This window comes from Tenrec ecaudatus, chromosome 18, assembly GCF_050624435.1.
Source record: "Tenrec ecaudatus isolate mTenEca1 chromosome 18, mTenEca1.hap1, whole genome shotgun sequence".
NCBI classification, from domain to species: Eukaryota; Metazoa; Chordata; class Mammalia; order Afrosoricida; family Tenrecidae; genus Tenrec; species Tenrec ecaudatus.
In genome coordinates, this window is record NC_134547.1 from 40,587,686 (window position 1) to 40,731,864 (window position 144,179).

At 39.6% G+C, this 144,179-nt stretch overlaps 1 protein-coding gene across 4 annotated transcripts; it reads left to right on the forward strand.

The window, feature by feature from the left end:
* Window positions 1-17,147: 17,147 nt before the first annotated feature.
* CYLD (CYLD lysine 63 deubiquitinase) lies at window positions 17,148-119,145 on the forward strand. Of its 4 annotated transcripts, none has more exons than XM_075537702.1 (17): window positions 17,148-17,198; window positions 24,575-25,237; window positions 30,061-30,363; window positions 32,324-32,429; window positions 68,915-69,019; window positions 71,272-71,388; window positions 76,724-77,103; window positions 77,943-78,108; window positions 79,610-79,751; window positions 81,892-82,014; window positions 87,660-87,751; window positions 88,600-88,666; window positions 105,746-105,878; window positions 106,773-106,881; window positions 107,881-107,999; window positions 108,237-108,453; window positions 113,967-119,145. In XM_075537702.1, the coding sequence occupies exons 2-17, from the start codon at window positions 24,734-24,736 to the stop codon at window positions 114,149-114,151; spliced, it is 2,868 nt and encodes a 955-aa protein (XP_075393817.1). In that variant the 5' UTR covers window positions 17,148-17,198; window positions 24,575-24,733; the 3' UTR covers window positions 114,152-119,145. The 4 variants fall into 4 exon arrangements, with proteins under 4 accessions (XP_075393817.1, XP_075393815.1, XP_075393814.1 ...); XM_075537700.1 differs by lacking the exon at window positions 17,148-17,198 and adding an exon at window positions 17,217-17,290; XM_075537699.1 differs by lacking the exon at window positions 17,148-17,198 and adding an exon at window positions 17,435-17,857.
* The last annotated feature ends 25,034 nt before the right edge of the window (window positions 119,146-144,179 follow it).

The window sequence follows — 144,179 nt, forward strand, 5'->3', positions numbered from 1 at the left end:
GGATGGCAGACTAGATAGATACTAAACACATACCCTCTGCAACAGACATATGAATCTGATGAGGGCAATAATCCTGGAGCCCTGACCTTCAGAGGACAGGATAAAAGTTGGATTGAGTCCTGACTGAAAAATAATTGAACAAAAGCAGCCAAGGAAGAGACAGACAGCTGGCCTGATGTGGCACTGACATCTGGAACACTTGTAAGCAGTGTTTGATCAAGACAATATGCTGATAGTCAACTCTGCTTGTTCAAGAATAACACAAGTGATCATACCAGAGCCTGGTGATAAGAAAAGAGATAGTAACTGTGTCCAGAAAGTCCAGCCAAACTTTAACTACTGCAGCCGCACCTAATGATTGAGGGAAACTACCCACTCCTGAACCAACTAATTGTCAATAAACAGCAGCCAGTACCAACCAACTTCTTTTTCAACTCTGCTCACATGGTCATATTCAAGACCACATCCACAAAGAGACATGGGAGCGGAGTGCCTAAGAACACACCAACATACAATCATTAAATATATACAAACACAACTATACTACATTGTCTCAGAAAAAAAACCCCAGACAATTTCAGGTCACACAAAGAAACAAAATATAGTGGCTCAGATAAGTGATGAAAACACAGAGCCAGATGATCTCTCTCCTAGGGAAAAAATGGCAACAGAACTGTCTAATATGGAATTAAAAAGAATGATAGTTAGGTTATTTCAGTGGGTTGAGGTTCTGCAGATGAAAACAAGGAAAACACTGAGAAGAATTCAGAACAAAAAAACCCTACAAGAACAAAAGGACAAAATAAATTAAAAATTTGAAATATTACCCCCCAAAAGCAAATAGAAATACGGAAGATCAATAATAAAATTTCAGGAATAAATAATACATTGATAAATAATTAACCCAAAGAACAAACACTGGAAGAGCAAAATGTAGAAAAAGAACGCTGAATGAGTGAATTTGAAGACAAATCTCTCAAACCTAGTTTACTAGGGGAACAATTAGGAAAAAAGAACAAAATATTAAAAGAAATCTTAAGAATTATGTTAGAAACGATCAAGAGGAACAACATGTGTGACTATAATTCTTGTCCAAAGACAAAAAGATATGCATCCAAGAAGCTGAACAAACCCTAAACAAGATAGAATATAAAAAACATTTTTTAATCATTCAGCGACATCGTCACCAAACTTTCCAACAGCTTAACAGTCAAAACAAAAGCACCAAACTTCAAACTCAATGCCATAAAGGCAATTCCAACTCATAGAAAACATATGGAACAATGCAGATATAACACATATATAGGACACAGACCCCTGAGGGTCTCTCATACCACTCTGTTTATCGGTGAATACAGCCTCATTTTTTTCTTGTGGTTTCAAACTGCTGACCTTGCAGCCAAGAGCCCAATGCATTCCCACTGTGCCAGCCAACCTGGCTTCTATAAGAGCAGCTTGTGAAAAATGAAAAGTGACTTATACAGGGGAACAAATGAGTCCGTTTCAGGGGCAGAGGGAACAGACAGGAAAATGACGTGGGGAGGGGTGAAAAAGGCCCATATTGCAGGGTGTTTGATGGCATATTGCAGGGTGTTAATGGAATATGGCAGGGTGTTTCATGGCATATTGCAGGGTGTGTCATGGAATATTGCAGGGTGTTTCATGGCATATTGCAGGGTGTTCCATGGAATATTGCAGGGTATGTCATGGAATATGGCAGGGTGTTTCATGGCATATTGCAGGGTGTTTCATGGAATATTGCAGGGTGTGTCATGGAATATGGCAGGGTGTTTGATGGCATATTGCAGGGTGTTAATGGAATATGGCAGGGTGTTTCATGGCATATTGCAGGGTGTGTCATGGAATATGGCAGGGTGTTTCATGGCATATTGCAGGGTGTTTCATGGAATATTGCAGGGTGTGTCATGGAATGTGGCAGGGTGTTTTATGGCATATTGCAGGGTGTTTCATGGAATATTGCAGGGTGTTTCATGGCATATTGCAGGGTGTTCCATGGAATATTGCAGGGTGTGTCATGGAATATGGCAGGGTGTTCCATGGCATATTGCAGGGTGTTTCATGGAATATTGCAGGGTGTGTCATGGCATATTGCAGGGTGTTTCATGGCATATGGCAGGGTGTTAATGGAATATGGCAGGGTGTTTCATGGCATATTGCAGGGTGTTTCATGGAATATTGCAGGGTGTGTCATGGCATATTGCAGGGTGTTTCATGGCATATTGCAGGGTGTTTCATGGAATATTGCAGGGTGTTTCATGGCATATTGCAGGGTGTGTCATGGCATATTTCAGGGTGTTTCATGGAATATTGCAGGGTGTTTCATGGAATATTGCAGGGTGTGTCATGGCATATTGCAGGGTGTTAATGGAATATTGCAGGGTGTTTCATGGAATATTGCTGGGTGTTTCATGGAATATTGCAGGGTGTTAATGGCATATTGCAGGGTATTAATGGCATATTGCAGGGTGTTTCATGGAATATTGCAGGGTGTTTCATGGCATATTTCAGGGTGTGTCATGGCATATTGCAGGGTGTTTCATGGAATATTGCAGGGTGTTTCATGGCATATTTCAGGGTGTTTCATGGCATATTGCACGGGGTTTCATGGAATATTGCAGGGTGTTTCATGGCATAGTGCAGGGTGTTTCATGGAATATTGCAGGGTGTGTCATGGCATAGTGCAGGGTGTTTCATGGAATATTGCAGGGTGTTTCATGGCATATTTCAGGGTGTGTCATGGAATATTGCAGGGTGTTTCATGGCATATTGCAGGGTGTTTCATGGCATATTGCAGGGTGTTTCATGGCATATTGCAGGGTGTTTCATGGAATATTGCAGGGTGTTTCATGGCATATTGCAGGGTGTTTCATGGAATATTGCAGGGTGTTAATGGAATATTGCAGGGTGTTAATGGCTTGGAATTTTGTGACAGACAAACACAGAACATGAAAAGGCTAAAACTATCGTATGCCCAGCAAAAAATATGAGGGAACAATGAGGACATATCCAGATAAACAGAAGTGAAAGGAATTTGAAGAAGATTTGGTATACCAGCAAGTTTTGTCAGCTCCCTCCTAGCCCCCCAGCTCAGGGACTTGTCAGTGCTGAGACTTACCTCCTCCTCACCTTTCCCTGATTAGAAGTTCCCCCTCACTTCATCCTCCATTCCTGCTGCCATTTCCTCCCTGGGGCCATTGCATGGAGGGAGGATAGCTTGGCATGGCACAGAATCATGCTATATCTCCACTATTTCCTGTGTGATACTCTCTTTCTTAAAGCAGTGAAGTAGAGTGGCTGTCTAGCCAAAGTCCCTTTGTTATAAACACAATAAAAATGATATGCTTCACTCTCCCTATATAATATAGTGTGTTGAGAGAGACTCTGTTAGAATGTTAAATATACTCTCCACCTACCCCCTCACTAATCCCTCAAGACTCTGCTCACCCCCTCAGTGAGACACACTCACATAACGCAGCGAGTACTAGCATACCTCTTAAAATCCCCTTTGATAATTTATCAAAAATCACTATATTTAACTAGAAGACTACTTATGATTAATTTCATCACTTAACCCTACTCTTGAGCTCTTATCTACTATTTTTGCTACCCACCCACATCTATCACTTCTTTCTCATCTGCACACAATATGATTTCCAGAATCTATCTGATCTTTCTTCTCTCACCCAAAGCACCAACCCCCACCATGCACACACAACCCAGAACCTTGCACACCATCGACAGATGAACCACCATCCTGAGCAAATAGTAGTAACAACAACAAAAATCAAGATAGCTAAAAGTCAACAATGGAAGATTACCCAAACCCATGTCATACAGGAAAAAAAAATCTCTTGAACTACCAGAAAGAGAATACAGGTGAATGAAGTTTAGGACCATACAAGAGATCTGGGGAACAATCTTGAAAACAAAGGAAAAATTCAGGATATTAAAAACCTCATGCCCCAAAGAAACCCAGAGCCTAAACAATAAGATGACATAAATAAAAGCATGGTACAAGAACTGATCACTAGAATGGAAGAAAAGGAAAATCAAATGCGTGAACTTGAAGACAGACATGCAGACTTCAGCGAACAAGAGAAACTATCAAAAAGGCAAACGAATCTGAAGAGAGACTGATGATGTGGGACACCTTGAAGAGAAATAATATACGTCTCATTGGAATACTGGAACAGGGAGACACAAATAGTCTACGGGTAAAATAGTAAAGGAATTCATGGGGAAAAAAATCCCCAGTATAACAAAGGAAATGATAACCATACAGGAAGTAGAAATAACACCAAATAACTTAAACATCATCTCCCTCCCCAATCAATATTTACAGTAGTCAAAATATCCAACTTCAGGGAAAAGGAGAGAACCTTGAAAGCAGCTGGAGAGAAAAACACAGTTATCAACAAAGGTGAATAGAGCAGTATACACTCAGACCTCTCCACAGAAACCATGCAGGAAAGAAGAAAATGGAGAAATGTATATCAAAGTTTGAAAGACAAATATTGCCAACTAAGAATTTTATTTCCAGCAAAGTTATCCATCAAATATGAAGGAGACATAAATATAGTCTCTAACAAGGAAATATTTAGAGAATTCATAAACACAAAACCGGCATTACAAAAAATATTAACCTTATCTCTGTGGTCATAAAATCAACAATTGCAGCACAAACATGAGACCACTACAGTGTGCAACATCATCCAGAAGTCATCACACTGAAAACAGTACCTAAAACAATATAGATCTAGTGGAGAATGGAAGACATGAACAAACTATCTCCTACCCCAAAGGAATAAAAATATCAAACATAAATGATACAATATAACAGTAACTAACCTACATTCAGAATTAATAACACTGAATGTCAGTGGATTAAATGCATCAATCAAAAGACAAGCAGAAGCAAACCGGATTAGGAAACTCAGTCCATCATTCTGTTGCCTCTAAGAGACACAAATCAAACTGACAAATAAAAAAGAGTGAGAGTCAAAGAATGGAGAACATTTTACCAAAAAGCTAATGGAACCAAAAGGCCCCCCAAAAAACCCAGGAGTGGAAATATTCATCTCCAACATATGTGACTCCGTAGTAAACAGCATAATGAGAAAGAAAATGGACGTTGAAAACGATCCAAGGATCAACAGAGAAAGAACACATAGTAACAATCAAATTATATGGACCCAAGGAAAGACCCTCAAAATAGTTCAAACAAATCTTCAAAGAGATGAAAAGATGAATCACCAGATAAACAATGATAGGAGGCGACTTCAGTACAGCACTCTCAAGGAAAGATGGAGCAACAGGAAAGAAAGTCAAAACAGCTCAACCTCCTAAATATTTACAAAGTTCTCCAAACCACAGCAAAAAGATACATGTTCTTCTCCAATTCACATGGCACATACTCTGAAATACACAACATGCTAGACCATAACACCCATCTTAACAAACACATAGAGCTCATGCAAACTATCTTCTTAGCCCACAGTGCCATAAAACTGCAAATCAACAATAGAAAGAATGCAAACATGAAGACAAACACATGTGAACTCAACAACACACTACTCAAAAAGACTGGTTATTAACCCAAATAAGAGGTGAAATTAAGAGATTCTTAGAAACATACAAAAATGATAACATAAAATACCAAAACCTATGAGACACAGTAAAAGCAGTTATCAAAGGTCACTTTATAGCTATTAATGCACACAAAAAGAGAAGAAAGCAATTTTCATACTTTAACATAACACCTCCAACAATTAGAACACAGTCAACAGCATAAACCTTCCAACAACAGAAGAAAGAAATCATAAAAATAAGAGCAGAAATAAGTGAACTGGAAAACAGAAAAATAATGGGGAAAATCCGCATAATAAGAAGTTAGTTCATGGGGTAATATCAAATTTATGGACTTGATTTGGACTGGGCTGGGATGTTTTCTCAATATGCAATTATTATTGTATATAAAGTTCTCTCTTACACACACACACACACACACACACACACACACACAAGAAGTTAGTTCTTTGAAAGGATCACGAAAATTGACAAGCCGCTAGAAAACTTAACAAAGGACAGGAAGGAGCAGACAGAAATATTTAGAATTAGAGATGAAATAGGTGGCATCAGATCACATCCAAATGAAAAAGAATGAAACAGTATTATGAAGGACTATTCCAACAAAATAAATAATCTAGATGACATTGACAAATACCTAGAAATTCACCTTCCCAAATTAACCCAGATGGATAGTAATACTCTGCTCAGAGCCATAGCAGACAAAAGGTCATCAAGAAACTCAAACGAACAAAGCCCAAGACCAGCTGACTTCCCAGGAGAATTCTACCAAGTGCCCTGTGGGGTCCATCCCCTGTTGAATGAGCCCAAAATGTGATTTGCACAATAAGGAAGACAGAAAGAGGGGATCACAGGACTCAACTCCATTCTTGGGAGAAACGAGGTGTGATAGGTAAGTTTATTGTGCCAACCTGGCCAATAAGAGCAGTGGGATTAATAATGTCACAGTTTGAGTGGAGGACAAAGAGATAATGGATCAGAAAACCCTGCCCGCCCCCCCTCATTCTCTGGTGATTGGACCAGGGTGCAGCTGCTAGTTCTCTGCCTCAACTCCTGAGCTACCTGTGGGACTACTGCCAACCTGTGGATCGTGTTGCTAAAGCTTGAAGTTCCTTCAAGGTCTGTTTCTCCATGCTGCTGGTGGACACATTTTGTCGGACCTTGTCGTCTTGCTGACTGTTGGTGACCCACCCTGCTGTTTGCTGTCTTTGGCTAGACTGACTGCATTGATCTACAGAAGACTCAACTGTCTGTTTCCTTGACCTTGGACCCAGCAGCCCTCATGAGTTGAAGGACTTCTAGTATATTAACTGTTCCTCAGAAGTGAGTTGAATTGAGCCCTCTGTACTGCTGTGTGGGCTAATTAGCTGTTATATTCCTTTGTGCTCTATCTATCTATCTATCTATCTATCTATCTATCTATCTATCTATCTATAATCATAAGTGTCCTGGTTTTGTTTCTTTTGAGAACCCTATCTAACACATGGGGAGAGGGGACCCAGAGTATATTTAACAAAAGGTTTTTGTAGCTCTTGAGGTTTGTGAGCCTCTTGATAATCATATACATCAAACAAATAGGAAATGTACTAGTCTTGGTATTCCAAGAGTACTTTAAAATAAGCAAAAACCATACAAGAGATAAGAGGAGCAAACATTCATTAAGATACGTGTACTTGATCTGAGTATGTGAGGAGTCCAGCATCTGTAGAAAACAACTTTTTCTAGACCTTTATGGGGAGCAGATGTGCTGTGGAGAAACATTCTTCCTGGAATCTTATCTAGAGAGACATTTTTTCCCCTTATCTCCCTGACCATGGAGGCGTGCTTAATGCTGGGGATGGTGTGCCAAGACCTGTAATAACAAGTGCTTGAACAGGTCATGTACACGTTCTTCCAGGTCCTCAATTTCCCACTATATGCAGAGATGAGCTGTTGGGAATACAACACAAACTATTTCAGAATATAGGAAGGGACAAAAACTTCCAAGCCCATTATATGAAGGCAGCATACCCCTGATATGTAAACCAGGCAAAGACCCCACAAAGATAGGAAACTACAGACCAAAATCTCTCATGAACATCGATGTAAAAATTCTCAACAAAATCCTGGCCAATTGAATCCAACCATATTTAAAAAATTACATCATAACCAAGTCAGATTCATACCAGGAATTCAAGGATAGTTCAAACTTTAAAAAACTATGTAATCAATCTCATAAACATGATCATGTCAATTGCAGAAAAAGAGATTGACAATATACAACACCCATTCCTAAGAAAAACACTCAATAGGATAGAAATAGAAGGAAAATTCCTGAAAACAACAAATGCTATCTATTAAAAACAATGAAGATCACACACAATAGGGAAAAGCTGAAAATTTCCCCAAGCAAAATGGGAACCTGAGCAGGATGTCCCTTTTCCCTACTCTTACTCAATTCCATGTTGGAAATGCTAGCCAGAGCCATAAGACGAACACGAGAAATTAAGGGAGTACAAGTGTTTAAAGATGAAATTAAATTCTTGCTATTTGTAGATATGATTTTAATTGAGAGAATGTATTATTTTAAATATAGAGAACCCTAAGTTCTCCACAATAGCATTGTTGGAACCAATGGAGGAATTTATAAAGTAGCAGAGTTCAAGCTTAACAAGCAGAAATCTATTGGATTTCTATATACCTGTGATGAGAATGCTGAAAAAAATCAAGAAAACAGTACTATTCCCAATGGCTATACAAAAGTTGACATGCCTAGGAATAAAACTAACCCAAGAAAGAAAACCCCTGTACAAAGAAAACTACAAAAAAATTAATACAGGAATCCAAAGGAAACCTACACAAATAGAAGAATATACCAAGTTCTTGGCTAACACTCAATATTGTGAAAATGTCAATACTACCTTAAGCAATCTCTACAAATTCAATATGATTTCAATCGAAATTCCAACATCATCCTGTAAAGAAAAGGAAAAACTAATGATCAATTTCTTACATAGAGGGAAGAAACCCAGGATTAAGCAAATGACTTTTAAAAAGAAGAGCAAAGTAGGTAGTCTTGTGCTAGCTGACCTCAAAACCTAGTACACAGCCACAGTTGCCAAAACAACCTGGTATTGGGATAATGTTAGATACCTAGACCAATGGAACAGGACAGAAAACACAGAAATTAAAACATCCCCTATAGAAAACTGATTTTTGACAAAGATTCAATAAACTCTAAATGGGAAAGGGGTGCTCTCTTCATCAAATGGTTCTGAAAAAACTGGATATCCAGCTGCTGAAGAATCACATAAGACACATAGCTCACGCCAGGCACAAGAACTCAAGGTGGATCAAAAAGCTAAATATAAAACCCAAAGCTATCAAAATCATTGAGAAAATTGGGACAAATCCAAGGGCCCTAGTGCAGATCACACCTGGGCTAAGGGAGTACACACAGTGGAAGACAAATATATAGATGAATGGGACCTATTAAAAATAAAACACTTCGTTGTTTTGTTTTCTTTTGTTGCTTTGTTTTGCTCTGTCTTGTTTTTTTTGCGTATTATTATCTCTGCAGGTCTATCTTGATAAGATAGGCAGTATAAACAATTTGGAGGAGAAAACAACAGGACCAATGGTTCTGAGGGGACATGGGAGTAGGGTAGGTGGGGGAAAGGAAGTGGGTGTTCACAAACCCAGGGACAAGGGAACAAGTGATCCAAAATCGATGGCGAGGAGGGTGTAGTAGGCCTGGTAGAGCTTGATCAAGGGCATTATAACTATGAGGAATTACTGGAACCCAAATGAAGGCTGAGCATGATAGTGGGACAAGAGGAAAGTAAAAGGAAAGAAGTAGGAGGCAAAGGGTATATAGAGAGGTCCAAATACAGGCATGCACATATGCAAATGTTTATATATGATGAAGGGGAACTAAATCCATGCATATATTTATAGGTTTAATGAAGATGGACATTGGGCCTCTATGCAAGTACTCCCTCAATGCAGGGACAATTTGTTCTTTTAAACTGGCATTCTATGATGCTCACCTTCCAGACACAATCGCTGAAGACTAAGTGGGTGCATAAGCAAATGTGGTGAAGAAAGCTGATGGTTCCCGGCTATCAAGAGATATAGCATCTGGAGTATTAAAGGCTTGAAGATAAAACAAGTGGTCATCTAGCTGAGAAGCAATAAAGCCCACATGGGAGAAGCATACTAGCCTGTGTGATCACAAGGTGTCTATTGGATCAGGTATCAGGCATCAGAGAAAAAAAATCATATCATTGTGAATGAAGGGGAGCGCGGAGTGGAGACCCAAAGCCCATCTGTAGGCAACTGGACATCCCCTTACAGAAGGGTCGCAGGGAGTTGACAAGCCAGTCGGTGCAATAGAACAGGGACGAAACATACAACTTTCCTCTAGTTCTCTAATGCTTCCTCTCCCCCACTCCACCCCCCATCTTGATTCCAATTCTACCTTACAAATCCAGTTATACCAGAGGATGTGCACTGGTATAGTTAAGAACTAGAAACACAGGGAATTCAGGACAGATAAACCTCTCGGGACCAATAATGCAAGTAGCGATACCAGGAGGGTAAGGGGAAGGCGGGGTAGAAAGCGGGAACTAGTCACAATGATCTATGTATAACATATATCATCCCCCAGGTGGATGGACAACAGAAAAGTGGGCAAAGGGAGACCTTGGTCAGTGTAAGATAATGAAAAAATGATTTATAAATTATCAAGGGTTCATGATGAGGAACTGATACCAAGGGCTCAAATAGAAAGAAAATGTTTTGAGAATGATGATGACAACAAATGTATAAATGTGCTTGACACAATGTATGTATGTATGTATGTATGGATTGTGATAAGAGTTGTATGAGCCCCCAATAAAATGATTTAAAAATATAAAATAAATAAAGCACTTGTGTTCATAAAAAAAATTCACTAAAAATAAAGTTAAACAAAGGCCCACAGATTGGGAAAAGATATTTAGCGATGACATAATGGGAAAAGGACCAATTGAAAATATCCGCATAATACTACAAACTAACATCAAGGAAATACAAAATAACCCTATTAAAAGGTGGGTAAAGGACCTAAATAGACAATTCACAGAGAACAATACTCAAATGACTAACACACACATGAATAAATGCTCTCTTTCACTAGCCATCTGGTAAATGCAAGTCAAAACAATGATGAGATGCCATCTAACACCCACAACCTGGGCCCAATTTTAAAAATATAAAGAACAAGAATAACAAATGCTAGAGAGGGCGTGGAGATCGGAACTCTTATGCTAGTGGGTTTGTAAATATGTACAACCACTGTGGAAAGCAATATGGTGATTCTTAAAAATCTGGCAATAGAAATACTATTGCTGGGTATGCACCACAAAGAAATGAGGCGGGTAATGAACAGATGTATGCTCCCCATGTTCATTGCAGCACCGTTCACAATTGCAAGAAGTGGGACACAGCCTAAATTTCCATCAGTAGAAGGAAGGACATAAAAGGGATATATGCACAATGGACTACTACGCATCCCTAAAAAACAGTGATGAAACCATGAAATACCTCATGACATGGAGGGATCTGGAGACCATTATGCTGAGTGAAGTTTATCCATCACAAAAGGATAAATACTGGATGCGTCTAGTACCGTCCGGATGAGCAACAGAATAGGAGCAAGTTCAGGGATTCTTGCATCCAGTCTACTAGCCACGTCGGGCAGGCAGCTCGTTAAGAGAGCCTGGCTGGTGATCGCCACCCATGCACCATCCTCTGTAGGTGTGTATCTGGAAGGCCACTTGGTGGAAGCATCCTCACATCAGCTGGGATCACATTTTTGAGAGAAGGGAAGGGGAGGATGACCATTTAGTGGCTGCCAGGCAAAGGTATGAGGAGGACCCCTGGACTGGATGCCATTGCGACCAGAGTGATGAGGACACTAGTGGGAAAATCAAGCCAGCAGTGGGGAAAGGAAGCATACAGGTCTTGGAGAAGACAACCACATGCCTGTTGGTAGAAAAAGGAGGAGAAAACCTTCCGACCAGGGGAAAAAATAACCAAGTAACATACTTTTAAAGAACCAAAGGGAGGAGTGTGCCTAGTCCATGTGCCATAGAACATTGAACCATTGAACTCTGTAGTTTGAAAGTCTTTTTATTGGTTTGAAAGTCTTTTTATTGGTTTTATTTTGATTTGCTAATCTCTTTTTCTAATAATATTTTGTGGAATTTTATTGTCTTTATATGATTTTAATGCCTACTATTAAAATCATTTAAAGAAAGTACCAGAGAAGAGGAAGAGTATATTGCTTTTCAGCAGCGGTTCTCAGCCTGTGGGTCGTGGTCCTCTTGGGGGGTCAAACAACCCTTCACAGGGGTCGCCTGATTCATAACAGTAGCAAAGTTTCAGTTATGAAGTAGCAATGAAAATAATTTTATGGTTGGTGGTCACCACAACTTGAGGAACTCTGTTAAAGGGTCGTGGCATTAGGAAGGTTGAGAACCACTGCTTTAGAGCCTAGGTTCCCAAACTTAGCTAAACAGTGGGGATTTTGAGGCCTTCACAAGATTATCTGTGAAATCAACACTGAAGACACTAGTTTTTTCATGGTTGCAAGTGCAGAAACTGACTCTGGCTTCCTGAAGCATAAAATGAGTTTACTGCAAGGATTTGGGGAGATTTGTAGGATTTGTGGGAAGGCTGGAAAACCATGGGGAATGATGACAGGAACCACACAGACTGAATGGGTCATGGGAATTTGCCTTCTGCTGAAATGAGAAAGGATTGGAGTGGGGTGGGATGAATTTCAGGAACTCACTTTTGGCCATAGTTAGTGATGGTCAGCAGCAGGATGTAAAATAAGCACTGAATTTGGTGAGATTGTAGTAGCCGTTTGAGAGTAGCCAGGCACTGACTATTCAGGAATCATGACTAGTGTGGCTGAGAAGGTTTTATTGAATCTTTACAGTTTGAGCTGCTTACCGCCAGATCAGCAGTTCAAAACCACCAGCTGCTTCTCTGGAGAAAGACACGGCTTTCTATTCAGCTAAAAAGTTACAGGGGCAGTTTTCTCCTATTGCCATGAACGTGAATCAACTTGACGGCAGAGAGTTTGGTTTTTGGAAAGTGTCATTTTATCTATCAGAAGCTAATCACCTGTTGAAAGAGAGAGCTTCACACAGTTCAGTAGCTTTTCATTGGGCTCCTGCTGTGCACAATGAAGAGAAAGTGCCCGACAGTCTAGATCTTAGTTTACCACACTGTTTCAGAGGGCAGCGATAGTTCAGTGGTCACATTCTTGCTTTGACGACTCAGGGTTGACTCCCGGCTTTTGCATCTTTTTCACAGCTACTCCCTGTCGGCAGGTGGAGGTTTGTGTGCTACCTGATGAGGAGTAAGTCTCAATGGAGCTTCTAGAATAAGATGGACTAGGAAGAAAGGCCTATTTATCTACTTTCTCAAAATCAGTAAATGAAAAAAAATCTATGGTTTACAGTGTCCCAAGTCATAATTGGCATATCAGATAGAGTATATTGTGTGTGAATCATCATTCTGTTGTGTATGGGTCACCATGAGTCGGTTATGACTAGATAGCAGCTAAGAAAAACAATCCTGTTTAAAACATGCCCAAGGGTTCTCTTTTCTTGGCCTATTACCCTAGTCCACATGGACCTGGGGGAATGGCTCTTTTGAACCTACACTTCTGTACTCCAATTCTTTCAGTTCCTGTTCTTGCTTCTAGGAGCATTGCCCCTCACCCCTAACTTTCTTTTATCTCTCCACCCTCATCGTAAAGGTGTTATCTTCAAACAATTCTTCCCTGAGTACCCAGCCACCCGTTTGTGTGTGGTCAGAGTAGTGGTCCTCCAGAGGCTCACTGTAACTGTAATTAAATAGATGATCGTGCGAGGCTGGACTGTCTGGAGAAACTAACCCAGTGACACGCATCTATGTACAAGAGATAACTTCATATCAAGAAGCAACTTTACATCAAGGTGTCCCACACCCCCTCACAGAAGAGTCACAAGGAAGGGATACGTCAACTAAGGGCAGTAACACACTGATGAAACACAATATTCCTCTGGTTCCTTGAGGCTTCCTGACCACTCCCTCCCCTACCCACCCCCCAACTATCATGGCTCCAGTTCTGCCTTCCACTTTGACTGGAGCATGTGCACAGGTACAGATAAGAGATAAGATCTCACGACACACAAAATCCAGGAACATGAATGGGAGTAGTGATACTAGAAGGGTAGGGGGAAGGTGGAGAGAGATGGGAGGAAAGAGGAACTGAATGTGATGATTGACACATAACCACACACACTCACAGGGGGACGAATAACAGAAACTGGCGGGGAAGGAATTCGGCAGTCAGTATAAAATATGAAAATAATAATTTATAACTTAACAAGGTATCACGAGGGTGGGGGGAAGGTAGGGGACAAAGAGTAGCTGATACTACGGGCTCAGTAGAAATTAAATGTTTAGAAAATAATGATGGCAACATATGTACAAATATGCTTGTAACAATTGATGTATGGGTTGTTATAAGAGCTGTAAGAACCCCCAATAAAATGATCTTTAAATTTAAAAAAATTTCAAAAGAAAGTGTCCCAGCTGAGTCCAACTCAAGTCCATAGGTCCAGTACCTCTGGGGTCCTCTTCAACCTCATGTAGCTGATGCTAAAAGGTGAAGTGGGAAGCAGGGTGATGATAGGCCAATATGTGCAGTCATATGGATCCAAAGTCTTTGGAAATTAGGGTGCTGTCAGCTGTCAGGGTTGGGTGGCCCATATGGGGTCACCCCTGGAGGCAGACAATGCATCCCAGTGAAATCCCATAGAGGAGGAAGGCAAAGTGGCAGATAGAGATATAATCTCTGTTCACCTTGCGTTTATACAAAAGACTTATGGCATCACGGTGTAATCAGGTTTCCACTTGATTGACAGGTTTAATTCCACCCCTCATGTGGAGAGTCTAGTTGACATAATCCCTAACTACCGCAGTGATTAATTAATTAGTTGTTAAGTTCTGCCTTGATGGAGGGCAGGGGTGGCATCATTCTAATATACTGCCATGGTCCCAGAACCTGCTCAGAAAGTCAACCACAGGCTTCATGGAGCTAGGGTCAGGCTGGGTGGACTAGGCTAAGAAGTGATGGATAAATGAACGTGGTTCTTTGGGGATGGAGCCATCTCTCTGCAAAGGCTCTAGAAAGCAGCTGGGCTTTGACTGGGGGAAGAGGGGCTTAAATGAAGGGAGAATTTAGAAGGCAGAAAGCATGGACATTTCATGGGCAATCCACTTAAACAGACCTAGAAAGAGTCAAGGCTTGAAATCCAAAGAATCAAGGTCTCAGCTCATCTCTCGGGGCAAATATTTTCCTCCCGTTGACTTTAGTCCCTCATCTATCTATCTATCTATCTATCTATCTATCTATCTATCTATCTATCTATCTATCTATCATCTATAAGAAGAAACTGCCTTATCAAGGATTGTGTATAAGAGCACCATGAAACTATTTGCCATATCATCCAGTGGCAGTATGTCTCTTCCTCATGAAATGGAATACAGGTTCAGAATTGTTTTCAACACAATATTCTAGTCAGCCATACCCATTTGATAGGAGCTGGTGATGAACTTTTAAGAGGCCACAATCAATGAAAATCCTACTGAGCACAGTTCTACTCCAACACATGTGAAACCACCATGAGTTGGAACCAACTCAATAGAAACTGGTGTAGTTTTTGGTCATTGAGGTAAGTCCTTGGGCCAAGCCTGCTGTTTCTATTTTACTGTTTTCTACTGAAGTGTGATCAGTAAGCCTGGGAGAGGAGAGACATAGGGGTTGATTTGAGGTTCAGGTTTTCAAAATAAAGTCATTTTCATTTTGGTTGATTGTGGCAAGGGACCCATGCCACGGTATTTTCTAGTGCCTCATGTGCATGTGAATGTGGACATTGAATAAGGACGACTGAAGAAGAATTGATACATTTGAATTATGGTGCTGGAAAGGAATATTGACAATATCACGCACTTCTAACAGATCTGTCTTGGAAGAAGTATGGACAGTGTTTCTTAGAGGCAAGGATGACAAGACCTCATCTTCCATACTTTGGACACGTTGTCAGGAGAGACCAGTTTTGGAGGACATCGTTTTTGGTAAAGAAGAAGGGCAGTATAAAGCAAAACAAAACAAAAAACCCAAACACAACGAGATGGATTAACACAGTAGTTGCAAAAATTGGCTCAAGCATAGGAACCACTGTGCGGATGTTGTAGGTCAGGGCAGTGTTCTGTTCTGTTGAGCATAGAGTTGCTATAGACTGGCTTGAAGATAGCTAACAACAACGCATGGCAAGGGCGAGAGTCGCATGTTTATAACTGTTGTCAGTAGTCACTCATGTGACTTTAATGTACCCATCATTTTAAATCCCTCTGGCCTTCAAAATCATGTCACTTTCCACTGGGGAAATTTGTGTATGATTAAACATACAGACACACACACACTCCTCCTCCTCCTCCTCTCTGAGTATTAATCATCTTCTCCTATAATTAGTAGTCAAAGTGTAAAGGAGACGGAATTAATTAGAGTATCTAGTGCAGTAAAACACCGCTAGACTCTGGGACATTATAAAAAGCCCTTCCTTAAATATTTTGAGCACTTTTGGGAATCAGAAACCGCTCTTTTAATTAAAAGATCCTTAACTACACCGAAGTCCTGGCTGGTGGCCAAGGGCGCAAGATTGAGTGAGGCAGGAATTTTTACCGCCTTTTTGGGACTTCTCCCACAAACTGGGCTAGGTGCTGCAAATAGATGGTCAAGGAACACGGGATTCTCTTGCTGAATCTGAAAGAGAGAAAGAGATTTAACATTTACCGAGGGAGCTCTTAATATCTGCCCGAAACTTTAATATGGTACTTCACGGCAGTACTATAAAACAAATATTACTATTCTCTCCATTTTACAGATCAAGAAATTGAGGTTCAGCGAGGTTTGGGGTTTCCCCGTGTCACGAGGCTACAAATTGAAAGTGAAAGGGAAAACTTCGGTATGATTTTTAACGCTTTGCTCTGGCATGCAACCCCGGAGCCCCACGTACAGCTTTCCCCTGGAATGCTCCTCACCCACACGCAAATTGCCCGTTTACCGGATTTTTGACAGCTGAACCAAGCTTTTGCTAAAGTCTGCAAGGTGGAGCGGCAGGGTGCACGGCACCCCGCCCTGACTCCAGTTGTAGCCAATGGTGGTGCGACATCCTTGCGTGTCGTCCAATCAGAAATACCCTTCCGCGCTCGGCTCTCTCTCTCCCTCCCGCCCCTCGCCTCCGCTTTCCCTGTGGCTCTACCGATCTTGAAAGGAGGGGGCAGTCCCTTCGGCCTAGACCCGGGTCGGCAGCCATTGAAAGAAGGTCTGCTAAGGGGATGCCCAATCACGGCTTTCGCAGGGACGCCTCGCAGGCCGCCATTGGTTGAGGTGACGGTTGCCCCGCCTCCTCCTCGCTCTTGGGTGACTCGAAGGCGGCGGAGGCCGGGCTGGTGGGGGCGGGCCCAAGTAGCAAGTTCGGCTGAGCTGGGGCGGCGCCTCCGAGGTAAATACTACTGCGGTGGGTTAGGGGCGCCGGGGTCGGCCGGCGGCGCAGGGTGGGGAGGCCAGGGCAGAGGAGACACCCCGCCGCCCTAGGTGAGTGCAGGAGCCGGGCGAGCAGGGCTGCCCAGCCGTCCCCTGGCCGCTCCGGACCCCGCGGCGGCCGTCGGGCCTGCGGGCGGATCAGTTGACAGCGCCGGCCCGCAGGCGGCCGTGCCAGCGGAGGGCAGAGTCCGCGGACGTCAGCCCGGACTTCCCCACCCCCGGGGCTTCCCCGTTCCCTCCGCCACCCCGAGGCCTTCCCGGGTCCCGAGAGCCGACCTCCGGGGAGGAGAAGCAAGCCTCCGGGGGTGGGCGCAGACGCAGGCTCCGGCGTCGACCTTTTTTACAGATAGAGAAACTGAGGCACGGGCCGCTGGCCGCCTCCCCAAGCCCCAGTTGGCATCTAGAGCTCGAGCTGTACTAGCTCCGGTCTGTGCCTTGGGGCGTGTTGATCGGTTTGGGGTGTTTGTGCCCCACCTCCCCCGAACAGTGGGGTTTTGGCCTCCTTAAATGGCGTGTTTTGCTTTTTTTTTTTCCCCTCTCTCTCCCGGTTTTCCTCTTTCCAGGCTGAGCATGGTTTTACACAACTGCCTTAGGTGAAAGGTGAACACTGGAGACCAGGTATTTCTCTCGCTCTCGTTATAGACGTAGTTTTTATTAGCAGATCTACCTCCTGAAATCTGGAAGGAAGCTGCCGTTCTCCGGAGTTGGTACTCCCATCAGTCGGGTCAGCTGCTGTGTAGTAATTAAGGATTTAATTATGAAATAATTAGGGGACTTAACGATTGTTCATCTTCCAAGTACAGACTCCCAGAGGAAAATTCCGATTTTAAGAGAGGATGTTCATTTACTTAAGTGTTGGTTTTCTACCCCCTCATTCCCCTAGCCAACTTAATGGCCTACTATTTCCCACTGAGTTGTAGGTGGATTGAACTGGAACAGAATTAGGAGACAATAATGTGCTGAAAATTCTTATTGAAGTTCATGCACTATGCATACCGATAACACCCAGAACACTCTCTAATGCTTTTTAGTATGGTTTTGTAATTTTTTTCTTTTCTTTTTTCCATAGAAGCCACCTTCTCATTGGGTAGTAAATTTTGTGAAGAGCTACTAAGGCTGTTGTATATGCCAGAATAGATTCGACGGCAGTATTTTTTAAACCTGGAAGAAGCTTTTAATCATAATTCTCACTGCCAGTGAGTTGATGCCAACTCATAGCGACCTGATAGGACAAACCCCTGTGAGTTTCTGAGACTATAAAACTCGTTGGAGTAGAAAATCTCGTTTTTCTCCCTCAGAGCTATTGGTAGTTTCGAACTTGTGACCTTGAGGAATGCAGCTTAATGTGTAACCACTTTGCCTCAGGGCTCCCTTTAGTCATCATTATTTATGATGATGAACTTTTGGTTTTCACTGTTTCAGTTTATAAGGTCATTTATTTTACATGAACTTTATCAGGTAATAAACGGTCGGGGCACTAGAAATATAAAAAGAAAGGACTTGGGGGAACTTGCAGTTTGTGGTGGCCAGAGTTAACTCTTGTGGGACAGGCAGCATTTGTTCATTGGTTTTCTACTATGGATATAGGCACAAGAGCCAAACTCTAATTTTTCATTATAAATCCAAGTTGTTTTCATGTACACAGGACTTAAAAGGACTGCATTTTCGTGTACTTGAATTACAAGGAAATTAAAGCTCTTTTCTAGTCATAGACAGGTTGGAAACAGGTTAGTGTGTCTTCTCTCTGTCGTCTATACAATGACTCCGTCCTCGTTGCCACGTATCATTGTTGTTGCTGGTTGGTGATACCCGGTTGGTTCCAACTCGCAGCACCCAGTGTTCAGTAGAATGAAGCACTGCCCAGCCTTGCACCATCTTCACTGTCCTGTCTTTGTGTGAGCCCATGTGCCTTTCCTCCTCTTGGGGACGATTCCTCTTTTTTGCTGGTCCTATCCTTTATCAAGCACGGTGTCCTTCTGGATTGACCCTCCTGCCCAAATTCGGGACAATATTTTAATATTGTAACTTTAATTCTTGATGAGATAGCCTCTTTAGAACAACTCAAACATCCCAGGAGATATTAAAAAGTTCTTTAGGAAAGTATAGCCTGCAAACTTGAGAATCAAAATGACATTGTGCTTTTGATAAATTAACTGATTGTGTTTTTCATGTAGCTAATCTTTTTCATTTGTATTATTTATTATCTTTCAAACTTGGTCATTGTGGTCTTTAATATTTTTATGTGCAACTTAATTTGTTTTACAATAATTAAGTTCCTCTTTACTCCTCATACACGCTGACTAGCTCTGATAATCAGATACATTTTCAAATGTATTCCACTTGAACCGTCCCTCATCCTGAGCGTGGTTAAAAGAAAGATCTCCTATTCAATAGGGCCTTGAGTTTCAAATGTATTTCAACTGTTAGGTAATGTGAATTCGGTTCTTAGTCATTATCAGAATATTCATAATCACTTAATTTTCCAACATGAAATTAGAAATGTAGTATGTAGATGAGTCACTCATGATATATGCAAAATGAAATACATTAGAAGCAATTTTTTAAAAATTCAAGAAAAGTAGTAAGAGAGGACAAATGAAAATTTCTTCCTCGACATCAACCCCCAGCTTGAGCCTGTTTTTAAGAATCTGTATGTATGTCTTTGTGTGTTGCCTCACTAACACACATGTGAAACCTTTACTTACAGACAGAAGCTGAGTGAACATGGCATGATTCCTGTTGTGTGCACCCATCCTATCTTAAATCTTGTGTTTTTCAGTGCCTGTGACACTGTGCTGAGTATGTAAAAATACTTAACAAGTGAACAAATAAAAACAAAAAGCCCTTCCTGATGGACAAAGATATCATTAACAGTGTGATTTCAGCCATTTTCTTCATACATTCTTTGGGGCTCTTAAGACTTAATTGAGTTATTTTTCATATCCAAGTAAGAATAGAATATGGCCATCCTAATTATTCATCTCTGTAATTGGAGAAAAGTGTACTAGCAGGGTCTTAGGAGCCTCTAAATGATAGAGCCTTAAAATTCCCCCACTCAACTTTCTCTACCTATCAGTTGCAATTTTTAATGTGATAATTTAAAACTTATTATTCCTTAATGGGTTCTTTCTAAAAGAGGTTGGCCATCTCCTTTTTATTTTTGGACTGTGCTCTTTAAATATTTTATAACCCTCCGCTTTGACTGTTGTACTTGTCTAACATGATCCACTCTGTTACTGGGGCAGCTCATTCCCCTGTGCAAGTTATAAAGTTACCATTTATTGTTTAGTTTACCTTAAAATATAGTGCTTGATGACTATTTTTAAACTATCTTATTAATATGAAAAGTTATGTCTAATAGTCTTGTTAACTGTCTCAGGTAATTAAAAAAACACTTGAATTTGAAAATATTAAACAATTTAAATATAGTATCCTGATGGAGTACACATAATAATTTAGTTTTGCCTTGGTAATGTAATATTAATGATAATGTGATATTTTAAGTTATTACATGGATTAAAAATTTTTAAAACATTATGACATGAATATAGTTATAGAATATAGTTAGAGAAAGCTATATGAAGCAGGAGTTGACATGAATGAGTTAAATTAAAAAATTATATGGAGCAGGAGTTTTTGCATCTAATTTAAGAGCCAAGGGAGTCCTAATTTTAACATTGAAGAAATCACTTGAAGTAATTAAAAATATTTTATTCACAAAATAATAATGGAATTGTTATGCTTTTTTGTCAGAAAAATTTCAATACCTTTTTTTTTTTAAGGGAATGTTGTAATGCTGCGCCCTTGGTATCAGCTCCTCGTTTTTACCTCCCTCTCCCCCGTTAACCCCTGATAAATTAGAAATTATTATTTTCATATTTAGACTGTCTGCTGTCTCTGTCCTTACACATGTTTCTGTTGTTTGTCCCCCTGGGGGGTGGGGGGCCGGGGGCGTGGTGTTACATGTCGATCATTGCAGTTGGTTCTTAATATATTTTTAAGAGGTCCAAACAACAGCTTATTTTTTGGTTTGAAATTTTCTTTTTGGTTGATCTAAGTTTTCTGAGAGCAACAAAATATGCAGTAAATCTTATGGATTTTACTCCTAAAAGGCCCTTTTACAATGTATGTATTCTTTTGTTGTTGTACTTTTTATTATTGTATCGTTTTACATTGTTCACCGTCTTGCAGCTCAGAACTGAAGAAGTCAAATGCATACTGCAGGAAACCACAGAAAATAGTTGATTGGGAAGGGAAATTGTGGCTGATACCTTTAAAGATAGCGTAACATGTCATGCAAATCCTCTAGCAAAGTCCCAATTTGTATCTGAGTCGCAGATCATAGTATCTCTTCATAATGACTATACAGTGATCAGAAAAGAACAAGGCCATTGCCTTGTTGACAATGTTGGCACTTTAAGGGCACTGTGTCAAAAGGAGCATTTCATTTTGGTACCTGAAGGGAACAGAGCCAAGTTAAAGGACTGGGGAACTGCTTGGGCAACCTCTCTAAGGGGGTTCAGAAAATAAACTATCATTTGTATAGTGCTAAGATACAGGTTTCCACAGGTGTCTTATCTAAGTGGCAAATTAAGTTGACCACCTTCTTTTTGAAGGGGACAGTGCCCTCAAGTGGAGTTAAAGCAAACACATTACAAAAGTGGAATAAATAAAGCCATGAGAATTACCTCATGTAGATCTGTTCCCGCCTTTACTGCACAGCTATCTCAAGATGCTGCTTTGAAGGGGTGCCCGGTGATGAGCCCTGTCTCAAAGTTGACCATTGTTAAATATCTGATTACCTAACAGTGGTTTCTAAAAGAAGTGCTATTCTGTGTACAGATTTTTTTCAGATGGTATAATTATTAAGATAAACGACTGAACTTTAAATTTGGTTCTGTAGTTCTAGGAATATTTATTTTTTAATTCCAAGACAGAAACCACAATATGTATGTGCTATAAAAATAAATAAGCATATGTATGTATGTGCGAATAGATAAGATAGTGCTATTTGTGCTGTAAGCAGAAGAAAAATACTGGGTATGGATCCTGCTGCCCCAAAGAAGAATGAAATAAGTACTGTATTTAGTGCTGGCTACTAAATAAAGTCATTGTTACTCTCTCTAACAAAGAACACACTGGAATGATTGTTTTCACCAAAATAAGGAATAAACATTTCAACTTGAATGAATGGAATTATGTAATTTAAAGTCAATTAAAATGAGGATTATAAATATTTTTGGAATGATGAATATTGTTGTAAAAAATTTAACTGAAAATTTACATCTGGGGAAAAACCCCATCTTTTGTGTGTACCTTCTAAGTATATTAAGTATAATTAAATTTACAGTATACGAACATTTTATATTTGAAATTAAAGGACAAAATATACAAAATAAAAGAAACAAAATTGAGCCAGAAATCAAGTGGTCCATTATCAAACATTGCGCATAGATAAATGAATTGTTAAAAGTTTATGAATGTGACTTTGGTAGTGTTTTTCTTGATAGCTAACACTGCAGTAAGTCATCAAGTAATGCTACTAGGTTGCTAGCTTGTACATGGATGGGTTTCTATAAAATAAAACATGCTTAAGCATGAAGCATGTCTCTTTGGTTAGTTGATGGCTGCAGACAATTTTTTCTCAGTATTACATTTGCAGTCTTCTCATTGGGAGGATATCTTCAAAAATGAACCTTTTGTGTCCTAGGGGAGAATGCTTTTGCAAGCAGGGTCAATATCAGGTTTCTTGGATCTGAAGTGGTCATCTTCCCAAGTCTTTTGAGCTGCGCAGCAAGTTTACAGGAATCCTGTTTTGTGGCTAGGCTATATGTACTACAAGATGAAACACTACTTGGCTGGGTGCTGGCCTCACAATTGTCATATTGGAATCAATTTTATCTTCATAATTGCTATATTTGAGCCAGTTGTCAGCACTGTAGCAGGCATGTTGCCCCACATAACCACATAAAGTGACACTTTTTAGATAGGTGAAGGTTTTTAAGGAAGGTGGGGAGTACCTCCAAGATGAATCAGGTAGAAACTTGCTGAAGTGCAGAAGTGGTGGGAAAAGGACTACAGAATTACCGTGGAAGAGATAGCTATTGAAGTTGAGAACCCACATATTGTGGCATTTTCAATTTTAAGGGGCCCTTGGTTCCATGTGTACCAGAAATATACCAAGATCAGCGAGCTCAAATGGTTTATCTTTCCAGCAGTCTTTTAAATAAGATTGAAGCTGATAAAGGAGATTTTGTGGAACAATTTAGAACTGGGAATAAGTCCTGGGTTTCCCAATATGATCTAGAGCAAAGGCCTTATCAAAACTGGCTTCTTATAAAAGCGTAAGAGCTCCCAATAAAATAATCTTTAAAAACAAACAAACAAAAACCCCGGCTCCTGAAATCTGCTGGGCCAAATAAATTCAAGGCAGAGAAGTCAAGCCCAGAAGGTTAATGGCAATTGTGTTTTTGGATCGCAAAGCAGTAATTCTGACAGATTTTCTCAAAGGACGCAGAACAGTCTCAGGGACTTATAATCAAAGAGCCTTTAAGAAAATGGAAAAGTGCATTGGTGAGACAAAGACCAGGATGGTTTTGACTGAGGGATTTCCTCCCCCACAGTGATGGTCACAGCTAGGTATTGAAGGCGGTCCTGTGAGGATTACACTGGGAGATTTAGCCATCCACCCTAGTGTGTCACAGACATTGAAAAGAAGCACAAGTTGAGTCCCTGACACCCAGCTAAGAGTGCAGCGTCCTCAGGTATTGGAGATAATTTGTTTTTCCTCCAGAAGTATGTAAATCTAGAGGGAAGATATGTGGAGCAGCAATAGCTTCACATTTTGATATTATTGTTACAGATTTCTCCGATTTTGTAACTACTTTTTGGATTTGCCCTTTTATGTGTAGTGTACCCATGTACAGAAATAACTTTTTAAAACTAGAGAGACATGTGTCGACTGAAAAACAGCCGCATATTTAAGTTGGAATTCTCTGAAAAAGCTGCTTAAAAAAAATTTTTTTTAATGCCAGGACTTGTATGTAAGTTTATGTTTATGGTATTTACTTGAATTTAATTTCATAGATTTGAGTGTTTTGCAAACACATATTTTGTTGCCTCTGAAGGTATTTTACAAATTTCTTGTTTTTTTCATCTGTTTTTTAAAATTTGCAAAATTATGGTAGTTGCAAGGAATATATGTCTTTTCACCCCATTAACTACTTTTGGAACAATTCATTTTGTGTTTTTGCCAATGGAATGAGTTTCTTAACACTATTTTAGTTTTAGATTATATAAGATGAAGTCTAAACTTTCTTTTTGCTTGTCCTCTAGGAATTTTCATTTGCGGTCTTTTTGCAGTATGGACATCACATTGCTACAGATATGCTCTGGGACTTCCGGTGAATTTATCTTTTGCAGTTTTGTGACAAACTTAATAGATGTTGTGTCCCTGCCTTTTTTTTGAGTTACTGTTTTAAAGTTAATATCACAATGAGTTCGAGCTTATGGAGCCAAGAAAAGGTTACTTCCCCCTACTGGGAAGAAAGGATTTTTTATATACTTCTTCAAGAATGCAGTGTAACAGATAAACAAACACAAAAAGTCCTTAAAGTACCAAAGGGGAGCATCGGACAGTATATCCAAGATCGTTCTTTGGGGCATTCAAGGATTCCGGCTGCAAAAGGCAAGAAAAATCAGATTGGATTAAAAATTTTAGAGCAATCACATGCAGTTCTTTTTGTTGATGAAAAGGACGTTGTAGAAATAAGTGAAAAGTTCACAGAGTTGCTTTTGGCAATTACCAACTCTGAGGAGAGACTGAGCCTATTTAAAAACAGAAGCAGACTGAGCAAAGGCCTCCAAATAGACGTGGGCTGTGCCGTGAAAGTGCAGCTGAGACCTGGGGAAGAAAAATTTCCTGGAGTTGTGCGCTTCAGAGGGCCCTTGTTAGCAGAGAGGACAGTGTCAGGAATATACTTTGGAGTAGAATTACTGGTAAGTTTGGGCTTTTGTGTTGTGTGTGTGAGTGCACACAAGTTTTTTTTTTTTTTTACTTTTAAACTAAGTTTCTACAGAAATGTTTTATAATATTTAATATTCACAGTCTAGGATTTTTTAAATAAAAAAGGTGACACAAAGCATATGTATTGAAACATCATCCTACATTGTTGTTTAAACTAACTTCTGTAGTTGCTCTGGCTAGTTGCTGTCAGGGCCAACCCCATGTGCTGGCATGGCAACCCCCGGTCGTGGAAGCCCCAGGTAGTTATAAAGCTGCCCCACTGAATGTTCCTCCTTGGAAAAGGACTAAAGATCGACCTACTACAGTGGGAAATACAAATAAATCATGTAGTTATTGAAAATGTTGTGTCAGAAAGTTTAACTCTCTGTTGATATCAAACTCTGAAGAAGTTTGATATGGTGGCACTCTGTGTTGGGTGTTGGAGTGTTAACCAGAAGGTCAGCAGTTCAAACCCACTAAGTACTCCATTGAAGATTGTGAGATTGTCTGTTAAACCTGTAAACATTTTCAGTCTTGGACACCCTATATAGAATTGCTATGGGTTAGATTTGACTCAGTGGGAGTAGACTTAATTTTTGGTTACATTAATCTACTAGGTTTTAAACCAATTCACAATTGTTCATTGATAATCGTGACATTATCATTGTGGGTTTCTCAGGGCTTTTTCCTAGTGCATGCTGCTGAGCAGTGATAATTTGATGCAATGGGACTTTGGTATTTAAGTTGTTGCATTTTAAACTTAACACTGCATATGAAACTCATTTTGCACTAAGCACAGACCCAAGACCTCTGTGAGTATATTTCCAAATTTAACACTGCCTCTCAGTAATTTAAATATCACTGTCACGTTGGCATTCTTGTAAGTAGAATTCCATGCCTTATTTGTTTTCTATACACTTAGAAGTGATTGTGAAAGAACTGGGCATTTGAATCTTGGATCTGCCCTTGCCTATCTCAGTGAGTAATTACCTGAGGTCTGCAGCATCTCTGAATTTGCTGTAAAATAGAACCCTCCAAAAGACGCCCACTGTCCTCTCATGCATTTGAACCGACAGTTGTGGGGTTCCCAGAAGTCAGTTCTGACCTATAGCAGCCCTGTGCACAGCAGAACAAAGCACCGCCTAGGTCTGCACCAAACTCACAAGTCCCTGTGACTGTTGCAGCCACTCTGCCAGTCCACCGCGTTGGGGGCCCTCCTCGTTTTCGCTCCCCTGACAACATGCCCGAAGATGAAATCCTGCCATCCTTCCCTCGAAGGAGCACCGTACTTCTTCTGTTACGGACTTTGTGTTTGGTTCGGCAGTTCATGCTACCACCAGCATTCGTAATCTTTGCCAAAACCAACATTAAATGCATCGATTCTTATTCTGTCTTCCTCATTCGATGTGCAGCTTTCACACGCACACGAAGTAACTGAAAATGCCACGGTTTGGGCTCGTCCTCAGAGTAGCATCCCTCCTCGTCAGCGCTCCCGAGAGGTTTTGTGCAGCGGATTTCCCCTGAAAGGGCGTCCATTTGATCTGCTCCATGAGCATTGCCAGTGGATCCAAGCAAGATAAAATCCTTGACAACTTCAAACACTTTTTTCTTTAAAGCATGTTATTGAGGGCTCTTCCTGCTCTTGTAGCAATCCATACGTCAGTGTATCAAGCACATTTGTACATGTGTTGCCATCCTCGCTTCCTAGACATTTCATTTCTATTGAGCCCTTCAAACTTTTCTCCATTTGTTAGGATGTTACCTGTTGGTTCACTTGGGAAGATTTTGTCTTTACATTGAGTTGTGATTCACCCCGAAAGGCTGCACTCCTTGATCTTCATCAGCGAGTGCGCCAGGTCCTCCAGCAGTAAGGTTGTGTCATCTGTATACTGAAGCTTGGTAGAAGCCTTCCTCCCATCCTTATGCCACATTCTTTGTCATATAATCCGGGTTCTCTGGTTATTTCTCAGCATTCAGATTGAGTCAGTAAGAATGGTGAGGGGGAACAACCCTGAGCACACTGTTCCCGCTTGTGGACCATGCTCTATTTGCACACTGCATTTGATCCATGTTTAGGTTCCACATGAGTACAATGGCGTGTTCTGGAATTACTGTTTTTTCACGGTAATCCATAGTATGTTATGAACTACAAGTCAAACGCCTTTGCATAGTCCCTACAACTCAAGTAAACGTCTTCCTGGCATTCTCTTGCTCTCAGCGCGTAGTCATATGTCAGCAATGATGACCTTTGTCCCACGTCATTTTCGGAATAAGGCCTGGACCCCTGGTAGTTCCTTGTCAGTGTAGTTCTGCAGGCATTGTTGCATGAGCTCCAGCAAGATTTTAGTTGCATGTGATATTAATTTTATTTTATAATTGCGTATTCTGTTGGGTCACCTGTTTTTGAAATGGGTACAAATGTGGATCTCTTCCAGTTAATTTGTCATGTAGCTGTCTTCTAAGTTTCCTGGTGTAGATAAGTGTTTTCCATGTTTTATCAGCTTGTAGAAATATTTAAGTTTGTATTCCATCAATTCTTGGAACCTTGTTTTTGGTTGGTGCTTTTAGTGCCGCTTGGACTTCTTCAGCCCCGTTGGTTCATGCTCACGTGCTACCCCTTGGGACGGCTGAACGCTGACGCAGCCTTTGGTACAGTGATTCTGTACTCTCTCCATCTCTTGATGCTTCCTGGGTCCATCACTATTTTGTCCATAGAATCTTTCAGTCTTGCAATTTAAGGCTTGGAGCTTTTTCTTGCGTTCTCTCCATTGAAGATATGCTGAGCATGTCTTTCATGTTTGGTTTTCTAACTCTTGGGCTGTGCATGTTTCCTTAGAATATTTTACTTTGTATTCTCAGATTAGCCATTGAAACGTTCTGTTCAGCTTTTTGACTTCATTATTTTTCCATGTGCCTTAGCTACTCTGTGATTAAGAGCAATTTTCAGTGTCTTTTGTGACATCCGTTTTGATCTTTTCTTTTTTGCTTGACCTTTCAATGATCTTTTGCTTTTTTCCTGTGTGATGTTCTGATAGCCTCTCACTGCTCATCACGTCGTCTTTCATTAATGTTCACTACAGCAACTCTGTGTTTGCAATGTTCTGGAAATTCAGGACAGCTATACTCAGTTCATGTTTTGACTATTAGGGTTTGCATTCATTTTCTTGAGCTTTATCTTAAACTTACATACGAGCAATTGATGGTCTGTTTGACAGTCCCTCACCGGTTTTAGCTGCCGATACTGAGCTTCTCCATGTCTTTTCCCACAGATGGAGTCAATTTGATATTTGTGTGTTCCCTCTGGAGAAGTCCATATGTATAGTCATCATTTATGTTATTGAAAAAATTTTCTATGGACAACTTACTGCTCTTGCAAAATTCTGTCATGTGATCTCTACTTTCATTTCGATCACCAACAGTATATTCCAACTACTCCGTCTTTGTTTCCAACTTTTATAATCCAATCACCAATTCCTATCACATCTTGATTACATGGTTGATCAATTTCAGCTGGAGGACATTGGTAGACTTCTTCAATTTCTGCATCACTAGCTTTCGTGCTTGGTGCATAAATTTTATAATTGTGTTGATTGGATTTACTTGGATGCAGATAGATATGATCCTATCACAGAAAACATTGAACTCCCAAGAGAGATCTTGAAATGACCTTTTGATGATGAATCCAACCCATTCCTCTTGATTGTGTCTTTCCTGGCATAGTAAATAATATGATTTTCTAATTCATTATGGCCAATACCAGCCATATTTCAGCTCTCTTAGCACCGAGGATACCAGTCCTTATGCCTTTCATTTCATCCTTGACAACTTCCAACTTTCCTAAAGTCTTACTTCATACGTTCCAAACGGCCGTTACTAATTGATGTTCTCAGCTGTTTGGTCTCACCATTGCGTTGTGCCCCATTAACCAATGAAGACTGACTAGCTTCACTCCCACAGGCTTTTACTTCACTCACATCACCGTGGTGGACTCGACTCTGAGCTAGCAGCTCCTCTTCAGTCATATTTCAAGTGCTTTCTGGCTCAGGGACCCATACTTTGACATGATCTCTGACACTTCCCTGCTTCCAGTCATAGGCCTTCAATATGTGACAGTGTTGCGATTCTATACGTAAGGTTTTCAGTGGTTACTTCCTCTGAAGTGGGCAGCTGATTCCTTCTTTGTCGTCTGTTCTTTTCCTGGAGGCTGCGGTGAAACGTGTTCATGTTGGGTGGCACTCCTGGCTTACAGACTCTCAGTGGCATAGTTTCCGGCATCATGGCAACACAGACCACCACAGTAAGACAGGCTGACAGACAAGTGATCCTCTATGGGGTTTCTGAGACTGTAAATCTTATAGGTGCAGATAACTTCATCTTTCTCCTGAGAAGAGGCTAGTGGGTATGAACCATCAACCTTGCCATTAGCAGCCAATTTGCAGTGTTTTGTGAAGTATTGATGCACAATAGCTTTCACATAGTGGCTGACATATACATAGTGTTTAGTAAATGGAGTTAACATTACTGTTATTTTAAAATTATTTTTATGTCAAAATTATTGCTAAAAGCACACTAATTTAACAAGTGGAATTGATTTTTTAAAGTGTATTAGGGTTTTTAATGGTCTTTTCAAGTAGCTTTATTTTAGTATTAGATACAGCTTCTTATTTATGTATTTTCAGCCACCCTAAGTATAGTAGCAACTGTTTTTAATTACATTTATGTCAGTTAGAATGTTACCAAGAGAAGACCCTGAGAATTCCTTTTTATTATGGACCATCTATCTATATCTATTTTCCCTCTTTCTCTCAAAAACTAGGAAGAAGGCTGTGGTCAAGGGTTCACTGATGGGATATATCAAGGAAAGCAACTCTTCCAGTGTGATGAAGACTGTGGAGTGTTTGTTGCCTTGGACAAGCTAGAAATCTTAGAAGACAATGAGACTGGATTGGAAAGTGATTATGCAGGGCCCATGGACACCATGCAAGTTGAACTCCCCCCTCTGGAAATAAACTCTAGAGTTTCTTTGAAGGTTGGAGAAACTTTAGAATCAGGAACAGTTATATTCTGTGATGTTTTGCCAGGAAAAGAAAGTTTAGGATATTTTGTTGGTGTGGACATGGTAAGATTTTTTTAAATTATTTTGCCATTGTGAATATATTATTGTGAATATATTATTAGATATTATTATTAGATTGATGGCCAATTTTGGAACACATTGAATACTGAACACATAAAATTGGTGGATTTGGAGTAATTTAAAGATCATGTTTTAATTTAGTTTTGGTTAAGGGCCATTGAAGTGTTCCAGGTTTATAGATTGATTATAATTATATTTACTATTTTTTCAAGTGTAAATAAATTGGAATAATGTGTTTAGCATCGTGATTTATCATTTTATAGCTAACCAGTAGACAGAAAATAAACCAAACAATCAGTACTTTATTTAATTTTTTTTTAATTTTGAAAAGGCTTTTTATTGGCTTCATTTTGATTTGAGTATCTCTTTTTCTAATAATATTTTGCATTATTTTATTGTCTTTATGTGATTTTAATGCCTAGCCTAAAAATCATTTTAGGAAGGTGCCAGAGTATAGAAAAAGCACAATGCTTTAAAGCCTGGGTTTCAGTCACCTGTGGATCTAGTGAAACTCCAGGTCCCTGGGCTTATTTGCATCCTAATGAATCCTAATCTCTAGGAAAGTCTTTTCAGAAGTATTTCTGATTTCCTCAAGTATACTTTGAGTTGCTAAGGCATGACTGTTCTACCCAAAGTTTGTGCTATCCTATTGCTTAAGTGCTTTGCCTAACTTGAGTCAGTGATGCTGACTCATAGCAACTCTGTAGGACAGGCTAGAACTGCCCCTGTGGACAGTTTATGGGAGCAGAGTGAACCATTATCTTTCTCCCTTTGAATGGCTGGTGGTTTTGAACTGCTGACCTTGTAGATTGCAGCTCTGTGGGTAACCACTATGCCACCAGGGCTCCCTTATCTTGCCTAGGGACTTTGATTAATATCAGCAGTTATTTTCTAAATAAAGCATTTGTGAAACACTTTATTACATGCCAAATTAGAACCAGAGCGGTCCCCTCATGATAGCTAACCATAAAACATTCCTTCAAAACGACATTTTAAAAATGTTTCCAGTACTCACTTAGGGAGCTTATGGTTGAAGAAGGAGTGGAGTTGATTCGTTACTTCTTCAGGACGTTGACTTCAGACTCCAGCTTGGCACAGGCCACTGAGACTTTCCTCTCCTAGGATGGCAGTCTCGGAATTAGCTTGCCCACTGGTCATAAGCTTCATAGAGGTCTGTCCCTGAGCTTCTCCCCCACCCCATCCCCAAGTGTTTTTTTTTTTTAAATAACTTTAGTAGGCTACTTAGAGGAAAGTTCTGGAAAATGCATTTTTCTTCATCTTCTCGTGTTTTCAAAAATATTTTAGCATCCTGAACATATTAGTGGTGCTCAAGCCCATTGGTCTGACTGGCCCATCCCAACAACAAGCTCCATGCCCCACACCCCTAGATGATACTACAGCTACATTGGAGTGGAAAATAATTAAATCCCAAAGTCTCCCTTTTGGAGAAAATTCTTGCAAACTTATAAAATGACAAAGGAACCATGAAAAACTAGACTTCCCATGTACAGAAGAGTGTATAGGAGTTCAAAGTGAATATTTATGTACCAAGGAATTGTTGAGTGATCAGAGCAACCTAGGATTAATATACTATTAATAACTCTTGGTGCAAATCATGTCTTTTTTATTATATAGACTCACATTTATAGTCCAGTACAACATTAAAAACACTTTTGATTCAGTTATCATTTGTGAGACTTGATTCTTAAGATTTCACTTCTCCACCAAAGACAAAAGCTTGGTTTCTGTGATAATTATGCTTAATATAGAAAGTTTTAGGCAAACTAAAAAAGTTTTAGGCTTTTAAAGTTTTACCAAAAAAGTTTTAGGTAAATGTTATCAATGAAAATATTTTTGGGGTTCTTGGCTGGACAGTATTGATGTCCATATTTAGACTTTATGGTGGAAGATTTCTGTAACAGATTCTTTAATTAATTCCTAGGACAATCCTATTGGCAACTGGGATGGAAGATTTAATGGAGCACAGCTTTGTAGTTTTGCAAGTGTTGAAAGTACACTTCTTTTGCATATCAATGATATCATCCCAGGTATGTTTGTTCTATATTTTACTCATTTGTAAGTTAGTTTTAGGATGCACTTTACTATAAGGACATAAATAGATCTGTTTCAAGATGTGTTTTTGGAACTTAACTTTTTTTCACTTCCCAAATACATAAAGATTTGCATTTTGAAAGTATGTGGTATGGGTAGCCTTTATATATCACTTACTTTCATCACTTATCCATTCTAAGACTAGACAAATGGATAATTATAAAAGTCAGGAAATGTTATAAATTGCTACCTGTTTGAGAGTCTGGCTTACTCACTAATAACCTCTTGTTATGTCATCTAATATAATATTGTGGAGAGGCCTCCTTCAAAATTTCTTCCATTTTTGGGATAGTAATAATGGAGGTCTGTAGTTAGAAATTCAACTTTACTTTTTAAGAAATTGGACTTTATGTATATTTATTAAAATGCTTTTATTGGGGGCTCTTACATCTCTTATCACAATCCATACATTCTTTCAGTGTGTCAAGTAAATTTATGCATATGCCGCCATCATCATTTTCAAAGAATTCTCTTCCCACTTGAGCCCTTAATATCAGCTCTCCATTTCTTCCCCGCTTCACCGCCTGCCCTCCCTCACGAACCCATGATAAGTTATAGAACATTTTTTCCATATCTTACAGCGTCCTATGTTGCCCCTCACCCACTTTTCCATTATTCATCCCCCCTGGGAGGGGTTCTAGGTTGATCCTTGTGATTGATTCCCTCTTTCCCTCCCCCAACACCCCAATCCTCCTGGTATCTCTACTCTCGTTGGCCCTGAGGGGTTTATCTATCCTGGATTCCCTGTGTGGCGGGCTCTTACCTATAGCAGTGTGCATGATCTGTCTAATCCAATTTGTAAGGTAGAATTGAGATCATGATAGTGGGTGAAGAAAGTACCAAAGAACTAGAGGAAGGTTGTGTATTTCATCAGTGCTGTACTGCACCCTGACTGCCTCATCTCTTCTCTGTGACCCTCTGTGAGGGATGTTCAATTGTCTACAGATGGGCATTGGGTCTCTAGCTCCTGCCCATTCATTCACCTTGGATATGGTTTTATTCTGGGTCTTAGATGCCTGATACCTGATCCCATTGACACCTCATGATCACACAGGCTGGTGTGCTTCTTCCATGTGGACTTTGTTGCTTCTCAGCTAGATGGCCACTTGTTTATCTTCAAGCCTGTAAGACCTCAGACGCTATATCTTTTGATAGCCGGGCACCCTCAGCTTTCTTCACCACATTTGCTTATGCACCCATTTTGTCTTCAGTGATTGCATCAGGAAGGTGAGCATTACAGAATGCCAGATTGTTAAGAATAAAGTGCTCTTGTGTTGAGGGAGTACTTGAGTCAAGGCCCAATGTCCATCTGCAACCTTAATTCTTAACATATAGATATGAGTACATAGTTCTATTCCCCTCATTATCTATATGTTTACATATATTCATACCTGTATGTAGGCCTCTATAAATGTCCTTTGCCTCCTGGTTCTTCCCTCTATTTTCTTTTTACTTCCCTCTTGTCCCACCATCATGTTCGGCCTTCATTCGGGTTTAGTAATTCCTTGCTGCTACATTGCCCTTGATTGAGCCCCACTAGGCATCCTACAACCTTCCTTCCATTGATTTTAGTTCACTTGTTTTCCCTGGTCCCTGGGTTGGTTCCCCCCAACCACCTTCCTTTCTTCCATCTCCCCTAACCCCGTATTCCCCCGGAACCATTGGTCCTGTTCTTTTCATCTCCAAATTATTTATCCCGTCTATCTCATCTAGATAGACATGCAGATACATTAACAAGTGCAAAACCCAGGCAAAGCCAAATAAAACAACAAAGGAAGTAAAAAACAACAGCAGCAAAAAACAAACACAAAATTACAATAACAAAAAGAAAGCCACTGACAAAAATGGCAAAGCCTATAAATAGTTCAAGGTCTGTTGGCCATTACGAGTGTTTCCCAGTTGAGTCTAATGGGGTGCCACACTCTGTCTCCAAAGTCTTTTTGGCATTCCCCGGGGACTTCATCAGTCTGCTCCCCTGCTGCTCTGCTGCGTGCTCTCAGAGCCTCGCCCCAGCGTGATGGCGCCAGAGCATGCACTGATCCCACACTGTATCTCCAGTGCTGCCCCCACAGTGTCGTGGTTCAGTGCGGGATGCTGTGTCTCATGGTGGGGCCAGCTGTACGGTCCGCCTCATGCTTTGTCTGCTCTGAGCAGGAACCTCATCCTTGGGGTTTGTTGGGCCAGGATGTCCTCTTCTCCCTCTCCATTCCTTTGCGTTTCTCCCATTGTTTGAATCTCACGTGCTCTTCTCCCCAAGCTGTAGCCCCAGTGCTGTCCTCTGGAGTGCATTCTTCTGGAGGGGGCCGGGGGGCGTGGGGTCCACATAGTTGGCATTGGGGCCGGCCCTGCAGACCTCTCTATTGGTTCCTTGGTCCATGCTGGTATGTTGTATTCATGTCTTAGCACATTGGGTTGCAGCCTGGTCTCTCTCTTCTCTCCTGTGGAGGTAGAAACAATACCCTCCCCTTGGTTGATTAGTGCCCTGCTCTCCCCTACCCATGTCTTCTTTTTTTTCTTCTTCCCCACTTTCTTTCCCCCTCATATTTAGTTGGCTGCTGTGTGTATCCCTGAATTGGTTTGGCCCTGCCATAGGTGCTGGACCTTACCCCAGGGATATATGTATATAGTAGCTCTTCCCCTATGCCCCACCTTTTTAAAATTTAAGCTTACCTCAGTGGACTCATGTTGTACTTGTCCTTTTGTGCTTGACTTACATCACTTAGCATGATTTCCTCTAGTTCTTCCCATGCAGAAATGTGCTTCATGTATTCATTGTGGCACTTTAGGGCTGCTTAGTACTCCATTGTATGTATGTACCACAGTTTTTTGGAACCATTCGTCTGCTGATGGAAATTTGGGTTGTTTTCAACTCCTTGAAATTGTGAACTGTGCTGCGATGAACATTGGAGCACAGATGTCTGGCCATGGTTTGTTTCTTGCCTCTTCTGGATATATGCCCAGTATGGAGATTGCTGGGTCATATAGTAGCTCAATCTCAATCTGTTTTAGAGATCGCCAAATCGATTTCCATAATGGCTGTACATATCTACAGGTCCACCAGCTGTAGACAAGCATTCCTATCTCCCCACAGCCCCTCCAACACTTGCTATTTTCTGAATTTTTGAATTGGGCTATCTTTGAGGGTGTTAGGTGGTATCTCATGGTTGTTTTAATATGCATTTCTCTTATAGCTAATGATTGGGAGCATTTTCTCATATGTTTATTGGCCATTCAGATTTCTGCCCCTGTGTGAAACTTCTGTTCAGGTCCTTTGCCCACCTCCTTAGTGGACAGTTAGATTTTTTTTTCTTATTGTAAGCTTTCAAAGTATTGCAGATTTTAGTAATAAGGTCTTTGTCTGATGTGTCATTACTAAAGATGTATCCCATTCGGTGGGTTCTCTTATTACTCAGATTGTTTTAAGAAAAAACCTGCAATCTTCTGTTTTGCCTCAAACTAGTAGATGTTGTCATCATTGATAAATACTGTGCAGTTACAATATCAACAGTGACATAACCCACTGTTAGAATTTCCATACTAATGTAGTTAATAGTATGTTAACCATAATATTAACAGAGGTCATCAGATAGAGTGATTGTGTGCCTCTAAATAACAGACTGGAAAGGCTATAGGACTGTGGCCAGGAATGTACACGATACTGAATTAGATGACTTAGACTTTTAAAAACAGAGAGGAGTCAAGATGGCTTCAGGTAGACTCACCTGCCCAGCTCTCCTGTTGTTAGACCAGAAAATTAAGAGGCATGGGAAGCAAGCAGGAGGAGAAAGCAACAGGACCGATGGTTCTGAAGGACTTCAGGGGGGGTGGTGGCAGGGAAAGGGAGTGATGAGCAAACAACACCAAAGAGAGGGGAACAACAACTAGGGAATTAAAAGCAACAACTAGGAGAATGTAGAGATCCTGGGAGTGTTGGAGGAACAGCAATCTAGCTGAGAGAAATTACTGAGAAGGAGAAGAAGGGCGAGCGTGATGGGACAGGAGGAAGGTAAAAGGAAACAGAAGAAAGATCAAAGCAGCAAAGCTAGGGATAGAGGTATAATGATAGGTGTGTACATATGTAAGTATATTAAATCATAAAAATAGAGGTATCGGCCTATGGAAATACATTGAGGAATTGGATGGACGTTGGGCCTCTGCCCAAGCCCTCCCTCAATGCAAAAACACTTTTGTTTTAACAACCTGGCATTCTCTGATGCTCCACCCTACACTGTCTCTGAAGACAAAATGGGCGCATAAGCAAATGTGATGAAGAAAGCTCATGGTGCCCGGCTATCAAAAGATATAGTTTGGAGTCTTAAAGGCGTGAAATTAAACAAGCGGCCATCTAACAGAGAAGCAACAAGTCCAAATAGAAGAAGCACACCAACCTGTATGGTCATGAGGTGTTGACGGGATAATGTAACAGGCATCAGAAGACCCCAAACAAACAAACATACAAAAATATTGTTGAGAATGAGAGGGGTTGGGGCAGAGACCTCAAACCCATCCATTGACAATAGGACATCCCCTCACAGAAGGGTCGAATCAACCAGGGTGCAGTATAGCACTGATGAAACACAATGTTTCTCTAGTTCCTTGAGGCTTCCTTACCCCTTACTGTTATGACCCCAGTCCTGCCTTTCACTTTGGGCTAGACCAGAGCATGTATACTGGTACAGAGAAGACCTCAACACATGGAATCTAGGTCATATAAACCCCTCAGGAACATAAATGGGAGTACTGATACCAGGAGGATAGGGAGAAGGTGGGGGGAGGAGTGGAAGATGGGGGAACTGATTGCAATGATCTATACATAACCTTCCCACCCACCCCTAGGGGGACGAACTACAGAAATCTGGGGGAAGGGAGACAGCAGTCGGTATAAGATAAAATAAAAATAATTTATAAATTATCAAGGGTTCATGAGGATGGGAGTGGGAGGGAGAGAAAAGTGATGATATCAAAGGTTCAAATAAAAAGGAAATGTTTAGAAATAATGATGGCAACATATATACAAATATGCTTCATACAATTGATGTATGGATTGTTAAAAGACCTGTAAGGGCCCCCAATAAAATGATCTTTAAAAAAATACTCTTAATAAACTTGATAGGCCATGATTGTTCTCATCTTGCTGACTTAAAAACTGGGCTGTAGACTAAGTTACTTGCCTAAGGCCAAAGTAAGTGGTAGAGCCAGAATTCAGATCTTAACCCGTCTATTTCTACTCCAAATCCTTGGTGTTTACTTAGGATAGGAATACCTGCAGGAAAACCATTTGTTTCAGTCTCCCTTGTAAACTTGGGCAATATTGTTTCCATGGAGATGCATTTTGTCTCTAGTTCTGTAAGTGTTGAATTTTACTGTATCAAGGACCACAACGAATCAGGCAAACTATGTAAATGTTTGTTTTTACTGCTTGTATTGCTCTCTATTGCTGATTTTGGCAGAGAACTCTTTCGATTTACTCACGGGTGATTTCAGGTTCTTGGCTTCTTCTTTATAAAATGAAGAGGTTAGTGAATTAATGAGAACAGTAGTAGCTGCGGCAGGATTCTCGCCGTTCTCATGCACAGCAACCGCCCGTCTATTGGTGGAGGCTTAGTGTGTTGCTATGATGCCCCACAGCTTTCACCAGAGCTCCCAGAGCAGCCGAAGAAGAAAGGCCCAGCAATCTACTACGCCCTGAATTCTGTCTAGTTGTCTAACTCAGTGCCATAGACTCTGATGCTGACTCATCGCAACCCTGCGGGCAGAGTCGAACTGCCCCAGCGGGTTTCTGAGATTGTAAGTTTTTACAGGAGCAGAAAGCCTCCTCTTTCTCTTGCTGAGTGGCTAGTGATTTTAAATTGCTGACATTACAGTTAGCAACTCAATGTTTAACCCACTATGTAAAGGCTCTTAATCCTTACTAGGAGAAGGAGACCTCATCTTTCTTTCAGTGGAATGGCTGGTGGGTTTGAACTGCTGACCTTTTGGTTAGCAGCTTAACACATAATCCACTACACCACCAGGACTCCTCCTTAGTTATCTAGTGCTGCAATACCAAAATACCACAAACTGTGATGTTCATAAACAAAAGTATATTCTCCCACAGTTTAGGAGCATAAAAGTCCAAATTCACAGCATCATCTTTTTCTAAGTTGGCTTATCATTTAGGAGACAGGTCTTTATCTCTTCTCAACATCCATAATCCTGGCATCCCTTGGAGATCTCCATGTGTCTTAGCATCATACTTCCCCTGAATCTAGGAGGGAGCTAGTAAAGGGACCTGAGTCCAAAGGACATGCTCTGTTCCCAGCTTTTCTTTCTTGGTGGTAATGGGTCCCTCTCTTTCTGCTCACTTCTCTCTCCTTTTAAAATAAACTATTTCAGGCTGCACCCCAAGGAAATTCCCCTACGTTGGATCAGGACTGTGCTGGGATAAGGGCACCATATCCTATCCTGGTGGTATAGAGGTTGCACGTTGGGCTGCTGGTTGCAGTTGGAAATCACCAGCTGCTCTGTGGAAGTAAGGTGTTACTGTCAACTCATGCAAAGAGTTATACTCTCAGAAACTCACAGGGCCAGTTCTACCTTACCCGATAGGGTCACTATGCGTTGGCATTGACTTAATTGCAGAAAGTTTGATTTGTTTCTGTTTTATCCTACTCATAGGGAAGCCTGGTGGTGCTGTCCTGTAAGCATTGAACAACTCACCACAAGGCTGACAATTCACACTCACTGTAGGAGAGTTGAGGGCATCTGGTCTCATAAAGATTTATAGCCTCAGAAACCCTGTATAGGATGGCTGTGAGTCAGAATTGACTTGATGGCAATGGTTTTAGACCATCCTTAATTCTCTTCCAGCAGATTTCTTATCACATCACATCATGGGGATCATTACATTGCATCATTACATAGCTACCAAAGTACTTTGAGTCATGGTCCAGATAGGTTGACACATATTTTGGGGGAACACAGTTCAGTCGTGACAGATTGCAGTAGCTTATCAGTAACTGATCACTGTGACGGCACATGACTATTGTGCATAGATCCTTCATAAACTTGGGCTGATGAGTTAGGGCTCATTCTAGCCTACACTATTTGGCTTTTCTGTCTTCCTGTTGCTGAGTTGATGTACTGTGAATTATTTAATATGATTCTCCAAGCCATAGCCTTTGTTACTCCCTCCAAACAACGTTTGTTTCCCTGATGGAGCTAAGAAAGAAGGTTTTGGGGAGTGGGGATGGGGGAAATGGGAAATAGATGCTGATTGGATTATATGATTCAGCTGTGGGAATTGTTAACAGGATCCTTCTGGATATAAAAGGCCCCATATGAGAAGCGGGAGGGGAGATCTTACTACCAACAGGAGAGGAGCGAGGAGGGGTGTGATTCCTTTATTCAACAAGATCCCTGTGCATTGAACCTCCTTGGTCCAGGAGGCAGCTTTGACAGTAGAGGAGCAGCAACAGCAGAACCAGGAGCCAGAGCATGAGACAGAGTTGTAGACTTTTCAGTCCACAGATCCAGTAGTGAAGCTGAGTGCTCTGGGGAATGAGGCCCACCTGTGGCGTGCCTATGGCCACTTAATTGGTGGAGTTGGGTTTGCTGAACCACAGAGCTTGAGTGGAGTGATTTTGACTTGAGGATAATAGTGGCATGACAGGCCCCTTGGCATTTATTGGCAACCCTACAAGAGCTATGTAACATTGCCTGAGCAGGCCAGAGAACAGGCCAAGAGGCTGAGGGCCAGAGAGACGCCTGCCTACCTTTGAGCACAGCAGAGAAGAAACCATCTTGACTGAGCAGTTGCATCTTGAGCATTTCTGACCAGTTAACTTCTCCAATAAACTATGAATTCTGTGTGGCCATTGAAGTCAATGCTTGCACCCAGCTACAGAAGTAGGGTGCTGTGGGAGGAACTCATGGTGTTAGAATAAAGGAAAAGGAATGGGGACATACGAGCAGGAGGAGGTCAGATGTGGCCCCCATGCCTTTATCTCTTGTTTTGCTGAGTTTGAAAGTGCTCTCTACTTTGGGCCTTAGTTTTACAAGAGTACATTCATTAATTTAGGTGAAAATATGTGATGCACATTGTTATCAGATCTTGGCTAAAAGCAGAGAATACCAGAAAGATGTTTATCGATTATGCAAGTGGATTTTACTGTGTGGATCACAGCAAAATAAGAGTAATGTTGAGAAGAGTGGGAATTCCAGAATACTTCATGCTCATGCAGAACCTGTACCTGGACCAAGAGGCAGTTGAATGAACAGACAGAACAAGGGAATACTACATGGTCTAAAATCTGGAAAGGTGTACATCAGGGGTATATTCTTTGACCACACTTATTCAGTCTGTGTGTTTAGCAAATTTGAGAAGTTGGACTATATGAAGGAGAATGTGGTATCATGATTGGAGGAAGACTTATTTTTAAATGCAATCTGCATTATAAAAATGACACAATCTTGCTTTCTGAAAGCAAGGAAGATGAACTATTTGTTGATGAAGATCAAGGATCGCAGCCTTCAATTTAAATTACAATTTAATGTAATGAAAACCCAAATCCTCACGACTTGACCAATAGATAACATCATGGTAAACAGAAAAGATTGAAGTTGTCAGGGACTTCATTTTGCTTGGCCCACACTCAGTGCTCATGGAAGCAGCAGTCAGGAAATCAAAGGTTGTGTTGCTTTGGGTAAATATGCTGCAGATGATTTCTTTAAAGTGTCGAAGAGCAAGGATGTCACTTTGAGGACTAGGGTGAGCTTGACCATGTGAAAGTTGGACAGTGAATAATGTTGGTCACAGAAGAATTGTTGCATTTGAATTATGGTGTTGACAAATAATATAAAGTACCATGGACCTCTAGAAGAATAAACAAATGTGTCATAGAAAAAGTACAGCCAGCATGCTCACTAGAAGTTGCATGGTGAGAAGATGGCTCATTAGGATGGTGAGGCTTGGGTAAAGTAGAGGATGGGTGACAATGAGGGAGACCTTCAAGGAGATGGGATGACACGGTGGTTGCAACAACTTGCCATACTACCTGGACCTCACCCCTGGAATGTTTGTATAATAGTAGCTTTTTCCCTGTGCCCCTTTTGTTCCTCTCATATGTATATATATATATATATATATATATATATATATATATATATATATATATATATAATATTTTTTGGCCCTTATCAAAGATCAGTTGCCTGGATGCTGATGTTTTATTTTTTATTTCCGGGTCTTCAGCTCTTTTCCATTGGTCTGAATATCTGTCATTATGCCAGTACCACACTGTTTTGACTACTGTGACTGTATAGTATGTGCTAAAATCAGGTAGAGAAAGTCCTCCCACTTTGTCCTTCTTCTTGAGGAGTTCTCTGCTAATTCTGGGTTTCTTACCCCTCCATATGAAGTTGGTGATCTGTTTTTCCAATTTTTTGAAGAAGGATCGTGGCATTCATATTGGGATAGCATTGAACTTATATAGTGCCTTGGGCAGAACTGACATCTTTACTATATTCGGTCTGCCAATCCATGAGCATGAGATATTCTTCCATTTGTTGAGGTCACTCTTTATTGCTTGAAGTAGTGTTTTATAATTTTCCTCATAGAAATCTTTCATTTTTTTAGTCAGGTATATCCCTAGATATTTCAATTTGTGCTTGGCTATTGTAAACGGTACTGTACTACCTTTTTAAAAATTTTATTATTATTTTTTATTATTTTAACAATTTATTGGGGCTGATACAATTCTTTTCACAGTTCATACATATACATACATCAATTGTATAAAGCACATCTGTACAGTCTTTGCCCTAATCATTTTTTTCTCTTTTCTTCCTTTACATTTTATTAGGGACTCAAACAACTCTTACCACAATCCATACATATACATACATCAATTGTATAAAGCACATCCATACATTCCCTGCCCCAATCATTCTCAAAGCATTTGCTCTCCACTTAAGCCCCTTGCATCAGGTCCTCTTTCCCCCCCCCCTCCCTCCCCATTCCCCCCTCCCTCATATGCCCTTGGTAATTTATACATCATTATTTTGTCATATCTTGCCCTATCCGGAGTCTCCCTTCCCCCCTTCTCTGCTGTCCCTCTCCCAGGGAAGAGGTCACATGTGGATCCTTGTAATCAGTTCCCCCTTTCCAACCCACTCACCCTCCACTCTCCCAGCATCGTCCCTCACACCCTTGGTCCTGAAGGTATCATCCACCCTGGATTCCCTGTACCTCCAACCCTCATATGTACCAGTGTACAGCCTCTGTCCTATCCAGCCCTGCAAGGTAGAATTCGGATCATGGTAGTTGGGGGGAGGAAGCATCCAGGATCCGGGGGAAAGCTGTGTTCTTCATCGATACTACCTCACACCCTAATTAACCCATCTCCTCTCCTAAACCCCTCTATGAGGGGATCTCCATTGGCCGACACTTGGGCCTTGGGTCTCCACTCTGCCCTTCCCCCTTCATTTAATATGATATATATATACATATATACACATACATATATACATATATACACATACATACACACACTTATATCTTTTTTTTTTTTGCATGATGCCTTATACCTGGTCCCTTGGGCACCTCGTGATCGCACTGGCCGGTGTGCTTCTTCCATGTGGGCTTATTTGCTTCTGAGCTAGATGGCCGCTTGTTCACCTTCAAGCCTTTAAGACCCCAGACACTATCTCTTTTGATAGCCGAGCACCATCAGCTTTCTTCACCACATTTGCTTATGCACCCATTTGTCTTCAGCGATCCTATCATGGAGGTGTGCAGTCAATGATATGATTTTTTGTTCTTTGATGCCTGGTAACTGATCCCTTTGGGACCACTCGATCACACAGGCTGGTGTGTTCTTCCATGTGGACTTTGTTTCTTCTGAGCTAGATGGCTGCTTGTTTATCTTCAAGCCTTTAAGACCCCAGTCACTATCTCTTTTGATAGCCGGGCACCATCAGCTTTCTTCACCACATTTACTTGTTCACCCACTTTGGCTCCAGCCTTTGTGTTGGGAGAGTGAGCATCATAGAGTTCCAATTTAATAAAAGAAGGTATTCATGCATTGAGGGAGTGTTTGAGTAGAGGCCCAAGGTCCTTCCGCCACCTTAATACTTGACCTATAAATATAGACACATAGATCTATTTCCCCATCCTCCTATATATATTTGCATGTACATGTCTTTGTCTAGACCTCCATGAATGCCCTTTGACTCCTAGCTCTTTCCTCCATCTCCCTTGACCTTCCTCCTGCCCTACTACCATGCTTCATCGCCACCTGGGCTAGAGTATACCTCTTCTCTAAGCAACCTTACCCTTGATCATTTCCCACCAGGCCTGCCACTCCCCTTTCTCTACCATTTGGGGTCCCATGTTTTTCCCCTGTACTACCTTTTTAATAATCTCTTCTGTGATCTTATCTGATGAGTAGAGCAGTCTAATAGACTTCTGTTTGTTGATTTTGTATCCTGCCACTCTGCCATATTCCTCTATTGCTTCCAACACTCCACTTGTGGAGTTTAAGGGATCTTCAATATATAGAATCATATCTTCTGCGAATAATGATAATTTCGCCGCTTCCTTCCCCAGCTGAATACCTTTAATATCTTTCCTTTGTCTTATGTTGTTTGCTAGGACCTTCAGTACGATGTTAAATAGGAGTGGGGACAAGGGGGCATCCTTGTCTGGTTCCCTTTTTTGAGTGGAATTGTTTTCGTCTTTTTTCCGTTAGCTACCACATTAGCTGTTGGTTTTTCATATATAGCTTGTATAATGTTGAGAAATGTTCCTTCTATTCCTATCTTCTTAAGTGTCTTAAACAGGAATGCATGTTGGATGTTCTTGAATGCTTTTTCCATGTCTATTGATATTATCATGTGGTTCTTATCATTTTTCCTGCCAATGTGGTGAATAATGTTGATGGTCTTTTGTATGTCGAACCATCCCTACATCCCTGGTATGAATCCCACTTGGTCATGATGAATTATCTTTTTAATATGCTTTAGTATTATATTGGCCAGTAGTTTGTTAAGGATTTTTGCATTGATGTTCATTAGGGATATTGGTCTATAGTTCTCGATTCTTGTGGCATCTTTGCCTGCCATAGATATCAAGGTTGTTATACTAGCTTCATAGGAAGAGTTTGGGAGTTTTCTGTCTTTTTCTATGTTCTGGAAGTTTATATAGGATTGATGTCAAAGAACCAACTTTTAGCGGCATTAACTTTTTCCATAGTTTTCTTGTTTTCCCTCTCCTGTATCTCAGCTCTGATTTTTATTATATCTATCCTCTTGTTATTAGTAGGGTTGTTCTGGTGAATCTGCTCTAATTGGTGTAAGTTTTGTGTCAGCATATCATCCACGAGTCTTTCTTCTTTTTTAATGTGTGAATTTATTGCTATCAGCCTTTGCTGTATCCCACAGGTTTTGGTACATCGTATTTTTGTTCTCATTGGTTTCTAGAAACTTCCTGATTTAATCTCTGATCTGGGTCAATACCAATTCCTTTTGCAATAGGAAATTGTTAATTCTCCAATAGTTTACCCTTGTTTTCTTCATTGTCCGTCTGTTAATTTCTAGCTTTATGGCGCAATGATCGGAGAGAGATGTCTATAACTGCTATGTGCTTGAATTTACTCAAGTTCAACTTGTGTCCCAGCATGTGGCCTATTTTTGAGTATGTGTCATGTGGACTTGAAAAGAATGTGATTTTATTCGCATGTGGGTGGAAAGCTCTGAAAATATGTATCAAGTCAAGTCGTCCAATTGTGCTATTTAGATCTGTAGCCTTATTGAGTTTATTTCCCAGTGATCTGTCTTTTTCAGAGAGTGGTATGTTAAAGTTACCAAGTATAATTGTTGTTCCTGTGATCTCTTTTTTCATCTTTTGGAGTGTTTCATTTACAAATTTTGTAGGTCTCTCATTGGGTGCATATATGTTTATTATGGTCACTGGTTCTTGGTATATTGTTCCTTTGAGCATAATGTAGTGCACCTCCTTGTCTCTTGCTATGGCCTGTATTTTGAGGTCAATTTGGTCAGATACTAAGATCGCTACCCCTGCTTTTTTTTGCATTACCTTTTGCTTGGTATATTTTTCTCCAGCCTTTAATTCTCAACCTGTTTTTGGCTGTTAGCTTGTGATGAGTCTCTTGGAGACAGCAGATTGATGGGTTATGTTTCCTGAGCCAGTCTGTTAGCCTCTGCCTTTAAATTCCTGATTTGAGGCCATTGATATTCAGTGTAGTTATATCCATCTGTGGACTTTGTGGTTTCATCTTGTACCTTTGTCTTGGATATTTTCCTATCTACTGATCTTATACGCTTGTTTTGTGTGTGGTTTATGTTTGCCTTCTTTCCACTATTGAACTGATGCTATCCTGAGGGCTGTTTCCTCTTTGTTGCCCTATGGGTGGAGTTGTTCTGTGTGATGGTGTCTTATTTGCCCTTGGTGAGTGTTGATCTTCTGTCCATACTGGATTGGCAAGGATCTTTTGTAGAGCTGGGTTTCTTTTTATGTATTCTTTGAGGTTGTCCCTGTCTGGGAAGACTCTTACTTCTCCGTCTATCTTAATGGATAATTTGGCTGGGTAAAGTATTCTTGGGTTTGAGTTGTTTTCCTTCAATTTTTGGAATATGTTACTTCATTGCCTCCTCTTCATCATTTTCGCTGATAGATCTGAACATACTCTTATTGGGGTACCTTTATACATGAGTGCTTTTCCCTAATTGCTTTTATGATCTTCTTTTCCTCATAGTTGGATAATTTGACAATTATGTGTCTTGGTGACTTCTTGGGATTCAGTCTGGTTGGTGTTCTTTCAGCCTCTTGAATGGTTGCCTGATTTTCACTTGTTAATCTGGGGAAGTTTTCCTCTAAGAATTCCCTCTCTATTTTTGCTGTTGACTTCTTTGTTGTGTCTTGTTCCGGTAGTCCAATTATTGTAATATTGTTTCTTTTCATATCGTCAAACGTGGCTCTCAGGTTTTCTTCAGCTTCCTTGTTTGTCTTACTTGACTGCATTTCCAGTTTGCCGAGGTCTTCTTGGTTATCCACTAGGTCACTGGTGCAATCTTCTGCCTCCTCAAGCCTATCGGCAAGGTCTGTCAGTTTGTCGTTGGATTTTGTTATTTCATCCCTTAACTCTTGTATTTTCCATTGGTGTGTTGCCTTTATCTCCTCTACCATTCCATCTTTTTTCTGCACTGCTTCCCTTATATCCTTTATGACTTCAAGCAGCATTTTGAAAATTTTCTTTTTGTGATAGGTCAATATCTGCTTCTATGTGCCCGTTATTAGGTTCATGACTTCTTCCAGCATTGTCTTCTGTTTCTCCTGCTTTTTTGTTGAAGCTATTAGAACTGGTTTCTGTTTATGTGTTGTTTTAGAAGAGCCTGGAGCCATCTTCCTGAGTTGTAGAGGCCTAGGCTCTCTCTTGGGGGATTCGTATAAGTACTTGTATGAACTACCTGCCGGCAGGTGTACTGAGGGGTCAGGCTATCACTATATCTTCCTGTGGTTTCACTCTTATCCTAACCATCCAGTATTCTGTTACTTGGAATGTGGCTTGGATATTCCTCTCGTGTGACATTGGTCAGGTTGTTGTGGGCTCAAGAGGACATCAAATCCCTGGCCGATCCCTAAGTAGGCTTCACTGTTCTTGGAGCACCTCGGCTGGCCTGTGTTGTTTTTCTCTGCAACTGTAGTGCTGAGGAGGGTGTGTTGTGTATACCCTCCTTGGTGTAGAGCTCTGAGCTGGCAGGGTAATTACCGTAGATAGAGAGATCACCTTGGAAGTTGGGTGGATGTACCTGCAGTAACGTGGAGTCCCACGAGTGATGGTCAGATATTTAATCCAGTCACTTATAGGGCCTCACAATTTAGGATGGGGGTACCCCACTTTTTGTAGGGGAAAACCCACTGCTGCTTTGTGTGTGGAAGAGGACTGGTGTGAATTCTGCTTCTACTTGCCAAACCAATAAGTGCGGTTGGCAGCTCCCCCATTTGGGCCTTCAGAGTTTCCCTAGGCAGAGGGGAGTGGCTTGGAGGCCACTAGTGGCTTGTGACAGGAAGGAGAGTGAAAGGAGAGGAAAAAGAGAGAAAGAGGAAGACACAGACTAGAGCAGTAATGCCAAGCAAACTGATAGCCACTCTCACACACACACACAACTAAAAGTCACAGAGTGAACAAAAGTGAAAACAGTAAAAAAAGAAAACAACTAAAAAGGAGAACTCAATCTGCTGAGGCTGTGGTAGAAAATAGAGAAGAGCTAGAAGGAGAGAAAAGAAAACGTGTAAGAAGAACGCAGTGAAAGAAAGAAGAAAAGGAGGAGAGAGAATTTAAAAAATTGTTAAAGAAATAGCTGACCCTGTACTGTGCTGTGTGTAGCACTGACTCGTCCTGTGTGCAGCACTGTCTTAGGGGTCGGGCTGCCCACCGGGAGGACAGGGTTGCCCTAGGCCGAGTGTTGGGGTCTGGGAACCAGCAGTGGCATGTAAAAGGAATGAGAGGGAGCAGAGAGAATCATACAAGCAGAGAGAGAGGTTAAGAAAACAAAGACAGAGGAAAGAAAGAAAAAGAGAAGAAAGGGGAAAAAACCCAACTGTGTTCACTAATATTGGCTGTGATGGTAACGAGGGAGGAGAGAGAGAAAAAAGAATAAAGATAGGTGATCCCTGGTTGCTTGAATGTGGGGCCAGAGGGGTTTAGACCATGCCCCACAGTAGCAGGTTGGTGTGCCCTTTTAATGCCGAGACCCAGTGGTGCTGGGCAGAATTGCTCTAGTTGACAAGATCGCCTTAGAGGTCTCACGGAGGTTTCCTCAGCAGCGCAGCGCGGTGTAGCTCTTTGTCCCAGCTGCCTTGTGTGGTGTACAGCACTTCCACGGAGGGCAGGTTGGAGTTCCTCCTGGTATTTGGGTTGATTTGCCCTAAGCGGAGGGTAGTGACCTGGAAGCCAGTTGTGTCATATGATAGGAGAGAGTGGGAGAGAAGAGAAAGAGGGAGAAAAAAACCTAACACGAACCTGAGCTTGTTGAGACCGACTGGTGGGAAAGATAGAAGGGCTAGTGAATAGATGGAGAAGAAATAGAGTAGTAGGTAAGGAGATAACTGAGACTTGATCACCTGTCCGTGAGGCTGGAGGAGTTCCAATTCTTCCACAAAGTAGCGGGGTGGTGTACCCATTTGATGTAGGGTTCCACAGATGCTGTGTGGGATTACTTCAAAGGCAAGATTGCACCTGTGGCCAGGTGTCAGTTGAGTGCTGGAGTTCGCTGGTGTACCTGCCTTGTGCTGTATGTAGCACTGCAGTAGGGGTGGGGGCTGGGGTGTTCCCACAGCCCCGTCTAGGGCCCCAGGACAGGCAGGTCCTCCCAGCTGTGTGTAGAATCACTGAGAGGGATGCTGGGCTTATTGTCTTATCTTGTTTACTGTTTTTAAAGAAACCTTTATTTTTTAAATAGCCCATCTCAAGAAATGAAATGAAAAATACCCAGTTTTTCATGAATTATGTTTTTTCTTCATAGTTTTATCATAGCGCTACATCTAAATATGTTTAGTTTAGTTTATTTTTTAACTTAATATAGAATTGTACTACTTATATTCTTTAATGACTTACATTACTTACTTAGTTTACTGAAAATGAATTTGAGGTGCTTGCCTATGGATACAGGTGTCAATAGTTCATTCACGTTGACTGCTCTGGAGTATATTCATAATGTAAATATCCCACGATTTACTTACCCATTATATTACTAGTGGATGTTTGAATTATTGCTACATCTCTTTGACATTTTTTAATTCTTGCTAATTTGATGACTAGGAAATGGTATATCAGTGTATTGTGCTTGCTTTTTTAAAAAGTTCTAACTTAAAAAATACTTTATTTTTGGTGAAACTTTACACAGCAAACTAGGTTCACATGTAAAATTTTCTGTATGTATTACACACTTTCATTTGTCAAAACTTTCATAATATGTTGACATTGTCGTTTTTCCATTTTTATTATTTCCTTTCTAGTAATATAGCTCCATTACCTCCACATCTTCTGATTATTGCTTTAGGGTAGAGGTTGACTGGTTTTCATAAAATCTTAAAGAGCTTAGTACTCACTAGGATAGTTTCTTTTATGATTCAATCTATTGTTTAGCTGAAAGGTGGCGACCTCCAATATGACTTTGTTTCATGTTTAAAGAATATTTCAGAACAGTTCCAAGGGTTCCTCTATTGGTCCAATAGTTCGAGCTTTTTTTAAAAAAAGAATTTCAGCTCTGCTTTACATTCGTCTTCTATTGTATTCAAGACCTGATCAAAACAATTGATAGTGGTAGCTGGGCATCATCTAGTTCTTCTGGTGTCAGGATATATGTGGGTTGTTAGTCCACTAAACTAGCTTTGTCTTTGAGTCATTAGTTTCCTCGTTCTCTTTTACTTCAGCTGAGTAGAAATCAACGGTTGTATCATAGATGGCCACTCAAAAGCTTTTAAGACTCAGAATGGTACTCATGAAACTAAGATGTAGAACATAAACTTTAGAAATTAGTTGACTGAATTGGCCCAAAGCCTTCAAACCCAGTAAACGAATCCTAGGAGATATTTCTTGGAGATCTATGCTAATGTGCCTTCTATGACCTTTAAAATATATCTATCTTTTAAGATTGTTTCCTGTCATTGGCTAGCCTCTGTTGTTTCTGATGAGATGTCAGGTAATCCATTGTATTGTTCCTTGTATGTTCACTATATATAATGTGTTGTTCTAGTTTCAATCACTTTCTCTTTTTCTGTGGGCTACTATCATGGTTTTCTTCACGTGTATTCTGCTTGGAGGGTAAAGGATCTTCCTAAATTAGTGAATTTATATATTTCACCAAACTTAAGGAGCCCTGGTGGCACTGTGGAGTAAGGTTTGAGCTGCTAACCACAAGGTCAGTGGTTGGAATTTTCCAGCCACTCTGCAGAAAAAACGGTGAGCCTGTCTGCTCCCATAAAGATTTGAGGTGTTCTCACACACTGTAAAAGGTTGCTAGGAGATGGAATCAATTTGATGCTACTGGGATTTCTTTTTTTTAAATTATTGTTGTTCATCAAAGTGGAAATGTTAGGCATCATTTCTTCAGATATTTCCTTTCACTACCCCAGGACCCTATCCTGCTCAATCTTCTCTCCTGAGATTCTGCAGAAATGTATTGGTGGTCACATCAATAAACTAGGGGAAATGAAAGTTAACTCCAGACATGCCAGCCTGTTCCTTCCAGATTTTCCCCTTTATTTTGACACAAGACCCTCCACATCACTCTACTTCTCTGATTGGCTTGATAATCCATTGCAGTGGCCAAACAGGACTCGCAGCCCGTACTCACAATTATCAGATTTATTAAGGATGTTAAGGATACAATTATTTTGTCTGTAGAGTCTCTTCTCAGCCATGCTCACAAGTGTTCTGGTCCTTGGTTTCTGTCCTGATAGGCCAAATGTTTAAAAAAGTCCTTTAGCACCAACAATTGCTCAAATGGTACCCAACTCTACAAGTCAGGATTCACTAGTGTCTTGGGCCAGGAAGCCAGCAGTTCTGTCTTATGTTCTGCCATTGCTTTTCCACACAGGATCTCAGATGTGCTCAGCTCCTGGATTGTCTCTGTGGCTTTTCTTTCTTCCTAGTTATGAGATTATCCTTGTTCCCACTTCTGGTAAACTCTATTCTAATCAAATTCTAGGACTTAGGCTAATTTTATAATTTTTCTACAGTTATAAAATAATTTTCCTTTTATTACTTATGTATTCTTAAATAGGTAACCAATCCATTCTAATATAGTTTTTCCAAAATACATGGATAAAATGTAATTTGGCTTGTGTTCCCATATCAAATGCATTTTTGGTTTCTTTAAAAAATTTTATTTTACTCTCCAAAGGCTACTTTTGAAGGCTCCAAACCTTAAAAACATTTATGTTTAGCATAACCATGTTTTTTACATACTTTGAGTTTCTTTGATTTTTTTTACATTTAAAACAATATAACTCATTGTTTTGAGTGGATTAGAAGCTTAGGGATATCATATGCTTAGTAATTATAATTTAAGAAAGAAAAAGATACATGAAATAATATATAAGTTGGCTTATGTACATTTGATTGTATTTTTTCCAAAATAGTATAGCCTGCTATAAAACAAAGGTTTGAGACACTCCCCTACCTCAGAACTGTATTGCTTTCTGTATCTCTCTCTTTTTTTTAAATGGGATTAATACATATATCAAAACATTCCATAGTTCAAACACATCAAGCAGAATTGCACATTTGCTACCACGGTTTCCAAACATTCTTTTTCTATATGGACCCCTTGACATCGTCTCCCCTCTCCCTGCCACCACCTCCGTGCTTCACTCCCCGCAAAACCCTTCCTCTTCTTGCTGGCTCTATAGGTTCGTCATTCCTGGTTTTCCTACTCCAAAAAATGATAAAACAGACCACAACTTCAAGAGGGTGACTCCAATGACATAACACTCCTGGGATGCTCCCTAATATGTACAATCAAAAAACCAAACCAACCAATACATACGATTTTGGATACCAGATCACATCCAGCATGCATCACAGGGGGAATGTGCTGGCAAATTTTAACTTTTCAAGTCAGGTTTCTGCCTTTGACCTTCCATACTGAACTCACTGGTGTACTCCCTTTAATGACCACTTTCTCTTTCCCTCAATTGTGGATCGAGGGAGTTCACCAGAGGTTCATTTCCTGTATAGATGCACCAATGAATCTTGGGCTCCACTGTCATTCACACTCTCCTCTGTCATACTGTAATACTAATCCCCTCCTTCATTTCCCATTATATGCTTTACAATCCTTCGGTGACTGATGATGGTGTGGATTTAGTTGACGTCTCACTTAGATTGCTCCTTGTTTGGAGCCTTTAAGATCCCAGATGCTATTTTGTCTGCTAGTCAGGCACCATCTAGTTTCTTCACTATTTAGGATCCCAGATGTTGTTTTGTCTGCTAGCTGGGCACCATCTAATTTCTTCACTATGTGTTGCTACAGCACCCATCTTCTCTATATTTCCTTCATGGAGGTGAGTATTGGGCAGGACCATGATTTAAGAACTAATTTTTCTTAAGTTGGTGTGTATTTCCCTTGCTACCTCAATTTTATTTGAAATGCGTAAACTAACCTGTATTTTTTAGTATCAATTTTAAAGGAAAAGCATCCATTTCCACTTATTTTTCAGTGAGAGAATTGTATATGACTTGACACATTTTATTTAAGTATTGACATAGGATTAAATAGTAAAACTTAGCTACATTGATACCTTTGGGACTCATTTGTCGTTTCTGCAGGCTTTCAGAGCAGTGAGAGCAGTAAAGGAAAGGAAAATAATGTCTTTTAAATTTTTTCTCCCTTTTATAGCTTGATTTTCACAAACGCTGAATAGAAGATAATTAAGAATGATACCAGCCTTTACAACATAATACATGAATTATACTGATTTGCTAACAAAATAGAGCTTGCAAATGGAATTAAAAAAATAGTCATCTAAGTGGAAATTAATGAAGTTTATTTGAGTGAGTCTTCAACTATATTTCATGTCATCATTAACATCCTTTTCTTGAAGGAAATACAGAATCATAGCATCGCCTTTAGTTCCTTAGCTGCTTTTTTCTTGCCCAATTACCTTCATTTGTTGGACAAAATTAATATTTCTAACATTTGAAAAGATTCTTTTTGAAGCCATTGAATAGATGGTAATATTAGGAAAAAAATTCTTCCTAGATAATTGCCAGTTACAGTTGACTTCCAAAAGATAGCTTTCATTACCAATGCAGGAAACCCTTGTCTCTTCCTTTTTGCCCCAAATGGTTAATAAAGTGCTACATACTCAACTTACATTTTAGTCATATTCCTGAGGCTGTTGTGATGCAGAGTAGTATGGTTTGTTTCTCAATCGCACATTTCTGCTTTACTTGCTCTACTCTGTGACGTCTTCTTGTAGTAATTGTGGTGGCTGGAAGTACAATGCTAAGTTTATATTAGAAGATGCACTGCATTCACATAAATCTTAAAGAGTATATGGGAACAAATTTCCCTCATAATCTTGACTACCAACTGCCCTCCACTGGTGAAAATTGTTTTTAGTTGTTGCTAATATGTCCTTCTTTATTAATTTAATTTTTGGTGTTATTTAAATGGGTTACATACCTTACATATTTTTTGTAATTTCCCTTTTTAATTTAAATTTTTAATAGCTTTATTGAGCTAAGTACAGACTTGAATTTAATAAGTTTTGGGATAACTGTACCATGCTGTGCAACGCACACACGCATTCATACCCCATGGGCAGCGGGGGCTCTTCAAAATATTACATTACATTTTCAGTTTTCCCATACACTTTTTGAATCCCTTCATACACACACACACACACACACACACACACACACACACACACATTACTGAAAAAGGATTTCTACTAGGGTTCCATACATGAACGGCTTATTCCAAACAAAGCCTGTTAAAAGACGTTTCTGAGAGCAGTGGGTGGTGCAGACAAGTTCAGGAATACACTTGTCTGAGTCTTTGTTAGGGTGCCTTCAAAAAAGTTCAATCAGAATAGTGACTTGCAAGCAGATACACTGGGTCAGTTACGTTCAAGGCAGAGAATTGAGGTCAGAAACTTGTGGGTACTGTTTTTAGCAATTCCAAAGATGTAATCTTAATAGCTTTTCTTGAAGGACACGGACTGATCACAGGGTCTTCTTAGAAAGTACTTTTAAGAAAGTAGAGAACTGCATTGGTGAGAAAAAGCCAGGAAAGTTGCATCGAGGAATTTTATTTTCCCATCACAACAATGCACCTGCTTATTCTTTGAGGGTAACAGAAGTTGACCTACAAGAATTTCACTGGAAAACCTTACCCCTTCCGACCTATATTCTTGAACTTGCTTCTTCAAACTTCTTTATTTCCTCAAAGAACACTGAAGAGGCATGTGGTTTGAGTCCCTCAAGGGTGCTATAAAGCTGCTGTTTTGACTTGGTGTAACTGAAAGAGCCCAGAAATCTTCGGGGGAAGGCTTAGGGAAGTAGAGGCACTGCCTTTATAAGTGCATGGGCCTACATGAAGGATACGTACATCAAGAAACAATGGCTTCACAGTCTGAAACTTTTGCTTAATAAAGAATTTTATGATTTTATAGCTATACTTTTTAAACTTGATCCGGTGAAACCACCAGTGTAATCATTATAGTGAACGTCTCCATGACTTGAAACATGAATACATTCCTAGTGCCTCTCTCATCCTTGCCCTCCTTCCTCAACCCAGGCAGACACTGCTCTTTCTTCTGTCATTATACATTATTCCTATTTTTTTAGGATTTTACATAAATGGAATAATTCAGGGTATATTTTTGTGTATCTTCTTTCAAGCAACATAATTATTTTATAATTTATACATATTGTTGCCTATACCTATAACTCATAACTTTTCATTGTTGAGCAGTATTCCCTTCTATGGGTAATTCACTATTACTATTATGAAGAATGCTGTTATAGACGTTTTTATACCAGTATTTGAGGAACATACCCTTACATAGAGTTAATCTCATGTATAAATGTGTAGATATGAAATGAATGGGTTATATAGTAGGCGAGTATTTACCTTAAAGAAATCTGCAAGTGTTTTTGAAAGTGAATGCACTTTTAATTTTAATTAAAATTTTAATTTCCACGAGCAATATGAGAGTTCTAGTTCCTGTGTGTTTTTTCCAACACTTTCATGGGCTATCCTTTAAGTCTCGGCTATTTTATCAGATTACTTGTTGTATCAAGGTCTCTTGTGATGCAAAAATTTAAGTCTTGGGCTGCTAACTAAAGGGTAAGTGGCTTAGACATACAAGCAGCTTTGCTGGAGAAATATATGGCAGTGTGCCTGGGGACCCAGCTGATAGTCTTCATTTATGAGCTAATCTATTATTTAGCTAGACGATAACCCCAGGAGATAGCTGTGGTTCAAGGTTTAAAGAGTATCTCAGGGAGAGGAAATGGTTTGTAGGCCACATCTGACCTCCTTTTTCTCCAAAGGAGAAAGAGAATTGAAAGAGGATTTCCTTGAGTCAGAGGTTAGACATGCCTCTACGCTCTAACCCTTTTCTGACACAGTTTCTCCTCTGACAGTCTCCTGCTGGGTTTGATAATTCATTGCAATGGCCACACAGAAATTGCAATAGCAATACTCACTATTATGAAGAGTTTTCCAGGGACACTGACTGTTTACAAGTCAGGATCAGAAAACATTAACCATATAATCTTTTCCATGACAGCAACCCTTCTCAACCATGCATGCAGGTTTCATTCTTCAGTGATTCAAGTCTGCAGATTTTCCCTCGGGATCTGTTTTCTCTTTCTCTTTGTTGAAAAGGATTGGTAACATATCTGACTTTGACCGAAAGCTTCCTTATTTGATCATAATGCAACTTTAGAGAATTTTGACTAGTTGGTCTATAAAGTATGTTTAATATCAAGTTTTATAATACTATATTCTCTTCAACTAAGCTTACATTTTCTTCACAAGATTTCTTTATATTTTTACAGTTTTATTGGCACATAATCCATATACTATGCAATTCAATAGTTCATTAATATTAAGAAGGAATTGTACAATCATTACCACAATCCATTTTAGATCTTTTTAATGGTTAATCTCCTTTAAAATGGGTGTGTAATCACAGTCAGTTCTAGTGCTCCCTCCGTACTCTCACATTCATTATTTATGCCCCAGATCCCCTCACCCTACCTATCTCCCACCCCACCCCCAACATTCCCTATAAACCCTTGCATAAGTTGTTATCTCCATGCATCCACTCCTTCTATGCTTCACAAACTGGAAAATGAACAGAAACAATAAAAGCAAAATAAAGTAGTAAGGATAAAGTAAAATAATATAAAGATAAAAGTGCAAACAATGAGTAAAAAAGAAAAGACCACAATCAGTATTTTAAAAGCCAGGGATCACTTCTTAGATACTCTGCAGATGGGTTTTGGGCTCCCACTGCCCTCCTTACTCTTCTACAAATTGGGTGTTCATTTTAGCTCTGATATTTTTCTCTTCATCATATTTAAATTTTGTTATTGCCATCTTTGAATCACACACGCTAATGTGCTTCTTCCATGTGGACTTAGTTGACTCCTTTACTTACAAGCCTTTAGGATCCCAGACAATAATCCCATCGACAGCCAGGTACTATCTGCTTTCTTCACCACATTTTGCTGTATCACCCTATCTTCAGTGATCATTTTATGAAGGTGAGTATAGAGCAGGGCCATGCTCTCAGAGCTAACTGTTCTTGGATTGGGGCTAGAGTTAAGTAGGAGCCCAGAATCCAACTGCTTATCCATGGAATATGTCTGACTGAAGTTTACTTTGGTGGTCATTTTATGACATAATCAAAACCCCATAAGACCAACTATACCAAAAACGGCAACCAACCAACCAACCAACCAACCAACCAACCAACCAACCAACCAACCAACCAACCAACCAACCAACCAACCATCAAATAAGCTAAAGGTAGGAAAACAAAAGCCCATAGAAACCAAAATTTAGAGCATTGTCTATCATCTCCCTAGGGTTTAAGGCAGTTGCACATCATCCGTTTTCCCAAGGACAGCACTGCAGACACTGTCAATATGAGGAGTTTATGCAAGTACAGTTTCACTATGAGCAGCAACCCATGAGTTGTTGCTGTACACAGTTCCATCTCCCATTCAATTGAGCTCTGTGTACCCTAAGTATGGAGATTGGTGCCAGGGGTAAACTTCCTGACTCAATTCTCCCCAACTTCAGATCCCTTTCTGACAAGTCAAAACCTTTCATGACATGGCTAGGGGGGCATCGGGGTACTAAATTATGGTGATTCTGGGTCCCTTTTCATTGGACCCCCACTGTGCTAAGGGTTCCCCCCAAGTCCAGTGATTGCCACTTCCACAGTCCTAGGGTGGCCACACTCTACTTCCTCTCCCATCTGAGTACTGCAGTCCTCAGTCCAGGAGTGTAGGCAACTTCGAGGCAGGAGTCAGTTTATTCAGCTTGGCCTATATGTTAAGTTCTCTGGTGTGGCCCCTATGTTATGCCATGCTGCCTGCAAGGTCAGCATCCAAGGTCATCATGGTGGTTAGTCCATGGCATGGTTCACCGAGGGTTGGGTAAAAGCGTATTCATAGTATCTATCCAGGAACATAAAATCTGATCCATTAACCCCCTTCCCAATGTGAGGTTACTTCTCAGTCACACACCATACTCACTAAGGGAACTATCACTGTCTTCTTCAAAATGTAGATATTTCCCTTCCCTGGTCTTAGCTTGATTTTCTGGCAAGAGCCTCCTTCCATTCTTGGAGGTGGGGATGGGAGGACATGGATTTGCCCCAACCATGTCTCAAGGTTATATACCTTCAAGTTGATGATCATTGTCCATATCCCTCCTCTTGAAGGAGTGACCCAGATGATGAGAGGTCTCCTCCTTCAAGTTGCTCTTGTGACGTGCACATAGGGAGGTGTGATGCATACTTGCATACTGGTTCATGGCTGGTAGGTAGCCTTTTCCCCTTGAGTTCAGGAATTGGTTCCTAATTGTTTAAATGGTGTTTCTTCTTATAGCAGTGCAAGCATAGAATACTTGTCCCTTCGAAATGGACTTACTTCACTCAGCATAGTAATTTCCAGGTCTTTCCATGTCATGCAGTGTTTGATTCTTTCATCACTCTTTCTAGGGATGTATAATGTTCCGTTGTGTGCATGTACCGTGGTTTGTTTATCCATTCTTGCCCTGTTGGGCATTTGAGCTGCTCCTGTTTCTTGCCTTTGTCAACTGGGCTGCTATGAACATGGAAGAGCATACCTCCACTCATGTGTCTCTTATTTCTTTAGAGTATATGCCTTATAGTGGTACTGCTGGATCATATGGGATTTCAATTCCCAGTTGCTTTAAGTTTCACCATATCGTTTTCCACCATGTCTGTATGCATTAACAAGTCCATCAATAATGCATACAAATTCCAGTCTTGGCACATCCTCTCCAGCATTTGTTTTTTTCAGTTTTTTAAATTTGTGTTAGCATGATGGGTATAAAGTGCTATCTCATTGTGGTATTAATTTGTATCTCCCTGATGGCTAATGATCGTGAACATTTTTTTCATGTGTTTGTTGGACATCTGTACTTCTTGTTTTGGTGAACTATCTGTGCATACATTTTCCCCCATTTCTTAATTGGGTCTCTTGTTTTTTTCTTATTGAGCTATTATAGAGTTCTGCAAATTTTGGTAATTAGCCTTTTGTCCGATGTGTCGTTGACAAAATTTTTTCCCCAATCTGTGTGCTCTTAAGTTTGTTCCATTGTTCTCATTGATGATCCTGAGAGCTTTGCAGTTATAAGTCTTTAATCCACCATTTGTTGAAGAGGCTGTTTTTCTCCCATTGGAAATGTCTAGGTCCTTTGATGAAGATTAGTACCTAATTTATGTCTGGGTTTCCTGTTCTGACCCATTGGTCTATGTATCTCTGATTGCACCAGTATTGCATTGTTTTGACTACTATGGCTGTGTATTAGGTTTTTAGGTTAGGCAGAGCTAGGCCTCTTACTTGGTTCTTCTTTTTTAAGAAGTTCTTGGCTTATCTAGATCTTTTGGCTGCCCATACAAAATTTGTAATTAGTTTTTCCATTCGTTAAAGAATTTATTTGGGAGTTGAATTGGTATTGCATTGATTGTATTTATAGATTGTTTTAGGTAGTATTGTCATTTTTACAATATTAAGTCTACTTATCCATAAGCATGGGATAGTCTTTCCTTTATGTAGGTCCTTTTTAGTTTCTTATAGTAATCTTCTCTAATTTTCTCTATATAGTTCATTTCTTTCTTTAGTTTATTCCTAAATATATCATATTTGTGTGGTTATTATAAATGGTATTGATTTCTTAGGGTTTTTTTATACCTCTCTTTGCTGGCATAGAGGAATCCAATTGATTTTGGGTTTCCTGCCACCTTGCTGAAGTCCTTGATTGTTTCCAGGAGGCTTTTTGTGGAGACTTGGGCTTTTTATATATAGGATCATATCATCTGCAGATAGCGAGCGTTTCACGTTTTCTTTGCTAATCTGTTTACCCTGGATTTCTTTGTGTTGTATGGTGACTCTAGCTAAAACTTCCAGCACAATGTTGAGTAAGGGTGGTGACAGGGGACATCTGTGCCTGGGTCTCTAATTTCAGAGGGAATGTTCTAGCATTTCCCATTGAGCTTGATGTTGGCTGTTGATTTCTAATAGATGACTTTATTATGTTGAGGAATTTTCCTTCTATTTCTATTTTGTTGAGTGTTTTGAACAGAATTGGATGTTGAGTATTTTTAAAGGCCTTTTCTGAATCTGTTGATCTATGATTTGGTTTTTATTTCTTGCTTTGTTTATGTGGTGAATTACATTGATTGTCTTTCGGCTATCGAACCATCCTTGCATACCTGGAACGAATCCTTATTGGTCATAGTGAATTATTTTTTGATATGCTGCTGTATTCTATTGGCCAGGATTTTGTTCAAGATTTTAGCATCTGTGCTTATGAGGCATATTGATCTATAATTTTCTGTTTTGGTAGGGTCTTTGCCTGGTTTGGGTTTTAGTGTTATGCTGGTTTCATAGAATGAGTTAGGCAGTTTGTTTATCTTTTTGTTTGTTTGTTGTTTTGGATGAGTTTGTGTAGTATTGGTATCAGATCTTCTTTGAATATTTGGTAGGATTTCTCTGTGAAATCATTTGGTCCTGGGCTTTTAATGATCTGCTTTATTATTTGTTATGGATTTGTTGAGTTTTTCCTATATCTGTATGTATTAATTTGAGTGGGTGATGTATTTCTAGATATCTGTCCATTTCTTTGAGATTGTCAGATGTATTTGAATATAGTTTTTCACAGTAGTGTGTTATTATTCTTTTAATTTTATTTGGATCTGTTGTAATGTCACCATGTTCATCTCTTATTCAGTGTAATTGCATCATTTCTTTCTTTTCCTTTATTAAGTTTTCCAGTGGTCTACTTTGTTAATTTTTTCAAAGAACCAATTTTTTGTCTTATTGATTTTTCCTTTTTGTTTTACATATCATTTATTTCTACTTTGATCCTTATAATTTCTTTCCTTCCTTTAGTGAAGGGTTTGTGTTGTCCTTATAGTTATTGGAAGTGTTGGGTTAGGGTGTTGATTTTAGATTTCTTCTTTTTCCCCCACAGTTTTATTGGCAAGTAATTTACATATAATATAATTCAATAGTTCAATCATTCAATCGTATCAAGGAGAATTATACAGTCACCCTCACATCAATTTTTTAAGAACAGTCGCCCCCTCCATGGTTAAATCGCCCCAAGATGAGTTACACAATCACATCCATTCATTTGTTGACTTTTAGATGGCATTTTTATCAAAACCTAAGTATGTCTTCTCAGGAAGACTGACATTTTAAATACATATATGATTGGTTTTAACTTCTCTTGACCCTGCTACTAAATTATGACATTGTGATTTATGAATAATTGTTATTTTATTGTTAACTTAGGATAAATAGCTGTAAAATGTAAACTCAAACATATAATGTCTTAAAGATAATTGACACTTTTTTCTCATGACGTAAAGATCAGGATGATTATTTGGTGGGTAGATAGCATTCCTCCATCTGATGACTCAAAGACCCAACCTCCTTCCATCTGTGGCTCCACTGTCCTCTATACCCTATTCATTTTCTGCATCCAATTAGTGTGTGTGGCGGGGGCAGGGGGGTAGATTTCTTTTTCCATGTGTGTGTTGATGGATTATAAATTGGCCTCTGACTAATGCTTTTGCCTTGTCCCAGAGGTTTTGAAATGTTCTCATTTGTCACAAAGAATTTTAAAATTCCCCCTGTATTTGCTTTATTACCCAGTCACTTTTTACTATTATGTTGTTCAGTCTCCCTGTGTGTTTTTATATTTCTGCTCATTTTATTGTTGATGTCTAATTTTATAGCATTGTGATCTGAGAAGACTGTAGGATTTTAAAAATTTGTTGCAGCATGATTTGTGGCCTAGCATGTGATCTATTCTTGAGAATGTTTCGTGTGTGTTAGATAAGAACGTATAGAGTGCTTTCTTGTTGGATGGAGCCATTCTGTATATTTTTGCTGTGTGTTATTGAGTTTTTTCATGTCTTTGTTGAGTTATTCCTTGATATTCTGTCTTTCCTTGAGAGTGGTGTATTAAAGTCTCCTGTTATTATTGTTAATGTTCTCTGGGGATTTGATTGGGTGCATATGTTTATTATATTTATATATGGGTTATTATATATTATGGGTTCCTGAGCTATTGTTCCCATTATCGTTATGTAATATCTGTTCCTATATCTTATTACATTTTTGCCTTGAAGTCAATTTTATCAGAGATTAATATTACTACCCTGCTTTGTTTTAGTTGCTGTTTGCTTGGTATACTTTTGTCCAGTCTCTGATTTTTAGTCTGTTCATGTGTTTGCGAGGTATATTTCTTGTAGGCAGCATATTGATGGATTTTCTTTTCTTTTCCATTTTACTACTATATATCCCTTTACATTTATATGTCTCAATGCATTTAGTGCATTGACATTCAATGAAATTATTGATATATATATATATTTGTTCCTCTCATTTTGCTTTATATATATGTATTTTGTGTGTTTACATGTGTATTGTGTTTAGTTTCTTTGTTCTTTCTGTGTTGTTTCCTTGATTTGGGTGTTGCTCTGTGTGTGTGTGTGTGTGTGTGTGTGTGTGTGTTGGTTTCTCAGAGAAATTACCTTGTCTGTTGACTTCAGGTTGTGTGTTGTTGCTGTTGATTTTTTGGCCACAGTACTTCATTGAGTATTTGTTGTAGAGGTGGTCTTGTTTTTGTGAATTCTTTTAGTTTATTCTTGTCTTGGAATACTTTTGTTTCTCCATATCTGACTGATAAATAATTTCTCTGGGTACAAGATTCTACATTGACAATTATTTCCCCCTCTAGTACTCAGTATATGTCACTCCATTGTCTTCTTTCCTGCACGGTTTCTGCAGAGAAATCTGAGGTTATTCTAATTGCTGAACCTTTGTATGTCATTGATCTTTTTTCTCTGGCTGCTCTTAGAATTTTCCCCTTGTCGTTGATGTTAGACATCTTGGCTACACTATGCTGGAGAGTTTTCCTTTTAGGATCTCTGCTGACTAGGGTTCGTTCGGCTTCCTGCGTAACTATCCTTTCCTACTTTAGTGATTGAAGAAAGTTATCTTGCAGGAGCTCATGGACTATTTTCTGTGTCGATTTTTTGCTTCTTCCTTTTCTAGAGTCTTTATAAGATGCAGGTTGTGCCTTTTAGTTTTGTCCCATGTTGTTCTCAAGCTCTCCTTGGTTTCTTTTGCATCTTTTGTTATGCGTTCTTCTTTTAGGTTGGAATGGATAGATTTTTTTCCAGCTCACTAATTCATTTTTCCAGTTCTTCAGTTCAGTTTCTGTTTTTTAAATAGTGTTGTGATGTTTTTTATAATATTGTTTAATTCTGCAATTGTAGTATTTGATTTTTGTGTTTCTGTTTGGAGATTCTCTAGTAAGTTTAATAGATTTTCAATTTTTTCACCTGTTGCATGAGTGCAGTCATAATTCTTTTTCTGGTAAATACATATCCTCTTCAATTTCAGGCATTACATTTAGTTCTGGTTGATGTTTAATTATTCATTTCTGTTTCTCTTGTTTTCTTGTGTGAACTGATACCTTCTGTTTTTTTTTCCCTTGACATCTTGGTGTTGCTATTAGGGGTGTTAAGGAGGTGGTGTTATGTGGGGGTGGTTAACTCTGTTAGGTAGTGCAGTAGTAGGTGATGGAAAGTTTGTATTAAGTTTATGGGGGAGAGTATTAGATTAGGTATTAAGGGATAGATCAAAAAAATGTTAGTAAGGGAAAGCAAAAGGAGTAGTGAGTAAAAAAAAAAAAGGGGAGGGGTTGGGTAGTGTCCTTTGGCATTTTAAAGGAAGAGAGCTTAGGCTCCCAAAAATGCCTGGTTTGCAGTGAAGGAAGAATGGGTACTAATATTTGTTAGGAGAAAAATGATGTTAAAAATTGTAAGAATAGTGTCAGCTTTTGGTTTTACAAGGATGAGTAGGAAAGGAAAGTTTTGACAAGAAAAGTGAAACTACAACATAGGTTAATAATGCTATGAAAGAAAACTTTGAATGTGTAGATTAAAGAAAGGAACATTAAAGGAAGGGACAAGAGATGAAAATTTTAAGAATAATAATAGGAAAAAGTAATACTAGAGCTAGTCTCAGGAGAGCTGTTAATACATGCTTATTTGGGCTCTAAGCTTTGCCCAGGAGCTTTGTCTCTGTTGGGTGCTAACTTCTGAGTAGATGGCACGTTAAGGGAATAGAAAACAACAAACAAATTAAATTGGAAGTAAAAAATACAAAGTGGGGGAGGGATGGGAAGGAAAAAAAAAGAGGACCTGATGCAGAGCGCTTAAGGGGAGAGCAAATGCTTTGAGAGTGATCAGGGCAAAGAACGTACAGATGTGCTTTATACAATTGATGTATGTATATGCATGGATTGTGATAAGAGTTGTATGAGCCCCTAATAAAATGTTTAAAAAATACAAAGTGATATATATATATATTTCTATCTCAATCACTTTATATGTAAAGCCACTTTACTGTGATATGTAAAACGCCCCCTGTCCTTACATATAACTGCGAATAGGGAAGTCCTGATTGAGGAGGAATTTCAAGAAGAGTGCACCGCATTGTTTTAAAGAGAGGGAGGGGACAGGAGTGACAGAACACAGAGTGACAACAGTACCAGCAACAAGATCAATTGGGCCCCACACCTGGCCCAGGGGGTGTCAGAGCTGTGTGGAGCAGAGGGCTTTCATGCAGTTGGGGACAGTGTCTGGTAGTATGTGATCTTCCTACCTTGTGATTTTGTAGGGTTGAGATTAAGACTAGGGGAAGGATTTGAGTGTCTGGTATGGCTGTGAGCCCTGTATTCTTGTGATTTAAGTTGATTATCTTGAGAGAGTAGACCTCTGTAGTTCACTCTTATAGGACGGTGGGGGCAACCAACCACCGATACTTAGTGCCTACCTAGGTAGCCTAAGAGGGCAGAGTAAAGCAGTGACCTACTCAAAGGTCAGAGGATTGGGGTACTGACCAGGGGCTGGATAGCTAAGTATGTAGATAGCTATATATATGCACCTTGAGCAACCACTGGCCCCCGAGGCTTCCAGTCTCTTAAGCCAGATCTCCCTGCCTTTGCTTTGTAAAATTTGCTGCCCTTTCTACTTGTTTTGTTATGCTAACACTTTATTAATGAAATAGATGTGTGTTAGCTGGTACCTAGAGAAGTTTATGAAGATAGAAAAAAAGGGGGGTAATGCCTTTGAATGTCCTTTTTCTTCAAGGCTTCGGGGCTTTTGGGGTGTCCTAAGGTCAGGGACTGCACTGTATCTTAGGGAAGGTGGGTAAGTTTTGCCCAGTTGGCTGGAACTCCCTGGGCTTGTGTGAAGAGTCTGTCTGGTCACTACACTTACTCCAGCCTGCACTGGAGAGGTCCCTCTTCTCGGATGATGGGGGTGACGAAATGGTGGTGGAGGAATGGGGTCTATACTCCCACCTACCTAGGTGGGCTAGGGGACAGAGAATAAAGCCTCCGTGGGCAGGTTGCCTATCTGAGGGAATGGGGGAGCTGAGCAGGGGCGGGAATCAACCCGAAGGCTTTCTTAAATCTGAAACCTCTGTTGCCCAATCTATTTGTATTGCTACGCTAATATTTTGTTAGTTGACCAGGTGTGTTCTGGATGCTATCCAGAGAAGTTTAAAAATTCAAAAGGCCTTCAAATGGCTATGATTTTTAAGATCTGGGGGCTTTTTTGTTGTCTAGGATTGGGACTTGTACTGAGTTGTCAAGGAAGGGGATTAGTTTAGCCTGGTGGGGCTGGAGCTCCCAGGGCATGTGTTCACTATTTATGCCCGCTCCAGGCTGCCCAGTAAATGTATCCCCACACAACTTGGTAGTCTGTGTTGTCCCGGCTACTGGGGAGCCAGGACTGTGTTGTATTCACAGGGGCTCTTCTGGCCTGGGTGGAGAGCCAAAGGTAGTTATATTTTTATACAGACCGTGCTGGTCCTGTAGAGCGTAGCCTCCCCTGTGTCGTGTCCCTGCTGCTCCACTGCTCTTCCTCCCCAGTAGCAGACCCAGGAGTCTGTGTTCAGCTGCTGCGTGCTACAGGGACATGCTTTCTAACACTAGTAAAGTTGTGTCTACTTGTTTTTATGCTGCTAATCCTGTGGTGTACAAGTGTAGGATTTCCCTCTCAGTGGCTCCTCTGGGCTGTTCTCTGTGGAGGCCCTCCCATGTGTGCCACTTGGTCACCATCTTTCACTCTCTCCTCACAAGATTACTTCATGGATCTTAAATTCTAAATTGAGTCTGAATTATGCATTTGTAGTGATGATGTTTAGGAGTCTACTAATTAAGCAGTTTCAACTTGAATGGGTCATTCAAATTTAAGAGAACTCTTACAGTTTAATTGCTATTGTTCACCAATTTGTTATGATTCCCATCTCACGATTCTCCAGCATTCCCACCCCTCTCTGATTAAATCAGCAAGAGTGATGGATAAATGGTTACATTTTTCCTTCTGAATGCAGTCATTGTCTGTATCCCCTTTCTGGTCATGCTATTGCAGACAATGAACTAAGGCAGAAACATAGCTATGTGTAGTAAACTGTGATGACTATTGGTTTTAGATCCAGAAAATCTTCCTGGTATTTGGTTCCTCATTCAACTCCCAAGGGAGTCGGTTTGTTTTTTATTTGAGGTAGACATATGGTATCACAGTACATTATCATAATAGAGTACCCTCATTGTAGGTGTGTAGCGCAATGAGTTTTCACGTATTTGCACATCTATATACTCACTGAGAAGTTGTTGTTAGGTTCCAGGAAGTTGTCTCAAATGGATTCTATTCCATAGGTCTTTCTAGACTGAAGTCTTTCCTGAAGGATTTAACCAGGTCGTTAGCAGTTAACAACTAGATGTCACCAGGGGTTCTTTTGTAATTTCTAATCATAAGAAAATATAGATGTTTTTAATCTTTGTTTCCTCACACTCCTTTCTAGTCAATAGGGCCCCATCATCAAACTTTCCATTTACCCAGTCTTCAAGATAACTATTCTTTGACTTAAATCTCCCTATTGATTAGTTTTCTAATTCTAAGACTTCATAAAAATGAACCTATATTTATACTTTTAGTCTGGTTCTTTTGCTCTACAAAATATTCTTATTCTTGCTTATAGCAGTAGTTTTTATTGCTTTTTTAATTTCTTTGTAGTATTTTCTCAGATGATAAAAGAGGTTTGTTATTAATTCTTTATTAGAATGAATGACCCAACTTTGGCTATTTAGGAATAAGACTGCTATGTATGAGTTGGAATTCACTTGATTCAACAGTAGTGGATTTGATGTTTTGATTATATGCTTTTGGTGAGCATATAAATCTGTCATTTCTTATAGCAGTTAATCACATTTGTTTTAATTACAGATTGTTATTGTGTGAGCTTATTTCATGTCTTGTTTACTTTCTTATATCTGCCTTTTTCTTAGTTGGCAATATCTTAAAATTCATGTAAGTCGGGAGGTTTCATTATCCAAATAGTTTTGGTTCCGGAACAAAGTTGTGACAAAATAACAAGACCTATTTGGTATCTGATTACTGGAGAGGAAATTAGATGTGATGTGACCCTTTCATATGCATAGAAATCTGCTAGAATGTTGAATCCGTCAAACTTAATACCTTCAAACCCCACCGAAACAAAATCTTTCGTATATAGACGGTAACCATAATTCTGAATTTCAGTGCCCTCTAGCTCACGTTCCCAGTCTTTGCAGCCCTCCCTTTATATCAAGCAGCACTGTCCCCACAGCCTCATCTGTTGACACCTGCGTACTGCTAGCTGCTTTAGATTACCAAAGGGAGGCCATTTGTGGAACTTTTAATAATTACTACAAATTATATTATGCATAGATGTTATGCAAATATCTTTTTGAAATAAACTTCTATGCTAGTCACTTACTGCTACCGAGGGCGGTATTTCTCTTTAGTCGATTTCTGTGATATGAATTGAGAACTTTTCTCATTGACCAATTTTTCCCTCCATATGTGATATTTGGAGATAACTGAATGGTACCATCATAAAAATATTACTAAATAGCTTTAAAAAACATATATAACTTCAATAAAATCATAGCAGTTCAGTATAATTTTTAAGATTATGTTCTACTTAGTCATATTCTGATAAGTTTAAGATGTGGTTTAACCTTTCAACTGTGGGAGAAGTTAAATATAATATCTATATAGTCAACTCAGCATGATTTCCTTTTTAAGAATGGTCTTCTGTTTATGTTTAAAATGTAAAAATCTCCCTGTTTTCTTCTTTCCCTAAAAATGCACTGTGGGTGATTACCATTTTGCTGATACACAGCTTTATCAGGTATGAATGCTAAGTGTCCACAGATGTGTTGTTGAAGTTCTCAGTGAAAACTTTCCAGCCTTACTTCCCGTCATTTGCTTGATAACTATTTGTGTATAGACTACAAACATTGCTGAGTTCTTACGGTTTACAAAGGGATCTTTGTATCAAAATAATCTTGCCCAAATTTATTATCTCAAAAGGAAGTTTTCAGTGCTTTCATCAAAAATAGCTTTAAATTTCTGCATCATTCATAATATATAGTTGCCTGTGTTTTTCATGTATATATGTTTGTATATACATCTATGTATATTCTATACAGTACAGAGGATTTTCCTAATATGTGTTCTAGTAAGTATATCAATCTAAGATGTTAGAGTAGCTCCACAATATATTCAAATAAATTTATTATATCCTACTTTGAGAGATTCAGAGTATACACCAACATATTTAAGGTTTTGAGTGTTATATAACATAACTTTTTCAAAACATTTAGCTCAATATTTCCTAGAACTATTAGAGAATAGATTATTATACATAGTGGTGTTCTGGTGATATCATTTTGGTAAATAATACAAAAATTGGGAATAATATTTTCTTTGTGTTTTATTGTAAACAATAAGATTGACTAAAAGTAGTTAAAATTTTAGAGTCTCAAAATGCTTGATAATTTTATTTTGCTTGGGATTTTTTAGTAGAATTTATATTTTTAGGTACAAAAGTTATCCCCCCCCCAATTTTTTTCAAGACGTTATCTCTAAATATTTTAATGGCCTTAAAAATGTTTAAACTGTGAAAATGGAACTCTTTTTAAAAATTAAAAATAACTTTGTTGTTACTATTGCCTTTGGCTGTTTTCTCTTATAAGAATTTGGTTTTATCTTTAAATATTTTTACAGTTTCAGATAGCGTGACACAGGAAAGGAGACCTCCCAAACTTGCCTTTATGTCAAGAGGTGTTGTGGACAAAAGTTCATCAAGTCATAATAAACCAAAGGCTACAGGTATGAGTTAATAGAATACAATCCTTAGTCTTGTATATAATAACTGATTTGCTAGAACATTAAAATAATTTAAAGGTAATGTATACAAGTAGACTTTAGTCTTTGAAATATTTTGTGAGGTTAATTAGTTTATATAGATGACACTGCCCAAGTCAAGCGTTTTTGTTACTGAAAAGTTTTCCTGTGAAGAACTGTGTCTTTTGCTGACCCATTATCAACTATTTTCTGAAGCTTCCCTAGTTGTTGTATTTGTATCTATTGTTCAGAGTTGACAACTATATAAAATAGTTGCATGGAAAACACTATGTTTGATGAGGCCTGGTAGAGATTATGTGGATTTTGGTAACTAGAAGAATTGCAAATTAAAAACCAAGAAGGTAAAAAAGAAAGTTTTTCTTTGAGAAGCGAGACAAAATCCTTGACAATTTCAACTTTTGCTCCATGTATCATGCTATTACCTTTTGGTCCAACTGTGAGGATTTTAGTCTCTTTACATTGAGTGATAATCCGTACAGAGGCTGCAGTCCTTGATCTTCGTAAGCAAGTGCTTCGAGTCCTCAATTTGAGTAAGCAAGATATTACGATCTGCATATCACAGGTTGTTAGTCAGCCGTCTTCCAATTTTGATGCTACACTCTTCTTCATATAAGCCAGCTTCTCTGATAATTTTCTCAGCATGCAAATTGAACAAATATGGTAAGAGGATACTACCCTGACACATAGTTTTCCTGATTTCCCACCAGGGAGTATTCCCTTGTTCTGTTCACACATCTGCCTCTTAATTGTGTGCAGGTTCCTCATAAGCACAATGGAGTGTTCTGGAATTCTCATTCTTTTCAAGGTTAGCCATAGTTTATTATGGTCCACACAGTCAAATGCCTTTGTATAATCAATAAAACACAAGTAACCATCTCCCCAGTATCCTCTACTTTGAGCTAAGATCCATCCACCTGACATTGGCAATGGTATCCCTTCTTTCAAGTCCTCTTCTGAACCCAGCCGAAACCTCTGGCAGTTCCTTGCCAAGGTACTGCTATCATTGTTGGATGATCTTAAGCAAAATTTTACTTGTGTGACATCGATGATACTGTTCTGTCATTTTAGCACGTTGGGTCACTTTTCTTTGAAAGGGACACAATTACAGATCTCTTCCAGACATTTGACCAGCTGGCTGTCTTCCATATTTCCTGGCATTAGACAAGTTAGTTCTTCCAGTGATTCAACAGCTTTCTGAAATAGTTCAGTTGGTATTCCATCAATTTCTGGAGCCTTGCTTTTGGCTCATGGATTCTATACCATTTGATCCCGTGGCCTAGAGTTATATTAACTCTTACATTTAATAAATCAAAGTGAATTACATATCGGGCAGCCAACCCACTGTTGCTTGGTCACAAAGTGAGGCTTTCTCCTATGAAGTGTTCTAGCCTCGGCAACCATATGCAGGATCACTATTAGTTGGAATCTATTTAGTAGTGGTGGGCTTGGTTCTGGTGGGTAATACATATGAAATAATAATAATTCACTTTTTCAAAGACATGAAAGGATTAAGCAAGGATTTGATGACCAACAATTTCAAAATGGTTACATTTAAAATCTTTTTTAGCTGAATTTGTGCATTCACTAATGTATATCCAAAGTTTGATAAGTGTTTTCTTTTAAAAGGAACTATTTTAAAATAATAGGCTAAAATTATCAAAAGAAAATTGGATATTGGGACCTTTGGGGAAAATGTCAATGAAAGCATTTCTGAAAGAAGTAGTTCATTAAGAAATTTTTATAAAACCACAAAAAATACCCACATAAGTAAATTATTCTGCCTCATTCCTATGTTGATTTTCTGGCTGAAGAATCTTTTTCACATTACCAAAAGTGATTGCCATATTTATTTAGGTGTTTGTATATCTATTGGTTATAAAGGCAGTCGTGTATTAATTTTTCATATAAAATACTCATACCATATTTTGTTTAACAGATTTATTAGCACTTTACATGTCATACAATTCAATAATTCACTCATATCAAGAAGAGTTGTACAGTTGTCACCATATTCAAGCCTAAAACATTTTCTTCTTCCCTGTACTTATTGTTATTCATGCAATTATTTTTTTTCTAATTGTGGCAAAAAACATACACAGCAAAACATTCTCCAAATCCACAACTTCTACTTGTGTAACTCAGTGCCATTGATTATACTCTTCGTATTGTACAACCAGTTGGTTTTATTTTTAAAAGTAATTTTTCTTATTTCATAGGATCTACCTCAGACCCTGGAAATAGAAGCAGATCTGAATTATTTTACACCTTAAATGGATCTTCTGTTGATTCACAACCACAATCCAAAACAAAAAATACATGGTACATTGATGAAGGTAATTTATAATGATGAAAATAATCTGATAATGTTCTTTTCTTTTTAACTCACCAATGAGTAATGGGTTTTCATCAATATTTGTCATTTGCAGGGTAGAATAGAGCATTCTTTATTAATACAGATAGTTCATGACTTACGACAATATATATTCAAATGATTCCATCATAAGTTGGATACCTCATTTGCTTTTAGTTTTCATTATTATTTTTTGCCCTTCAGTAACAATCTTTACGCATTAGATTTTTATTTGTATTTGTGAATTAGAAACATTACATAAATATGTAAATATTTTTGTATTTATAAATGATAAGATTTACTTCTCCCTCAAATAATCCAACAACATTGGTTGTTGGTTCATGGTAACCTGAATATATAAACCAGGGGTAAGAAATGTATTTGGGGCTTTTTGTTTTTGTTTTTCATTAATTGCTTTTTTTCATTATCTGCTTATGGTAGAAGATATGTAGAATCAACTGATTCATTTAATGATTTTTCTCTCTGCATCTATCTTGACCTCTCAAACTCACTGCCGTTGAGCCAATTCTGACTCACAGCGACCCTGGAAGGCAGGGTAGAACTGCTCCTGTGGGTTTCCCAAGACTGTTCCTCTTCATGGGAGTAGAAAGTCTAGTCTTTCTGCCTTCGACTAGCTGGTCTTTTTGAATCGCTCGCCTTGCGGTAAGCACCCCAATGTGTACACCGCTCTGCTACCAGGGCTCCAGGGGAGCCCTTACAGCACTGTCTAAAAAGTCTCCTGTTTCTTAGTTATCATTTTTTTCTGGCATCGGCTTTATTCTTTCCCCATTGAACAAATATTTATTGAGTGCTTACTGGGTGCCTGGAATTTCTAGGCACCAAGGTTACAATGTTGAGAAGAAAACAATCCTTATCATTCCCTTTTTTGAATTTATGATCAAGTTAATGAGGTAGAAATTATTCAGGCAAGCACAGAAGCAAATGAAAACTTGCAGTTGTGATGAGTGCGCTGAAAGTGCGGCGCATGCCTAGGGGAGTGGATGAAGGGTGAGTTTTCTTTAGAAGTGACCTGAGCTTGTATTTACTGGGGGAGTAAGACATACAGTGGAAGGGGACAGAAGAGCATTTTAGGCAGAGCAAATAGGGGACTTCAAATAGTTTATTTTTAAAAATTGAATTAAAAGATAGAAAATAAAATGTTCTGAAGACCCTTGTAGTCTGTGTAGTAGCCTAATTAAAAAATGAAGCCGGGTATTTGCCAAAGATGGAAAAAACGGCGGAGTAGCTAGAGTAGAAAGAAAGGTTTCATGAAATGCACTGGAAAGGTCAACAGGCAGGCTGTGTGGGGCCTAGTTGAATATTAAGAAAACATCTTAGCCCAGTCTAGATCAAGTCCATAAGTCCAATATTAGTTCATATGTCTGATACCAATCTATAAAGTCCTCTTCAGACTCATGAAACACGTGCAATGATACCGAATGCAGGAAGATCACACACCAGTGGGTGAGAAATATTGTGGATCCAGTGGTGTTGTAAGCATCTCAGACTGAAGGATTGTTCAGCTAGGTGACGTGACATGACTAGAGCTGCCTTTGGAAAAGATCATTCTGGTTTCAGAGTGGCAATAGATCGGATAGGCAGGGACCAAGTGAATGTAAGCACACCACTGACGGCTACTTACTATCCTGGACCTGGTGACAGCATTGCTCAGAATTGTGGTGGAGAGAAGTGGAAAGCTGTGCGACTTGGGAATTAAGTTGAAAAGGCTCACAGAGGGTAAGTGGTTGAAGAAGAAGAGGCTATCAAGTACAACTCTTGGTTTCTGTCTTGCATCCATAAGTGGTGGTAGAGGGATTTTAATGTTTTATTTTGAAACTATTGAGTTGAAGAGTCCCTTTAAGCTTCCTAGAGGTGACTTATCACTTGGGTGGTTGGATGTACAGATTTAGAGCTTAAAAGAAAAGCTGGAGAAGTAAATGTGTGTTGTCATTTGCATAGATGTGATCATTAAAGAGCTATGAATGATATCACATAAGGCTGGAGTGTCTGGGGGTTGGAGGTGTCAGAGCTCAAGAATGAACTGTGAGGAATTTAAAGGCTAGGATTAGAGGAGAGTAAATTTCAAAGGAAGCAGACAGACATGACCAGGAAGCTGGGAGAAAATAAATGAGATTTTTAATCAGGAAGACCAAGGTGATAGTGCACAGCAGTATCTATAACCCATTAATTACCTGAAAGTGGATTTTGTTGGAAGAATTTGATTCAAGAGGATAGGCTGGAGAGTTCTCGAGGGTATGTAGAGTGAAGCAAAAGAGACATGAGTTCAACATCTATCTTAGGTTTTATTCTAGGCTTCCTCCCGCTAAGACATTACGTCCTCTCATCACCAAGCCTCTGTTTCTTTCCCCTTCAATATCACTGGAGATTTTCCTGTCTTCTTCATTCCTGCAACCATAGCTTTGGTGCAGATCCTTTGTCTGTACCTGCCTGAATTAATATAATGGTCTCCTAACTGCTTTCGCTGACATAAGTTTTATTATTTTAAATTTCTTCTGAACATTAATAGCTATCACCATCACTTTGATCAGTGTAGCTAACATTCCTTGACCACGTACTCCGAGTCTCTTATTACACTAAGCATTTTATGTGAATTCTTTTATTTCATCCTGGAAATATCCTGATGAGATAGGCATTTCTATTGCAAAAGTTTTGTTGCACAAGTTAAACAGTGTGCTCGAGGTCTCCCGGCTAGTAAGCAATGGAGCTAGTGTTTCAAACCAAGTCTGTGTGACACCAGAGCTTCTTTACATTGCACGCCTTTCTCCTTTGCACCAGATGCAGCGCCATCAAGTTGACTCCATCCCATAGCTTCTTGTTGTTGTTAGGTGATAGCAAGTCAATTTCGAGAACAAAACACTGCCCATTCCTGTGCCATCCTCACAACGACTGTTTTCATGTTTGAGCCTATCAATAGCCACTTATGTCAACCCATTTTGCTGGAGACCTTTCTCGATGTCCTTCTCCAGGGACTGGTCTCTCCTGACAACATGGCCAAAGTGTATGGCTCTAAATATAGACCTCTAAGGAACATTCTGGCTGTACTTCTTCCAAGGTAGATTTGCTTGTTTTTTTTTTTTTGGCACTACACGGCACTTTCAATATTTTTCTCCAGCACCATAATTCAGATACATCAATTATTCTTTGGTCTTCCTTATTCGGTGTCCAACTTTCACATGCATATGCGATGATTGAAGAGACTGTGGCTTGAATTAGGGGTAACTTAGCCCTCAAACTAATCTTCTTGATTTTTAACACTTTAAAGAAGGCTTAAAAAATAAAAAAAGAAGTCTTGTGCAGCAGATTTACCTACTGCAGTGTGTCATTTCATCTTTAGGCTGCTGCTTCTACGGGCATTGATGGTGGATGTAACCAAAACTAAATTCTGACAACTTCAATATTTTGTCCATTTATGATGATGCTACCAATTGGCCCAATTGTGAGGATTTTGTTTTACTTTCCATTGAGTTGTAATCCGTACTAAAGACTCTTAGGTTAGTATTCATTAATTCCTACCCTATGCCAGATTCCTTAGATCGGCATATTCAGCTTTTTAGGATGCTTCGGACTTTTTTCTGACATTTTCAGTCTCTGCTCCAGCCAGACTGGAGTGGGCCATTCTACGGATATACCATGCTTTCTCTTTTTGTGCACATGTCCTTCCTGCTCCCTAGAAATTCTTCTCTTTCTCCTACTTCCTGGGCTGACTCAGGTTAAGTGCCATCTTGTGTTCATTTGCCCATCTCCTCTGCCAGATGGTCATTTCTAGTGATTAGCATAGGAGCAGCCCCACCCTGCCCTATGGGATTGTAATGAATCAGAATGAACTTGGTGGCAGTGGGTTTGTTTTTAGTAATTATATTGTGTAATGTGTACAAGTTAAATAAAGATGAAAATTTAAGAGGCCAATGTGGAGGTCTGTAGGAGGGGCGCTGGTGATACAGCTGTGTAAGCGCTAGATCGCTGCCTGCAAGGTCCAGGGTGGAGCCCCTGGCTACTCTCTGGGAGACAGTGACGCTGTCTGGTTTCTATGATTCGTAGCCTCAGAAATCCTGTATCGGATCATCGTGAGTTGCTATCAGCTCAGTGGCAGTGAGGTTTTTGTTTTTTTAAAGTAGAACTCTGTAATGGCTTTTAAACTATCATTGAATCAACTTAAATTGCAGACTAAAAAAATCCACAACTTTATTAATCACTTTAAGGAAACAACTTTTGGCTTTGGTTCTCTTTATGTTTGTTTTCTCTTATTTTCTGTTCTGTTTATTCTTTTACTTTACCAATTTATGGGAAGTTATTCTCTTCTAACTTCTATAATAGGACATTTAATTCATTAATATTTCCCTTTAAAAAAACTATTAAGCCTCTAAATTTCTTTTCCCTGTAGTCCACAAAGTTTCTCTTATATGCTCCTTTCTCTTTCTCATGTTCTCTCCTTTCCTCTCTTAATTTTCCCCTTTCTCCTCTTTTCTTATTTTAAAAGTTTATATTAACATTTATTCTTTGATCTATTATTTATTGAGAAATATGTTTCTTGATTGTGTGTTAATTGTATACTGATTTCTAACTTAATTTGATTGTGGATCAACACATTCCTTCTGTTTGAAAAATAATCAGTAGTAGATTTTTTTCAATAGTTATTTTATTGTGTTAGGTTCTCATTTAACAACTTTTACACAAACTGTTTCATTACATTGGTTACATTTTTCACAATGTGTCAACATTCTCAACTTAAATTTTTAAAAAAAATTTGTAGTAGTAGATATTTTTTGGATTGAACATGAGTGCCTTTTACTTAAGTAGAAAAATCTGGGGTAGAAGAGGAAAATCCAGAACACTGTTTTGGAGTTAAGTTTAAGATGCGATGAGAATGTGTGGTAGAGGTATCAGGGGGCAGTCAGAATAGACATAATCATTTTTAGAGAAGCAATATATATTTGATATTCTTGAATACAGTTGTCTCTCCATTTTCCAGAACTCTACCAACTATGAGTTGAAAAATATTCTGGGGAAAAATATTGCTAAAAAGTAATTAAGTAGTGAAATCAATTCTTCAGAGACTATGAGGAAGCATAATATGCTAATTATATAATATTTACACTGTATTATATTTATAATTGATTAATATATGATTTAATATATATGGAAGGATGCACATAGGTTGCATTGCAAATACTATGCCATTTTATATGTGGGACTTGAGCATCTGTGGATGTTGGTGTCTGAAGGGTCTTAGAATCAATCCTCCATAGATAAAGAGGGATGACTGTATGTTTTCTTAATTAAGAATTGTTCTCTTATAGTTGCTGAAGACCCTGCAAAATCACTTACAGAGCTATCTCCAGATTTTGGACATTCTTCCCCACCACTGCAGCCTCCTTCCATGAACTCATTATCCAGTGAGAACAGATTTCACTCTCTACCATTTAGTCTGACTAAGATACCTAATACCAATGGAAGTATTGGCCATAGCCCACTTTCATTGTCTGTTCAGTCTGTAATGGGAGAGCTTAACAATGCACCTGTCCAAGAAAGTCCACCCGTGGCTGTATCTTCTGGTAACTCACATGGTCTGGAAGTCGGCTCCTTGGCTGAAGTTAAAGAGAACCCTCCTTTCTATGGGGTAATCCGCTGGATTGGTCAACCACCAGGACTCAATGAAGTACTAGCTGGACTAGAACTGGTAATTTAACTTGACCTAAACAATTTAATTCTTTTCTATGTAAGGTTTTATGCAGATATTTCCATGTTATATGGTTAAATGTTTTATTTGTCAAAAAGAATGATTGCTGTATTGACTGATTTCCCTCTGCCTCCAATTAACTTTCTGAGCTACTGTTCCTAATGTTGATGACGATTTTTCAAGGAATGAAAAATAAGTTTTATGCTACTGTGTTGGGTTTATTTGCTTCAGTGAAATGTGTACAAAGGGAAGCAGACGTGTGCTATCAACCCCCCCTCCCCGCTCACTGTCAAGCCCTCATCAGTTCTAATAAATTTGAATTAGAGACTATTCTTAAAGACTGTTTTAGAAGGAGCATTTTACATTTGGATGTAGGAGAGCATGCTATGAGATATCCCATATCCAGGAGAGGAGAATTTGAGTGCACTTAGCTTTTTCAAAGTCATACTTTCTGTTCTTTGTTTCCATGCTACTGAATACTTATTTTTCTTTCGGAGTTGCTAAAATAAAGAACTTCCTCCACCCTTTCACTCCTCTGCAGTTTTAATATTTGTGAAAACGGTGCAGGAGAGAGTTAACCAGGGAAGACTTAAGCATACAAGTGTATTCTGAAAGGAAATACATTGAGGACTTCATTTTGGATTAAGATAATTTCAGAAATCATTAGCTGTATGCTAAAGCACTGATTCTTCAATTCCTTTCTTTTAATAGAGTTCTCAATACATACCTGGATAGGGAATTCTAAGAAAGGGTAAACTAGGAACAAATCTAAGAAGCCTTAGCTCTTTATATGTTATATGTCATTTTGCAAAATGAAAACTGGTGTGTTTCTTTTTTAGGAAGATGAATGTGCAGGCTGCACAGATGGAACTTTCAGAGGTACCAGGTATTTCACCTGTGCCCTGAAGAAGGCGCTGTTTGTGAAACTCAAGAGCTGCAGGCCAGATTCTAGGTTTGCATCACTACAACCAGTCTCCAATCAGATTGAACGCTGTAACTCTTTAGGTATCTAGATGCCTTTCCATTCTCTACCAATCTGGAATGACTAGTTCTGGCGCATCTCATTTTGTATTCGGTAGTGACATCATTTAAATATGTCTCCTGCCAATGTTCATCAAGCTTTTGAAACAGTAGAAATTGTCAGTAAGAGTATAAGAAACTTTAAAGTGGTTTCATTGGTCATTCTTATCTTACAGGGGGAGGCTTTTTTTTAAAATAGGAAAAGTATTTAAGAGAGAAAAAGTAGAACATAGTGATGCTCACTGCAAAGTCAGTAGTTCAAAACCATCAGTCTACTACATAAGAGAAAGATGAGGCTTTCTATACCTGTAAAATATTACAATATAAAAAAGCACAAGGGAAGTTTTACCTTGTCCTGTAGCACTGCTATGTACTGAGTCAACTCAAGGGCAGAGTTTTAGGGGGGAGAAAATTAAAATGTGGTTACCTTTGGGGTACTGACTTTCTTTTAGTGAGTCATTTGAATATATTAGTAAGCATGCTGTTATCAAGAAATCAGTATTAGCATAGGAATTAATAAGTTGATGATAGTAAGTGGCAGTTTCTTGATGCTATTTTCCAGTTTGGATAATAGAGATGAAGTCTTTTTTTAAAATCATTTTATTTGGGGCTCATACAACTCTTATCACAATCTATACATACATCAATCGTATAAAGGACATTTGTACATTCGTTAGCCTCATCATTCTCAAAACATTTGCTCTCCATGTAAGCCCTGGCACCAGCTCCTCATTTCCCCCCCTCCCTCCCCGCTCCTCTCTCCCTCATGAACTCTTGATAATTTATAAATTCTTATTTTTTCATGTCTTACACTGTTGTCTCCCTGAGATGAAGTCTTTTAAGCATTAAGTAGATACATATATTTGTGAAAATATTTTTCAAAATAGTGCTTTGAAATTATTGTAAAACTAAATCTTGATGCATCTTTGGACAAATAAAAAATAGCTGGAGGAGCAATGTTTTGCTTGGAAGAATTTTTTTTTGCATATTACTTCATACAAAAAGTTATCTTTTTCATTGTGGAGAATATGAACTTGAAAATGAATAGTAGCAGTTTTTACAAACCAAACTGAGGAAGAGTTAACAAGAGCCTACATTTAACATCGTTTTATGTTGAGAAACTAATTTGCATCACACATAAATCAGGCAGGTCTATTAGGGTATCAGTAATACCAGTAAAGTATGCACACCTTAGAGTAATCATTTGGAAACAAAAGGGAAGCACCTTGGACAGAGTTCAAGTATTAAGAAGGAAGATAGACTAGAAACAGGTACCAAGAGGAAGTGGGTAAGTGACATGGGAATTTCAGTCAATGACATGAGAACAAGGTGTATACGCTGTTCAGTAAAAAACTGATCTGCTCTGTAAACCTCCCCCAAAGTTACAATGAAAGTGCACACCCACATGTATGTATATATACTTTAGTGAGTAATTGTGTATGGAAAGCATTTTGCAATAGTTTAAACAAGCTCTCTCTATTTTCAGCATTTGGAGGCTACTTAAGTGAAGTAGTAGAAGAGAATACGCCGCCTAAAATGGAAAAGGAGGGCTTAGAGATCATGATCGGGAAGAAGAAAGGGATCCAGGGTCATTACAATTCATGTTACTTAGATTCAACCTTATTTTGGTAAGTTTCAAATTAATAGAATAGGAGGTATAGAGACATTATGAGGCCAGAGACTTATGTGTGTGTGTGTGTGTGTATGTACAAATATATGTAAAGGAAATGACTAACTGCATCTAGTTGAGAAAAAGGAGTGCTGGAGGTCGGCGAAGAAAGGGAGATGTGTATTGCATTATATACTCATTGAAATCTATTTAATGTTTCCTTTGTCTAGATCTAAAAACTTATATAGAAAAGGAATACAGTGAATAATGAGTAAGAGGTAAATGATAGTGTTGCAAATGAAATAAATACAGTGATGAAATTAGATTACTGAAGAGAATAATTACAGCCATCTTTGTGCACATATCAGAAAGTGAAATTTGTTATAAGCCATTAACTAGTGTACTACATTTGTTTTACTAGGTGGAGTAAATCACAAGATAACTTTATGTTCAATAATTGTTTCCACTAGAACTACGTATGGGGGGTACCCCCCAAAAGCTATGCTCATTTGTTTTTTTTATCTGAGGGGAGATAATATATTTGGAGTTAATTCCATCAGGTCAGACTGTTAATCAAGCATACTAGTTAGAGGTTCTGAAAAGATTACGTAACTGGGTGACAAAAAAGGCCCGATTTTTGGCCGACAGGGAACTAATTCTACCACCTGCTTCTACAGCCATCTCAGTGCGCCAGTTTTTGCCAAAAAGCAGGGTGTCTCTCTTGCCCTACACACCTTACTCACCTGACCTCACTCCGTGTGACTTTTTTGTTTCCATGACTGAAGAGGGTCATGAAAGGACAGTGATTTGAGAACATAGAAGGGGTGAAGCAAAAACAGAGGGCGCTGCTGTCAGTTGTCCTCAGATGCTGTCACACAGATGCGTTTGAAAAATGTTTCGAAGAATGAATCGCATATTTGACAGATACATTGAGTGTAATGGAGAGTACTTTGATGGCGAAAGATTGTTTTTAAAAAAATTTTAAATACATAGCTTTGAAAAAAATTTCCCTTTTTTTGGGGGGGGTGTTACCCCCCTCGCATATATAAAGTACCTGATCTCATATGTAAAGTATACTTCAAAGTGGAACAGCTTTATGTTAGATGTTTTTCTGTGTTTCGGTAGATGAAACCCATAATTAATGAACCTACCGGCACAGCAAGTAGAATAAGGTTTTTTTTGGGGGGGGATGGTGGTGTTGAGGGGTTCAGTGGTGTTTGGAGGTGTAAAAGGGAGACAAAGTCAAGAAGTCCAGGAAGAAAGAATGTTTGGGAACTAATTGTGGTGACAACTGTACAGCTCTGCTTGATGTGATTGAACTGTGGCATGATATGATATATGTATTCACTCCCAATTCATAATAAATTAAAAAACCAAAGTGGAACAGTCTCACCTGACGAGAATCTTTGGACTTTGAAGATTGAGCCAAGGACACTGTCAGTTCAATTGAGTGTATCCTGCCATTGGGACAGCCATGTGTTAAGAAATACGATGTTAATATGGAGCATTAAAATGTTAAAAGTAGGGGGAAGAATGATAATGGCAGGCCATTGTGGGGCAGAATACTTAAAATATCTCAGATTTGTTGACAAAAGTAAGCCTTATAATATTAATATACTATTCTTTAGATTTCCTAATAAAATATGTATTAACAAATTATTTTTTAGACACCAGTAGATTTCTGCTATTAGTCATTCACAAGTTATTTTGGCATTTAAAGAAATTGAGATCCTTGCCAGAGGGTCTGAGGAAGAAAGAAGTATTAATTGATAGAATTATAGGCTCGTTATGAACTTACCTTAGGAAATTCTCTACCAGTTACGTATTGACAGTTTGACTCAGTTTTGTTGCTCTTTCAACTTTTGTGAAGAAGTTACCCTATCATTTTTATCGTAAAATACTACCAGTCTGTAGTTCATGTTCTCGATACTATCTTCACCTTCTTGATACTATATGGAAGTATCTCTCCGGTAAAGTGATTAAACCAGGAGAATCTTAGCAGGGGTCTTGGAACCTGTGCTTAGACAAAAGCACTACTTTTTGTGTATCTGTTTGCCCATCTTCACTTTTTTCTCTTGCTTTTGTTGTCTTTTTAGAGAGACTTTTGCAAAAGGTAGTATCTTTACAGTATGAGAAAGAATTTTCTTTTTATTTTGCAGCTTATTTGCTTTTAGTTCTGTTCTGGACACTGTGTTGCTAAGACCCAAAGAAAAGAATGATGTAGAATATTATAGTGAAACTCAAGGACTACTGAGGACGGAAATTGTTAATCCTTTGCGAATGTGAGTAGAAAATATACAGCTATGTTGTCGTTAGATGGACTCTCATTTCTTACTTCCCTTCCTTTCTCCTTCCTCCCTCAGGCCCTCCCTCCCCGCTTCCCTCATCCTTCTTTGGTGCAGTCATTGATTTATGCCTCGTCTTGGGTAGTAAAAAATGTATTAATGTTTTCTTAACTGGTTCTTCTGCTTCCTTTGCTTGTTTTAATTCCTTAAATTTGGCAAAAATTTGTGATTTAAACAATTTGGTAGAGTATGCTATAATTTAGCAATTACAGTCCATGTATAAAACCTGATGAAATATGTGGGATTCTTCTGACATAGGTTAATCTATGTGTTCCCACACTTATATGGTCTACTGCACCCTTTTTTTTTTTCCTTTTTTAGGAAAAAGATTACTCAGCGCCCCTTTGGCAATTAAAAATGTTTGTACTATAGTTCATAATCCATAATAAAGTATAAGTATTTGCTTCTGCAGCCCCTTTGGGTTTTTTCAGCCCCTCATCTCTGGGGCCCTCACCCACTTTGGGAAACACTGGAAAATTGCTATTCTAATAATAATCATATTTGTTAATCATATTGGAATAGTGCTATATTTCTTCCCCAGTGGTTGTATGGTGTCTATAGGTTTTTAATTACATATATTTTTTATTGTAATGGAATGAACAAATTAAAAAAAAATCCATGGTCCTATTTCTACACAGTTTAACTAAACGAGGGGTTACCCAAACAAAAGATCGGACAAAAGCTCTGCTTTTGTAGTACACATTTTCCCACTAGGTGTGGTTGGAAGGGGTGCCAGCCCACCACCACTAATCACGGTTCAATAGGCACAATTGTACGGTTGAGATATATAAATATTAAAGTCATCAAGAGCATGAGAGATAGAAGAGATATTGAAATAATGGAGTCAGAAACTTTTCATGGTAGCAATGCTCACCTCAGCCCCTCTTGGTGGTCCTTATGGAGAAAGGGGGAAGGGAATGAGTTCAAGGGGAAAGGGAACAGGGGAGCAAGGACGGGAGAGGAGACAGGGAACCAGAGAGAGTGATCTTTATTGCTAACCCAGGCCTATATACCTTTGCGGGGAGTGCAAGCCCACTAATTACAGGTAAAGACATACGTCACAAGAAGGGGCTGAGCTATAGGTTCTACAGCAATGAGAGGGGGACAGTCTAGGGACATACACGCAATAGGAAGAGGAGGGATTGGGGTATACTTGTGACAAGATGGGCGGATCCTAGATTCAGGGTGGCAACCTCACTTTGGATGTAAATGAGCCAGTTTGATCTGTTCTCCATAGAAACCATTATTAGTAGGGTGTAAACCCCACCTATAGGAACCAAGCTAATGGTTGCAAGCCTCTTGGGAGTAGTAGCCTATTGTCCTTAACAGCAGAGAACTGAGCCTTTTGTCTTCAGGGACATGTCTGTAAGCATCTGACCTCCCCCCATACACTAGCAAAAAGCCCGTAATGTTTGGCATGTCTTTGGGGGAGACAAAGCTGGGGAAAAGTCACTTTATAATCCCACAACTAGGCGAGCATCTAGCAACTCGCTCTGAGGTAGTGCATCCAGTGGCATCTCCTGGGAATGGTCTCTCTGGGCAGTGAATTTTTTCGTAAAAGCAGTTTTGTTTGAAACTTGTATTTTTTTTGATGGCCAGTGCAAAAGAACAGAGTACGGCTGTGAAATTTTGTTTCCTGCTCGGGAAAATTGCTGCAGAAACTGTTGTGATATTGAACACAGTTTATAAGGACAGTGCGGTGGGGAAAAAGTGTACAAGTGGTTTTCTCATCTCAAAAAAGGTGGATTGTTGATTGATGGCAAACTTTGTTCTGGACGTCTGCCTTGTTCTGGACGTCCCTCAACTTCCCTAACAGATCCCTAACAGATGAAAATGTCAACTCATAGTGCATTTGGAGTTCATTCCACCAGGGTTGACAGTTAATCAAGCTTTATATTAAGAGGTTCTGAAAAGATTGTGTAACAGTGTGTGACAAAAAAAGTCCTGATTTGTGGCAGATGGGACTAGTTTTGCCACCATGACAATGCACCTGCTCACGCAACCAGCTCAGTGTACCATTTTTGGGCAAAAATCAGCATGCTTCTCACACCCCACGCACCTGAGTCACCTCACCTCGCTCCATGCAACTTCATTTTGTTTCTGCGAATCCAGAGGGACATGAGATGACAGTGATTTGAGGACATAGAAGATGTGAAGGAAAAATCGAGGGTGCTGTCAGCCATCCAAACTGATGAGCTTGATAAATGCTTCCAAGATGAAATCGCAGATTTACCAGATGTATTAAGTTTATGGGAGAGTACACTTTGAAGGTGATAAGGTTGTTTTATAAAAAAAAAAAATTTAATGCATACCTTTGGAAAAAATTTGGTTTTGGGGACACCCCCTTATATAATGTGACATCACATAGTTAATGCTATTCCTAATAGTAGTCATGTCTATTAGTCATATTGAAACATGGCTTCTTAAAATTAATTTTCTCTGAAAGGAAAAGAAGGATGGGGACACTTTATTTATACAATGTTATTACATGCCATCCAGTGAGGTATGACTCATCTCAACCCCTGTACAACAGAATGAAACACTGCCCGGTCTTATGCCATCCTCACAGTTGTTCTTATGTTTAAATATTATAGCAGCTACTGTGCCAATCCATCTCATTAGCTTTTCCTCTTTTTCACTGACCTCCTACTAAGCATGCTGTCCTTTGTCGGGGATTAGCCTCTCCTGATAACTTTTATAGAATAGCTGATTGTTAGAAACAAATGAGACATCTTTTACTAACACATTTCTTAGTTAAAGGAATGTATTTAGGCTCATTTCCACTTTCTTAGAAAGGTGATTTTTTTCTTTCCAATTCCTATTTTAAGTATTATAATTATGCCTTTCTTTGGTCACAGGAAGTAATTTGTAATGGTATAAGTCAAATAACAGAGGTGATACAATTACTTTTGTTAAGTAGGGTATGTGATAATGTCACATTACGTAGTTAAGCTGTGTAAAATAGGACCATAGATTTGAAAAAATTGTTGATCCTGTAATAAAAATTAAATTATGTTAAAAAATAAATTTAAAATTTAAAAATAAATTAAATTATGTGATTAAAAACCTGTAGACTGTACAACCACTAGGGAGAGCAATATGGTACTACCTCTGACAACTTGGAATAGAACTCCCTTACGATCCAGCAATCCCTCTGCTGGTTATTTATCTTAAAAAATGAAGAGGCATTTATACACCCATATTCATCACAGCACTGTTCACAATAGCAAGAAGGTGGAAACCGTCTAGATACTCATCAGTAGAAGAATGGATACAGAAATTGGTACATAGACACAAGCTAATACAACACATCACTAAAAAGTGATGAAACCACGAAGCACCTCGTATCATGTATCAACCTGGAGACGTTATACTGTGGGAAATGAGTCAATCTAAGGACAAATATTGTATGAGACTGATTTTATAGATAAGAAAAAAATAACCAAGGGAAAAGCTTTCATATCATAGGGAATGGACTTTGGAGATTAGCAGAGGGGGAAGGCGAGAGTGGGAAGATGAAGCAATAGGCTAGATCGTTGCAGGTATTAACTTGGGTGAAAGAGAAGAGAGTAGTCCATAAGGGGGGAAAGAGAAATCAATGTGGAGGAGAAGGGAGGGTAAAATACTGAAGAGTTTGATTAGTAATTAGATAGTTAGATAACAAAACTGAATATGTGAAATGTAAACCCCTGCCCACAGTAAAACCTTGTTAAAAACAAAAAAGCCTATAGACTCTACAGGATACCAATCTGTATTATAACGGGCTATTTTTTTATGTGGTACTGAAACCTATACTTTCTCCTTTGTAAGACCCTAAGAGGCAGAGACCTTGCCATTTCATCTGACTTATTTTTGTACCCCCCTTGACTAGCAAGTTAAATTGCTATTTAAGTGGTAGCTGCTCAGTATGTGCTAACTACAATGAATTAATGGTTATATAAAATGGGTATGTAACTATCTAGCTCTGATTTGCCCTTATTAAGTTCATGGTGGCCTCTAGAATTCTCTCTCTTTCTCTCTCTCTCTTTTGAAGCTTATACTGTCATTGTTTTTTTATTTTCTGAGGTAAAAATAATAATTTAGTCATTCTTTTTTTTTTTGCTTTTAATCATTTTATTGGGGGCTCGTACAGCTCATCACAATCCATATATCTGTTGAATCAGGCATGTTTGTACATATGTTGCCTTTTTAAACCATTTTAGTTCTAGAATTTTGTCAAAGATCAATGTGAAACTTACTGAGTACTTCTTGTATATATTATGAGAAAACATCATTGCAGTGATTGGTTTGCTTGCAGATTTTAGATTTATCAATTCTCATTCCCATTCCATAGGTGGCAATTTCAGTCTTTAGTATTAAAAGAAATTTCTCAAAACTGTACACTATATTTTCAAACAATGAATATGTGTGAGTTACTTTATTTAGAATTTCATGTTAATATTTTATTTAATGTATAATAGTATGTTTACAAAAATACCTGAAGGAGAAGGGCACATTTGACAGAAAAAACATATAACATAAGCTTTATTTGAGTAAAGTACTATATTCTGACTTATAAAGCAAATATTTAATTCTTTGATAAATAGTATTAAAAGTAAGCCATCAACTTTCTTAAAAATGTTTTTTTCCCCATTAATGTCTGGGATAATTCTAGTTTTATATCTTTATTTTCAAATTTCCAGAAGAATCCTATTGTTGTTATTGTTGTTGTGTGCCATTCAGTCGATTCTGAGTAATGTAACTACCCTAAGGATAGCAGAATGAAACACGACCTGGTCCTGTGCCATCTCAGTTATTCTTACCTGTGAGCCCATTGTTGGAGCCACTGTGTTAATCCATCTTGTCAAGGGCCTTCCTCTTTGTCACTGCCCTTTACGTTACCAATCATGATGTCCTTCCCGTGGACTGGTCTCTCCTGCCAACATGTCCAAAGTAAGTGAGATGAAGTCTTGGCATCCTTGCCTCTAAGGAGCATTCTTGTTATACTTCTTCCAAGACAAACTTATTTGTTCTTTTGGCAGTCCATAGTACTTTCAATATTTTCCTCCAGCACCATAATTGAAGTATATCAACTGTTACTTAGGCTTTCTATTCATTGTCCAACTTTCACATGCATATGAGGCAATTGAAAATGTCATGGCTTTGGCCAGGCACACCTTAGTCCTTAAAGTCACCTCCTTGGTTTTCAACACCTTAAAGGGATCTTGTGCAGCACGATTTATCCAGTGCACAGGCAACATTTGATCTCTTGATTGCTGTTCCGTGAGTATTGATTGTGGATCTAACAAGATGAAGCCCTTGACAACTTCACTCTTTTCTCTGTTTATCATTATGTTACCTCTTGGTCCGGTTGTTAGGGTTTTGGTTTTCTTCACATTGACTTATAATTCATATTCATGTCTGCAATCAATGATCTGCAACACCAAATGCTTCAAGTCCTCCTCAATTTCAGCAAGCAAGATTATATAGCCTGTTATTGATTTATGGCACACCAGAGTTGTTTATGAAATGTGTGATTGTCAAGATATGTTATCTAATTAAATATACATATATCAGAATCCTTTAATATGTTTTACAAACAGATATGGATACGTGTGTGCTACAAAAATTATGAAACTGAGGAAAATACTTGAAAAAGTTGAGGCTGCATCAGGATTTACCTCCGAAGAGAAAGGTGATTTTCTTAACGTATAGGATGGGCATTTAAAAATAGCTTAAAAGTATATATATTTTTCATAGTAAGGGGGCTTCAGAAATTCATAGAAAAGTGGGATTAAAAGATAACAGAATTTTTCTATGAAATTTTTGAAGCCCCCTTATATGTGTTTCTAATTTGGGAATTTAATTTTAAATTAGAAATTAATTTTTATGTGATATACAATTTTCTCTGCATTTTATATATTCTTCCTTATAAAAGTAAGTGATAATATATATGTAACAATGAAATAATAAAATTTAGAACCTCGCTGGCTCCACTATCATAAATACATAAATGAAAAGCTCTTTCCCTTTGATCCAGTCGTGATACTCTAAAGTTTTGGTGTGGGATTTTTTCTCCGTCAGTTCAGAAGGGTTGCATTGAGCAATTCACATTTTCTCACTTAGTTTTGTTACAACACAGTTGAAAGATGAATAACTTCTATTTATAGCTAGTGGGTTTGTTCAGATTAATTGATAGCAGTGATGTGTGGAGGTGTAATAATTATTTAAATATCAGGAAAAAATATAGAGCCTTACTTATGGCTTTCTCCCATTTGGTTCCAGCCCCTTCCTCCCCATACACTAAAATGATCTTATGGTGAGTGAGTTATGCATTTCAGATGCAGTGAAAGCCATGCCAACTTTGAAACATATTTCATCAGACCTTCGAAATAGCTTTTATAAGGAAATTTTGAAAAATTGTTATTAACTGAGGTAATACTGATTATGGATATAAATATAGAAATGTTATTGTTACTTATAAAGTTAAACTACATCTTAAGTTTTGCCTGTGAATTATTTGATGTTTTAAATATTTTCTAGATCCTGAAGAATTCTTGAATATCCTGTTTCATCATATTTTAAGAGTAGAGCCATTGTTAAAAATAAGGTAAATATTAAAGTTTTATAGAAGCATTGCAAAGATAGCCCTAATTTTCATTGTCATTTATCAGTAGGAAATATTTCTTTAATGATTCCTTAATATATTTATTTAGTACCCTGACTATGCTTATTATTTAAATTAACATTATTTCATTGTTTTATTATTATTTTTCACAGGACTAAAGAGTGCACTTTTGGGGAGGACAATTTCTAGCTACACAGGGATAAGTAGGGGTGTGGAAAGTCGGCAATAGAGGAGTGAGGCACAGAGAAGTTGTGACAAGTGGAGATATGATGCTTTGAAGAGGCAGAGCTGGAGGAGGCGCGGGCAGTTACAGGGCTTCCGTTTGGGAAGAGCCAGGCCCCAGGAGCTGACTGTAGAATAAGACAGTCATGTTTGAGCGTCACTCTTCGTCTGTCTCTTAGCACTGCACAGCAGTCACATCTCTTTCTTGGTGGTTTCCGGACTGCTGCTGTGTCGCGGCCACTGATGAGGATTTTGTCCTGTCCCGCGTGCTCTTGTTCTTGTGGATCTGTTTGTCGTGTGTGTTGGTATCAAAACTGTGCTTCTCTATTTGGCTGTTCTTTTTGAAGCCATCCTATTGTCGTCACTCCAGTGCCGCATCTTTCTCCCTTCAGAAAGAGGAATCTATTGAGAAGGTAGGAGAGGACCAGATAAGCAGCTGGGAAGCTACTGAAAAGTAGAAGTAGTCTTGGAATTATATTTGAATATCTTTTCACAGGAGAATACTATGAAGAAGTAGGTTAATTTTGGGGGGATGTATCTATAACCTCCACTGTCACCGAGTTGATTCCTGCTCCTAGCAGCCCTGTAAGACAGATTAGAACTGGTCACGAGGGTTTCTGAGACCACATTTTGACGTAGGATAGCCTCATCTTTCTCCCAAGGAGCAGCAAACGTTAGTGGGAAAAGCCTATTCATTCTGTTATTTTTAGATCCACTTTTCCATAATGTTTTGATGCCCGTGCGTGTGTGTGTGTGTGTGTGTGTGTGTGTGTGTGTGTGTGTGTAAACCTAGTTGCTGCCTAGTCAACTCCCACTCATGGAAACCCTATGTATATCTGAGTAGAACTGTGTTCTATGTGGGTTTTAATGATTGCTTTTTACAATGTAAGTAAGTCATCAAGTCTTTCTTCCAAGGTGCCACTGGATGGTCCAAACCTCCAACCTTTCGGTTAGCAGCTGAGAGTATTCACTGTTTGTATCACCCAGGGAGACTTTGAAGGAGGAGCCCGTGGGAGTGGACTGCTGGTGAAGTAGCATGATGTGGAAATGAGTGGACTAGAATAGTGGGTTCAGCAATAATGTCTGGGTGAGGCTAGACATGACCTTTTGGAGTTGGTCTCTGAGATGTGGCCACTGCTTCATCCTTCTTCCACCCCTATTAATCCCTTTTATACTCGCCAGTTTTGATTAATGACTACCTTCTTCCCCAGCCTCTGTTCTCCTCTTCAAAGTAAGTTTAGTCATTTCCCCTCCAGAGTACCACATTCAACTTGAAGAATGAATCTAAAGCTGTGCTTTTAATGTTTACTCAGTTAATATAGATTGAAGATCAATTTCTTATAAAATTAGGTATAAATATTTTTGTACTTAATTCATAAACCCTTTAAACAAACAAAAAAGCCCTCCTAATTCACTGCCATCGAGTCAGTTCAGAAGCATTCCAATCCTAGAGAACAGACCTGCTGCCCCTGTGGGTTTCCCAGTCTGTAAATCTTTATGGGAGCAGAAAGCCTCATTTTTCTCCCACATAGTGGTTAGTGAGTTTGAACCACTAACCTTGTGGTTAGCAACCAACTTATAGTCCATTGCACCATTAGAGTTCCCTAATTAATTATTTAAGTCTTATTGTAGCCTAATAACATTGAGGATACTGGTTTCTTGTTTTTCTCTCACTCAAAGAATTAATTTAATCTTAAATTAGCTGCCATGTTCTGAGTTTGGTAGTTTATTCTTTTGTTTTTTTTTTTAATTTTTTTTACCTTTTTGTTGAGTGAAAGTCTTGTGCCCAATGCTCTAAAATTTTTCCTGAGATGTTATAAATAGGTTCCACATATCTTGAGTATTCACAATCTAAATACAGGACCTTAGTTTTTATGTGAAAATATTTTAATGCACTACTTAGTTTTCTAAAACCTAACAATAAAACACGTTTTAACTTTTTTCTGTGTTTCAAGTGATACTGTTTGATGCCACTGTTGAATCGATAGAAAAGAAAAAGCCACAAATATTTTTTATATTGTTTTAGAAATTCTCATTAGTGAACTAAAGCAAAATACTTACACATAAAGAATCCGTATGTATTCAAAGACAAATAATTAGATTTACATCTCATTTTATTGAAATTTACTTCATTGCACTTCACGGTTACTATTATTTTGCAACAACCCTATGCAAAAGAACTCTACTGAAGCCAGTTTTCCAAACAGCAGGCTTTTATTTAGTGTCTCTGTGTCACATTGTGGTTACTTTCATAATATTTCAAACTTTTTCAGAAGGTTGCACACTTATTAGACTACCATATAATGTACATAGACTTCACATAGTGTGTGCAGTGGGGAACTAAAATTTACGTGGCTCTCTTTATGGCAATGAAGCATGAGTCTGTTGTTACAGCCACTGTGAGTCCATCACTCTTTTTCTCTGACCCTCTACTTTTCCAAAAATGATGTTCTTCTCCAGGTACTGGTTTCTTCTGATAACATGTCCAAAATACATGAGACAAAATCTATCTTCATTTTTAAGGAATATTCTGGCAATCCATGGTATATTCAATGTTTTTTACCAAAATCATAATTCAAAAGCATTACTTTTTCATTGATCTTTCATATTCTTTGTCCAGGATTTGCATACATACAAGATGATTGAAAATGCTGTGACATAGATTAGGCCATGTTAGTTCTTACAGTGATGAGACTGAAATTTGCTCTTGTTTCAGGATCCAATTCCAATAAGAAAGGCAAAAATTTCCAAGGGTGGCTTGAAAAGACAAATTATCATGATATAAATATTGTAATGAAATATGAAAAGACTTAGAGTTAGAAAACCAAATGGGAAGATCATGCTTGGAATTTTTCAAGTTGAAAAAAACGGAAGGAAAAAAATTCCAACCTTGAGTGACACAATTGAAGCATTCTGTGAACAAAATATTGAATAATTCCAAAAACATCCAAATAAAAGGGATAGAATATACAGAGTCACTGTGCCAAAAAGAAGCGATCAGTGTTTAATCATTACAGGAGGTAACATATGCTTAAAAACAGTGGTCTCAAAGAAAGAAATGCAGGCTTCACTGAAAGCACTGGCAAAATACAATATTCTTGTAATTGACAGAATTCCAGAATCAAAAAATCATTTTACTGAACCGAAAAAGTTCTGTAAAGACCTTGTTTCTGTACATTTTTTTGTGAAAAATGCCATTTTAAAAGTATTTAATCTTTCTGAACATAGTCTTTCTCACTTATCAAATCCCCTTGTACTGTGTGTAAATGTTTTAAACAATCTCAATAAATCACCACTTGTTTGTCAGGTTTCGTTTGTTTTTGTTTTTACTGTGGTAGCTTTTGTGTTGCTCTGATGTTGGAATCTATGTCACCGGTATTCCAAATACCAGCAAGGTCACCCAAGATGAGCAGAGCATCCAGACGACAAATAATCTGTCTACTTCTGGGGAACGAGACACTGAAAATCTTAAAGAAAGGAGAAAATTATGGGTTAGATATACTGAAAATCTTATGAATTGCAGTGGAACATTGTCAGATAGAGTGCCAACAGATGAGCCCATCATATTTAGAAGCTACATATGACTAAGGAAGAGCTCACTTCTTCACTTCTTGAGATAGAGTTGATTACAATGAAATAAGGTAAAGCGTCAGAGCCTTCGTTCGCTGATGTGGCGTGTGTAAAAATGAGAAGAGACAGCTACAAACAAGCATCTCTTAATAATTGGGATGTGGAATGTAAGAAGTTTGAATGTAAGAAAATTGGAAGACAAAAAATGAAATGGAACACAAAGATTGATAAGTTAGGCATAAGTGTACTGAAATGGATTGTTATTGGCCGTTTTGAATCCCAATAGTCATACTGTTTACTGTGCTAGGAATGACAAATTAAAGAAGAATCGTATCAAATTTATGGTCAAAAATATATTTCAAGATCTGCCCTGAAGTACAGTGCTGTCTGTAATATAATAAATATATGCATTAAAAATTGAACAAATACAATTATTCAAATTTATGTAAACCACTAAAACTAGTGATAATTGAACTCTACCATTGTCTCCTCAAATTAATCAATCATGCAATCAAGATGTATTGATAATTGGCAGTTGGAATATAAAAGTTGGAAATAAATAAGGAATAATATAGGTTCTTGATGATAAAAATGAAGCTGGAGGTTACATGATACATTTTACAGGACCATGACTTGTTCATAGAAGATACATCTTTTCAATATGAACATTGAAAATATACATGGATTTCACCAGGTGTAATACACAGAAATCAACTGTATCTATGCGGAGAGACAATGAGAAGTTCAATGTTGTTGTTAGGTGCCATCAAGTTGACTACAACACTGTATAGCCCTGTGTCAGCCTCACAATTGTTCCTATGTCTGAACCCATTGAGACAGCCACTGTGTCAATCCATCTTGTTGATGTTCAATATCAGCAGCTCAAACAGGGCCAGAGCACTATGGAATCGATCAACAAATTGCTAATATGTAAATTCAAGTTGAAGTTAAAATAAATCCATAAGAGCCAAAATTCAAACTTAAGTGCATCCCACCTAAATTTAGAGAACATCTCATGAATAAATTTGACTTAATGAACACCAATGATAGAAGAGCTGACGAGCTGTGAGTTGACATCAAAAGCATCATATATGATGAAGAAAGCAAAAGGCCATTAAAAAGAAAAGCAAAGTAGGTAACAGAAGAGACTCTGAAACTTGTTCTTGAATATAGAGTAGCTAAAGCAAATGATAAAAGAGTTGAGCAGAAAATTTCAAAGGGTAGTTTGAGAAGACAAAGGTAGTGTATTATAATGAAAGGTGCAAAGAGCTGGAGTTAGGAAGCCAAAAAGAAGAACACAGCATATATATCAAACTGGGGGAAAAAATCAAGTCGACAGTTGGTATATTTAAACATTGTACAGTCAAAGATTTGAGTGACGCAGGAAGCACCAAAAGTACATACAGGAATACAGAGTTACTGAACAAGGAAAAATTAGTCAAATTAGGCGTTAGCAAAAAGCAAGACTCCAGGAATTGACTGACTACCTATTGAAATGCATGTTTTAACATGCTGATGAAGCATTGAAAGCACTTACATACCTTTGCCAAGAAATTTGGAAGATAGCTACTTGGCTTTCTCCGAGATCCATATTTGAACCTATTCAAAAGTGGTGACCCCAAAAAAGAATGTGAAAATTATGGAACAATACCATTAATATCACATGCAAGTAAAATTTTTCTAAAGATCGTCCAACAGTTGTAGCAGTACATCAATAGCAAGCTGCTCAAAATTCATACCAGATTCAGAAGAGGATTTGCAACAAAGATATCATTGCTGATGTCAGATAGATTTTAGCTCGAACTAGAGAATACCAGAAAAATATGTACTTGTGCTTTATTGATTATGCAGAGGCACTTAACTGTGGGGACCATAATAAAGCATGGATAGCATTGAGGAGAATGAGAATTTCAGGAGTTTTCATTGCACTCATGTGGAACCTCCAAATGGACCAATCAATAGGTGATATGGTTAAGGTTTATTGTGTCAACCTGGCTGATAAACACATGTGGGATTCATTGATGGGCAGAGAGATAAATGGCTCGGTAAGCCTCGCCTTTCTAGTTCTCTGGTCTCTTGCTCTCTGATGGTTGGACCAGGGTGCAGCTGCCTTAGCCAATTCCCTGCTTCAGCTGGCAAGGCTCACTTCCTGCAAGGCATCCCTGAGGAGAACCCACATGGACCTACCCTGATGCAGCTCTGGGTGCTGGAGCAGCCGCATGGAGCCACTGCCAGCGTTGAGGTGCTTAAACAATCACTGATTCGGCTTTCCTCCTGCAGTGGGTGTCATTGTGTGTTTTGTGAGATTGAGGAGGACTTTGTAGATTGGTGTTAGACATATGAACTAATGTTGGACTTATGGACTTGCGGACAGCACTGGGTTGGGATGCTTTCTTAAAGTACACTTAACCTTTATATAAAATTCTCTTACATACATATGAGTTTCTGTGGATTTGTTTCTCTAGTCTACCAGACTAACACAATAGGCAATTGTTTAAACAGAACAAGGGAGTACTGTATGGTTTTAAATCAAGAAATATATGAGTCAGAGTTGTATCCTTTCACCATACTTAACCTGTATGCTGAGCAAATAATCAGAGAACCTAGACTATACGAAGATAAAACCTAGACTATAAGAAGAAAGTTTATTAACAACCTGCAATTTGCAGATAGCACAGCCTTGCTTGCTTAAAGTAAGGAGGCTGACACCCTTACTGATGCAGATCAAAGATTGAAGCCTTGAAGATGGATTACAACTCAATGTAAAGAAAACCAAAATCCGCACAACTGGACCAGTAGGAAACATGATAAAAGGGGAAAAGATGAAAGGTTGTCAAGGATTTATCTTGCTTAGATCCACAATTAACGTTCCTGGAAGCAGCAGTCAAGCAATCAAATGATGCACTGCATTGGGGAAATATGGCACAAGACCGCTTTAAAGTGTTGAAAAGCAAGGATGTTACTTTGAGGACTAGGGTGCACCTTACTTAAGCTAGAGTCTTTTCAGTGGCCTCATATACGTGTAAAAGATGAACATCAAACCCGGAAGATCATAGGAGAGAGGCATTTCACTTACGGTGTTGGATTTCCAAAAGAACATCCAGAGTGCTCTTTAGAAGTGAGAATTTGAAGACTTTTCCTCACATGTTCTGATTGTTATTTGGAGAGACTAGCCCATGGCAAAGGACAGCATGCTGGTAAAGTAGAGGGGCAGTATAAAAGAGAAGGGTCCTCAAGAGAGGGATTGACAGGGTGGGTGCAACAATAGGCCCAAATACAGCAATTTGGAGGATGGATCCAGGGCCAGGCAGTGTTTAGATGGGCTGAACATAGGGTCACCATGAGTCAGAACTGACTCGATGACAGTGATTTTAGTTTCTTCCGTTTTAACAATAAATTTTGTGAAATGGGGATATAAACAGGAGCGCTCAAGCACAGGCTACATTGTGTTCCAAACTGAAGGGAAAGACCCCAAGACCAAGTCCACTGCCATTGAGTCAATTCTGACTCATAAACTGCCCACAGGACTCCTTGGAGGGAGGACTATGAGGATTTTATCCGAGTAAAATAAAGAGATGTACTAATAGACACAACAGAGGAAATTATCCAGTAAAGATTTATAAGAGGTTTGTCAAGCAAGTCATGTAACCATCTCTGACCTAACAGTAGCCTTAGGGTTACACATTTGCTATCTCAGCAGATTTGTTTAGTAGCTCTGGGAGTGCTATCCAGTAAGCATGCGATTATGACCCACGAAGAGCAGTGAATGGAGACGACCAGCCGCCCTGTAAGGTCTGCAGTCTGCAGATCTGCATAGGGCTGCTGTGAGTAGGCATTAGCTCGCTGGCACTGGGTGTTTTCTTGCTTGAGACATTTCGTTGACTAAATATTTGATCAATAATAGATTGCCTTTCTTCTTTAAAGGATCAAGTTTATGCTTTGCCTTGGTTAACACTTTAGCAGAAATGAGACACAAGGTTTCAATAAGTGAACATTTAATTTAATTTTAAAAAGTTTAATTTGGGTCAGGATATTAAGTCTTGATTTTTTACCTTATCTGTGTCATAGAGATAGTGATGTCTTAACCTGATCAATTCTTTTTTATTTTTCCAAACCATTTTATTAGGAGCTAATTCAGACATCTTACTATTCCATAGTTCAATCACGTCAAGCAGTATTGTACAATTGCTACCATTATCAGTTTGAAATTATTTTTCCCTTAAACTCCTTAATATCAGTTCCTCTTTACCTTCCTCCAAACCTCCCCCATCATTTACCCTAGAAATGCTTATTAAAATTTCCATCTCTATAGGTTTATCACTCCTGGGTTTCTTATACCAAAAAATGGGAAAAACAAATAATAGTCAAAAAGATTACCCACAATGATAAAATATGTCAGAGATAAACTCCCATAAAATACACACAGAAATTATTGAAAACCAAATCAAGCCAAAGTGTATGAGAAAGGATCAGGTTTTTCATTTTACTATATAGTCATCTCCCTAATACTTTGGTAACTAGTTTACTCTCATTCATCAATTATGATTACAAGGAAATACTGGTGACTTCTTTCCTGTGTAGATCTTGAAAATGTATTTGGGTTTCCACTGTTATTCATAGGCTCCTGAAAACCAGAATCTCACAATTTAAGCTATGATACTACGCCCTTCAGTTTTGGATTGTATGATTTACAATCCTTGGGTCAGAGATGTTGGTTTACCTCTTCCATGTGGGCTTAGTTGACATCACATATAGATAGCTGCTTTTTGGAAACAAGTCTTTAAGACCCCAGATGCTGTTCTATCTGATAGGTGGGCACCATGTAATTTCTTCACTAGATTTTGTTATAGCACCCATATCTTCTGTGTTTCCTTCTTGAGGGCGAGTATCTAGTAGGGCTATGTCGTAAGAGCCAATTGTTCCTTGATTGGTACTAGTATTGAGTGCATACCCATAATCCATTCCTGGATCTATATATTTTTTATCTTCCTTTGGCTCCCTTTAGAGACGTCCTTGTTAATATATGGTAGAGAATCTTATCAATCATCTCCTTGGAGCATAAGGATCTTCTGTTAATAGAATCACTGATTAGCCCATGGTACTAATTTTAAAAACACCGTTGAGAGAAGTATATTAGACCAGTGTAGGCTAACTACATATCTCAGTATCTGAGTTATTCACTTGTTCAAAATAAATCCTTATGTGGCTGGGAAACATTTACACAAACAATGAGAGTTGGTTGTCAAGCAAAATTTACAATATTCACTGATAATTTCAATCACAGGTATTCCAAAATAATACATATGGTAATACAGCAAGTAGGGCATTGCTGTACTAAAGTCCGTGTACTGATAGATCAGTACTTTTGGTATAGCTGTGTTCTGCTTCTTCACAAACTTGTAAGTTCAGTCTTAAGTCCTCAGGTTACAGGTGTGTTTTAGATAGAGCTGTGGTTCACCTATTGCGGTTTTCACATTGGATCCCTCTGGGATGGCCTTTGGAATGTGTCGTGCGATTTGACGATCCAGGATTCAATGCCCTAGTGCTCTGAGGCACTGGGCCTGGGCCTGGGCCCCTGGAGATTTTTCAGAAACTCAGGCCAATGTGGCTTATTAGGAGCATATTACTAAGCATCTTTCCCACACTGGGAAGTAGGTCCTCCCCTTTTTTGTACCAACAGATAATGCACTTTGGTCTTCTCCAAGACCTGTATGCTTCTTTTCCCTTCTCCTGACTTGACTGTCCCATCAGTATCCCTCATCCCTGATAGGAATGTGTCCCAGTCTGGTGGAACCTTGTCATAACCTTGCAAAACAGCCACTGTGTTAGTCCGGGTAGACTAGAGAAACAAATTCAGAGATACTTATATGTGTATACTAATAAGCTTTATATACAATAGCAATTGAATGTTGAGAAAACATCCCAGCCCAGTCCAGATCAAGTCCATAAGTCCAATATTAGTCCATATGTTCAATACCAATTTATAAAGTCTTATTCAGACTCAAGAAACATGTGCAATGATGCCAAATATAGGAAGCTCACAGGCCAGTGGGTGGAAGGTCTTGTGAATCCAGCAGTGGTATAAGCATCACAGCTCTGGCAGGGGTCTCCATGTGGCTTCACCAGCTCCCAGGGTTCTGGTTGCATCAGGGTAAGTTCATGTGGCTTCTCCTCGGGGATGTCGCACAGGGAGTGAACTGAGGAGTGGGAGAGAATCTCTCCAGCCTCCAAGGAGGAATACAGGAGTTTCCAGAATCCTCAGGAGAAGGCCATTCCCACATAGAGGCCTCATTGGCTATGACCTGATCGACAGGTAAACTCCACCCCTTCACTCATAATCCTCTCAAGTTGACAACAGCCACTAAATAGTCATTCTCCCTTCCCCCTCCCTTGACAAGCTAATCCCAGCTGACATGAGGACCCCTCTGCCAACATGACCGTAATGATACACACCGAGAGGGGATACGTGTGTGGTTCATTGGCACCATTCAGGCTCTACCAGGGTATCTGGCCACCCTGGCTAACATACAGGACGGCCTGGCTCGCAAGCCCGAGCCTGCGCCTATCCTGTTGCTTGCCCCTAGAGCAGTTGACTCATACAGTATTTGCCCTTTTGTGATTGACTACCTTCACTCAGCATGATGCTTTTCAGGTCCCTCCTTGTCATGAGGTGTTTTATAGTTTCGTCGCTGTTTCATAGAGATGCGCAGTATCCCACTGTGTGCACATACCAAAGCTTTTCTTTTTTTTTTTTAATATTCTTCTACGCAGCGGATTTAGGCTGTTTCCAATTTCTTGCTATTGGAAACTGCTGCAATGAACATGGGAGAGCATACGTCTGTTTGTGCTCTTTCTCTTATTTCTCTGGGGTATAAGCCCAGCAATAGTTTTTCTATTGCCATCTGTTTTAGGAATTTCCATATCACTTTCCACAGTGGTTGTACACATGCACACACCCACCAGCATTGTACAGAGTTCCAATCTCTCCACCCCCTCTCCAGTATTTGTTGCTCTCGGTTTTTCAAAAATTGGGCTAAAATTGTGGGTGTTAGATGGTATCTCATGTTGACTTTGACTTGCATTTCCCAGATGGCTAGTGAACAGGAGTGTTTCTTCATGTGTTTGTTAGCCATTCAGGTGTCATCCTTTGTAAGTCGTCTATTTAGGTTTTTTGCCCACCTTTAAAATATATATATATTATTAATTAGCATTTAATACAGATATCATATCATTCCATAGTTCAATCTTGTCAAGTAGAATTGTGCAGGTGCTACCACAATCAATTTCCAAACATTCTTTTTTCTACATGGACTTCTTGATGTCATCTCTCTTTTACCAACCACCACCACTGTTCCCCCTCCCCTGAGACCCTTATTTCACTTGCTGTCCTTATGGGTTCATCAGTCCTGGGTTTCATAAACCAAAAAGTGGAAACGCATATAGCACAACTTCAAGAGGGTGACCCCCATGACATAATACTTCTGAGAGACACCCTAATATGAACAAACAAAACAATGCACACTTTTAAGAGCATTATTTGTTATTATCATTGCTGTAAGCCTGTAGTATTCTGTAGATTTTAGTCTTAGTCCTTTGTCTGTTACACCATTGCGAACTATCTTTTCCCAATCTGTGGGCTCTCATTTTGCTTTTTTGATGTGCACAAATGTTTTATTTTTATATGTCCCATTCATCTATTTTGTCTTCCATTGTGTGTGCTGCCTTTGTTATATCTGGTAGCCGGAGTATGCCTTTCAATAGGGCCCTTAGTTTTGTCCCAGTTTTCTCGTTGATGATCCTAATAGCTTTGGGTTTTACTTTTAGGTCTTTGATTCATCCTGAGTTTATTTTTTGTGCATGGGGTGATGTATGGGTCTTATTCGATTCTTCAGCAGATGGATATCTAGCGCTACTTATTGAAAAAGGGCATCCCCTTCCCATTTAATGTTTATTGGGCCCTTGTCTAAGATCAGTCAGCTGTATTGGGATGTTTATATTTCTGGATTTTCTGTCCTGTTCCATTGGTCTATGTATCTGTCATTATACTAGCATCAACTGTGGCAGTGTAGTCGGTTTTAAGGGTCGGTAGTGCCAGACCACCTACTTAGTTCTTTTTGAGAAGTTCGTTGTTTATCCTGTGCTTTTTCCCTCTCCTTATGGAGTTGGCAATTAGTTTTCCCATTTATTAAAAGAATGATACTGGGATTTGGATCCAGATTGCATTGAATTTGTAGATTGTTTTGGTAGTATTGATACTTTTACATTGTTTTGTCTTCCTATCAATGAACATTGGATATTCTTCCATTTGTGTAGGTCTCTTTTGGTTTCTTGTAATAATGTTCTTGTAGTTTTCTTTGTACAGGTCTTTTGTTTTTTTGGTTAGATTTATTCCTAGGTATTTCAATTTTTGTGTGGCTATTGCGAATGTTACTATTTTCTTGATGTTGTTTTCGGAAGTCTCACCGTTAGGAATCCAATTAATTTCTGCTTGTTAATTTGATATCCTGCTACTTTCCTCAATATTTTACTAAATTCTTCAGTTGTTTCCAACAATCCTGTCATGGAGACCTTGGGTTTTTCTATATATGAAATCACGTCATCTGTAAATAGCAAAAGTTTCGCTTCTTCTTTGCCCCATATTACGTCCTCAATTTCTTGTTGTTTCATGGTTCTGTGTAGGACTTCCAGTACAATGTTGAATAAGAGTAGGGATAAGGGATATTCTTGTTGGGTTCCCTTAGTCAGTGGGAATGTTGTCAGCTTTTCCCCTTTGAGTGTGAGATTGGTTGTTAGTTTTTTCATATATGGCCTGTACTGTATTGAGGAATTTCCCTTCTATTCCTATCGTATTAAGGTTTTTTTTTTATTATTAGTGGGTGTTGGAAATTGTCAAAAAAAAATTTCTGCAACAGTTGATATGATCATGTGGTTCTCATCCTTTATCTTATTTATATGGTGGATTACATTAATTGCTTTTGAGTGTCTTTTTCCTCCCAGTGTTTTTTTTTCATTAAAAAAATCATTTTATTGGGGCTCATACAACTCATCACAATCCATACACATATCAATTGTGTAAAGCACATTTTTACATTCATTGCCCTCATCATTCTCAAAACATTTTCTCTCCTCCTAAGCCCCCAACATCAGCTCCTCATTTCCCCCCCTCCCTTCTACTCCCACCTCCCTCATGAACCCTTGATAATTTATGAATTATTATTTTGTCATATCTTGTACTGTCCGATGTCTCCCTTCACCCACTTTTCTGTTGTCTGTTCCCCAGGGAGGAGGTTATATGTAGATCTTTATAATCGGTTCCCCCTCTCTACCCCACCCTCTCTCTACCCTCCCGGTATCTCTGCTCACCACTGGTCCTGAAGGGATAATCCACCCTGATTTCCCTGTGTTTCCAGTTCCTATCTGTACCAGTGTACATCCTTTGGTCTAGCCAGATTTGTAAGGTAGAATTGGTATCATGAGAGTGGGGGTGAAGGAAGCATTTAGGAACTAGAGGAAAGTTGTATGTTTCATCATTGCTGCATCGCACCCTGATGGCTCGTCTCCTACCTGCAACTCTTCTGTAAGGTGATGTCCAATTGCCTACAGATGGGTTTTGGGTCTCCACTCTGCACTCCCCCTCATTCACAATGATATGATTTTTTAATTCTTTGATGTCTGATAACTGGTCCCTTATATACCTCGTGGTCACACAGGCTGTTGTGCTTCTTCCCTGTGGGCTTTGTTGCTTCTCTGCTAGGTGGCTGCTTGTTTATCTTCAAGCCTTTAAGACCCCAGATGCCATATCTTTTGATAGCTGGGCACCATCAGCTTTCTTCATATTTGTTTATGCATCTGCTTTGTCTTCAGCAATTATGTCGGGAAGGTGAGCATCATGAAATGTCAGTTTAATAGAACAAAATTGTATTGCATTGAGGGAGTACTTGAGTGGAGGTTCAATGTTCATCTGCTACCTAATACTAAATATATATATATACACACACACACACATATAGATCTTTACACATCATCATATATAAATATAATTACATATGTACATGTCTTTATTTAGACTTTTATAAAAACCCTTTGCCTCCTAGCTCTTTCCTCTATTTCCTTTTATTTTCCTCTTGTCCCACTATCATGTTCAGCCTTCATTTGGGTTTTAGTAATTTCTCTTGGTTACAGTACCCTTGATCATGCCCTACCAGGCCTCCTACACCCTCCTCACCACTGATTTGGATCACTTTTTGTTCTCTTGTCCCTGGGTTTGTTAACACCACTTCCTTTTTCCCCACCTCACCCTCTCCCAAGTCCCCCAGAACTATCGGTCCCATTTTTTTCTCCTCCAGATTGTTCATACAGCCAATCTTATTTAGACAGACCTACGGAGATCATAACATGCGCAAAAACAAGACAGAGCAAAACCAAGCAACAAGACAACAAGCCAATGACAAACAAACCCAAAACACAACAACAAAAAAGAAAAGCTTGTTGTTAGTTCAAGGACTGTTAGTTGGCCTTTAGAAGTGTTTTCCATCGAGTCTGATGGGGCGCCAATCCCTGGCTCCAAAGTCTAACTTTGGTATTCCCTGGGGACTTCGTTGCTTTCTTCCCCTTGCTGTTGTTGGTATGGGATCAGGCGGAATTCCCACACTGTATCTCCAGTGTTGCCCCCTGTAGAGCTATGGGTCAGTGAGGGATGCCTTGTTTCATAGTGGCACCCGCCATATGGTCTTCTCTGTGGATTGGCTGCTCTGAGTGGGAATATCTTCCTCAAGGATTGGTGGGTCAGGATTTGCTCCACTCTCTCATCCTCTCCTTTCATTTGCTCCCATGTGCTCTGATCAGACCTGTCCCTCTCCCGGAGCTGCAGATTCAGTGCTGTCCTCTGAAGTAAATTCTTCTGAGAGGAGGAGCAGGTGTCCACATATTTGGGATTGGGGCCGGCCCCTCAGACCTTGAGATAGTTAATTGTGCCAACTGGGCTAATAAATACATGTGGGGTTAATTGAAGGGCAAACAGATAAATGGCTCATTGAGTCTCACCTTTCTAGTTCTCAAGTGTCTTGCTTTCTGGTGGTCGCACCAGGGTGCAGCTGCCTTAGCAGTTCCCTACTTCAGCTTGCAAAGCTGACTTCCTGCAAGACATCCCCAAGGAGAAGCCACATAGACCTACCCCAATGCAGCCCCGGGTGCTGGAGCACCCGTGTAGAGACCCCTGCCAGCGCTGAGAGGCTTCCACATTCACTGATTCACCTTTCCTCCTGCAGTTGGCATCATAGTGTGTGTTTTGTGAGATGGAGGAGGACTTTGTGGATTGGTGTTGGACATATGGGGTAATGTTGGACTTGTGGGCTTGGGCAGCACTGGGTTGGGATGCTTTCTTAATGTGCACTTACCCTTTATATAAAACTCTCACACATGAGTTTCTGTGGATTTTTTTCCTCTAAAGTACCCAGACTAATACAGACCTCTCCAATGGTTCCCTACTCGGTGCCAGCATGTTGCATTCCCATCCTGAAGCAATGGGTCCTTTCATCCGTGGTATGAATCCTTCTTGGTCATGATGGATTATTTTTTAAAATATGTTGTTGGATTCTATTGTCCAGGATTTTGTTGAGAACTTTTACTTTTATATTCATGAGGAATAATATTCTCTAGTTTTCTATTTTTGAGGGGTCTTTGCCTGGTTTTGTTATCAGGGCTTTTTAGAATCAGTTTGGCGATTTGCTTTCTCTTTCTGTATCCTGAAATAGTTTGTCCTATACTTGATCTTAGCCAAAGAGCCAAGGAGAGATGTCTGAAATAGTTTGTATAGAACTGGTGTCAGCTCTTCTCTGAATACTTGGGAGAATTTTCCTGTGAAGCCAGCTGGTCCTGGGCTTTTTTGGTTGGGAGTTTCTTGATGACCTTGCCTATTTCTTCTTTTGCTATGGGTCTGTCAAAGTTCTTAATTATATCCACAGATAAAACCAATGTTTTTCTAATGTGTACCATACATTATTTTTTAGTCTAAGTTGTTCTGACTATCTAAAGTTGCATATTAAGTTCCAGCAACTTTCACAGTTTTTCTATTTGTAAAAATAAGTGGAGCAGCTTTACATTTTATTACACATTTAAAAAATAAACTATGAAGACAGACATGTGTGTAAGCGAACGTGGTGAAGAAAGCTGATGGTGCCCAGCTATCAAAAAGATATAGCGTCTGGGGTATTAAAGGCTTGAAGGCAAACAAGTGGCCATCTAGCTCAGAAGCAACAAAGCCCACAGAGAAGAAGCACACGGCCTAAGCGAACACAAGGTGTTGAATGGACCATGTAGCAGACACCAAGGAACAAAAACAATCATTGTGTGATCACCTTCCTCACATAATCGCTGAAGACGAAAGTGTGCATAAGCAAGTGTGGTGAAGAAGGCTGATGGTGCCCGGCTACTGAGAGATATAGCGTCTGGGGACTTAAAGGCTTGAAAGTAAACAAGCGGCCATCTAGCCCAGAAGCAACAAAGCCCACACGGAAGCAGCACACCAACATAGGTGATCGTGAAGGGCAGAGGAGACCAGGTCTCAAACAACAAAGGTGGGGTGGTGGTGAGAATCACATCACCGTGAATGAGGGGGAGTGCGTGATGGGGACCCAATGCCCATCTGTTAACAGCTGGACATCCCTTCCAGAGGGGTAGTGGGGAGGAGATGAGTCACTCAGGGTTCAGTGTAGCAACAATAAAACTCAAAACCTTCCTCTAGTTCCTGAACGCTTCCTCCCCTCCAAATTATCATGACCCCAATTCTACCTTGCGGACCTGGTTATACCAGAGGATATACAGCGGTGCAGTAGGGATCTGGAAACACAGGGAATCTAGGACAGACGAATCCCTCAATACCAGCGGTGGGAGTGGCGACACCAGGAGGGAAGGGGGTGTAGAAAGGGAGAACCGATCTTGGAGATCTATGTGTAACCTCCTCTCTGGGAGATGGGCAATGGGGAGGTGGGTGAGGGGAGATGCTGGGGAGTGTAAGATAAGATATAATAATTATTTATAAACTATCAAGGGACCAGGGGGAGAGCGGGGAGGGGGAGGGGGAGAAAGGGAAACCGAGCTGATTCCAGGAACCCAAGTGGACGGTGAATTATGAGAATGACGAGTACAACGAATGTATAAGGGTGCTTTGCGCAATTGATGTATGTACGGATTGTGATAAGAGCTTTATGAGCCGCAATAAAAAGATTAAAAAAATAAACTATGTTAATTTTTTGTATGCATGTTTTTTAGGTCAGCGGGTCAAAAAGTACAAGATTGTTATTTCTATCAAATTTTTATGGAGAAAAATGAGAAAGTTGGTGTTCCTACTATTCAACAGTTATTAGAATGGTCTTTTATTAATAGTAACCTGAAATTTGCAGAGGTGAGTGAGCATTATTTATGGTGTTTTATATGTAACTCTGTAAGATTCCTAAGACTACAATAGATTGAATAACTATTCATTTTAACCAGCGTAGATAGTTTGAAACAAACTGTAAGCAAAACACAAATAAGAAAGAATTACGTGGTACTACAACTTTGTTCTTATGAAAAATAAGCAGAAGTAAAAATTTTCTTTTCATTTTATAAGCAAAAATAATTTATCACGGACAAACTTTTAAATTAGTTTAAAGCAAGAGGAAGATTGGTGTGTCTTTTGAAAAATAACTACAATATTGTAATTACATAAATCAAATATTTTAAACTTTATGCAAGTATATTTCCAAATATATTTTAAAGATATCTACTTTATCCCTTTCAGAGATAAGTATCAGAAGATTATCACTTACTAGCTTGTTAATGCATAAGCATTATAAATTCTTTTTCTTTCACTGTTTGTGAGTATCTTCGTCATACTAGTCTACTACATGCTTATGGTTCATTTTACTATTATTTCTTTCTGAAGGAAGGGTGAGTGCAGCCACAATAACAGCAGTTACACATTTGTTGAAATACGGAGTATTCTTCTGTGATGAGTTGTGTATTATACTTACTAAAACAATTTCTCAAAAATTTGGATCAAATACAAACTCAAAATAAAATGTCCCTGTAGTCATTATACTTTTGAAGCCCAGCTTCGTTAAGTCCCTAGCCTCTAGGTGTCACTGTGCCCATTTGGGCTCTGCCTGTCAGCCCTCCTTTATGTCCTTTCAACATAATAGCTAAAATCAGAGCTTGGTTTGACTGTGACTATTTCAATTTCATGAGTCAGAAGCAACTCAATGGCAGTGAGTTTGGTTTGGCCAGTTGATTCTAAAACTATGTATTTCCTTTTTAGGCACCATCATGTCTGATTATTCAAATGCCTCGATTTGGAAAAGACTTTAAACTATTTAAAAAAATTTTTCCTTCTCTAGAATTAAATATAACTGATTTACTTGAAGACAGTAAGTATATTTCATTGTTTTGTTTTGTTTTTGAAGGAATTGTCAGGTCATCTTCTTTTAAAATAACCTGGTAACTGAAGAACCTTGAAATATAATCCATTGATTTTTTTGCTCCAAGGAGTCATGCTGGTGCAGTTATTAAGCACTGAGCCACTACGTGAAAGCTCGGTATTTCTGACCCACCACACTCTCCAGAGGAGAAAGGATCTGGCAATGTGTTCTGATAGATTACAGTCGAAGAAACCCATGGGACAACTCTGCTCTTTCACGTGGGGTCACTATGAGTCACAGTTGATTTGGGGGCATCTCACAATAATTTCTGAGAAACTATTCTGAGAAAATAATCAGAGATGCAAATTAATATGTGAGATTCAAATTTGTGTATGATTAAAATATTAGAAACAACTATATATAAAGAGTAGAGTAGTTAAATACGTAAATGAATTATATATCTATACATTGAAACTACTGCCATTTAGGATTCATGTTTTTGAATACTAATGTATATAAAAATTATTATGATATAAATGAAGAGACATAACTGTGATACTTTCTGCAATAAGATCTTTATTTTTTCATATCATATATATATACACACATAGTTAATAAAATGAAGGTTTAAAGTTATTGGGGAAAATACACAATGATATTAACCAAGGTTCTCTCTTGCTAATTGAAATTGCAGATTTTTTTGTTTTCTTCTTTATAGTTTCTTGATTTTCAAATTTTTAATTAATGGACATAATTTATTTTTATAATCAGGAAGGGAAAAGTCTTAGGCCACATTATTTGAAAAATGTTAATTCACAGAAAAAATGTCTTTCACGAAATCCAGAATCCAAAGCTAGCCAACTGAACCTTTACAAGAACAGGCGCGCATGAGCGCTTTGAGGACACGTACCTTTTCCTTTTTAAAGCATGATGTTGCTTCCTGAGTTTAAGAATTGTGAATGCATTGCTTGAAGGACCTTACCTTCTCTTGCCCTCGCCCCGTGTCAGCCCCCAGGCAGTGCCGGATATGTGGGGGGCTTGCGATGTACGAATGCAGGGAGTGCTACGAGGATCCTGACATCTCGGCCGGGAAAATCAAGCAGTTTTGCAAAACATGCAACACCCAAGTAAGTGTGTCTGCACCTCATGGTCTCCGACTCAACAGCAGGCTCTTTGTAGTTGGAAACAGACGTTAGGTTTTAACAAATATATGGCATTTCAAATATATTCAGATGGCACTATTTATTCCTTTTCCACCTGTTAGATTTTTTGAAATGCGGGGTACAATAAGTAAGAGCCAGTGAAGTGCACTGATAGCATGGGGTTTCGCTCACGTGTGGCATTCTCTTCCTATTCCATTTTAGGTTCACCTTCACCCTAAGAGGTTGAATCATAAGTATAACCCCGTGTCCCTTCCCAAGGATCTGCCTGACTGGGACTGGAGACACGGCTGCATACCCTGCCAGAAGATGGAATTGTTTGCTGTACTCTGCATAGAAACAAGTCATTATGTTGCTTTTGTGAAGTATGGAAAGGATGATTCTGCCTGGCTCTTCTTTGACAGCATGGCTGATCGAGATGGTATATTGAAAATCTTTCTTCTGCTTGGTGCCAGTATTTTCATTTGTAGTGGGAGAGTGCATGGTGTGAGGCCCTCGTCAGAGCAGTACAATATTTCGTGGCAGAATCCTTTCGGTGGGAGTCTTGAATCTCAACCCTGCTACTTAGGTCAGCGAGCCTTTGGGTGCAATAGTCATAGCACTCAACTGCTAACCTCAAGGTTGGTGGTTTGAACCTACTGGTTTTCCACAGGAGAAAAATGAAGCATTTTGCTTTTATAAAGACTTATACCTTAGAAACACTATGGAAATTCTACTGTGAGTCATAATCAATCTGATGGCAGTGGGTTTGGGGTGGGTGGTCTAGGTGATGCCCTTGTAGCATAGTGGTTATAAATTGAGCTGCTATCAGCATGGTCCCCAGTTCAAAACCACCAGCCTCTCTGAGGGGAAAAGACAGGACTCTGTAGTCCTGTAAGCAGTTCCAGTCTCGGAGACTCAAAAGGGCAGTTGTGCCCTGTCTTACAGGGTTGCTGTGAGTCGCTCCATGGCAGTGAGTTTGAGGTGATGCCAATAGTTCAAACATAATCAGCTGCTAACGAAAAGGTTGGAGGTTCTGCTTTCTCCAGAAGCATCTTCATAGAAAGACCTGGCGGTGTACTTCTGAAAAATCACCCTTGCAGCCCCCGTGGATCAGAATGCCAGTCTGACGTACAAGAAGTCGCACAACTCAGGGAAACAAAAAATATTTTGCCACTGAATCGACTTCAATTCTTGGTGACTTCATGTGGATGCGAACAGCTCTGTACTCCATAGAGTTTTCAGGACTGGTTTTTTTATTCTAGATCCTTGGTACCTCTGGGTAGACTCCACCCTTTAAATTTTTGGTGAATAGCTCAATGTATTAGTCATTTGTACCAGCCTGAGACAACTGGTAAACTTCCGGAACAAGCACAGTGGTTACAGCCTCGGCAACTACCCAACTAGTCACCCGTGGCTCTGCAAGAGCAAGATGCGGTCCTCTGCTTCTGTACTGTTGTGTCGTCTTTGGATTGCTGTCGGCAATTTTACTGTGCCCTACCGCGTCCCTATGGATGGTTCATCAACTTGATGATAGCAGGTTTCTTTGGGGATTGTGATTTTTTTTTATATACTCTATTAAAAACGAGTCTTAAAAATTTTATTTTAGGACTAACATTTTATTCTAAACTTTTTCATAGTTTACTTTCATGCTCCTTTCCCTTTCTGTAAGCCATATATGGAGCACCCATGTGGAAAATTCTCTGCAAAATACGTTAAATCATTGTCTCCAGATCCTTGAAATAATCCGGTAAGATAGGAATTATTCCTATTTTCTTTTATCAAGGGGAATTTAACATGTTTAAGCTCTGGTGGCCTAGTGAGTTACATGCTGGGCTGCTAACTGCAAGGTCAACAATGTGAAACTGTCAGCCAGCCACTCCTTGGGAGAAGGATGGAATTTTCTACTCACATAGAGAGTTAGTTTCAGAAACTCAAGGGCAGTTCTACTCTAGCTTATAGGATCACTATGAGTCAGAATTGACTCAGTGGCAGAGAGAGAGTTTTTAAAGCACTAGGAAACCTTATATAGGGGTGGTCAAAGTCAAAATCAACTCAGTGTCAGTGGGGAAGCTTCAGGTGACATATTACTACTCTTCTCTCAGTCTGTCATATTGTGATGGCTTGTGTGTTGCTGTGGTGCTGGAAGCCTTTTGACAGTGAAAATTTTCAAATTGCAGCATAACATTTTCTGCTATATGTTAGATGAGCCCCATCAGCTTGGAAACCAAGCTAAATAAGACAAGGAAGGAGTTGCCTCATCAGAAAGAGTTTACCTTAGTGATGTGAATGGAGTAAAGCTTACAGGGCCTATGCTTACCAATGTGGCTAACTCAAAATGAGGAAAAGAGTTGATAAATATTCATCAATAACCAGAACATAGAATGTATTTAGTATGAACATGAAAGTTATCAAAATGCAAAGGCTGTATAAAGATCAATATCATAGGCATTAATGAGCTGAAATGGATTGGTATTGGTCATTTTGAATGACAGGCAGCCTTGTGACCAGGAATGAAAAATTGAAGAGAACTGATAACACAATCATTTTCACAAAGAACCTTAGAACCATTCATGTTCTCTCCTGAAGTGGAACCCTTTTAATGATAGGCCATATCCATATACCTACAGGAAGACTAGTTAACATAACGATTAGTCAAATTATGCACCAACTACTAATGCCAAACTCAAACACGTACTGCCATTGAGTCAGTTCTGATTCCTAACGACCTTTTGGACAGAGTAGAACTGCCCCTGTGTGTTTCTGAGGCTATAAATCTTTTTAGGATCAGAAAGTATCCTTTTTCTCCCGTGGACCTACTTAGGGGTTTGAACTACCAACCTTATGGTTAGCAACCCAACTCGTAACTAATTTCACCACCAGGGATCCTTACTAATGTCAAAAAGAACTTGAAGATTTTTACCAACTACATCAGTCAGAAATACATAAAAATGCAATCAAAATGCAAGGTACATTGATAATTATTGGTGTTTGGAATGCAAAGTCCACAAGAGCCAAGGTATGACCCAAATACAGAGACCATCTCAAAAATACGTTTGACCCATTAAAGATTAATGAATGAAGGACAGACAAGTTGTGGGATCGCACCAAGGACAGTCATACATAAAGAATAAATGTAATTTTAAAGAAAAATAAGACCATAATGGAAGTCAGAGAGACCCAGAGACTCTCTTGAACATGTATTAGAGAAACTAAATTCCCTGCCAGTGAGTCGATTCCAGCGCACAGTGGTGACCCTGTAGCATAGGAAATGGCGAACAAAGAAAACAGAGTAAAATATTATAGTGAAATGTGTCAGAACCTGGAGTTAGAAAACCAAAAGCAAAGAATGTGCTTGGCATTTCTCAAGCTGGAAAAACTGAAGGAAAAATCCAACTCAAGCCTGGAGTGACAATACTGAAGGACTCTAGACTAAAAATATTGAATGATGCCGCAATTATCAAGACAAGATGGGAGGGTTACACAAAGGCTCTGTCGTGAAAAGGATTGTTTGACACTTATATGTTCATAGTGTATGTTTTGGAACCAACGGTATTGAAAGAAAAAGTCTAAAACTTTACTGAAGGTGCTGATTAAAAAAACAAGGATCTAGGAATTGACAATGCCAATTGAGATGTTTCACATGATGTATAAAACACTGGAAGCATTCAATGTTGTATGCCAACACATTTTGAAAATAGCTAGCTGGCCAGCTAACTAGAAGAGATCTACATTTGTGCCCATTTCAAAAAAGTACTGGAGGATTCTATGGACATTCTATTGGATCATAGAATGTGGAAATTATTGAATAATATAACAAGTTGAAATTGTGCAGAAGATAGGTTTTAAAAAGCTGTAGCAGCATATCAAAGAACTGCCAGAATTTCAAACTGGATTCAGAGGATGTGCAATCAGGTTATTGTTTTTAATGTCAGACAGATCTTTTCTCAAAGCAAAGGATAACGGAAAAATGTTTACCTATGTTTACTGAGTATGCAGGAGCCTTTGATAATGTAGACTAAAACAGATTGTGTATAATATTGGAAGAATGGTGTTAGATCAGGCTAACTAGAGAAATAAATCCAGTGACACTTAATATATATAAGAAATAACTTTATATCAAGAAATAATTATATATCGATAAAACATCCCAGCCCAGCTAAACTCAAATCCATAAGTTCAATACTAATGCATAAATCCCTCTTTAGACTCACACAGCCACATGCAATGATGCAGAATGCAGGAAAATCACAGGCTGGGGTGCAAAATTATGTGGCCCTGGCAGCATCCGAGTTAGCCAGCAGGAAAGTGAACGCAGAAGGAGAAGAGGGAGAGGCTCCCAGGGCCCTCCTTCTGAGAAGGCCACGCCCACAAGGAGGCACCATCAGACTGTGATGTGATTGACAGGTTGAATACCACCTCTACACTTTATATATCTTCCAGTTGACATGAAATTACATAACTACCACAAAAGAGAATCCCAGAACATGTGCAACCTGTACATAGACCAAGAGGCAGTCATATGAACAGAACATGGGTATGGTGTGCGGTTTTATATCAGAAGTGGTGTACATCAAATTTGTATCCTTTCACCATACTTAGTCTGTATGCTGAGCAAATGATCTGAGAAACTGGTTGATAAGAAGAATGCAGCAATAGGATTGGAGGAAGCTTCATTAATAACTTGGAATGTACAGATTACACAGCCTTGCTTCAAAGAAGACAATGAGGATCAATGACTACAGCCTTCAGTGCAGATTACACTTCCACATAAGCAAAAATCTTCACAAAAGGTCCATTGAGTAACATAATGATAACCTAGAAAGGTGTGAAATTGTCAGATTTCATTTTATTTGGATCCACGATCAATGTCCATGGAAACAGCAGGCAAGAGATCAAAAGACACATGGCATTGGGCAAATCTGTTGCATAACATCTGGTTTAAATGTTTTTAAAAATGTGAATTTGAGGACTAAACCTGACCCAAACCACGATATTTTCAATTGCCTCATATACATGGAAAAGCCAAATAATGAAGGACAAAGAAGAGCTGATGCCTCAGAATTATAGTATTGGCAGAGAATGTTGCATGCATCATGAACCCACCAGCAGAACAAACAAATCGGTCTTGGAAGAAGTGCAGCCAGAATCCTCAGAAGTGAGGAGAGTGATAGGTCAGTCCGTGTACTTTGGACATGTGAGCAGGAGGGGAGAGAGGCATCCTATGCGGTGAAGTGGGGGGTCAAGAAAGAAAGAAGACTCACGGGGAGATGAATTGGCACAGCAACTGCAAAAATAGATGGAAACAGCAGTGGTTGTGAAGGTGACAGAGGACCGGGCAGTGCTTCATTCACTGTGTGTGGGGTTCATCAGGACTCGGAACTGACCTAACGGCATCAAACAAGTTCACCCAACTTGTTTTTCACTTAGTGCTTCTCACCTCAGCTGGAGTGTTTCATACCAAGCATTTGGAGAGCTGATCTGGAAGGCCCTGTTTCTAGAATCATTAAAACCCCACTCGAGAGCCTCTTCAGGCAACCTCATGATATGTAAATCAAACCATGCTAGAGTTGCGCAAACATGTATGATATTTAAACTTAAGAATAACAGTATTCCGTTTACTAGATTTTCTCTTGGTTGCATTGATGGTGAAGTATACTGGGTGCTAATGTCTGGGAAGGGATATGGAAATGTGAAGAATCCAGTGTGTATGTTTGTGGGTATATGCCATGAGTCCCTAATGGAATGGTGCGAAAAGGTGGGAATTTGGTTTGGAGCTTTTCTAGAGTTGACTGTCATGACTTCAGAGGAGACACATAACTTATAGAAATCGGTAGTAAAATAAGGACTTTCTGAAAAATTAACCTTTACTAAATCACAGACATGAATCAGGGCAGTAAGAAGATGTTCAGAACGTCCCAGGCCTCTGAAAAGAGCTCTCCCTCCTCGTTGCAGGTGGTCAGAATGGCTTCAATATTCCCCAGGTCACCCCGTGCCCAGAAGTTGGCGAGTACTTGAAGATGTCTCTAGAAGAGCTGCACTCCTTAGACTCCAGACGAATCCAAGGGTGCGCCAGAAGACTTCTCTGTGATGCATACATGTGCATGTACCAGAGCCCAACCATGAGTCTGTATAAGTAAACGGACCCGCCCGCATACAGGAAGAAACTGACCGCGGAATCTTAATATTGCATCTTACTTGAGCTGGCAGTTTTGTTCGCCGTCCATTGCCGGCAATGGACGTGTTTGCGATGAGACTCGTGAAAAGGATTCTTGTGTTTCAGCACACACCGCTTTTGTGTTACTCAAGTATTTAATAAGAAGCATTTTGCACTCTAGAAGTATGTTTGTGTTGGTTTTTTAAGAAGTCTATATGAAGTTATTAATACCAAGCTTTAAGTTAAGTGTATTGATTATATGATATTTTTGGAAGCATAAAATTTTAATTATGTCCGTTTAAAATCTCTTATTTTTAGTCCATTGAGAATGTAAATAAATGTGTATTCTTTATGGACCAACTATCTGAAATCATTTTTCTTTTCTTGCTAATGGTGGCCTTGAGGAAGAAATAATTTGGTTTGATTAGGGTCTATTTTCAATGTAGTTTTTAAAAGTTGTGTGAGTTTGACCAGTTAACTCTTTCCTATTATAGTGCTGCTTCCTGCATGTCTGCCTCCTGCTGAGTTTCCGTGTTTCTGCAACAGTGGTCAGAAATATTTAAAATCCCCTAGTGGTGGTGTTTTTATTTGTTCTGGTTTTGATATAAGTGAGTGATTCTGTTACAAAATGCCCTTTCTTTTATGTAATTTTCTTGGATGATTAGGGTTATGACTATTTGAAGCTCTTCATTCCTAACAGTAACTGCCACCCAGCAGGTTTTCTTAAGGCTCTCCAACCATCTTATGGACTAGACACAATACATTTTATAAAAGGATGGGGGTAATAAGTATATTGCTATATCCCTATATAGGTATATGTTACAGAAGACAATATAGTTGGTCATTTTTCCATGAACTTTTGAAAATCCTCCTTATAAAATTACTCATAGAATTCCCCTGAAAAGATACACTGGGCTATTTAAACTGTTTTAAATAATACTGTCCAGAACTTGAATTTGATGAGTGAGTTAGTACTCATCTGTAATTCCTCTTAATTTCATGTGATATGACAGTTATGGATCAATCATATTTTAGTGAAATGTTATCAGCAGCTTCATCTTATTTCTGATTGAAAGAAAATAGATGTTTTCTTAGTCAATGTTCCTAGTGTGTGTAGAACCCCAAGCGGGTGTTGTAGACTAGAACTCCAGATGCTAAATGTCAGTGCTGTGCAAACATAGTCTCTGGGTGTGGTGTTTTGTCGTGGTGCTGTCTTCCCAGGATGGTTTGCAAGAGCCCCAACCGCCTAACCATTCAAAAAGACCGGAAACGTTGTCATATACATGCAGTCTATGACTTATAAAATACTTAATGACAAAATAATAGTAATAACAGAATCTTTATAAACTCAAATTGCTATCTTGTGAAGACTTGTTTACCCTTTTATTTTATCATTCTATTGTACTGATATTTACTAACTTTTTAAAGTGTAAAAAGTTACAAAAATTCTTTCACCTTGCACTTTTTTTCAGTTTTCAAAATGAAAAAGTACACACATTTTTGTATGGTGTTTTTTACTGCCAAGTCTTTTGGTTGGGGTGGTGGCATGGATTTGATGTCACGGGGTTAGGAAGGCACCCTGGGCTGTGTGGCATCCCCTGGCTCCTCATGCACAGGTACAATGAGGGCCTGGGATACACGATGTCTACAGTGTCATCTAGCTCTAACCATGTCGAGTCAAACCATCATTCAAATATGTATTGAATGACCTTATCAGTATGAGTCCAGACATTTATGTGGAGGCATAATTAGATACCTACATATAGGTAAGAATGAATTTAACACTCCAAAAAATAAAAGGGAATACAGTTCCTTTTCTGTAAACATTTCAACAAAACCCGAAGAGAGTCTCCCTCCAGCCTTTTCATGCTGAAAGGTATTGGTGCATGTGTAGTTACTTTCCCACAGCATGTTGACGCGGCTTTAGGTGGGAGCATCCTCCGCCATAAATTACTTCTCATGTGTTCTTATTTGGGGCTTTCGATCCTGTTACTTGCAGGAGAGGATGCTCAGTAAAGGGATGCCAGAGTCCTCCCACGTCAGGCAGGGACCTTCTTCAGCTTCTGAGCACCAGGAAGCAAGCCTGGGAGGCTTCTGACCTGCCCCTGGCTTCCTCCTTCCTGGTCCCTGCTCCACAGCAGCCTGCCATGGAAATGTGCATGCTCCGGGCAGGGTCTGATGGCAGAGTGGCTCATGTTCTTACTATTTAACTAAATGTTTTGTAATATTTCCCTGTTTGCTTTTTAAATGTTTTGGTTATCCTTTTTTCCTTTTATCATTTCTACAATCAAGATGACAATATAATAGAACATTTATAACATGGTTCATGATTTGTAGCTGCAAATAGAAAATATAGTGTATCTCACCTTCTCCGTCAACTGAGTATTTGTATGTGTTCACCACAAGCACCTGCATCTGTGGATGTGTTCGTTTCGGAATTGGGCTTGGGTTGGGAGAGAGGAAGAGAACAACCACCCTGTAACAGGAGACGAAGCGTCCAGACCCTCAGCTTGATGAAGGAGTTTGACCCCACCCATAAGCTAGTGTTATTATATGGCTGAGAAAAAATATTGAAAATCAAAGGACATAGGAACCAAAACATCAGTCTAAGATAGTTGATCTAGTTGCTATGAATTGTAACCTCGAACGGCTTAGTCTTTTTATAGTTTCTGTTTACCAGATGTCACGAGTAAGTGGTCAGGATTTTCTTAACCCTGGATTCTTTAATTACACCCTCCTTCTCAGCTAATTCAGGAACAACGGAACGAAATAGATATTAATCTATGGAACTTGTATTGTCACTCAAATTCTGGATAATTTTATATCTTCTTGGATAATCAGACACACATGTGAATATCAGGTCTTGGCTGAGTGACCAGCACAATTCTGTGAACAATTCTACCAGTGACCTGACACCATTCTACATCAGTGTTTATAAATGTGGATAATTGGACAATTATATTGTCTATCTGTTTACAAATGAATGCTTATTGATGTAGAATTGTTAGAAGGAATATGGTCTTTGCCTTCACACAGTGTAACACCTATTTTTTTGTAACACCTAATTTTAACATTATAGTTCCCTGATACTATTTGATATTAATAAATGCTTGGCTAATAAGTGTAGAGATTTGCGGGGAGACACCAGGAGCCAGCGTGGTGTAACAGAAACGGAGCCCCGGCTCTTCCCCCGTTGCTATTGCTTGTTCAGTCCTCTTGGACGTGCGCTTTCATTTACTTTGGCTTTAGTTTCCTCCTTTGTGTAATGAGCATTGGGCTATTGGATTTTCTAGGGGAAAAGCAAAGAGTTCTGGATTATAAGTCATGCCTGCTATATTTGACTCTCTGCAAGTGAGATGGAAGAAGTTAGCTAATAAAGCCCCACTTTTGACGAGCCACTCAAAAGTGGAGCTTAATTCACTACTTTTAAAATCTAGTTGCATAAGATTAAAAAAACCACAGAACTAGACAGCTTCAAAGATCCCTTCTCATTTTATGGTTGTGCCGATCATAATATTGTATCAGTTCCTCTGATTAAAAGTGGGTAATCAGGCACTTATATTGTCCATCTGTTTACAAATGAATTTCTCTAAGAAATGCATTGCAGTATATGTACCTCACCCTGGTCTTTCCAAGAGGGTTCTGCAGTCTTTGCCACACAAACCATTCTTTGGAGTATAGTTTGTTATTTGCCTGGACATTTTCTTCGCATTTTTTTTTCTTTAAGGGAAATTGAGCCTCTAGGAACCAAAGAAATAGGTATCCAAAATACTTATCTAAAACAAAAGATAAAATAGGTGTGATTTCTTACTACCTGGTATATTATAATGGGAATGTTAGTTATGTGAGAAGATTACTCTCAGGAGAGCAGGTTCTTCTGTTAGAAAGTAAGATGTCTTTATTAAAGTCGGTGGACTAGAAAGCTTATAATGAAAAATAAGACCGCCTTCTCCAGGGATTGGCAGTGCTCACAATACGTCCCCATCTCTCGGTGAAAATAATGCATAAATTCCTAAAAGCAAGTGTCCGAGAAAAAGAGGTTAGATGTAACATGAGAGGAAAGAAGGCAAACCGCTAAAGCAGGTGTGAGGCATGTGGCCACGTAAATACAGGTCTTTATGGGTCTGATGGGTACAAGTGTGAGATCACTAAGTTCAACAGCGAGGCCTATTGCTTGCAGCTTGCTTTAGATTTCCCTGTTCTACCGCCACTTGCTTTATGAGGGGAAGAGAGACCGAAACGTACTGACTTTTAATCTTAATGTAAGTCTTGGAAAAGCTGCACGCCTTCTTGAGCCAGAAATCAGCCAGAGTGGTCCAGGAGAGTCAAACCTTGGGGGGAAAGTGCGTGCTTTCCTGATCAGTGTGTTAGCACGTGCAGCCAGGGAGCTCCTGAAGGCCCGTTTGTGTCCCTCCGTTTGAAATGCTCCATTCCACCCTAGAGCTGGAGTAATGGCAAGAAGCGGGCAAGCGAGGACGGGGGAGTGCGCGCAATACCACGGCCTCAGATACAGTGTGCCGCAATTTTAAACACTGAGCACTTTTGCTTTTTATTTTTTCTACAAGGATTATATTGACAGCCCAACTGTCCTCGGTTTTCTTTTATAAAATGGCCCAGTACTGTGGAATTTTGGAAGTTTTAGTATTATATCATAAACCTCGGTTTTTAAAAAGTTCTATTTGAAACTTCCCCAGGAAGTTGTGGTTATTAGTAGATTGTTAATAAAGGAACACATTTTGTACTGCATTTCCCATGTCTGGTATGTTGTTCAACATTTTTTTCTGCCTGAAAACATCCTATATTTATGAAAACATTCTTTAAAAATAATGCCCCATCAAATATCCCTTTACTATCAGAGTGCTCTGGTTTAGCCTTAATTTTGTTAGATTTTTTAAGCGATAAATGAAGTGCTGCTGTGGAAAGAAATGTATTATATATATACTATTTCTGTATCATTAAAATGGAATTTTTATTGTTCCTTTGCCTTGACTTCTTTGGGGAGGGTTGTGTGGTTATCAGAGGGAAACTGGAATTGGGCCTTTGTCACTCTAATCAGCGTCTGTAGTATCAGGCAAAGAAGGTTCTTTTGGGAAAGTGATGTACTTGGACAAACTTCTGTTTCTTTGTCAAACCTCACCCACCCATTTCTGCAGTTGCTCTGTGAACAAGCTCACACTTACCTTCTTCTGAGACATGTATCCGTACACTGCCATCATAATTCTATTGGGTTTCTTTTAAATTTTTAAAAATCATTTTATTGGGAGCTCTTACAGATATAACATTCAATCACATCAAGCAGTATTGTACAATTGCTACCACAATCAGTTTCAAAACATCTTCTTTCATCTTGAACTCCTTTATATCAGCTCCCCCTATGTCCCCTTCATCCCTCACCCAACCCCCAAGGAATCCTTATATATATATATTTGCCATAGCTTACATAATCCAGTATATTCAATCACATAGAATTTTGTTGTTTGGTCCCATTGATTGGGGTTATAGAGTCATCAATGCTGTCAGCTCCCTATTCTCCCTCTTCCCCCCTCCCATCCTGTACCCCCTGTTACTGCTTCTGAAGGGTTATCATGTACCAAATGATCTTTATAATATACAAATGATCCATATGCAGACCTAACATGATTAATGAGGCAAGATAAAAACTGTAGTAGTAAAAGGAGGAGATATTAAAGAACTAGGGGATAGTGATGGAGTCCTTCTGACAGGGACTGTTAATTATTTTACAGGTGGGTTTGGGGTCCCCACTATATCTACACCCCTTCACATCGATATGGTTGCTTGTTTTTAACTTCTGATATCGCTTCCCGTTGACACCTCGTGATCACACAGGCTGGTGTGCTTCCTTGTGGGCTTTGTTGATTCCCTGCTAGATGGCACTTTTTAAAATTCAAGCCTTTAAGACCCGAGATGCTATATCTTTTAATATCCAGGCACCATCAGCTTTCTTCACCACATTTGCTTATGCATCCATTTTGTCTTCAGCAATCTGCCAGGAAGGTGAGTATCAAACAAGTGCCACATTATTAGAACAAACTGTTCTTGTACTGAGGTAAGATTTAAGTAAATGACCAAAGTCCATCTGCTTCCTTGTTGCATTTACATAATATATACACATACATATTTAAACAAGTACATATATATTTTTTCTTTCTTCTTTTTGTTTTTCCTCCAGCTCCACCATCGTGTTTACCCATTGCTCACCTCTCAGTAATTCCTCTCGGATACAACTCGATTGCTCAGATGTGACCAGAAAAGCTACACCCTCCTCGCCATCAATTTTAGAACACTAATTATTCCTCTGTACCCGTCATTGTTGGCTCCCTGCTTCCCTCCCCACTTCCCCTGCCCTACCCCCAGGAATCATCAGACCAATTGCTCTCTCTAAGATTGCTTACCCTGCCTATCGTGTAGATAAACAACAAAACAACAAAATCTTACAGATTGTCTAAAGGCTAACAGGTACCCTGAACTAGAGCAGAAGATTAATCTCTCTCAGTTAAATAGAGAGAAGGACATGTTATAAACCATCAGTCCAGTCGGTCCTTTCTTCCAGAGCTGCAGATCCCAGGTTCCGCTGGCATAGCAACTCAGACACCTTGTTAGTCTTCAGCATTCCTGTCTGAAAGGCGAGCATCCTGAATGTACTCATTGCTATTCCTGCCGTCAGGGATGGAGCAGTCTAGTGGTACCCCCCTCTCCCTGCCTAGCCCCCATTACAACTTTAGATATTCTATTTGATTTCTTGATCTAGCTTGGCCTCTGCACACCTCTGATCCTGCTTAACTCAAGGTTCCATTAGTCTCTAAATCACACCAACCTGAACTTGCTCTACCTGTGCTTCATCTCATCCTCTGTAAACAAGGACACATCACTGCTGACCATAGGATAGTGTGTTTAATCCCTTCCATGTCAACCAATGTTGTTAAGCACTGTTGAATCGGTTCTGATTTCTGGCTACCCACGTACTACAGCACAGTCCACCAGCAGACCCGGCACCACCCTCACGGTCACTGTTATGGTTAAGCCCACTGCTGCGGCCACTGTGTCCATTTCCTTGAAAGTCTCTCTTTTTCGCTGATCTACCAAATTCAGAGGGTTCTCAGGGATGCCTCCCTCAGAACTGGTCAGCTTATGCCTCGGTGTGATAACTGCTTCGTCTGGAAGGGCTGCTGAAACCGGTTCACCTTGGGTTGCCCTGCACATTTGAAATATAGATGACACAGGTTCCATCATCACAGCAACCCACTCGCCACCACAAACTGACAAGTGGCAAACAGCTACCAAAAGGGGGCGGAGTGCTCTACTCTCCATTATTTTCCAGAGGAATGATTGTTAGTTGCTGTGACAAGGCACCGACTAACTCATGATTACTCCATGTACAAAACATTGTTACAGTTCCTGCATCTTCATGGTCATTGGCATGCTCGTGGTCATTGGTATGCCACTGTATGTTTTGAGTGTCTGTCAATGTAGGGGGCTTCTCTTCTGGTTCTGTATCAGGCAATATTCTGTTGTGCTCCTTAAGGTTTTAATTGAATAATTTCCTGGTATAATTTTTCTTAGTTCAGTATTATGCTTATTATTTCATTTGGATCTGTTGTGATGTCACCTTTTTCATCTCTAATTCTAGATATTTGCATGTTCTCATTCTTTTTCTGTTTTCCAGCAGTTTGTCAAATTTGTTAATCCTTTTAAAAAACACCTTCTTGTCATGTTGATTTTATGAATTGCTTTTGTTTTTCCACTAGTTTATTTCCACTCTAATCTTTAAGATTGCTTTTCTTCTGTTATTGGAAGTTTTATGTTGTTGCTCGTGTTCTAGTTGTTGGAGGCATTATTTTAAGGTACTAATTTTGGATTTCTCCTCTTTTTTCATTTGTGATTTGATTGCTATAGGTTGTCCTCTGATCACTGCTTTTGCTGTGCTCCAAAGGTTTTCAGATGATGTGTTATCGTTTCCATTTGCTTTGAGGGATTATAGTACCCAGGAACATTTAAGAAAAGTGTTGGTCCATCTCTACCTGTTCTTTCTATTGTTGATTTAAAGTTTTACAGTCTTATGATCTGGGAACATGAATTGTAGGATCTCAATGTTCTTTAGTTTATTGAGGCTTGCTTAGTGGCCTAACATGTGATCTCCTCAAGAGTGTGTACTGTGTGCACTGGAGAAGAATGTAGACTATGGTGGTGCTGGGTGGAGTGTTCTATGTTTAGGAGGTCAAGCAGGATGATTATGTTATTTAGCGCTTCTGTTTCTTTATTGAGTTTCTTGCATGACGATCTGTCTTTCATTGGGAGTGGTATGTTGAAGTCTCTCGATATTGTTGTTGAACTGTTTGTTTCTGTTTTCAGCTCGGTAAGAACTTGATTGAAACATTTTGAGGGTCTTTCACTGGGTGCGTGCATATTTATTAAGGTTATATGTTCCCGGTTTCTTGTTCCTTTAATTATTATTTAGTGTCTACCCTTGTCTCTCATTATGTGATTCACCTTGAAGTATATTTTATCAGAAATTAAAATATTGCCACTTCTGAATTTTATGGTTGCCATTGGCTTGGTAAGAATTTCGCCATCTTTTGATTTTTGTCTATATTTATCTATGAATTTAAAATCTGTTGCTTGTACACAGCATATAGATGGGTGTTGTTTTCTAGTCCAGTCTACCAGTCTGTCTTGATTGGTGCATTCAGTCCATTAACATCAATTGCCATGATTGATATGTGCAGCTTTGTTGCTGACCTTTTGCTATGGTGTAGTTTTGGCTCCACACCTCCCCTACGATCCCACCCCCTCACCCCCACTCCCCGGCTCCATTTTGTTGGTTTTATTGGTGTTCTTGTTCCTATTCTATTTCTGTATTGTTTTAAGTGCAGCTTTTATTATATTGATTTCTGGGTGGGGTTAGTCTTATTTGATGTTCTCAAGTTTGTCTGCTCTTGCTGATTCTCTGTCCATACGACCCAGTTAATGTTTTTTGTAACGCTCCTCTTGTTTTTATGAATTTCTTTAGTTTTTCCTCGTCTAAAAGTACCTTTGTTTCTCTCATATTTGAAGGTAATGTTTCTGCAATATAGGATTCTTCATTGGAAAGTCTTTTCTTTCAGAATTTTATATATGTCAATGCATTGTCTTCTTGCCTGCATAATTTCAGCTGAGAAATTCAAGCTTATCTGTATCTGTTTTCCTTTGTAGCTGACTGTTCATTTGTATTTAGCTGCCCTCAGGAATTTTCTCCTTTTCCTTGAAATATTAGAGTTTGACTACAATATGTTATGATGTTTTATTTGGGGAATCTACCCATTTGGGGTTCTCTCAGCTTCTTGAATATTCATTTTTTCCTCATTTGTGATGTGGGGGATAGCTCCTAAGATTTCTTGTACTATTATCTGTATATTTTATTTATTTGTTTTTGTTCCTGGATCTGAATATGATGTAGATTTCTTCTCTTGATAATGTCCCACATCATTTTTGGACTTTCTTTTTTTTTTGGGTAAACATTTTATTAGGGACTCATATAACTCTTATCACAATCCATACATACATCAATTGTGTAAAGCATATTTATACATTCATTGCCCTCATCATTCTCAAAACATTTGCTTTCCACTTAAGCCCTTTGCATCAGGTCCTCTTTTTTTCCCCTCCCTCCCCATTACCCCCTCCCTCATGAGCCCTTGATAATTTATAAGTTATTATTTTGTCATATCTTGCCCTGTCCAATGTCTCCCTTCACCCACTTTTCTGTTGTCCGTCCCCCAAGGAGGAGGTCACATGTAGATCCTTGTAATCAGTTCGCTCTTTCCAACCCACTCTCCCTTTACCCTCCCAGTATTGCCCACATTTTTGAACTTTCTTATGATGCCTTCACTTTTTTGTTGATCGTTTCCCTTGTCAATTATAGTCAGGGTGAATGTGTTTGAACTCACTGAATTTCCTTTTTGCCCTTCAATCCCTCGGGTTGTTTTTTTTTACTATGTTGACTAATTATGTTATCTCCTTGTTTATTTTCTTGAATTTGTTTTGGTTTAAGGATTTTAGCTTTTCAATTTATTCCATTGTTTTTGTAAGTATTCCCCACATCTCTTGAAAGGCTTAAATATCATTCTTCTGAATTTTGCTTCTGGCAAATCCAGTGCCTCTTCAGAGTACTCCATTGAATTTGGGTGATTTGGGGTTGTTTTTCTTTTTCTTTAAACTGTAGCATTTTGGCAGATGACTTTTTAAAAAAACATTTTATTAGGGGCTCATACAACTCTTATCACAATCCATACATATACATACATCAATTGTATAAAGCACATCTGTACATTCTTTGCCCTAATCATTTTCTTTTTTTACATTTTATTAGGGGCTCATTGTTTTTCTTTTTCCTGGCCCCTAAATCAATGGAGCCAGTCGAACCTTTACTGACCTCTGGTTGGTAGCAGATGTGAGGCAGTGTTGTACAGACCTAGTCAGTATCCAAGGTTCACTTTCTGCCATTTTTTTTCTTCCTTCTAACCTTTGTTCTTTGGTGCCCTCCCCCACCAAATCACCCCCCTTCCCACAGGCAACACACATCTACACACAGTAGCACTACCAAAGGTACAGGAAGCACCACCCACAAGATGGTTTTACATTTTTCTCGTTATTTGTACTTTTGTTCGATTATAATACTTCTATTTTTTTCTACTTCTCTCTCATTTCTTCCACCAGTGTCTTATTCCAGCACAACCCCACCCTTCTGAGAATACACATCCCCTCCAGACAAATGCAAGCAGACCTGTTGGTTCCAGCACATCCATCCAAACAAGGATTTCGTTCCCTCTGCGGGCACAGATAAAGCCACACTCATGTTGTCATTGCAGCAGAACTTCAGCACACACACCAAAGCCCAGCCTGTAGACATTTCCCTTGTTGAAGACTGAATAATTGGAATATACTTATTTAGCAACTGGCAAAACCACCATACTGGGTTCTGACGTTTAGAATGATGCCTATTATGTGAGAAAAAGCCAAGTGAAGCCATTAGAACTGCCTTAGAAAATCGTAAGCCAAAAACACCACCAAATTCCTGGAGGGACTGCAGTAATCAGTGCCACCATCAAGAACTTGAAGGATGCAGGGGTGATGATTCCCACCACATCCTCATTTAAATATTTGGCCTGGGCAAAATATCAGAAAGACCTTGAAGAATGACAGTAGATAATTATAAACTTAACCCATGGTAACAATGTAGCTTCTGCTCAATAGGTGGTTTCATTGCTTGAATAAATTAATACATCTACTTGTACCTGGTGTGCAGCTATTGATTTAGCGAATGCCTTTTTCTTAATTCCAGTTTTAAAGGATCATCAAAGCAGTTTCCCCTTCATGAGGTGTCAACGGGATCAGGTACTAAAAGACCCCAAACAAGCAGCTACATTGATATGAACGAGGGGGTTTGGAGCAGAGACTCAAAGCCAGTCTGTAGACAATTTGATAACCCCCCACAGAAGGGTTATAAGGAAGGGATGACTCAACCAAGGTGCAGTATAACACCGACAAAACACACATCATTCCTCTAGTTCCTGAATGCTTCCCCCCTCCTCACTACCATGACCCAGTTCTACCTTACAAATCTGGCTAGCCTGAGCAACACACATTGGTACAGATAGCAGCTCTTGATACATGGAATTCAGGACAGATAAACCCCTCAGGAACAGTAGTGGGAGTAGCAATATCATGAGGGTGGGGGGTGATCAGGGAGGGGGAAGGGGGAGGAAGGGGGAACACATCACAAGGTTGGATATACAATGGCCTTCCCCAAAGGGGACAAATAACAGTGAAGGGAGACAAAAGACGGTATAAGATGCAAACTAATAATAACAATATATAATTGATCAAGGATGCACCAGGATGAGAAAGTGGGCGAGGGAGGGGAAAAAAGAAGAGCTTATACTGAAGGATCAAGCAGAAAACGTTTTGGAAATGATGTTGGCAATAATATGTACAAATATGCTTGATACAATTAATATATGGAATGTTTGAAGAGCTTTAAGAGCTCCCAATACAATGATTTAAAACAATAACAAAAACAGTTTACCCTTTGCTGACAAGGGCAATAATATAATTCCACAGTTCTAGCCTCAGTGTTATATAAATTACGTCATAATTTAGTCTTCAGGGATCTTAATGGCTTCTCCTTTTCACAAAATATCACACTGGTCCATTATATTGATGGAACTATACTAATTGGCCAGAGTGAAGAAGTATAAATGATACAATTCAATGGTCAAACATCTGCATATGCTGAAGACTGGGAGGCTGATGTGACAAAAATTCCTTGCAATAGCCACACAACTAAAAAGTACAGATGGTGACCAGGAAGAGAGGTGACATACTCCAAAAGAACTAGAGTTTTCTAATGTGTATACACAGAAACCTGGAGAATATCTGTGGGAATGGTTATTAAGAGTGCAAGGAACATAAGGTTGGATCAGGTTGAGTTTATTGGTATGTCACGAAGCACAGATTTTTCATTCTGTGTTTAAGCTGACAAGCTTATGGTTGGGGGGGGGTCACGGCATGAGGAACTGTATTAAACAGTCGCAGCATTAGGAAGGTTGAGGAATTAACATGTGAGAGTGAATTTATCAAGATAAACCTATAGACCCCAAAATAGACTGTCCTGAGGACATCTTTTACCACAACAGTCAGGAAAAAACTGTGAAAGACAGCCCCAGTGCCTCTCAAGACTTCCATGCTCCCATATTTGCTATTTTCGATCAGCCAGGCTTGACAGTGAAGACCACCCTAACTGAATTAAGACTCCAAACCTCCCTGTCATGGATTAAATTCTGGCTCCTATCAACCTTACAGGACAGTCTAGAACTGCCCCAAGGGCTGTAATTCTTTACAGGAGCAAAAAGCCTCAGCTGTCTCCCTGGTGTCTTCAAACTGCTCACTTCTGGGTTAGCAATCCAACTCATTACCCACTATGCCACCAGGAGTCCTAATTAATTAAGGTGCCTGATGCCATGGGGTTGATTGGGATCTGTGGAGGCAGGTCCCTAGTGGAAGAACTTAATGGACAGAGTCAAGGTGGGCATGGTTCCCATGATGGACAGCAGAGTGAGGGCAGTAATCAGAATAACCTAACCCACATGGACTTATAGTACTGGCTGCTTAGGCAAGGTGTCCCTAGGAGTAAAAAAGATGGTGAACTTAATAAATATTTACTTGATCCATACAAGCAGCATAATACTAGATCAGGTGAATGGAAGTCTAACTCAAATTGCCACTCAGAACTCACAGACAAAACTCACCATTGTGGTTTGGCTGTGTTTTTAAAAGAATTGACAGATTACTACACATCACAATCAGTGAACAGTGTTTCTCCAGCCACTGGCCCTCAGCAGTGCCGCTTGTCAGCTAGCAGCCAAGTCTCTCTCTGGTCCTCAGCCTCTCCCTCGTGGGCTAAAAATCCCACCTGCTGCGCCACCTTACTGCCTCCTAGTCTCAGACCTTCCAGGTACAGTCCCTGTTCTTTCTTAGCATGGTCTCCATGCCACAACATCTGGTCTCAGGCCTCTACCATGTCAGGAAGGGATCTCAAACATGCTCTGTTGATGGTTCTTCTTCCTTGATGAGCCTGGGATACTCTGTTCCTGTTTCTGAGATAGCTCTCTCATTGCTGGGGTACGGCAACCCAAAAGGACCAATCCTGTTAGTGTTTCACATACTTAATTTGCATACTCTCACTCAATCATCTGGTGAGTGTAACAGAGCCACATTGACATTTCATTCATCAGGTATGGTCACTGATTTTTGTTCTTCCCAATAGGTGATCTTGAAAAATTTCTCAAAGGACACAGGATCTTCTCTACAACCCCCCCCCCCCAAATGCTGCCATTGAGTCAATTATGTCTCAGATGACCCTATAGGACAGGGTAGACTGGCCCACATGGGTTTCTGGTACTGTAACTCTTACAGAAGTAGAAAACCCAATATTTCCCCTGCAGAGTGATTGGTGGCCTCCAATGGCTGGCCTTGAGTTAGCAGCCCAACATTAGCCACTAAGCCTCCAGGCCTCTTAGTTGGAAGATACACTGAGAAATGTGGGCATCACCATGGACCATTTTGGGGACTAATTATAAAGAAGTTTTAAGAAAACTGAAAGCTGCACTGGTGAGAAAAACGACTAGGATCATTCCACTAAGAACAATCGAAGTCCCCTGAGGACATCAAAACTGCCAGTTTTAAGTAGTCTGAATCCAGAGGGGCAGAATTCTTCAGGGAAAGGTTGAAGAGACAGAAGCACTGCTTTCAGAAATGTATAGGCCAAGATGGGGAATATGTTCAGAAACAATTGCCTCCCATTTTGTTTGTGTCTACTAAAGGTGTCTGATTTTGTAGCAATACTTAAAAAGTATTGCATTTCCCCTGTTATGTAACATCAGTTACCCATTGCCCAATTTCTGTTACTTTAAAATTGCTTTGTAATTTCAGAATTATCAAGTCCTTCCTAAAGAGGACATAATAATATCTAGCTTCATTATTTTTAAAGGACTATTTTTTAAACCAAAGGGAAACTGGTAATATAGACTTAATACTTAATGTCCTTAAGAAAAACTGAAACAAAGAAGAAAAGAAACAAGTAAAACTAACAAAAGAAATCCAAGAATGTTGAGTGAAAGGAACAGAGACACAGTGGAGGCAAAATAATTCTCTCCTGCTCCTTTTCCCAAAGCCTGAGCTTTAATCCCCACAATCTGGGATAGGTTTATTTCGCTTTGCCTCCCTCTTTCCCTCCTCCCACTTCTCCTGTAACTGTCAAAGTCTGTTTCCTTTGGTATGAAAACATTTTGCTTGATTTTTTTCCTTTTGTGCTAATGGTCTCATAAAATATTTGTTTATATGAATGACTAACTTCACGTAGTTAGTATCTTCCAACCCATCAATGTCTTGTGTGTCTGACCATTTCATCATTTACTCTTTAGCAATATGTAGATTCCATTATATGTACATCCCAACGTTTATTTATTCATTTTTCCATGTACAGGCATTTAGGTCATTTCTATTTTCTTGCTATTGTGAACAGTGCTATGATAAACATGAATATGTATATATTTACTCCGTGATTCATAAATATATCTATGGATAGCCTTGAGAAGAATGGGAATTTCAGAACACTTCATTGTGTTCATATGGAACTTGTACATGCACCAAGAGGCAGTTGTACGAACAGAACAAGGGAATACTGCTTGGTTTAAAATCAGGAAAGGTGTGTCAGGGTTGTATCCTCTCACCATACTCACTCAATCTGTCTGCTGAGAAATAATCTGAAGACTTGGATTATATGGAAAAGAATTCAGCATCGGTATTGGAGGAAGGCTTATCAACAACCTGCGAAATGCAGATGGCACAACCTTGCCTGCTGAGAGTGAGGACTGGAAGCACTTGCTGATGAAGATCAAGGACTGCAGCTTCAGTGTGGATCACAACTCCGTGTAAAGACCCAAAACCTCGCAACTGGATCAGTAGGTAACATTATGACAAATAAAGAAAAGATTGAAGTTGTTAAGAATTTCTTGCTTGGACCCACCACCAATGTTTGCGGAAGCAGCAGTGCAGAGATCAAATGACACATTGCATTGGGGAAACCTGCTGCCCTAGATGTCTTTAATGGGCTGAAACCAAGGAAGTTACTTTGAGGACTAACGACGTGTGCATCACCCAATCTGTTGTATTTTCAATGGCCTCATATGCGTGGGAAAGTTAGACACTGAATAAGGAAGACTGTAGAAAAATCAATGCATTTGAATTATGGTTTTGGTGAAGAATATTGCATATACCATGGACTGCTAAAAGAGTAACCCAACCTGTCTTGACAGAAGTAGAGCCAGAATACTCCTTAGAGGCAACGACGGCAAGACTTCATCTCACATACATGACCCATGTTGTTGGGAGACTGGTCCTTGGAGATGGGCATCATTCTGCGTAAGCTTGAGGGGCAGTGAAAAAGAGGGAGGCCCGTGATGCTATGGGTTCAATAGTGGGGGCAACGATGGGCTCAAACATCAGAATGGTTGTAAGCCTGGCTCAGAATCAGGCAGTGTTTTATTCGGTGTGCCTAAAATCTATATGGGTCAGAACCGACTGGAGGGCACATTTATTCTGATCTACACTCAAAGCTCAAAGAAGCAACAGTCAAGAACTCAGTAAGGTTGGAAAACTCTGCTGCACGAGACTGCTTGAAAATGCTGACGAGCAAATGCTGACGAGCCAGGCTGTCCCTCTGAGGAATACAGTTCAATTGACCCAAATTACGGCATTTTCAAGATGCACGGGAAAGTTGGATAATGGATAAGGGAGACTGAAGACCAACTGATACACTTCAATTGTGGTGTTGACCATGAATATGGAAGGTACCATGGACCGTCAGGAGAACAAACAAACCTGTCTTAGAAGAAATATAGCTAGAATGCTTTTTTTTTTCATTTGAAAATCACGTTACTAAACAATAGGTTCCATAAAAACAATAGTCTTAAGTAAACATTCCTAAGGGTATTTTACTTTTTAAAAAGCATTTAAAAATTTTAATTGATTAATTTTTTAACAATCTTACCAACCGGATTCATGTTTCATATATTTCAATAGCTCAATCACTTTTTAAAAATAAATCATTTTACTGGGGCTCATACAACTCTTATCACAATCCATACACACATCGAGTAAAGCACCCTTATACATCTGTTACCCTCGTCATTCTCAAAATTCACCTTCCACTTGGGTTCCTGGAATCAGCTCATTTTCCTTTTCCCTCCCTCCCCAATGAAGCCTTAATAGTTTATAAATTATTATTTTATCTTATCTTACACTGCCCGGCGTCTCCCCTCACCCACCTTTCTGTTGCCCATCCCCCAGTGAGGAGGTTACACATAGATCCCCGAGATAGGTTCTCCCTTTCTACACCCCCTTTCCTCCCAGGGTTGCCACTCTCACCGCTGGTCCTGAGGGGTTCATCCGTCCTAGATTCCGTGTTTCCAGATCCCTACTGTACCACTGTGCATCCTCTGGTCTAACCACGTCCGCACGGTAGAATTGGGATCATGATAATTTGAGGGGTGGGGGGAGGGAAGCGTTCAAGAACTAGAGGAAGGTTTTGAGTTTCATTGTTGCTACACTAAACCCTGAGTGACCCATCTCCTCCCCACTACCCCTCTGCAAGGGATGTCCAGCTGTCTACATATGGGCATTGGGTCCTCATCACGCACTCCCCTCATTCACAGTGATGTGATTCCCCGCCCCCACACCTCTGTTGTTTGAAACCTGGTCCCCTCGGCCCTTCATGATCATACATGTTGGTGTGCTGCTTCCATGTGGGCTTTGTTGCTTCTGGGCTAGATGGCCGCTTGTTTACTTTCAAGCCTTTAAGTCCCCAGACGCTATATCTCTCACTAGTCGGGCACCATCAGATTTCTTCACCACATTTACTTATGCACACATTCGTCTTCAGCGTTTATATGAGGAAGGTGATCACACAATGATGGTTTTTGTTCCTTGGTGTCTGCTACCTGGTCCATTCAACACCTTGTATTCACTTAGGCTGTGTGCTTCTTCTCTGTGGGTTTTGTTGCTTCCGAGCTAGATGGCCGCTTGTTTGCCTTCAAGCCTTTAAGACCCTAGACACTATATCTTTTTGATAGCTGGGCACCATCAGCTTCCTTCACCACGTTCACTTATGCACACTTCTGTCTACAGAGATCATGTCAGGAAGGTGGGTATCAAGGAATGACTGTGTAGCTGGGCAAGGTGCTATTGTATAGAGGGAGTATGCGCGAAGAGGCCCGATGTCCACCTGCTACCATACTACTGAACCTATAAATATATACACATAGGTCTATTTCCCCCATATATGAGACTTAATTTCATATGATTTGGATATTTTATCAGGCGAGACATGTTCCTGGGGGAAAAAAAAACATTGTTTGGTAAAGGGTTAATGAACAATAGTAAGACCACCCTCTAGGAGATGGACTGAAATTGTGGCTGCAACAACGGGCTCAAATATAACATATGTGAACATGGCACAAGACAACCCTGTTTCATTCTATTGTATATGCAGTGCATATATGTTGGAACTGATTCACTGACATTTAACAACAAGCAATTATATACACTGGATAAGGAGGCCTGTTGGCTCTGCGGGTTAGGCATCAGGCTGCTAACACAAGGTTAGCAGTTCAAAACCATCAGGATCCATTCTACTCCCATAAACAATCTTGGAAACCCTTATGTAGGTTTGCTATTAGTGGAAATCAAGTCAACAGCAGCAGGTTTGGGTTTTTTTTTTAATACGTTGCATAAAATTTGTATTCCATGACACTAGTTACATTAGTAATTGGTTCTTGTGAGCCAGCTCCAAGTTACCAGTGACATCTGACCTGCAGGTGGAGGCACTTAAAACCGACCCCACACCCCCAAACCCTTCATTGTCTTCACAGCAGTTTCCCCCTGAGAAGTGTTTGTATCTATGTTCGTTCGCCATGGCCTCTGTACACACACAGATTCTCTCCGATCCGTTCAGCACTGTCTACTCAGCACGTAGACTACTGCCGGGCACATAGCATTGTTGTTGTTATTGAATGCTATCAAGTCAATTCCAACTTTTGTGACCTCATGTGACAAAGCAGAAGTTTCCTACAGCGCTGTCTTTACTTTAATGTTTATGAAAGCATATTGGCAGGTCTCTCCTGTGGAGCCAGCCAGTGGGTGGATTTAAACCACCCACCTTTTGATTAGCAGCCAAATACTTAATTGTTGCACTACCAGCAGATAGTAGGCACTCAATGTCAGCTCTATGAAAGACACTGTCAGCCCTTTATAGAGACCATCTCATTAATAATTACTGATATGACCTGAGTTATATCATTGTCGCCTTTTCTTTTGATAAAGTAGGAGAGGTTCCAGCCTTCCCATGCCCACGGAAGGTCTCCTTTCAGCAGTGGAGACATGGAGCTTCTCTTATGAAGCTATCTGAACTTGAAATGAAATCATGTACACAGCAACTGGCATTCAGTAACTCCCCAGTAAAAGGTATCCATTATCAACAGTAGTGATAGTGTCGTAATAGGGAATTTTATCAATGTAAACAATTTTATTGACATACAATTCACATACAATTCAATGGCCTAAACATATTAAAGAGTGGTGCAGTCATCACAATATATTTTTTCTTTTACTATTAGCTCTTCACTACCCCACTTCCCCTCCTGCCAATCTCTTCTGCCATAACCCTAACAAACTATTAATTCAGCTACTGTCTCTATAGGTTTACCTATTCTGAATTTCATGTAAAACAAAACAATAAACCCAACAACCATAACAAAAAAGAGAGAAAAACCTCAACAGAAAAGAAATCAGAAAATAACAAAAACTAGAACAAATTTAAGATGCTTCAAAGGGGAGAACCAATAATATGGTGTTAAATTTTAACCCAACTACATCTGCATTACTCCACCTCCCAGTGTACCTTGACAGCAAAGTCATTCACTTCCGGGTCAGTGGTCAGAGGGGATTCTCTGTGGGGTTAATCCACGTGAGCACCTTGCAAATGGATGTTTGGGCTTTGGCTGTCATTCCTAGCTTTCTGCAAATTGGGGGCTCAGCATTTAAGCTCTAAGACTGTTCCTTGCTCTAGTTTTGGATTTTAGTATTATAATCCTTAGCTCACAGAGGCAAGTGTGTTTCGTCTGTGTGGATTTAGCTGAAACGTCACTGAGATGTTTTATGACAAGCCTTTAAGACCCCAGATAGTATCCTGCCTGACAGCTGGGCACCATCTGATTTCTTCATAACCCTTACGATGGCATTCTTATCTTCCGTGATCTCTTTGTGACGGAAAGTATTGAGTAGGGCCACGTCATAAGAACTAATTGATCTTAGATTAGGGCTGCGATTCCCTACAAGCGCAAATTCCATTAACTGATCTCTGGTTTATATTGAGCTCAGGTCCACTTTAGAGACATCATTGTTATTTTATTAGAGAATATGATAAAGTATCCCCATGAGGCGTATGGTAATTTTATTGAGGATCCCTAATCCATCCAATGATACGGAACTTAAAATACTGTTGAGGAAAGAAAAACATCATACAGTAGCTTTCTAGACAACATGGATTGTTGATTTGTATAAATGAAAACCTTAAGTCGCTCAACACTATCACTAAAAACGAAGGCTGGAAATATGGAAAAGCTATAATTAACTTTCATTTACAAAGGCTTTAGAACTATGCCAGCTGGGCTAAGACACGCCTCAAAAACTCAAGACACACACTTCAGATTGCTTCATTCAGATTGGGTTTCCTTGGGCAGCTCCCGTTCCGGGTGCAGCAGCGCCCTCTGGTGGTCGGAGTAGGTTGTGCCGGCTCCTCGATCTGGAAGCACCGGACCGCACTGGTACCTTCCGTTCTCCTCTGCTGGGCCGACTGGTTAGGCATTGGGCTGCTAACCGCTCGGTGAGCCGCTGGCAACCAGCAGCCCTTCGCGGAAGGACAGGACTTGCTACTCCGTACAGAGGTACAGGCGCGGAAACCCACAGGGCAGCTCCACTCTGGGCTCGCTGGGGCTCGCAATCCACCGGCGGTGCGCTGGAGTTTCGGCTGAGTAGGAACCGACTCGCAGGTACCGACCAACAGCAAGACGAGCAGCAGCAGCAGCCGCCCGCGGGTTTGGGAAGGAGCATCCAGGGTGGAACTTAATCTAAGATCCAGGGTGGAAACCAATCCAAGGCTACAAGCTGGAATTACAACCCCTCCCCCGCGCCCACGAGGGTCCTTCCAGCCCTTTCAGGATTCATGGTTCAAAAACTCACCGCCTTCCAGTCGATTCCGACTCAGAGCGACCCTCGAGGGCGGAGCAGAACTTAGAAAGCCCGCGAGGTTCCAAGACTGCCAGTGTGGGCAGGCGCAGAAAGCCTCACACGCCTCCCGGCGCGGCAGGCGGCAGCCCGGTCCGTAGCGCGCGACGCCCCCGGCGCTCCCGCCGAGCCCGTCCACCGCCGGCTCGGCGCGTCCTTCCGGTCGCTGGTCACGTGACCTCCGGTCTCGAGGGCGACTCAGCGCCATCTGCTGGCGGAGCAGCGTCAGGCCGGTGGTGGGGAGCGTGGGAGCGCCGCCGGGGAAAGAAGCAGGTACGCGATTGTGAAGAGGCCCCCTCTTGCACACAACCATGGCCCTCCACGTTGCCCTGGTGGAAGAGACAGTTTGCTTTCACTAAAATCCAGAGTTTGCGTTTCAAAAAGCTTTCCTCAGCAGCCGTTTCCGTGAGTATGTGCAGGTTTTTCTCAGTCATAAGTCGTGTCCTCATCTTTGCTTGTTTGGTGAGATAGATTCAATGTTTTTGTTAGCTATCATTAAGTCAGTTCCACTTCATAATGACACTAGGTACAACGGAAGGAAACTTTGAATATAGTCTCGCGCCGTGGTCACAATGGTCGCTGTGTTTGAGCGCATTGTTGCAGCCGTGGTATCAATCCGTCTTGTTGAAAGTCTCTTCCACGGATCATGCGTCCCAAGTAAAGGCAGTAAAGTCTTACCATTCTTGCTTCTAAGTAACTTTTTGGTTGTATTCCATCCACAGTATGGTCAATATTCTTTTTCCAGACCATAATGCAAATGGATCCATTCTTCTTAACCGTCCTTATTTCCAAGCGTGCATGTGTGTATGAGGTATTTGAAAATACCCTGACTTGCGTCAGGTGCACCTTAGCCCTCAAAGCCACATCTTTTTAAAATAAAAACAACAAACACTGGAAGGAGACCTTGTTCCCAACATTTGCCTAATGCAACGTTACTTGGTTTCTTTCCTGCTGCTCCAACAGCATGGGTTACAGATCTGTCTAAACTGAAATCTTGAACAACTTCACCTTTTCTCATGTTATCATGGTGTGGGTTATTGGTCCAGCTACGAGGATCTTTGTTTTCATCAGGTTGAAGTGTCGCTTGTACTGAAAGCCGTCGTCTTTGATCTTCATCGGCAAACAAGATGGTGCCGTGTGCATACTGCAGCTTGTGAGGGGGCCGTCCTCTCTCCTGATGCTGTGTTCTCCTTCAGGTGGTCCAGTCTCTCATCTCTTGCTCAGCATGAAGAGTGAATAAATGTGGTGGAAGGATACAGCCCGACTGCACACCATCCCTAGTTTTAAATCACACAGAATCCCTTTGTGCCATTTGAACGGCTGTATCTTGGTCCCTATACGGGTTGTACATGAGCACAATTAAGTGTTCTAGAATTCCTTATTCATAATATTATTTATAATTTGTATGATCTACACACTCAAATGCCTTGGCCCAGTCAATAAACCCAAACCAAATAGGAGCAGAAAGCCCCACCTTTCTCCCGAGAAACATCTAGTGATTTGGAACTGGTGACCTTGTGGTGAGCAGCCTAACACGAAACCTACTACACCACCAGGGCTCAAAGCCTCAGACCATTGCCTGGCACACAACCGTGCTTGTGTGGGTTAATGCTGTTGCTGTTACCTGCGCGAGAGACCGACGCTGGGGGAGTCTCTCCACCCCTCGATTACTGTCCCTGACCCCTGCTCTGCTTGGCTCAACAGCTTAAAACTACTTTCACTCCTAGACCCAGGCTTTCCCATCACCTTGTCCCAGTCTCCCCATAAGGGTTCCTTTTAAAGAAAGCACAGCCCTGTGTTGGAAAGGGTTCAGAATTGGGAAACACCTCTTTCCGGGTGGCCTCTTTTAGACCTTACTTTCCCTTCTCTAGCATTTGAGTGCTCCACAAATCAGATTTGGTTTTAAGGCAACTGCCACAACAGCACAGGGGACTGAATTATAGTCTCCATGGTGCCACCCAGGCCTGGCATTCAGGAATAAATTGCTTTATAAGGCCCTCCATGGTAAGTGTGTGGTGATTTTAGTGTTTCCAGCTGTGTGCACGAGCCCCGTTTTCCAGCTACTGGCTTTTCTTGCTTTGATTCTTCTTCTGCCTCCACTCTTAAACTACTGTGTGCACAGAGTGAGTTTTCTGGGTGCTCAATGAAAATGTGCCTTTTCCTCCAAAGCCTTAATGTTCTATATACTTTACATAGAGAAATTATATTGCTAGGAAATTTTTCTAAGATATCATTACAGAGGTGCCCAAGATGAGCTACATGGCTACAAGCATCATTGATTCTAATAGGAACAAATGAGAAAGACTTAATAATTAATAATTATTAGTAAACAAATTGTTACTAAACTGATAAATTATGGTATAGACTGTGTTGAATTTTCTTCTAGAACATCATTTGGATGACATAAGCAAAGGTTTTCAATATAGTCGGCAAAAAATGAGTTATACAAACATATATCACTCAGAGAAAGGAGCCTTGGTGGTGTGATGGTTAAGCATTACCCACCCAGCTGCTCTGATGGCCAAAGAACCAGTGATCTGCTCCTACAGGGATGGCAGCTGAGGAAACTCTGGGAAGTTTCCCTCTGTGGCTGTGGTGGTTGTGAGTGGGAATTGACTCACAGTACTTAGCAACAACATCGTCGATCTAATTTTGTATATAGAAAAGCTGGTGGGAATGCGTTGAAATGTTTGTATGCAGTGTGTATACTGACTGTATTGGTTTTAGTGACTACAAATGATTTTCTGGTTCTTGCTTTTCCCTTATCAGCATTCTTGTTTGCTGCCCTTGACTCTGATTCAATGACTGATTGAGTCAGAATTGACCAGATGTCAGAGGTGTGTGGGCGTGTGTTTAATTTTGAGTGAAGTAGTTTGCCAAGTCTTTCTTCCAGGGATGTGCTAGATGGATTCCAATCACTACCCCTCTAACAAACTGTTTGCTATCCAAAACCCGTGATGGACTGAGGTAGGATCTACAGAAAGTGTGGGGGGAGGAGATAATGGATATATATATATATATAAACTTATATGGGTTGTGGGGTTGTGGTTAAAATATTTCAAAAATTCAAATCTAATCCACACCTCAAGTATACAAATGGGGAGAAAGGCCCGGGAAGGAGAAGGGGCTTGCTCAAGGTCACACAAAGACAGTTTTGGAAATCTAGACTTAAGCCAACCCCCAAGTCTTCTTCTGCATGGTGTCTGGCCATGGCCTGGGCCTTCCCAGAAAGCTGCAAAACGAGGCTCGTCAGAGCTCCCCTCTGGCAGGCCCTCCAATTCTGTTTGTGGGACTGAGAAGCTGGGAAGAACTGAGAGGGCGTCCCACAGATTGGGGGCTGCCCTTCCGGTAGGCTGTGCCCTTGCTGTGTATCTGGAGGCTTCTCCGAAGTAAGGTCTGCTTACAGAGGTGACATTCTTGAAAGCCCTACGGAGCACCTCTACTCTGTACATGTTAGGCAGACATGGGAGTTGGGGGGACAAGCAAGTGGAAAAAGGCCCTGGGCAAGTGAAAGCCACTCCAAGGACGTTGCGGAAAAACCAAGCCCCCGCCCCGCTTGGGTGACTTTCCAAACCCAGATGCAGGAGGCTCACTGTTGCAGACAACATTGAACATTGTTGCTTACTCCCGGCTTTGCAGACAGCCAAATCGCAATGGAAAATTCTCCAGTTACTCTCTCCCCAAGACTGGGGCACGCCTTCTCAGGCTCCAACTGGGGACCCATGAACCTCTCTCCAGAGCTCTGAAATAAACCGTTAAAACTATTTTCTGCCTTTGCCCCCTTTTGTTTTCTTTCCATCGCCAAAATTACCTTGCAGTACACAGGGAGCATCGTGAGTGGGGGGATCCTAAGGCAACCAATAGCACACACCGATATAACTCAGGCCAAGCCTTTCCAGCACCTTGGCTTAATTATTACACTTGTCTTAGCAAGGATGTATTTTGTAAGGAACTCAGAGACCATGTACACTCTAAGGTCCTTATTGCCGTGTTTGAGATTTTCATTTGGGTTGGTATATATGTCAGTAATTCTATTTCGTTGTTATAAAATTGTATCAGTAGACCAAAATTTGTTTATGTGTTTTATTGTATAAGGCCATTGGTTTGTTTTGAATGTTTGGCTACCATGAATTCCATGACTATGAACATTCTTGAGCATGTCTTTTGGGAGACATGTTTAAGCATATCTTCTGGCAATACCTAGGTATGGAATTGCTGGTTCATGGACTCAGAGCATGCTCAGCTCTATTATAAGAGGCGTCTTCCCCATAAAGGAGTTGTGTTGGATGGAGCAGAGCTTTCATAGTATGCGTTTTTTCCCACCAGGTGAGCATCATCGAGCAACTCGCTCTGAGTGAGTACACCTAACATTCTTTCTGGTCATAGTGAATTTTTTTCATTATAGCAGTTTTGTTCGAACCCCATTTTTTTGATGGTCGATTTAAAAGAACAACATGCAGCTGTGAAAAAAAAATTTCTGCTCATGAAAAATGCACAGAAACTGTTGTGATGTTGTACCCAGCTTACAAGGACAGCGCTATGGGAAAAACTCACGTGTATGAGTGGTTTTCTCATTTCAAAAAAGGTAAAATGTTGATTGATGACAAGCCTCATTCTGAATGTCTGTCATCTTCCTGAACAGATGAAAATGTAGTGCATTTGGAGTTCGTTCTACCAGGTCAGACTGCTAATCAAGCTTACTATTTAGAAGTTTTGAAAAGATTGCGTAACATTGTATTTATTTATCTATCTATCTATTTATTTATTTATTTGCGTAACATTTGTATTTTAAAAAAAAGGCCTGATCTAAAAAAAGGCCTGATTTGTGCCAGACGGGAGACTGGTTTTGCCACCATGACAATGCACCTGCTCATGCAGCCATCTCATGGCGCCAGTTTTGAGCAAAAACACCATGCCTCTCTTGCTCCGTGCACCTTATTCACCTGATCTTGCTCGTATGACTTATTTTTATTTCTGCAAATGAACAGGGACAAGAAAAGACAGCGATTTTATGAGATACAAGAGGTTAACAAAAGAAATGAAGGAGGTGCTGTTTGAAAAATATTTTCAAGAATGGAATCACAGACTAACAAAAGTATTAAGTGTAATGGAGAGCACTTCACAGGGGCTAAAGTTGTTTTAAAAAAATTAATTCATATCTTTGAAAAAAAATCCATTTGGGGGGGGTACCCCTTCATATATTGCCAGTTTTACCAAGTGGCTCTCCAGTTTACACACCCTCCTTTTGTTACTGGGTTTGTTGTTAGGTGACATCAAGTTGGTTCCAACCCATAGCAACTCTACGCACACCAGAACAAAACCGGTGCCAGTCCTGCAACACCCCCTGAATTGTTCCTGTGCCTGAGCGCACTGATGCAGCCACTGTGTCCATTACTCTCCTTGAGGACTTCCTCTTGTTTGCTCCCCCTCCACTTTGCCAAGTATGTTGTTCTTCTCCGGGGACTGGTCTCTCCTGACAACATGTCCAAAGTAAGTAAAATAAAGCCTTGCTGTCCTTACCTCTAAGGAACACTCTGACCTCACTTCTTCCAAGGCAGATACCTTGTACTTTTAGTAGTCCATGGAATTTTCAATGTTCTTCGCCAGCACCACAATGCAAATGCATATATTCTTCTTTGGTCTTTGTTTTTAATGCCCAACTTTCACATGTACATGAGGCAATGGAGAATACCATGGCTTGGGTCAGGTGCACCTTAGTCCTCCACGTAACGTCCTTGCTTTTCAATACTGTAAAGAGGTCTTGTGCAGCAGATTGATCTAATGCAGCATATCTTCTGCTCTCTTGACTGCTGCTTCTATGAACATTAATTGTGGATCTAAGCAAGACAAAAATCCTTTACAACTTCAACCTTTTCTCAATCATGATGTTACCTATTTGTCCAGTTGTGGGGATTTGGGTCTTTTTTATTCAGTTGTAATCCATATTGAAGGCTGTAATCCTTGATCTTCATCAACAAATGCTTCAAGTTCTCTTCACTCTCAGCAAGTAAGTTTGTGTCATCTGCATATCACAGGTAATAAGCCTTCCTCCAATCCTGTTGCTATATTCTTCTTCGCATAATCCAGATTCTCTGATTATTTGCTCAACAGACATATTGAATATGTATGGTGAGAGGACAATAACTGACATACAACTTTCCTGATTTTAAAATATTCAATATTCCTTTGCGCTAGTCTTTCAATTGCTTATTAATATATGTGCAGGTTCAACATAATAACAATGTAGTGTTCTAGAATTCCCATTTTATCAATGCTATTCATAGGTTTTTATGGTCCACACAGTTGGATACTGTAACATAGTCAATAGAGCACTAGCAAATATCTTCCTGGAATTCTCTATTTTCAGCCAAGATGCACCTGACGTGAGCAATGATATCTCTTGTGCCACATCCCTTCTGAATCCAGTCTGAACTTCTGGAAGTTCCCTGTAAATGCACTGCTGCCACCATTGTTGGATGATCTTCAGCAAAGTTCTACTTGCATGTGATGAACAGCATTGTTCGATAATTTGAGCATTCTGTTGGATCACAGTTATTTTGAATGGGTACAAATATGAATCTCTTCCACTTAGTTGGCCATGTGCCTGTCTTCTGAATTTCTTGGCATAGACTAGTGAGTGATTCCAGTACATCATCAGCTTGTTGAAATTTCTGGAACTTTGTTTTTGGCTTATGTTTTCAGTGTAGCTTGAAGTTCTTCCTTCAGTGCCATTGATTTTTGCTCATCTCCTGCCTCTTGAAATGGTTGAATGTCAACTAGTTAATTTTGGCACAGTGACTCTGTGTATTCTTTCCACCTTCTCTTGATGCTTCCTGCATCTTCAATATTTTCCCATAGAATCTTTCAATATTGCAACTTACTGAACTTTTCTCTCAAATTCTTCCAGTTTAAAATATGCTGAGAATGTCCTTTCTTTTGGTTTCCTAACTCTACATCTTTACATATTTCATTAGAATATTTTACTTCATCTTCTTGAGCTGTCTTTTAAAGTTTTCTGTTCAGCTGTTTGACTTCATCATTTCTTCAGTATGCCTTAGCTACTCTACAACTAAGAGTAAGTTTCTGAGTCCCTTCTGATCTTTTCTTTCTTTTGTTTTTAATAACCTTTTGCTTTCTTCATATATGATGTTCTCGATGTCATTAGTGTTCAATACAACAAATTTATTCTTGAGATAATATCAAAATTCAGGTGCATTAGACTCAATGTCACATTTTGGCCTTTGTGGACTTGTTTTAATTTTCTTCAGCCTCCACCTGAATTTGTGTCTGAGCAATTGATGGTCTGTTCTGCAGTCAGCTACTGGCCTGGCTTTAGCTGCTGAAATTGAGCTCTGTAATTCTTCCCAGAGCTGTACTCAGTTTGATCTGTGTGTTCCTTCTGGGGAAGTCTACATGTATAGTTTCCTCTTGTGTTGTTGAGAAAGGAATTTCCAAGTAAGAATCATTAGTCTTGCGAAGTTCTATTTTATGATCTCCAGCTTCATTTCTATCACCATAACCGTTTTTTACAACTACTGTTACTTCCTCTTTGTTTCCAACTTTTAAAATTGCCAATAGTTATTGTGTTAGTCTAGGTAGACTGGAGAAAAAAATTCATAGGGACTGATAGGTGCATAAGAAAGAGTTTTATATACAAGAGCAATAGAATATTGGGAAAACATCCGAGACCCATTCCAGATCAAGTCCCTAAGTCCAATATTAGCCCATATGTCTAATACTAGTTGATAAATTCCTCTTTAGACTCACACAGCCATGCAATAATGCCGAATGCAGGAAGATCACAGGCCAGTGCATGGAAAGCCTTGTGGATCCAGTGTCAGTAGAAATCTCAGCGCTGGCAGGGGTCTCTACGTGACTCCTTCAGCTTCAGGGCTCTAGCATAGCTCCATGTGTCTTGTCAGCAAGCACGTCTCTCAGGGAATCTGTGTGTTTCTCACCTCCAGTGAGTTATTTACCTCCTTAGCGCCTCCAAATGAGGTCATCAAGCTGCGACCTGATTGACAGGCCAAACTCCACCCCTTCACCCTTATAAAGTCTCAAATTGACAATAGATTATATAACTACCATAGTTATCAATGCATCTTGATAACTATTGAATGTCTATAACATGTTTATAGTCAAGTTAAATAACTATTGCATGTTATAACATGTTTATAATCAAGCTAAATAACTTGATTGATTGTATGTTTGATCAATTTCAAACTGAAGATTAGTAGAATTATTCCATTTCTGCACCAGTAGCTTTTGTGGTTGGTGCCTAAATTTGAATAAGCGTTGTAGTGACTGGATTTCCTTGAATGGGGATAGACACAATCCTATCATGGACAGCTTTTGACTTCAAGGTAAATCTTGAATGTCCTTTTTGACTAAGACTGCAAAACCCTTCCTCTTGAGTGTTTCATTCCAGCATAGTAAACCGTATGATTTTCTGATTAAAATGACCAAATCCCAGACTAGTCCGCTCACTCCTGCCATGAGCATCAATTTGGATGGGTTCTGATTCAGTTTTACAATTTCTCCATTTTTAAAGCCATCCTTAGCACATTCCAAGTTCCAATGATGAGTTGATGTGATGAGTCGTTTTTTTCTCATTGGGGGTTGTGCCCCATCAACAAATGAAGGTCCTAAAGACTTCACTCCCACCGTGTCAGGGGAAGCCAGCCCGTAACACAGCATTACGGGTCCGGTAGGCGCAATTGTACAGCGATAATAAGTAAAGATCATAGTACAGTTATAGAGAGCATGAGAGATAGAAGAGAAGTATTGAAATAAATGGAGTCAGACACAATTCATGGTAGCATGCTCACCTCAGCCCCACTTGGTGGTCCATGTGGAGGGAGAGAATGATCTTTAATGCTAGCCCAGGCTTTTTATATTCTCTGGCGACATGCAAGCCCCCGAATTACAGGTGAGGGCATACATCACAGGAAGGGGTTGTGCTATAGGTAATACAGTAATGAGAGGGTGGTCTAGGGACTTACATGCAATAGGGAGAGGAGCGATTGGGGGCATACATGTGACAAGATGTGCAGATCCTAGATTTAGGATGGTAACTTAACTTTGGATGTCACAGAGCCAGTTTGGCCTGTACC

Excerpts from the sequence above, each read along its gene's own strand:
- CYLD (XM_075537702.1), top strand. The coding sequence starts at position 24,734 with ATGAGTTCGAGCTTATGGAGCCAAGAAAAGGTTACTTCCCCCTACTGG. Across the intron at positions 32,430-68,914 it reads TATCAATGATATCATCCCAG|TTTCAGATAGCGTGACACAG; the intron begins GTATGTTTGTTC and ends ATATTTTTACAG. Across the intron at positions 108,000-108,236 it reads GCAAAACATGCAACACCCAA|GTTCACCTTCACCCTAAGAG; the intron begins GTAAGTGTGTCT and ends ATTCCATTTTAG.